Genomic DNA, 110,087 nt, shown 5'->3' with positions numbered 1-110,087 from the left:
TAATAGACAGGGTCAAATGTCAGTGCGCATAAAGAATCTGTCCACTTTGGATTTAGTTTTTCTGGTCGTAGGAAAAGAGGACTGGGATTACACATTTTGTATTTTGAAGTAGATAATGGATTGTTGTGTATGTATTTTAAAATACTATACTTAGTTGTATTTTAAAGTAAATGATGATTGTATTGATGAATTATATTGGCGTTTGGATAAAATGTTATTATTGCATATAATATTATGTTTAAAATCAAAATATATAACTTTATACACACAGTGAGCCTCATACACGTTGCATGTGTACCAATATTGCACATATATAAATCCTCCCACATAATCTGCGCTTACATTCCTGTATTCCTCCCTAGGCTGCTTACGTAATATTTACGAGCATGCAATTAATTAGTGTTAAATGGTCAATTTGCAGACTATTATTATTTCATTTATTTGTTCACACCAAATGGTATAGTGATTGTGACTATAACAACTTTTAAACTCCTGCGTTGAACATCCCATCCATTTGTTCACATCAAATAATGAAGAAACATACAATTGATGAGTAATTTACAATGCCGTATTGCCGGCCATCAGATCAATTTTTGTAAAAGGAGTTATTAAAATAAAAATAAATGCAACAAGTATATATTTTTGTTTGAAACGATTATAATTTTTTTTTTTTTTTGTTTTCTTTTAATGTATTGTACAAAACTGTCATATATATTTAATTTAATAAAGAGAGTTCAATTCAAGGTTTGATAACTTTATTTACTCAAAAATTTAATTAAACCACTAAACTTTTAAAAATTGTAATTAAATCCATAAATATTTTATTTGGAAACATTGAAGCTCATGTTGATAACCAGTAATTATAGATTATTGCTTCCCTCCAACCAAACAAAAGAATTTGTTTACCTTCAAAATTATGTAAAAATTAAGTGAGATTAGAATTGTAATTCTCTCTAACCAAATGCCCCGTTATAACAATTCAAAAGCTATGATGAATGGCAAATCAATCTCAAGAGTAAGTATTCTTGTATATCGTACACGTTTTTCTTTGGAAACTTTTAAAAGCGTTATATAAAACTGTATTAATAAAATCATTTAGAAGCTTGTATCAATAGGTCGCTTTGGCCGAGTGGTTAAGGCGTGTGCCTGCTAAGTACATGGGGTTTCTCCGCGAGAGTTCGAATCTCTCAGGCGACGAATATTCGTTTTAAAACTGCTCAAATTGAATGCGATCTTTTGAAACGAAAATGTATTTTAAGCACGCACGTCATTATTTCTGTAATGAACCTAGACATCAATAATGAACCTATACATCAATTTCCTCGAAAATCTTTCAAATAAAAATATTTTTTTTGTTGAGATTGAATCAATCTTGGCAATGTTATCACAAGATATAAAAAAATTATTGTTTGGTTGATGTGGGGCCGTCGCAGGATCCAAAAAAAAAATTACATTTTCATAAGATGTGTGTGTTGACATGTTTTTAGAGTACCATTATGGAATTTGATTATCCCTTAATTAGAATATTCATTCCCTAATAAAATAAAGATTCCATTATTCTCCTTTTTAATTGGTAATTTGATTTTTAAATTTGGATTATTTTTATTTTTGTTTATATTGGTGCTTTGAATGTCTTTATATTATAATAAATTGTCTTATTTTTTATTTTGTATTTTAAAACATTTACTTTCATTATAAGATCATACATAACCAAACAGTAATATTGGTAATCATTCATATTCCACCCTACTACCAAACATGTAAAATACTTTTACCAAAACACATTCTCATAACCAAGTATTTGATTCCCATTCTGATTCCGATTCCCATGTGCGAACCAAACACACCATCTCCTAATTAGACTATGCATGTCCTCCCTCAACATCTGGTCATTTTTTTGTACTAGTGTTGTTGTAACACAACCAGGATTTTGGGATTTTGCCAATTATGTTACTACAGTAATCAGCAAGTTATAATAGAGAGAGTATCATAATCTGTGGAATCCAAACTCCCCTAATTGATAGGCTTTCAAGAAATTACCTTTAGTCCTCATCAAAACATGAAGCATACATGCCAAGAAAACAGGCATGGGAAAAGTTTCATTTCAGATAGCTCCAAAAACAAACTCCCATACTGGAAAACTGAGGCCAAAACATTGAACCAGAAGTGGATGATTCTGATTAATAGTAGAACATATCTGTGTTCACAAAGTTTATTAACAACTATAAAAGTATAACTCATTGTCATCTATACTGTATATCCTTTTCATTTGATCTGTAATCATCCATAATGTTATCTTGATCTCATTAAAGTTCATATGAGAAAGATCTCCTGACAGGAACATGTTAACATTGTTTTTCAACAAGATCCAACTGCAACCTGGACTCTTCTTTATCCTTTTCAATTTTTTAGCCAATCTTACTTGTTCCTCATCCTCCTTCTTCCCCAGAAAAGAGTAAATGTCTGACAACACAACATAAGGAGCAGAGTTACTCGGCTCCAACTTACAAATATGCTCAGCTGCAACCTTAGCGAGATCAAGTCGCAAGTGAGTCCTACTTGCACTGAGAAGAGCACCCCAAACCCCAGAGTGGGGCTCGAGTGGCATCGAATTGATCAAACTCATTGCCTCATCAAGCAAACCCGCTTTACCAAGGATATCAACCATGATCGCATAGTGGTCAAGTTCTGGTTCTATCATATATAATGATCTCATGGAGTTAAAGTAGTTCCATCCTTCTTCTACCATCCCGGTGTGTGCACAGGCTGAGAGAACACCGATAAAGGTAATGCCGTTTGGTTTTTCACCTTCACTCTCCAGCTCTTTGAATAATATAAGTGCTTCATTGCCTAAACCATTTTGGGCAAATCCAGTTATCATGGCATTAAAAATAAAAATGTTGGGTTCCCTGACAGATTTGAATATTCTATACGCATCGTTTAGGCTTCCGCACTTGGAATACATTGAGACGAGGGAGCTTTGGATTAGCAAATCATATTCCAAACGCAGTTTGAAAACATGAGCATGTACCTGCAAGCCCTGATTCAATGCTGCCAACCCAGCTGAAGCACTGAGCATACTGGATAAAGTAATAGAATTTGGTCTAACTGCACTTCTAAGCATCTCTATATACAAGCAAATAGCTTCCTCGTATTCGCCCTTATGTACAAACCCAGAAATCAGAGTAGACCAAGCAACGACATCTTTCTCGGGCATCATTTTGAACAAAGAGATGCACATCTCAGTCAACCCTTTGTTAGAAAACCCCATAATCATAGTGGTCCAAGAAACCACATCCTTCTCTGGGGCCATCTCAAAAAGTTCATAAGCCTCTTCAAGTCTTTCACCTTGAACATAACAGCTAATAAGAGAATTCCATGAAATTATATCCTTATGTATCATTGCATCAAATGTACTTCTAGCTGCGTTTATATAACCAAATCTAGAATACATGGTTATGATGGAATTGCCTAAGAAAACATCACATTCATGTCCTAAACGTAGGACCAATCCATGAATTTGACAACCTAGTTCATATTTACAGTATCTCCCACAAGCTTCGAAAATTATAGTGAATGTAGTCGGCTCAACCCTCATCTCACCTTCCCTTCTCATTTGCAGAAACAATTCAAACCCATCCTCAAAGGACCCTACTTTCATATACCCATTGATCATAGAACTCCAAGTTACCTCGTTTCTCTCCCACATCACATCAAACAACTTCCTAGCCTCAGTAAGATTCCCATTTTTGCAGTACCCATCCACCATTGAACTGTAAGAAACAACATCCTTTTCCACCATACTCTCAAAAACCTGAACTGCCTCCTCCAACTTCCCATTCTTTAAGTACCCATTTATCAGCACATTTGAACAGACTGGCTCACGGAAAACCACTGGAGTCTTGTGATACAATTTCTCAGCCTCAATGAACCTCCCTGCATTAACAAACCCCGTGACCATAGCCGCAAAAGACACTGCATTTCGCTCTGGCATTGACCGGAAAAACTTGAATATCTCATCAATCTCAACTCTGCTCCTCATATAAGCCGTTAACATCGCATTCCACGACACAACTGTTCGTTGTGGCATTTTGTCGAACAGGTCACGGGCTTTCTTGAGCAGCCCGTTTTGACCGTACGCCGAGAGCATTGCCGTCCAAGATACAATATTTTTAGCGGACATGCCATAAAAAATTGACTCAGCCTCTTCAATGTTTCCTTTCCGGCCATTTTCCGATATCTGGGAATTGCAGTATATGAGGAATTTGATCCGATCAGCGTTGCAATTCTCGAGGGTTCGAGTTGCAGAAATGAAGTAACGAAGGATTGAAAGAGAGGTGTAGTTTCTGAAAGAATGGTGGACTCGAAGGGCCCTTCGCATTGTTAACATGCCTGGGAAAGCATTATGACTTCTATTAAGCAACAAGGCTTTTCAAGGACCAACACCAAAGCTTTCTTGATAAGCAGCAAAGCTTATAACAGAGGATGATAAATAGTAGAAGCAACCATTAGGCACTATCTTCACATGTCAAATCTAAACAAAAATTATTTTACTGACAATTGGGTGATTCGAATTGATTTCTCTTTAACGTACATATTTGAATTCTCAACTAAATAGAAGGGATGAATGGGGAAGAGACACACATGATATATTACAAGCTAACAAGCATTCAAGCATTACAAAGCTCACAAACGTCATTCATCTAGATCAAAGAGACTCAAGCTTTATAGATTCGATGTTCTAAAGTATTTTTAGTCGGAGTATTCACATACAAGCACATTTATAAGCCTTGCATGACAAAATTGAGAACTTGTCCACTACTGTCTCTTCTTTGTCCACTGCATCCCACTGAAGAAGCTAGTCAAACAGATACTGACCAATCAAAGTAAATAACCAGTTTAGGAGGAGGACTCCGTTACTACCCTTCACACCGAAGGGATCTCTACTATGGCAGACATAGGGGATCACTCGTATTGTTTTTCCCAATATCCTAAGGTCGAATTCCCTTTATTTTTGGGCGAGGAATACCCTATGGTTTGGCTACTTTGTTGTAAGTCTTCATTTCACCATGTTGACACACTAGACAACGAACGTGTTTCTCTGGTAGCACACCACATGATTGGCGAGACCCAACTATGGTACCATTATGAAACTGTGGTGTCACCGTTTGCTTCCTGGGAATTGTTTAAGGAAGAGTGTTGTTTGAGTTTTGGGCCACCCCGGAGCATTAATCCACTAGGCGAACTGAAGTTGCTCTTTCAAACTGGAGGCACGTTAATGATTATGTCAAGGACTTTCGAGCTCACATTGCATGTGCAGGCACAGTACTCCTAGACCAACGTGTTGATCTTTTTACCGGTGCTCTGGACAAGGTACTTATGATCGATGTAGAAAAGACCAAGCCTAGTTCTCTAAACAAAGCCATTAGTACAACATGTGACTTCTACCAAAAATGCCACATCTTAAGCCTTCTTTGCCTGCTAAAACGACCAACAATGACCCACACCCCTGCCACACCTTCCCTCTGCACGTGTCTCACTACCCCCACAACAACCACCCAACCACACCAAATCACCCTGACCTCTGTATAAATTCTTATCCCCAGCGGAAAAGGCCAAGAGGGGAGCCAATAAATTGTGTTATAACTGTGATGAGCATTTTTTTCTCGGATATAAATGCCGCCACCTTTTTATGTTATGGACATTTAAAGACGGCGAAGAACCGTCTGCTTGACTTGCATCCACGGAGAAATTTCCTGAATTCAGCCAAAACGCACACGGAGGAATCACCTGAATTCAACCCGAACGTCATCACCTACTTCAATCTTGATCTGCGTGGAGGGTGTAATAATACAATCTCGTGAGTCAAAGATACAAATCATGCTATCAATTTGCTATGGAAATCAATTTAGTTATCTTATTTCCTAATTTATTAGTCGTTTCCCTTTTTTATTTTTAAGTAAGCATATTTTAAAATATTGTTTTACTTTATGTCTTAAGCTTTAACTTTCAGAAAATATTAAACTGTCTTAGTAATAAATTAAAATTTGAATAAAATTAAAAGAAAAATTAAAAGAAAAATTTGAATAAAATTAAAAGAAAAATTTTTTTCCTCCAACTTCTCTCCCATTTTTCCTTCACTATAGAGAAAGCAATTCGTTACATTTTTCTTATAATAATCACCAACCTGTGACACGTAACCAAACATCTTACTCATATCAGTCTTTGCCTCTGACATGACTAACTATTCCTATTCTTAACAGGGAAGAAATTCCTCTAAACAACAAAAAGTATGTTTTTTTTTAAAAATAATAATTTCTGTCTGTTTTCCATTTGTGATGCATGGAGTCATGTACATGAGAGTTTCATACTTTCAGCACTTTTTTCAAGACTCACTAAAGCTGATGAACCCCACACACCCGGCCTCTCAGACAAACCACCCATTAAGGTGCCACATTTTAATGTTTTTTAATTAACCACCAAAAAAAAAAGTTTGGCCCAGAAAGCAACAACCTTTCCACCTATAAAGATTTTTGACCAATTACTTAGTGTCCCAATCTTTATTTGCTAACTCGCAGATCGAGTTCCTCTCATTCCTAACTTTCTTCACATCTCCTTTTTTTTATCTGGTGAAATTAAAGAAAGACAATTAGGAGAGCACTACTTCATATATTAACATCAACATGCATGTGCAGCCAAAATAATTGAGCAATAAAAGTAGCTTTTTCACTATGCCAAGTTTAACCATATATAGTAATTAAACTTGATTTATTTAATTTTCATAACAAACTTTTATTTTGTACAATGACCTCTTGATATTCTATAATCACATTAAACTTTGATTGTTTAGAAATCTAACTGTTATTGTGTCACATTCAGAGAGTTTTTATTTATTACTTCATTTACAAGTTTTGAGACCTAACCGATCAATACTAAGCGAAAAAAAAAAAAAGAAAAAAAAAAACAATACTAATTAAATTTTAAGAGTATTAAGTTCAATTCAATTTGGACTATTATTTTTTTTTCTTTTTTTTTGGATGTTACTCAGGATTTTCATTGTCGAACACAGTAAAGTCAAAAATCGAATCCTTGACATTTGGTTAAAGATAGATGAGTCCCTTTCCACTCAACCACACCCTCCAAGTTAATTCAATTTGGACTATAAAGTCATTGGTTTCTAGTAATGAATCATACAAATCGAATCATTTAACTAATAAGATTAAGATTGTCAATTTCGAAATTATTTAATCATAGTAGGAATTAGGAAACTGATAGAACATTTTTTATATTTAATAGGAAAGATAAATATGCTTTAACGTGAGAGTGAGTGAGTTAAACACAATTTTTTTTTTCTATAAAAAATGGGGTGTTATTATAACAATTTTTATTTATACAACTTCCAATTAAGCATTTATTTGTTTAATTCATACTTAGATAGCCTTCCTTTGAAAGAGTGCATGACTAGACCTTTATATCTCTAGATGAAAATTAAAAGAGAAAAAAAATAATTGTAATTCAAGTAGTTAATCGCTTTGGATCTCAAGTCATTTTGTTCCAAACTAGTTACAATTAGAAAAATGGATTGTTACAAATGCACCCTGTTGCCTTCCAAATACATCCAATTCATAATATATATATATATATATATATATAGAATTACATTCATGTAAAAACATGGCTTAAAATACAAACGTGTGGACATTTCTGGATCGTTGGATTTTGGATATCTAAGGTTGTGATTAGTTTTTATGTTTTTGTGTGTTGTGTCCGCCTGTGTGCACTGTCGTTCATGGACGTGTGCACACTTGCCCAAATATTGTAGATTCACACATACATACTAAGGATGTGTGCACATCCACATTGAGGTGTGTGCACTGTCGTCCACAGTTGTGTGCACACCCACATTGAGGTGTGTGCACGATATATGTCCACATGTTTGTATTTTAAGGGTGTTTGCATGTGAATGCAATCTTAGGGTTGCATTCACATGCAAACACCCTTAATAAATACAAACATGTGGACATATACCGTGCACACACCTAAATGCGAATGTGCACAAATTCGTGGACGACAATGCACACATCCAATATAGTATGCATGTGTGAATCCGTAATATTTGGGCCGGCATGCACACGTCCATGAACAATGACATGCGGGCAACACACAAAATTATAAACACTAATCACAACTTTAGATATCCAAAATTCAACGATCCAGAAATGTCCACACGTTTGTATTTTAAGCCCTGTTTTTACATGAATGTAATTATATATATATATATATATATATATATATATATATATATATATATATATATATATATATATATATATATATATATATATGGGGTTTAGGCTTCCGCCTAAGATTTCATAAAAAAGTAAAATAAAATAAAGAAACCAAAAGAAAAACAAAATAGTGTATGTAAGCAAAAACAAATTCATAAGTATATACGATGGATGATTCACGTACATTTTGATTCCTTAAGCAAGTGAACAATGGGCGGGCGGCCCCATTCTTGAACTTTTGGCTTTAATTTCCACTTTAAACACACATACATACACTAAGAAAATACCCGCCAAATTAAAGAAACTCCCTCATGCCAATTAACAATTCCCCTTTCAACTCCAATGCACGTTAACACAACCATTATATTCAAGATCAATCAAAAAGCAAATAAAAGCAAAAAAGATAGACGACATATCCCAAAAAGCAACAAGGAAAAGCAATCGCATACATATGTATATGTATATACACCAAAGATCCCATTTTTAGTTTATACTATACATACTCTCAAACCCATGCAGCAAGAAGATCAGAGTTTCTTGGTTTTGTGTGTGTAGCATATATATATATATAATATATGTCTTGGTCGTCGGAGATCGTTGTTGCAGAGCCCATCGGCGAAGGCACTTCCTACGGCGATGAGGGGGCTAGTACGAGCTACAGTAGAAGCGGCGGCGGCGAGAGGCCGGCGTTCACAAGGTCAATCACTTACTGGCCGCGTGAGCAGGCCCCCGAGCCCGAGCCCGAGCCCGAGCCCGAGCCCGAGCCCTTTGACAGTGAAAAGCTGCCCGTCACTTTGGCCTCCGATATTCAGAGATTTCTTCGTGTTGCCAATCAGATTCAACTGGAGGAGCCTCGTGTAGCCTATCTTTGTAAGCTTTTCTTTTCCCATCCTTAGCTAGCTTCTATATATTCACTCATACACTCAATTCTAGCTTTAATTAGCTTGTGTATAGTAGTAGTAAATCTCTCAATACTTATCCTATATATATATTTTTTGATGGAATGATGGCTATGAAAATTTGATTTCCTATATAGGCCACATATATGCCCCGGTCCAAAGTCAAACTTATTATCTTCTAGTTATCAAGTCAAAAATCTAACAATGGACTAACTTTACTATGGTCTCAATTTATATAAACTCTTACATTTACTTACTAGTTATTACTAAGTTAGAATTTAATACTTATTAAATAATTAAACATACACTGTCTCTACAGCACTTAGAGTGTAGTGAATGAGAAATCTCACTTGTTTTTAACAATGTTGGGTGTTTGGGAAGACGATGCCAAATTTACATGTTTATCCTTGTTATTTTTTTTTATTAATTGTTTTTATCCAAATCTAATAGAGTGTTAATGAAATGAATAAAAATTATCACTTTAAAAATAATATTGGAGGGACAAAAAATAAAAATATTTACATCTGAGGACGAAATATATATGCCATTTACTCTTTTTTTTTTCGTTTTCTTTTTTTTTTTTTTTTAAATCTTAATAAAGATATACTTTTTCATAATTTATCATTACGACTCAATTAGAACGTGTTCACAAAAAGTTTGAATAAAGAAATAGAAATAGTGTATAATTCTTGGATGCAGCATTATAAAATTGTCATTATTTATTTATATAATTATAGCGTCGAAGGAGGAAAGATAGGGTTAGGCCGTTTTTAGAGTTTATTAAATTCTAAAATTTACATTGGGTTTATTCATAATTTGAATTTAATATTTGGTTATCCAAGTTTTATTTGAATGCTCCTAAGTCCTAAGTCATTTTTTCCCAATTGAATTAGAGAACATGACTTAGTTCTAAATTATAGGTATAAGTTTAGACTTTCAATTATTATTTTTTAAGATAAAAAAGTTACTACTTGAAATTGTCTATCGGGTAAATTTTGCTTTCTAATTCAAAGGGTCACAAGATAAGATAACTGATTGGCTCAATTCAAAAATAGGAATAGACTGCTCCTACTAACAATTAAACTTATAACATTAATTATCAACAATAATTTAACTAATTTAGTTGAATTGTCAGACTCTCAGTTATTATTATTAAAGCTAGGATGTTAAGCGATAAATACTCCAAAGGAATGTATGTATTAAATAATTTGCACGAACTTAACTCACTGGTGGTTCAGTAGATTGTATTTGAGACAAGACTGAGTGTATTAAGCATTAACATTTAACAGAAGCATTTTATTTGATGCATTCATTTATGGAGATCGCTACTCATTAGTGCATGAGATTTGATGAGTTTAAGTTTGTGGAACTTACAGGTCGGTTCCATGCTTTTGAAGTAGCCCACAACTTGGACCGGAATTCAAATGGACGAGGCGTACGACAATTCAAGACTGCTCTTCTTCAACGCCTTGAACATGTAAGTATGAATTTTCACTGCTCTTTTCAATTACTTCACGCAGATTTTGAAACACACATCTATACTATACAGTAACCAAATCCATTACTAGCTTGTTTGAATTCATTCCTACTTGTCCTGTTTTCTAATTTTTCTTTTCCTCACTACATTTCGATGAATTTGTTCCGTCCCATCTAATGCTTCTGCTATGATCCATAGGATGAAGAAACCACTATTAGGAAAAGGAAGGAAAGGAGTGATCTGCGTGAACTTAGACGTGTTTATCATAAGTTCAAAAACTACATCATCAAGCATGTTGGAGATTCCAATCTTAAGAATAGGTTAAATTTCCTACTATATCATAAAATTACGCTCTCAAACTACTTACTTTTTGTTTCTGGAATTATCAAATTCATTATTTCTGTTGTATAATAGTTTGATGTTACGTTCTGGACTATTTTTATAGAGAGAAGTTGACCAAAGCTCGAGCCATTGGTTCAGTTTTGTTTGAAGTATTGAGCATAGTTTCCAGTGCAGCAGGTTTTAAGGTTTTGTGGACTATTTTCTCTTTTCTCTTTTCTCTTTTACTTCTCCTTGAAGCAAAATTTTCCATCAAATTGAAACATTCTCTTCTTCTGTTTTCTCTATCTTGTTAATAGGCCCTTGCTGACAATGAGAGCATTGACACTAAATCTGAATTATTTGTGCCATATAACATCCTCCCTCTTGATCAGGGAGGGGTTCATCATCCAATTATGCAACTTCCAGAGGTGTGCTTCTAGTTATTTTATCAAAATTTTTTAGTAACCATTATGGTGTTGTGTTCCTTATTGCTGCAGCTGTTAGCATCCAATTAGTTAAGTAAAAGACACTAATTTGGCATTCCCGATTAATTATAAGCTCTCTGCACCTGGCTTGATCACTATATGATGATAGAATAAGTTTTGAAAATCTGAAAACTTTCTGCAGATAAAAGCTGCTGTTGCTGCTATTCGCAATATTCGTGGTTTGCCCTTCCTTGAAGAATGTGGAAGACGATTGGCTTACATGGATATGTTTGATTGGCTCCAGTTTTGCTTTGGATTTCAAGTAATACAACCCCTCCCCTTCCCCTCAGGAAATACAAATTAAAAGAACTTGCTCATTTTTATGTATTTCTATATTCATATTTTGACAACTTAGTCAAATTAACAAAGATATTGTCAGTTCTGATTGCTTTAAACATTTTATTTTCTTATATCCTTGAATATCAAATTGTCTTTCTTATGTCAGAAAGGAAATGTTGACAACCAGAGAGAGCATTTAATTCTTCTTATTGCTAACATCAATATCAGGCTAGCTCATAAGCAAACATTAGTTCCAAAGGTATCAACTGTGCAACTCACTGTTTGTATTCAATTGATTTATTTAATTTTGTATTATATTTTACTTTGTTTTTTTTTTTTTTTTATATATCTGTGTATTAGTCAGGTGATCTTGCTGTTGATGAGCTCATGAAGAGGTTCTTCAAAAATTATTCAGATTGGTGCAAATTTTTGGGTAGAAACAGCAGCATTAGGTAAGATTACTTCATTATATCTGTGCTTTGAATATTACAGCCTCACTTGCCACCTCCACCCCCCAACTACCTGCAGGCTTGGTATAAAAAATTATTATTTACTTGCATAAATGTTGGTCTTCTGGTTTGTGATTTGGTCACAGTTTGCAATTCTTATTTCAACATAATGCAGACTGCCATTCCTGAAACAGGAGGCCCAGCAGTACAAACTTTTATATATTGGACTTTATCTTCTAATATGGGGAGAGGCTGCTAATTTAAGGTTGATGCCAGAGTGCCTATGTTACATATTTCACAATGTAAGTTGAGACCCCTGTGCTATTGTTGTTCTTTCCTGTTACGAAAGTAAAGAGAGAGTTTTTGAATAAGTTGTGTATTGCATATTAGAAAAGAGAATACACAGCCCTATAAATACATGCTAGAAGACTTCTAATAAGGAAACAAGTTTCCATATGACTACCTACTAAAATCCCTATAAATCTCCAAGCTGCCTAATATATATAGGTTCAATATTTCTTGTACATTCCATAACATTTCCTTTTTCCTTTTCAATTGCAATTTTCAGAACTTGACATCAGCTTTTTTGTCCAGTGAAAAGAAGTTCGATCTCAATTACTGATTCTTTTCTTACAAATGTTCTCACTCAGTTCCTGTAATTTTATTGTTTAAGACGAAAATAATGGTTTATGTTGATAGTTTATCAAAATGATAAGTCTCTTCTAACATCAACTTGTATAGAGTTATTGATCTTTGCAATTTATGCAAAAAATGAATGATTTGTAAATGCTGAACATGTATGCAGCACAAGTATTATATGAATTTTCGCTGGATGTAACTATTATATAAATACTAAATGATATTGCCATGCATGCATTATCTCTGTTTTAGATGGCCTATGAATTGCACAGCATGTTGATTGATGCCGTAAGTATGACAACTGGAGAAAAAGTTATGCCAGCTTATGGAGGAGGATATGAGTCCTTTCTTAACAATGTAGTTTCACCAATATACGAAGTTATAAGTAAGGTACCAGTAAAGTCCTGGATGCTATCCATCTTACAGTCTTTATAAAAGGATTGCAACCCGCTTTTCTGTATATATGAAAGGATAGCAGGAGTGCAGTCCATCTTTCAGTCTTTACTAATCTGGTTTCTTCCTTTCCATCAAATACCTAAGGAAGCCGAGAAAAACAAAAATGGCACAACTGATCATTCAACCTGGAGGAACTATGATGATCTCAATGAGTTTTTCTGGTAAACTTTCAATATATCTCTTATCTTGTTATAGCTGCCAAATATGATTAGTTATGAGGTACCCATTGCTTAATTTTCAGGTCTCCAGATTGTTTCCAAATAGGTTGGCCCATGCGCCCAGACCATGATTTCTTTTGTATAAAATCTGTACCAGATCAGAAAGTGAAAAAGGCTCGGAGTCCAGTTGGAAATGTTGAGGACAAAAAAAATGATGCAAATGAAGATGAAAATGAAGATGAAGAAATGGGGGTAAGTATACCATTTAGATAATGCTGGTGATAAGTAAACTCTTATAGTAAAACCATCTATGGTTTTGTTTCAGTCCAAATAAGTACTAATTTTAACTAGTCTTTATGCCTTCCAAGAGCAGAGTGATGGTTCAAACTATGTAGCATATATGCATTCTTGAGCTAAGTCCTGGTGCAGTTTAATCAATGACTATTTTAATTTCCCAAAAGAAATATCCTTGCTTTATAGCTCTGCAAGATACAAATCCACTATATAACTGCAGAACTCAATGATAATTTTCTGGGAAAGTAAACGTTGTCTCTTCATTGAAGAATTTGATTACATAATAAGAATTTTATATCTTTGAAGTGGCTATGGACAAGAATAAATAATACTCCATAGTACAAATCAATTGCCAGGTTGTTTGGTTAGTCTTATAACATAATTTTGTTTCTTTCCTTCTCCTTCCCTCCAAAATAGTTTTTCCAGCTTTGTTAAGTAATCAAGTTTTGAGTGTCAAAACCAAGAAAAATGTGCTGACATTGCACCATGTCATAGTTGTTTTCTTTTATGCCTAAAACTATTTACTAGTGAACTGTACTATGTTCGTACCTTAGTTGAAGTGTAAGGGACAGATTTGAGATGATCCTTGTGTGTGACAATCACATATTTTATCAAAGTTGTTCAGTTGATTATTATTACTTGTGGAAAAGAACAGTAAACTCTTTGGTGTTTAAAGTATTGTTTATTCTCTTCCACTACATACTGCACTGCTGTCATAGTAGTTTGATAGTGGGATGCAGAAAAATTTAAATAAGGTTCATGCTTAAAGACTCACACCCTTAGTAATTTTAGATCACACTATTCACAAAGCTCTTTTTGGTGATCTCTAGTTGAAAGAAGAAGAGCCACGGAAACCAAAATGGTTAGGGAAGACAAACTTTGTGGAGATCCGTTCATTTTGGCAGATTTTTAGAAGCTTTGATAGGTTATGGAACTTTCTTATCCTTTCACTTCAGGTGTGCTTACAATTCCTTGTCTTATGATAGTTAACCAAATTACTGACACTTGTTAAGTTATTATCCTTATCCTTATCTTCTTTAATTTATTCCATTTAGGCTATGATAATTATGGCATCTCATGATTTGGAGTCTCCTCTACAAGTGTTTGATGCTACAATACTGGAGGACGTTATGAGTATCTTCATTACGTCTGCCATCCTTAAACTTGTACATGGTATGATTTCTCATAGTAGAATAACCTGGTATATAAATGGTTAATTTTCTAAATGAAATGTATTTGATGGAAAACTAAAGATCTTCATTAGCTTTCAAAATAAAAATAAAAATAAAATGTCTATATGAAAAAGCACTTTAAGCACAGGTATTTTAGACTTATTCTTAAAATTAGAGTGAATGAGTGCTAACGTTACCACCTAAATCTGTGTCTCACATTGGTAGGGCATGATAGTTTTATAGGTTTGGACGTTGTTCTTCATGTTAACATTAGAATTGACCCCTTTTGCATGAAAAGTTTAGATAGTTGTCATACTTATCTTTTATATTAGCTTTTCTTGATTCTTTGTTACCTTAGAACTGCAATATCTCTTTTCTAATTTTTATTTCTCATTACCTTTTTATTCTTTATTTAAGCATTTAGTGGCTTATTATGTAGTCAAAATGTAAAATAGAAGAACCTTAAGAGGTTCCTATTCTTGCAGCTATTCTGGACATTGTATTTACATGGAAAGCAAGAAGTACAATGGACTCTGCACACACTACAAAATGTCTACTGAAGGTGGTTGTTGCTATGATATGGACCACCATTCTTCCAATATTTTATGCAAATTCTCGACGAAAATATACTTGTTATTCAACAGACAGTGGAAGCTGGCTTGGAGAGTGGTGTTATTCCTCCTATATGGTTGCAGTTGCATTTTATTTGATGACTAACGCTTTTGACACAATTCTGTTTCTTGTGCCTGCGGTTGGAAAATACATTGAGACCTCCAATTTCCGTGTATGCACACTTTTGTCTTGGTGGACACAGGTAAAAAATAATTACCCTGCTCCACGAGTTGCAATGTGTTAGACAAGTGGTATTTAAGGTGCAATCTTAGACCCAGATATTATTATGTTATTCTAACTAATTATCTTTACAGTTCATGTCAAATCTATGTGATATACTGAAAATTATATAATGCAGAAGATCAGTATAGGAAAAATGAGCAAATCAATCATCTTTGACTTTTAAAAAGAAGTCTTTCATCTGCCGTCTCATACTGTTATAGTTGCCTGAGTCCTAATCTAGTTATGAGAAGCCAAATGAATTGTACGAGTTTACAATGATTTTCTATTCCTGTGATGATGGAGTCATTACACCTATTATTATTATTGCACCCACATACCTGTCATAATTTGTTGGTGGATTAGATATTTTCCGTAGTAATAATGGAATATTCATTACACTTACCAAGTTTTGTTCCTTTGCAACATGCAGCCTAGACTATTTGTTGGACGAGGAATGCAAGAAAGCCAACTCTCAATTCTGAAGTATTTCTTGTATCCTTAACTTTGAGCTTGTTTGCCTGGAGTATTCTTTAGATGGGCTTCTCAAAGTATGTATATATTTGCTTGTAGGTATACACTCTTTTGGGTCTTGTTATTGCTCAGCAAACTCACATTTAGCTATATATTTGAGGTGAGTGATGCCAGATCTTTCTCTGAAAATCTCGAATTGGATATATCACATTCTATTATTCATTAAGAAATCCGAATAGCCAACTTAGGGGGAAAACACATGCATTATCTAAATGCTTTGTTGGTTCTGAAGGCTCATGTAAATATGTGCTGCATTTCTTGTTGAATTGTTTTGGACTCAGATGGAGAGCATGTCCCAGCTAATAGAGTTTGTGATCAGTAGAGGTGTGTAGTTAATCCGAAAGAAACATATGTGTCTTTCGCATCCTTTTTAACATTTAGGAATGTGTTTTTAAAAATGGTTTCAATATTTATCAGCTTATCAGCCCTTTGGCTGTTATACATATTACAAAGTTCAGAATGTGCAGTGCGCAATAGTCTGGTCAATGACCTAGGAATGGTAGTACCGGTGTCAGTTGCAATGTGCACTTAGGCATAGGAATGTAAAGTAGAATCTCAGAATCAAATTCTTGTTTGTATACAGATAAAACCACTTATATCACCTACAAGACAGATCATGACAATTGGGGTTAAAGGTTACGACTGGCATGAGCTTTTCCCCAAAGGTACTACTTTACTAGCTTTATCAACTATTTTATTTGCTTCCTGCATGACTCAAGACTCAAGTCAAAGTTTTATTCATTGAGATCATTTGAATGAATTTTCTCCATTCAGTGCAGAGTAATTGTGGAGCGATCGTTGCTATATGGGCACCTATTATATTTGTAAGCTTCTATAAGAATCCCTCTTATGTTGAACTTGATTTAGTAAACTATGCTTGAAACTCAAAGTGATGCCTGCAAAACTGTAACCCCTTACGTTAAACGGGCTAAAGACCAACTCATATTGGAACTAAAGAAGCCAAAAATAGTTAACCCTTTGTTCCTCTTGTGTCTCCATTCTCAATCTTTTATAGTGGTTATAGTCCTGATCTCATAACACAAATCCATTTCATTACCTATCTTACTGGTATCCTGTATTAGATGCACTTTGTTGCATAATGTGTTTTCTTTGGCATACTTAGTAGTGGTTTTGTCCAGGTATATTTCATGGATGCACAAATCTGGTATTCTGTTTATTGTTCTGTTTTTGGTGGAGTGTATGGAATTCTGCGCCACCTTGGTGAAGTAAGTGACTCCATATTTGATTACTTTCCAAATCTGTCAAGTTTCTCATTTCTTTTTTTTTTTTTTTTCTTCTTTCTTTTCTCAACACAGATTAGGACCTTAAGAATGCTGAGAAGCAAATTTCACACTTTGCCTTCTGCATTCAACAAGTATCTTGTTCCACCACAAGCAAAAGACAGTCCGAATGGAATAAAAAGGTTGTTATTCCACCAGAGATTTCAAAAGGTTATATCTTGTTAAATTTTGAAATGAACTTGCTACTTCAGTTACCTCCTCCGTTTTTCCAAAGTTGTTCACCTTTTAAGTTAAATTTCAGGCTTCAGGAAATGAGAAGAATGGTGTTGTGAACTTTGTTCTTGTATGGAACCAAATTATTTATAGCTTCCGTGAAGAGGACTTGATAAGCAACAGGTTAATAATGTCTGTCAGATTTATTTGTTTTACATTGAACTTTTAATAGTGTTTTTTTCTCGAAATGGTAAGTATACAATGTATTACATTACAACAGGAATTAAGAGTTAATTCCAATGACAATTAAGTATTTCTATCTGTGGTTATTGACTTTAATATCAATCACATTTAGTCCTCGATTATTGAAAATTTGCTAGATTCAGCCTTCTGTTACCGATTCCATTGGTTGGCCACTTGGCCATCAAATTCGAGATGAAATTGTAATTTCCTTACTTTGGTACCCTTGAAACCTTTGTCAGTTAGTCTAAAGCAGTCAAATTTTCCAAATTAAGAGTCAAAATCAGACTCCACTCTCTATTAAAAACTCCATTTCACCTTTTGTACATGTGGAGTTTGATTCTCAATTTGGGGATTTTGAATGCTTTAGACTAATTCATGAAAGCTTCAAAGTGCCTACATATGAAAACTAGCTACAACTTTATCCTCAAATTTGATGGCCAGCCAAACAATTCAGGACCAATAGCTCCATGAAGAGAGATCACCAACCCTGCAAAGAGGGACTACACAATGTAACTTCACTAGAATTGCCCATTAATCTTAATATCATTAAACATGACTTTATGTTTCACTAATAACAGGGAGGTGGATTTGATGAAAATACCTGTGTCATCAGAGTTACTCTTAGGCCGGGTTCGTTGGCCTGTATTCCTCTTAGCAAACCAGGTACCATGTAAATTTTGGAATTCTTTTCTCAATTACTTGTAATTCTCCTAACATTTGTTTAAAACCTATGGTTCATTGTTCATCTTTAGCTTTCAACAGCACTTTGTATAGCCCGAGATTTTGTGGGAAAAGATGCACAACTTTTGAGAAAGATTAAAAAGGACACCTGCATGTACCTGGTTGTAACTGAGTGTTATGAGTTACTGAAAGACATCCTAGAAATCCTTGTTGTTGGTGACCTGGAGAGAAGGTGCATAATCTAATGAGTAATCTAAAGTTGACATGATATTTGGCTTCTTTTTTTTTTTTTCTTTTTTTTCTTTTTAATTAGTTGTAGACTATCATGACTTTCTGCCTTTCAGGATTGTTTCTAGTATATTCATTGAAATTGAGGAGAGTATTGGAAGATCAACTTTTATTGAGGACCTAAAGATAAGCGAACTACCAAAGTTATGTGAGAAATGTATCGAGTTAGTTGAACTTCTGGTAATTTTTCACATAATTTCAGTTAATCTTTTACTAAAGATGATTTACTTGTTCATTTTTTCCAACTAATGTTGTTCATGTCAACATAAATTGCCGTATCAAGGTTGAGGGAAATGAAGACGACCATAGCATAGTAGTATTGGTACTCCAAGATATATTTGAGCTCGTAACCAGTGATTTGTTGCGAAATGGTTCAAGGTTAGATGCTAAGATTCTTATTGCAAGTGATCGAGATTTTTAACTTCATATTGTCTGCTAAATTCTTGATCACATACAGAGTACTGGCTTCACTTCACGCTCAACAAGAAATGGAGGAGCCAACTGAAATTTTTTCTAGTCCAATTGAACCACTACTGTTTGCATCAAAGCACTGTATCCATTTTCCGTTGCCAGATACTGACTCCATAATGGAAAAGGTGCTTCAATTTACTTCTTATGTTTGCCTCCTAATAAAATAATTTATTTAATACTTTCTACATTTGTGTTCAATAAATGCCATTTTTAGTGTTGTATTATTAAATTATAAATGGAAAATGTAAAGCATGGACAAAAACTTATTTAAGTTTTATGGTAGATCAAACGATTTCTTTTGCTGATCACTATCAAAGATAAAGCATTGGATGTGCCCAAGAACCTGGAGGCTCGGAGACGGATTTCATTTTTTGCCACATCTCTATTTATGGACATGCCAAGTGCCCCAAAAGTACGCAACATGCTGTCTTTCAGGTTAAATCTTAGCACTTCACTTGTTTATTGTTTTTGTACTGACAATTACCTATTTACTTATAGATCATTTTAGAATATGCTTTTGTACAGATTTTTTTTTATTTTTTATATTTATTTTACAGCATTCTGACTCCACACTACATGGAAGAAGTTAAGTTTTCATCAAAAGAGCTTCGTTCAGGCAAACAAGGAGTGTCCATTAGTTACTATATGAAGAAGATATATCCAGGTTGGCACATACAATTTGTTTTAAGTAGCTGAGTGGTGCAAAACCATTTCTCTTTCATTGTATAGGATCTAACTTTGACTCTTCTATTCAGATGAATGGGAGAACTTTTCAGAACGTATAGGAATGGAAATATCAAATGAATCCAATGATGACCTTTATGAGGAAGATCTCAGGAAATGGGCATCTTTTCGAGGGCAAACTCTAAGCAAGACAGGTCCAGTTCATTGATATCCATTTTCATTCTAATATGAATTCTGAAGATGTACTACTTTCATCATGCATAGTAATATTTTCTTTATTCCTTTAACAGTGCGAGGAATGATGTACTACAGGGAAGCTATAAAGTTGCAAGCTTTTCTTGACATGGCTGAGAATGATGGTTTGTTGGGACCTGCTTGCTACATGTTCTTTGCGTGTGTGTGTGTTTTTGGTCTCCTAAATCCAAACTCTTTTATGCAGACATACTTAGAGGTTATGACACAATTGCAAGGGGAAATGATAGATTAGCAGCTCAACTTGAAGCATTAGCAGACATGAAATTTACTCATGTTGTTTCCTGTCAAATGTTTGGATCTCAAAAGTCCTCCGGAGACCCACAGGCACAAGACATACTTGATTTGATGAAAATGTACTTTCTGAATGAAAACTAACACACACACACACACATATAATTCTTGGCTAAGGACAAGATCTTGGAATAACATCTTTTCTGTTTGGTACTCTTGCTCAAAAGGTATCCTGCTCTCCGTGTTGCATATGTTGAAGAGAAAGAAGAAGGAAAATCTCAAAAAACTTATTCATCTATACTGGTTAAAGCTGTCAATGGTTTTGACCAGGTAAACTGCATCTGCAATTCTATGTCAGTGATTTTCAAAAAATAAAAGTTAATCAAGAAATGCCTTATCATTATAAACTTCTTTTAGTTATAGTCACTATATAACTCCATTTTTATATTGTAGGAGGTGTATCGCATTAAACTCCCTGGTTCACCAAATATTGGAGAAGGCAAACCAGAGAATCAAAATCATGCCATAATTTTTACACGCGGGGAAGCTCTCCAAGCAATCGACATGAACCAAGTATTCACTGCCTTAAGTTTTGGCTTTTGGAATCAGAGATTTACAAATTTGTACTAATAACATGCCCTGACACTCTGACAGGATAATTATATGGAAGAAGCTATCAAAATGAGAAATATCTTGCAGGAATTTCTGAATAACAGAGGCCATAGGCCTCCCACGATCATTGGCATGAGAGAACATATATTTACTGGAAGGTTACCATCTAAAATCTTGAAAATGTAGTAATTTGTTAATAGACGCCATATTTCTTTAAACAGTAATACGAAGGTTTTTCTTCACACAAAACTAGACATTTTAAGAACTCATAATGTATTTAGATATCAATTTAATCTTGTAGTTATAAGTTATAACTGAAGAAGCTTTCATGATTTCAGTGTTTCTTCTTTAGCTTGGTTCATGTCCTATCAAGAAACCAGCTTTGTTACAATTGGCCAAAGACTTCTAGCTAACCCACTCAGGTAACTTCCTTTGCTTTTGCATGCTTATTCTGAAGATATAGAGAAAATACTGCTAAACCAGATCTCAGAATTTTTTTTTTTCTAGAAAATTAAAATTCAGCTCAATATTCCCTTTACAATAATGCAAGTATCCTTTCAATCAACAAGGTCTTCTGTATTTTTTTTTAAAACCATCAGTTATTTTGAAGAAATCCATATTCTGCCTCTTAACCATAACAAACATTACTTAAACTTTTTTCTATATATGATCAATAATTATTTTTCATTTTCACTGTTTGACTTCATTTTTTCACAATCAAATACAGGGTCAGGTTCCATTATGGTCATCCTGATTTGTTTGATAGAATATTTCACTTGACAAGGGGAGGCATAAGCAAAGCATCAAAGACAATTAACTTGAGTGAGGATGTTTTCGCAGGTTGCAACTGGCTTGGTTCGAAATATTATTTGGCATCATTAAGTCATATTAAATTTAAATTAATAATCTCTGGATATACATGCAGGATTTAACACTACACTACGACGGGGATCTGTTACATATCTTGAGTATATGCAAGTTGGCAAAGGTCGTGATGTAGGACTCAACCAGATCTCAAAGTTTGAAGCGAAAGTAGCAAATGGCAACAGTGAGCAAACAATTAGTCGAGACATATACCGCCTTGGACATCGATTTGACTTCTTTCGGATGCTCTCTTGTTATTTCACAACAATAGGTTTCTACTTTAACAGCCTGGTAATAGTCAAATCCCAAATGTCTCCTTTCTTTTGCTTTTCAAACATGAAAATTCCATTTAATTTGATGTTATACTTTTGAAGTGAATATTTTGCATAAAATATCTAAAGCCGATTCAAGAGCCATATTCTAGATTACGATACTTTCTTAAATGAAAAAAAAAAAAATCATTTTTTCTGTTGAAGCTCTTAAGTTTTAATTTGTTCATTGATATATCTGGCTGCTTCAATATTTAACATCTGTTATCATTATTATGATAAAAATTCTGCAGATATCAGTGATAACAATTTATGTGTTCCTTTACGGCCAGTTATACCTAGTCCTAAGCGGTCTTCAAAAAGCACTTCTGATTGAGGCAAAAGTGCAAAACTTAAAGTCACTTGAAACGGCTTTAGCCTCACAGTCATTTATCCAGCTTGGGCTCTTGACAGGCTTACCAATGGTTATAGAGATTGGGCTCGAGAGAGGGTTTCTCAATGCACTTAAAGATTTTGTGCTCATGCAACTGCAACTGGCTGCTGTATTCTTTACATTTTCATATGGTACCAAATCTCACTACTTTGGTAGAACAATCCTCCATGGGGGTGCCAAGTATAGGCCAACTGGGCGCAAGGTTGTGGTTTTTCATGCAAGCTTCACTGAAAACTATAGATTATACTCACGGAGCCACTTTATAAAAGGATTTGAGCTTCTGCTTCTGTTGATTGTTTATGATTTATTTAGACGAGCATATGAAAACACCATGGTTTATGTACTGATTACTTATGCCGTCTGGTTCATGTCAATGACTTGGTTGCTTGCACCGTTTCTATTTAACCCCTCTGGATTTGACTGGGGCAAGATAGTAGATGACTGGAAAGATTGGAACAAGTGGATACAGCAGCAAGGTGGTATAGGAATCCAACAGGATAAAAGTTGGCAGTCTTGGTGGTATGACGAGCAAGCTCATCTCCGTCACTCAGGGCTGCTTTCTCGGTTGATTGAGATACTTCTTTCTCTCAGATTTTTTCTTTACCAATATGGGTTGGTCTATCACCTTGACATATCCGGGAACAATAAAAATTTCATTGTTTATTTGCTCTCGTGGGTTGTCATTGTCATGATTTTCCTTTTGGTCAAGGTAAACTTCTATCCTGCAATTCTCCTTCTCTCAGTATAAGTTGTTCATTTTAATCATACCCTGTTTCGATATTCATGTTATCATTTGAACACGATACACAGGCTGTCAGTATCGGGAGGCACTTTCTCAGCGCAAACTATCACCTAGCCTTCCGGCTCTTCAAAGCACTGCTTTTCCTGGGAGTTGTGTCTACGATTATAACCCTCTCAATCATCTGTGATCTATCAGTAAGAGATTTGATCGTCTGCTGTCTAGCGTTTCTGCCAACCGGATGGGGCTTGATATTGGTAACATTGCAACGATATATTTATTCCCTAAACATTAAAATTTGATGATAAATCAAAATCTCATTATATTGCTTTCTGGTTCACAGGTTGCACAGGCTGTGAGACCGATGATTGAAGGAACCGGGCTATGGCATTTCACTCAGGTGTTTGCTCAAGCTTATGATTATGGAATGGGAGTAGTTATCTTTGCTCCTCTAGCTTGCCTGGCTTGGATGCCAATCATTTCCGCCTTCCAAACACGGTTTCTTTTCAACGAGGCTTTCAACAGGAGCCTGCAGATTCACTCTATTCTGTATGGGAAGAAGAAACAGAAATAATGAGTTCATCTCAGCACAAAATTTTTTCAAAGCAACAATCTTGTATAGTTGGGGAAAGGAGAAGTATATTCTGTTATGTGCAGTCAAATTGTTGTAGCTGTAGATAGATATAGATCATGATTCATAAGATTTTATTATATTGTAAATGTAAATGAACCCACTGATAGTCACCTTTGGGAGGTTGATGCAATACAATATACATATTTCATAGGGAAAAATGCATTTTTAGATCTTCAATTGTTTCTTAGTAGTTGTTTTAGTTCTTAACGTTGCAATATACTGCTAACACAGTAACACTTCAAAAAAGTTATAGTTTTAATCTTTGGAGCAACAAAATTATTGAATTTTATTAAAATATTATTTAGTACATGTGTATTTTAATACAGGGTACTTTTTAATGTTTATTCTTTAACTATAATCTTTGTAAAAATCCCGCCTAATTGGTGCCTAGGTGTTAGGCACCGGCTGTCCGCCTAGTGTATCACCAAAATCGGTGATTTAAGCATCGTCTAGGCACCGACTAGACTGCCTAGTAGGTTGATTAGCTATTGTTCTATTTTTAAAAAAAAAATGAGTTATTTCATTCGAAACGATATTGTTTTGAAATAAATAACTCTAAATTATTTAAATTCTAAATATTTTTAAGTTAATATTTAATATTTTAATATTAATTATTAAAGCATTAAATAATTTATAATTATTAAGTTTTAAAAAATTTAAAATTTAAAAAAAGAATACACGGAGCCTAGTGATTTTGTATATTGATATAATAAATAGCTTGTATTGGGGTGTTTGAATTTAGTATTTGGATTTAGGTAGTCAGACGATTCTCTAAGTATAAAAAATTAGATCTTTAAAAAAAAAAAAAGTATAAAAAATTAGTGTTTAAAAAAATATATATAAAAAATTAATATCCATTTTAAACATAATCTCTACACTACTGCTATCAAGATTTAAACCTTAGTCATTTCTTTCAAACAGTAACTATTAAATCAGTGAATTAAATCCTTACTTGCTTATAATCTCACGAAGCGTATTACTGTGGTCTGTGGAGAATTAAAGTTAAAATTAAGAAATAGGTTGAAACTGGTTTTTGATTGCAGAAGTTAGGTAAAGCACATAGAAATGGAGGGAAAGATGGAATGAATCAATCTCGATTGTTGCGACGCAAGCATATGATATGGGGCCCACCCACAATATCCTTCCATTATCGACGTTCTGACCATATCGCCATTCGCTGTCAATCTTGTTCGTTGTAACAGCAAGGTTTCGTTATCCTTGGATCACTTTGAGTCTTCGATCACTCCAACGTAACTCTACAAATAATAATGCTTCTTCTTCGATTTCGATTCTTCCCTTCTCCTTCTCATCTCTCCTCTCGTCTTCCTCTCCGCTCCTCAATTTCAGCGTCCACTAAGTTCCATTCGCAAATGGCTTCTTATACGACGTCGTCTCCTGCTCCCAAGCTCCTCTTCCGTCAGCTCTTCGAAAAGGACTCCTCCACCTTCACTTACCTTCTTGCCGATGCTCTCCACCCTGAAAAACCTGCACTGGTAAATTTTCCTGTTCCCCAATTTGAAATCCTTATGTGCCGTTATGAAGTTCACTGTTTTGTTTATTTAGATTAAGAGAAATTGTAATCTTTTTCTGTGGAGGATCAAGAAGCTTGATGAATATTGAGCTTAATTAATGGATATTTCAATGTGTTTTCTGTAATCCGGTTTGGTCAGTGATATTGGAAGCTTTATAGTTTATAGTCCGTTATTGGAAAAACTGGCTTGGGTTATAAATTCTTAAGTTAATACCAGCTAGGGTCTCCGAGTATAGTGGCACAACCATGTTTAGTTCTAAACTTTCAATTTTGATCCTTCAACTTTCAAATTTAACTGGTTGTGGTCCTTCCGTTAGTTTAAGTAAGGGCAAAGTTAGGACTAGAGTTGGTTAAAATTTTGAAATTTGAAGGACCATGGGTAGTGTAACTTGAAAGTTGAAAGACTATAGGTGGTTAAATTGAAAGTTTAGGACTAAGCGTGGCGGTGCCACTATACTCAGAGGACCTCAGCTGTTATTAACTCTAAATTCTAAATATTTTGACTAGTAAATAGCTAAAAGTTGAAGATTATGAAACTAAAATTTCAAGTATTGACACTGTATGTGCTAGATTCTATTTGTCCATATTAGTTTACTGCAAATAGTTAAATTTCTGTTGGATTGTTATTTCTAAATCCATTGACCTGATTTTTCTTTGGTTTGAAGGAGCAAAAAGGTTGCTATCTGCATCACTTTCTTTTGGCTGTAAGTTTATATATGTTACTAATGGAACTAATCTAACTGCAGTTGATTGATCCAGTAGACAGAACTGTTGATCGGGATCTTTCACTTGTTAAAGAATTGGGCTTGAAGCTCGTATATGCTTTAAACACACATGTGCATGCTGACCATGTAACTGGCACTGGTTTGATTAAGGTTAGTATTTATTTTTCTGGCCACTAAGCTTGCTGTTGCTCGGGATCTTGTGTTTTTATTCTTAATTGAGTTAAGATTGTATTTTTCAGAGTAAGGCACCTGGTGTGAAATCTATCATCTCCAAAGCGAGCAATGCAAGTGCTGATGTTTTCATTGAACCTGGTGAAAAAATATATTTTGGTGATCTTTTCTTGGAGGTACACAAATGTTTATTTCTGCTTATGCGTAATATATCCATGTGTTTTTTCATAGTTGGGACAAAATCACAAAATCTTCATGGATAAGTCAAGAGCATGTTACTCCATATTCATGATATTGTTGTTTGTGTGCCAACTGTCAAAGATCTTGAAATTTTTGCCAGACATTTTTCTTAATGATCACTGAACCTATGCTGATGAGGCATCATGGAGATTCCTTTTTGTTGATAGAAGCCAAGGAGATGATTTAAAAAAAAAAAATTATATTGTATACTAATGGTTAACACATTTAGACAAGAAATAGCATTCAATCTACTTGGAGATATACCAAAGTTGTGGGGTTTTGTAATTGAACAGATTCAATTTGCTATAGATGAAACATTCATCCCTTGGTCACTTTTTTTTTCTTCTCGTAATTGGAGTATGTGATCAAGGCTTTATTACTACTTCGAGGCTGAGAGGTTTTACCTCCTTTGTGCTCTGTGGTTTAAAAGAAGTGGGCGTTTGTCACAGGTTCGTGCCACTCCAGGGCATACATCAGGCTGTGTCACCTATGTTACAGGAGATGGATCGAATCAGCCCTACCCGCGAATGGCCTTCACTGGTGATGCCCTATTGATACGTGGGTGTGGAAGGACAGACTTCCAGGTACCGACTCTTGAAGTAGTCTGAAAGAATAGAGAAGAGAGAAACTTTTCTATGACCATATATTTTTTTTAAAATCTTATTGTAGGGTGGAAGTTCATATCAGCTCTATGAGTCTGTTCACTCACAGGCAAGCACACAATCTTTACCTCCAACAAGCAGAACCAGTAAAAGAATTCGAAGTTAATTGTGAGGCACCTTCTTTTGTCCCCGTTTTGATCCTTATTTTCTGGTCACAGATATTCTCGTTGCCAAAAGACACGTTGGTGTATCCTGCTCATGACTACAAGGGATTCACTGTAAGGATGTCTTTCCTCTCTGCTCTTCTATGTTATGCACCGATAAAGATAGTCTTCCCATGTTTCCCATTTCATCTTCAGGTTAGTACAGTAGGAGAGGAAATGCAATATAACCCGCGCCTGACAAAAGACAAGGTACTAATGAACTACAGAATTCGAACATTGACATATTAATCAGTGCCAAATAAACGTAGCCTTTCAATTATTTCCTGTTGAGACTTGCATAACCGTATCGTGACTTATGTTCTTGGGGAACACATTTTGCAGGAGACATTCAAAGAAATCATGGAAAGTGAGTATCCTATGTATTACTATGTTCCCTTGCGTGCAAATACAAAACGCCCGAGGCTTTGTTAACTGTTGGTAATGTTAAATGACAGATTTGAAGTTGTCGTATCCAAAGATGATGGATGTTGCTGTCCCTGCTAACGTGGTCTGTGGGTTTCAAGAGACAAAACAATAAGCTGTCCCTTCATGGCATGCACATCCCAGAGGCGATATTTAGAGCTCAAAGCAAGGCTAGTGGCTAAAGGTTACCAGCATTTTCCTAAGTTGGATAGTATAGTATATAAAGAACAAAGGGTGTGTTCATTGTGGTGTGATTCATGTCTTGCTTTGCATTGTTCGCATTGAAACTGAATGTTGGTAAAAGAGGAAAATAAACATCATTCAAATATCCCATAAGAGCAAATTAACCAAGAAGACAAGATGTTGAAGTTAACTTGACATTTTTTCAAGGATAAAGGTCATGAATATTCTTTTATCTACAAGACTAATTAAATAAAGTATGTTGCTTAATCAAATAAATGCTAATATTAAAAAAAAAATGTATACTTACATTATGAAGAAGGATTATTATACAATAGTCCATTTGACAAGGTTTTTTTTTTTTTTAACCAATTTTTTTTTCTTTTTGTACAAATAAATATAATATATAAGAAATATATAACATTAAAAAGTTTTAATTAAGACTCAAATGATACCCATATTAATATTATTTTAATATTTTAAATTAACATATAGTAATATTAAGTCACTATGTTATGTTCATTTTTAAAATACGGTAGGTTCACATGTAGGTCAGGCCTATTCTTTTTTTTGTTCACTTTCATTTGATATTTCTTAAGCAAAAAACAGAAAAAGAGAAATCAATATCTCTATTACATATTGCTAGTTCCTATTTGATCTAATCCGTACCCCGCCCATATTAGATATGTCATATTCTTGACTTGAGGTTTCCGTTTTCTCTAAAAAGGTAAAAAAGGAAAGCTCATTATCCATCCAAGCAAATATTGATTGGATGCTTGAGCACTCAGAGATTCTTGTGAGTTAGAAAGTATCTTCAATATTTCATTGTAATATTACACGTTTATTTTCAAAATATTGAGTTTACATTGTAATAGTAGATTTCAAATAGATTCATTAATGAAACATTACAGATTCATTTTCACAATATTAATGCAACTACAATATAATACAAATGAACCTAAAATAGGTTCATTAAGAAAATATTAGATGTTCATTTTATCAAAATGACGAGTCAATCAATATAAGTCAACCAACAATGAAAGGAAAATGCCATTTTCCATTTTTCCCTCCAAACTTTTCCACCATAATGTAAGTGTAAGAATTATGATTGAATTGAAAGAGTATAAAATTAGCAACATAATTGTTACAATGGTAGGCTATCTTGTGATAGTGATAACTTCAAAGAGTATTTGTTTTGTATTGTTTGTCTATTTTCCTCTAAAAATTGAGATACTAGGCAGTTTGACAAAATACAAGACTCCAAAAACAAAAAAAACAAAAAAAAAAGTTAATCAAACAGCCTAATCCAAATATCCAACAAATAGACTTCAAAAGTCTACTTTCCTATTAGCAACATGAGTAGGGAAATTAGACACAACAAATACCACAACTCAAAAAAAACAAGTGTTGTTAACAATTTCATACTACTCCCTCAATTCAGTCATAATTAATACACATTCAATGCTTTTTTTTGGTGCCCCAAAGGGCCACTCAGGTCCCGGTTAATAGATTCTTCTCGTCACAACCCCTCTAGCATCCTTCAACAAAAGAGACATGATACCTTCTGGTGGTCAATCCAATATTGTCGTACCCCAGTCCGTGGTTTGATCAAGATTGGCCAAGTAGTCCACATTGGTTCTCTTACCTAGGAACATGACTGATGATGATGTCTTGAACGTGTGAGCTTCCGGCCTAGACTTGCTCTCTTCTAGCTGGCCTGGAAAACAAATTCAGAATCAATCTCGACCACTACCTTCTGCAGCCCATGATAATGTCATGAAGCCCACAATCCACTCTCCATTATGGTCAGGAATCAAACCACCCGCACTAAACAATTCCATGCTAATAATATAAGAATAGACTTATACCTAGGCAATTGAAACATGCAACATCATCCACTATAATAACAAAACTATTGGTAAAGTTACTAATTAAGTGTTATGAAATTACCAACCAAACTACAATACTTTTAATATTGTGCAAATAAGCCATTTGAAAAATAGTAATTAAGCCACTAAACTCAAAAAAGCTTCAAATTGATCCACAAAATATTTTTTTAAAAAAAGTTACAATTTGCATTTTTAGTTATTCGGTTTTTACTGTGATTTAATTGTAAACATTTGACCCCAAATTTTAAATCCTTAATTTTTCTCTCCTCCCTTTCCTTCTCCCTGATTGAGTATTTGTTTTCAGATATGGTTTTACATGGTTATGTTTCTACTACAGGGAATGGAAGATCTGTCATTCCTGCATCAGTTTCAAACCTTGCAGACATTTGAACAAAAAGTTGTGGCTATACTCGGAGAAGATGTCATTTGCTCTTCTTCGCAGAAAAATATTAATACACTTTGTTGTTAATAGGTAGAGCTTCAACTCTTCAATTTTATTGATTATTGAGTGCAAATAAACTTACTGTTCACATTTTCTGTATCTTTAGATCCTAATACATTCAATGTTTCTATAATTGACTCAAATATTTCATTTCAAGCATGGTTTAACAAAGAAAATCCCAAAAACCTTTTGAAAATAAATATGTTTATCAAACAAAAATATGCATAAAAATACATCTTTATATTTCTACATTTAAATATTTCAAAGTCCCAAAATTCAATCTATACTCGGAGATTGTATGGAACTTGCAAAAATGTAGGGCAGTTTCCCCGAATTAAACAAAACAAAAGCTTAGGTGTCAAACCTTGAGGATGCCCCTTTAAAAGCAATGAAACTCGATATAGGCCGGGTGAAATTGAGCTCTCGCACATCTCATCTTACGCGAGAGCCCATTGGATCGGCCATTGTCTCTCACGCATATACATACATACAAAAATAGGGATAATTTGGTGTAAAACCTTTCTTCGGAGCAAGAGAAGTGAGAGAAAAGCTCCTACTGCTAGAAGAAGAAAGGGATTTAGGGTTTCACTGTATGCCCGCAACGGAACTCGAGCGCCATGGCAGTAGAAACTGAAGCTCACTCGGTTCTCTCAAGGCACTTCTGTTCGTTACAACCCTAGGTTGGCTTCATTTTATAATGGAAGTTGGTGGGCCTATTGGGCCCATCTATCTAGCAGCCCAAATTAGTCAATGAACTTTGACTCAAATATTATTACATAGAGTTCGTACAACTTTGTGGACCATAAATAAAAAATATATTTTTAATATGTTAAAAGTATATTATTTTTGTACATAAAATACATCATGGTCCACAATAATTTGCTGTTTTGACTTTACGTCTGTTCAATCTATTTTTTTTTTTTTTTTGAAGTTAAATCTACTCATCTACTTAAATAAGTTTTTTTTTTTTAAGTTTTTTTCCGACTACAGTGTGCATATATATAATATACATACTGCACAAAATAATGTGTTCTTCTAAACTTCTATTTGTAATGTATAAATAAAAGACTGTCTGTTTTATCATTTTATGTTAATGGTATAAGTTAATATTTTATGTTTACATGTGGTGAGGATGTATTAGAGATTTACAAAATTTTCTTGAAAAAGTTTAAGAGAATCAAATATTTGAGATACCTTTAACTGTAGTTTAAGTCACAAAAAATATATACATCCTATTGCAATTATTTTTTCAAAAATTTAATTGACGAAAACATAACAAATGGCCTCTTAGTTTCATTATTTATTTTGTTATGATTTTAGTGTAAAGTTAACTCTAAAAAAATCTGTAAACGATGGATCCATAAAGATTTAAAATCAAATTTTAAACTTCAATATAGCCACATTAACAGAAAGCTCAGTAGTAGAGGTAAGCTCGCTAATTAGCTTAATTTTATTTATTTACATAACATTTGCATTATCACTATCACATCAACCTAACATGATATTGTCATGCCAAACTCAAATTTCATTTTATTAATATTTAAAAATATTTTTTGTCAATGAACTTGTGATCTAGTGGCATGAAGTGACTCTCCCAAATAGGAGATCATGAGTTTGAGCCCTGGTGGGAGCAGTATTAACTCTTTGTGTTTCAATAGGTTGAAAAAATAACTATGATCATATACTACATTGTAACAGAGCCAGTAGTACTCTTAAAAAAAAAAAAAAAAAAAAAAAAACATGAGCTAAGCAAAATTAAGGAACACAAAGTAAGAAGCTAACCATATTTTCTCCAAACTGTTTTCGGTTGACAGAAACTACGGAGTATAAAAGATACATTGCACCCTAAACCATATTGTCAATTAGCCATAAACAACGTGCTGGAACAGGAAGGAATTAGGAATATGAAACACCAAGGGAATTGGCAGAGTAACATAGTCTAGGAGATACTCTGATTAGTAAGCATGAGTAAATTTCACATTTCTATATATCCATTTGAACAATTATAATTCATGTGCCAAAGACCCAAAGCCTTCGGGTGGCCATACCTGCAGAGCAAACGGCACCAGTGTAAGCAGAAATGATGGTCGGGGAACCACACCAACTAAAATAATGGAATGAGATCACGTATTTTCCTTGTAACCTGTAGCTGCCCAGATGCTTGCTAATAGTTGCCATATTAGTTGACGCTTAGCAGTGACCCAGTAATTATGATTCACACATTGATAGCAAAATCAAAAGGAACTAAGAGGAAAGTTATGGTTTTTCTAAGACCCTTTGCAACCCTTTCATCAGGTAAACTACTACTCTGTACATTACATCAAAGGAGCTTTCTTTTTTGTTCTTTACAGGGTAAGGGGCCCAAGCAGACCAAATGAAGTTTCTTTTTCCTGATAAGTAGTAGATTTATAAGAGTTTAGTTTTAACTGTTCAAACCAAATTAGAGGTATTTGGGGAGAGAGGGCTCATGAGAGGATTGGGGATTGAACTTGAATCCTCTTAGTTAGAGTCTCAGCCTCTCAGGCCCCCAAGCCAGTGGACTTTAAGGTCTTTAATTACCATCCCCTACTGGTTTTATAACAAGAACCTGGCTACTGTAATCTGTATATGTTTAATACTCCGTGAGAGTGAATATATAGCATGGCTTCACCCCACATGCATCCTTCAGTATGACACTTTCAGTTCATCTTTTTTCACAAGAATATACACTGCAGAGTATATATGCAGATATGGTGAGGTAGAAGGAAAACTCTAGTTCTATGTTTGAATCTTTAAATGTTATTTATAGTCATAAGGAAATATGGTAATGAGCTTTTTTTAAATTGTTGCTCCACTCTACCTAACTAAGCAACCAATTTTGGCTGTTATATACTTTATATTGCATTTGCACATGTAAAAATGCCAACATTCTCAAAAGTCAACAACAAGCACACATACCATCTAACCTTAAGAAAGAGGATGGTCACTTGTCTTTAGGACACAGTTTGACCAAAAGAAACGGCACATAATCTGATTTGGATTAACCTTTTTCCATTTCAAAGTTAAAGAGAAAAACCACCATTTAGTTCAAGTTCAAAAATGAATCTAGAAACATCCTAGTGTGCAAACCAAAGATTCAGATAATGAAAACTGAAGACCAACTTCAAAACTGGTGCAAACATTTTAATAAGGGTTAAGAATGACCACCCAATCCAACATAAAAACTGGATGAAGCGCAAAAGTTCCACCCCAGGAATAAAGAAAACAAACAAAAGTACAACTTACCCTATAGAAGACTTTTCCCAGAATGAGACCATATGGGATTGGTCCAAGTTGCCTTGAATCCTTGGATGCATAGATGTTATCTCCTTGAATCCAAACATGCCCCTTTGGCACCTACACTTGCACAACAAAATGTGAAAAGGAAGAAAACAAGAAAGAATTTAATAATAAAACATATAACATGATTTCAAGGACAACAATCTTGACTTTCAGAAAATGCAGCAGCAGCCCACACAAGCTTAGCTAAGTAGTTCAATAGACAGTATTTGGAGGAACAGACCAATGTTCAGTGGGGATTATGTCCAAAGTGGGCAGATCCCTTGTGCACACCAACATTTGGCCATGTCTGCTGAGCCATGAGTTACCGTGATTTACCCCCTCCCACATGCTCTGTCGGGCCAGGGGGTCTTAGGGTTGGGGATTCAGCCTTTTGGGAAAAGAAGAAAATGCAGCAGCATAAGTTAAATTGCCAGCAACTTGGAAAACAGTTCAATTAATATCATTCCCAGTTGCTGTTATTGAAATTCAGTTTCCAAAACCTTAACTGATACTAGTATTTACAGTCACTAAGCTTAGATTCCGATGCAGACAAGTTCTCACAAGAAATTATACCCCTAATACTAAAACAAACTAGTCACAAGTTCCTACTGCTCCATATAAATCCTACATTGAAATAATCAAGAACCAGAAATCACAAAATTAATGTGCCTTAATCAATTTAGCTATTATAGCACCCAAAAAATTGGAGTTGAGTTTCAAAAGCAGAAAGAAAAGCACACACCTTTACAGTGATAGAGCGGTCACTGCGTCCAGGTTCAGCTAGATAAGTGACGAAATCACCCTCCATACCCATAATGCGCTTGGTGATAGTCTTTCTAGGGTTATCAGTGGCGCGAACTAGGACGACATCACCGGGGCCCACCTTCCCCAGCAACGGGGACACGTGCTCGACGAGCAACACGTCGCCGGTCAAGTTCAACGTCGGAAGCATGCTGGGGCCGTACACCTGAGCAGGAAAATTTCGAAAAATTAAAAAGAAGAAAATGAAGAAAACCTAAAATATAGGAGGGGAAATGTAAAGAGATAAAATTTTGGCGGAAGTGTACGAGGATAGGGGAGCAGACGTATCGGTCGGCGACGTGCAATATACAGAGGAACTTGACGAATAAGAGGGATTGTTGGAATCCTTCTTTGGCTTTCAATCCCCATTGGTTAACGTTGATGTGCCGGAAAAATCTGGATATCATCGTCTTCGGTTTCTCGGAAGCGTGTCGGCCGGACCACCGATTTCATGAGACTGATAGCCGATGGGGTTAATGTGTGTTCCAGAGTGTTTGTTATTTTAGGAATTGGAGCCAACTTCAAATCCAAAATGAAATCCTCCCTTTTAAGTTTTGCCTGTTGGCCTCCATTTTAGGCAGACTTAATACCCAAAATGATCATTAATTATATTGATTTTTTTCAATTTAGTCTTAAACTATTTTAATGATTTAATGTAATTTTAGATTTGTGTGTTTTTGTTTAATAGAGGAACAATTCAGTAATGACTATCTCTTTACTCTTAGAACTGCGAAGTACGAAATTCCTATTTCTTTTACCAATTACTCTTAAAAAAGCGAATATAAAATTTGATTTACAGGCTGAGAGTTTCGTAAAAGAAAGAGGCTGACTAAGAGTAAAGAGGGGTCAATATTGAGATTATAAATGAAGTAACCTTTGGTTTCACATAGAGGCAATTTTGATGTTCCTACAAGCTTGAGAAACATGAAACAATGCAAGATGGACTGCATTATATTATATCCCAGAAATAGCAAAGCAAAAGAATAGCCATGACATTATTCCTATAACTTGAAATATCATTTTTACAACAACATTTAAATTCATTCTCCTTTGCCAATACAAAAGAAAAAAAAATAATGATAACATTGAGGTATACTAAGAGCTAGAGTCATTGCTCATGACCTTTTATGAGTATACAACCATTGAGGAGCAAAAGCTGCTCATTACTTGCAGATGAGGAAGGAAGCAGTTGAAGTAAAAGAATTCAACGAGAATGGCTCTTCCCCGAGGCTCGATTTCAATCTCTACAACTCATAGCAGATACATTTCTCGAACTGTGCTTTAATCTGGATTCTATTCAATTCTCTCGAGATTATACTTCACCATTTCCTCGAGCCCCATTCGGAAAGGACTAGGAGGCAGACACTTGAGATTCTGAATCGCTAGATCAGCTTTCTCCCTCGCCAACTCTTGAGCCCTCTCGATACCTCCACAGTTCTTGATAATGCTGATGGCCTCCTCAAGAGACCCGGTTTCACAAAACTCAGATTCAATCATATCCCTCAGTTTTGGCTCCTTTTCTAGCGCGAAGATAACCGGGGCAGTGAGGTTCCCCTTTGCTAGGTCACTTCCAGTCGGCTTCCCTAATTGCTCGGCTGATTGAGTGAAGTCCAATATGTCATCGACAATCTGGAAGGACAGACCAAGATTCCTCCCGTACTGATACATCTGCTCGCAGACCTCATTGTCAACTCCGCTAAAAATGGCAGCTCCTTTGGTGCTAGCAGCGATCAAGGAAGCCGTTTTGTAGTAACTCTTGATCAAGTATTCCTCGAGCTCAACATCACAGTCGAATAAACCGGATGCCTGCTTTATTTCACCGCTAGCAAAATCTTTTATCACCTTCATAACATCCAGAATACTAAGTGCGTTAGCTGAAATGAATTCGCATGCTTCTCCAACGAAAAGTATCAACCTTCTATGAAAATTGGTTTTAGGGAGAGGACATTAATTAGGTAGAATTCGTTCAGGAGCCAAAGACGGGGTTATAAACTGCAAAAGTCGAAGTAAATCCTAATATACCTGACTTATGAGCTTTATGACTTCGAGGTTTTCGAGGTTAGCTAGGTACCATGATGATTGTGCAAACATAAAATCGCCAGCCAGCACTGCGACCCGTGTACCATATAATTGATGGACAGTTTCTTTTCCTGAAAAGTAAACACATAGTAGAGGGAATAAGAACCTTAAATCTATCTAACTAATTACTAATGGTGTTAGGTGGAAGCCAGTGAAGGGGCAAGTCCAACACCAGGTGGCTAGGGGATTATTGGGCGGAGGCCTGAAGGGCCAAGTCCAGCACCCTGCCTCTAAAAAATGTGACGGTATAAGGAAATAAAGTTGCGCATTCGCTACGAGCTATAGTTTTTGGCGTAACGGTAAGCATTTGATCCTAACAAGTGGTATCAGAGTGCAGTTAAGGTTGAGGTGCTGGGGAATTGTTGGGCGGAGGTCTGAAGGGCTAAGTCCAGCACCCGGCAGTATAAGGAAATAAAGTTGCACATTTGCTACAAACTATAACTTTTGGCCTAGTGGTAAACTCTTGATCCTAACAAATGGAATAATAATTTTGATCTTCAAGTGCCGAGATTGGGACTTCACTTAGGCCTACGGTTCCTCAGTTGGTCTTTAGGTCATGAGTTCGGATCTTTCCCCAACCCGGCATGATGCAAAGCCTTGCACCTCGGCTCTATCTTTAGTTCCAAGAATCACTTTATAATCAAAATAAAGGCCTACCTCTACGCATGTCACTTTCATCCAAAACATCATCGTGTATCAAACTTGCAGTGTGGATCATTTCTATGATTTCAGCAAGCCGCCTATGTTCTCTGGTCAATTCCCTGAGTGGCAAACATGTTTTACAAATCCTAAGTAAGCCAATTCAACATAGTACACAATTAAGTATAATAACAAAAGAGAAAACGGTGATCCTCACTTCAGGTCACAAATTTCTGCCGTGGCTCGGGCAACAAGGAAAACCAAAGCAGGTCTCATCCTTTTCCCACCAGCACCAAAAATCTGCTCCGCAGCAGACATTAAAACAGGGTTTTCTGCACCAACAATCTAATAGATGATTTCAATCAGACTCGTGTATAAAGTGGTAAATGATCTACGGATGGTTAAGGATGGATATCCTGTTAAGAAAATAATAGATCCATAGCTGTTCAAATTGAGGGATTGAAAGGCCTATCACTTCCAACCACAAGATTAATGTTCATAAACAGAATTATTAAAAACCTCCGTTATGGGCAAGTCTCAAGTGTTTTCAGGGTTACGGTAAGTAAGACTATGCATATATGTCAAAACAAAGCTTCAACTATTCCTATATATTCCGGTCCATTGCCAAAGCATGTCTCAACTCATCTACTAAACTGTAACACCTCCTATACAATGTAGTATCTGTTCTATACTTTCTCTATCTATTGCAGTCTAAAGAGTCAATACACCAAGATTCGATCTTGTGACCTTCCCTCAAGGAGAGTCACAAAGGTGCCATCTGAATACAAGGTGGTTGGCATAAGTGGTATCACTTAATTAGGCATATAATGCAAAAATAGAAGTTCCCCATTCCCGATGACAGATTGTGGGCAAGGACACAAGTTACGCACTGGTCACTGAGTCACTGTGATTTATCCCTCCACAATTGGGCCGGGGTGTGGGTTCCTATTTCACCTTTTGTGGGCAAGTAATTAGAGAAAAATAAAGCAACTTTCAATGAATACTTACAGACTGTAAGTTCTTGTTTAGAGTAAGGAGGTCATCAGCAACTGGTCCAAACATATTTGCTAGCAACACAGGGCTTCTGGGCTTTTCCTTCAAATCCAACACAGGAGGAGAAGCAGGTGCAACTGCTGAAGTAGGATTTTAACTGACAGTTAATCTAATACCTATACAATTTATCTAACACAGTTTTTTACTGCCATTAATATCGAAGCTGCAAAGAGAAATTACCATTAACCAGGCCGCCGGAAGTCTCAGTGCAAAACACCCGGCAGTGGCCGATATCACGGCGGCAACATAGCAGTTTCCGAGCATTGAAGCCTCCTCTGCTAACATTCCTAAACACACACTTAGTCACCTTTCTCACGTCAATGGCGGCATTTGAAGAACACCCAGCAGCCCCAAAGTCCAATCTACTTCTTCCAAACTCAAGATTATGGTAGGTCACTGACATCATCCTCAACTATGCTGGGAACACCCACCGAGCAAAATTGCAAAATATTTCCCTCAAATCAAGAACCCAGTTCAGAAAGTTGCTCAATTTCAAAAATTCGCCGGCAAAAGCACAATTCTTGAATCGTGAAAGTTCAAATCTTGTGTGTGAAGAGCAGCAAGAACTGAACCCAAGCTGGTGCTGCTCAGAGAAAGGAGAGGAGAAGTAGAAGAGAAACTCTACTTCGCAACAGGAACTGTCAAGCAGCCACTGGGTGGATCAAGAAAGACCACAATAAATATGATTTCTTGGATTTGATTTCATCAATTTTTTAGACCAATGCTTTTATTCGTACCAAGATAGTATATGAGTGACTAACCGGAGGGAAAAGGACAATTAACAGTCCCGAGACAACGTGTGTGCGTATCGAACTGTCGATAGTATTTTGTAATTCTTCTTCTTTTTTTTTGAAAAATATTAATTAATTAATCATAAATAGAAGCATTCACAACAAAGCCTTATTTGACAATTAGAGGTTAGCTATTAGCGCATATAATGAATAGAGAATTGTGTTAGCGGATTTGACCATCGAATTGTATTATCGGTTTAATGTTAACAATTAATTGATAAAAGACATAAAAGAATATTCATAATAATAATAATAATATTATTATTTGATACGGTTAATTCTCGTGTATGTAGAATGTGTGTTGTATGAATGAACAATGTAGAGTAGACCTTGTAGAATACTAGCTCAAAGACCTCTTTATTTATTGTTGTTCACTTGTTCTTCCCTATTTCTAGAGAGTTGTTTTTCACTATTTCTAGAGAGAGTTGAGAGGATTCTAACTAGAGAGATGTGAGGATTCTAACTAGAGAGAGTGTGTAGAGGAAAGGGAGAGAAGGAACCCCTTAAAATGAAGGGCTAGTGGCCTTTATATAGGACCAAGGGTTGACCCGAACCGCTTGACCCCGACCCAAACAGGAGCACGGAGCGTACGGGGAGTCTGAACCCGGGGTATATTTCCCATCAAGAAGCCCCCCTAGTCCGTGCCATGACGATGAGTTAGTGAGGAAGGGTTCAGGCTAGAAAAGCCGACTACACGGTCCATGACATGCATCGGTTGCCTCGTTAAAAAACGTTAGACTAGGAAAAATCCAATGGGAAAAAAATTCTAGCTAAGGGAAAAAAAGTACAACCATAAGCACAGTCTTTTGGATGATAAGGGGTCGAATTTTACCGATATGGCAATCGGGATGCTAGCTATGAACAGGAGAACGAGTTAACCGTGATCTAGAGGTCTACTTTACCGATCTAGTGACCGGCTTACTAGGTACGACCGGGACGCTGGATTGATTGCGATCGGGAGATCTAACTTTACCAATCATGATATTAGATTTACTCACGATTTAAGAATAGAACTCTTGCGTGATAAGGAGGTCATTTCTCACCGATCTAAGGATCGGGTTACACGAATCGAGAGATTGAATTTTGCTCACGGTCCGGAGGCCTCTATCGATCTTATCGATCGCAAACGGGAACGCTTTTCCCAATGCCATTCACTTGGGCTAACTAGTCGCAACCGATTTGAGCTCGGTCAAACCTTAACCTAAACTATTTGACTAAAAGATCGTTCTTAGCCGATTGCGCTCGGTTGGTTTTGATTACCGTGTTAATGACTTAAGACTTGTTTTTGAAAAACGAATAATGATTCAATCGGGGCGATTTCCCCCTTGTGCACTCGGTTAACGAATCGAAAGTCCCAAGCGGAGGGACACTAGGAGACCCGATGGTCTAATGATAGCGAGATCGGGAGGGTCATTCTACTTGTGAAGCAATTACGAGACCAGGAAGGTCGATCTACTCGTGAAGCGATTACGAGACCGAGAAGGCTGATCTACTCGTGAAGCGATTTACGAGACCGGAAAGGTCGATCTACGTGTGAAGTGATAATAAGACATGGGAGGTCGATCTACGAGACCGGGAAGGTCGATCTACTCGTGAAGCGATCTACAAGACCAGGAAGGTCGATCTACAAGACCGGGAAGATCGATCTACGCGTGAAGCACTTTGACGAACGAGCTACTCTATCAGTGTAGCCCCCACTCCCTTAGGTGCAAGAATCATTAGCATAAGGGAGTAAATACGATAGTTTCTCAAGTTTGCCCGCGATCGGGAAATGACCCAGTCGGGTCTATGATGCCAATGCACCGGACCATGCTCATAACATCGATGGTCGATTTGCCTAACTTGTAGGACTTTGAGAATACTTATCTGACTTCACCGATCAAGAGATTGAGTCTCTAACACGATAGAGGATTTGCATGTTACCGATCGAGCGATCAGATTTTGAGCGTGATCAGGCAATCAATCTTTGCCAATGATGGATTGGTTTTACTTGGCGTGGGAAGCCCGACCTCATGGGTTCAATTGCCTAACTCGTAGGGCTTAAGGCCGATATGCGGTCTAACCGGACTTAGAGCTGGTAGTGGCAATTACCCGATGTACGTAGAGAGTATACCGTGTGTATAAACTATAGTATATGTATGAACAATGTAGATAATAGGCAAGAAGAAGTAGTTCAAAGAGATCTTTTATTCATAAGTGTTCTTGTATTTTCTAGAGAGAAGGGAGAGTGTTCTCTACGTGTAGAGAGAGAGAGTGTGTGTAAGGAGGAAAGAGAGGAACCCCTTAAAATGAAGGGCTAGTGTCATTTATATAGGACCAAGGGTTAACCCGAACCGCTTGACTCCGACCCAAACAGGAGCATGGAGCATACAGAGAGTCTAAACCCGAGGTATATTCCCTATAATCATCACCACATAACAATAATAATAGTTTTTAAAAAATTTGAAAATCCCATATCGAAAAACTAATTAAAAGAGGGCGTTGAACTCACTCATTAAAAGAGGAGCTCAAACGCCCCCTTAATTATCCCTGCCCATTTATTATTAAGAAGCCTGAGGCTATTAAACAAAACAATATTTTTTAAAAATGATATAAGGGCATTTTGGGCCACAGCCTAAAACGCCAATCTAAAATACTGCAAATTGCAGCGTTTCAGATTTTGGTGTTTTGAAGCAAATTTGCTGCTTCAAACCGTCATTTACCAAACAAAAATTTATATATATAACAGATCAGATGAAAAGGTCCCCTTATGTGAAAAATAGGGTTTAATCTCATCCATTTATTCAGTTCAGATCAAGGGTCAGAATGAAGCTATTTAAAAAAAAAAAAAATTACAGTGACAATATGATAATTTTTTGTAAGTTAATTTTTTTTGTCTTTCAAGCATTTTTTCATTTTGCATTGCACAATGTTGTACCCTTCAGAGCACAATGGTGTGCCTTCCAGAGCATACTAATGTATCTTTCAGAGCACATTGTTCACCTTACAGAGCACATTGTTGAGTCTTCTAGAGCATATTGTTTTGCCTTAAAGTCCACATTGTTGAGCCTTCGAGAGCACATTGTCACATTGTTGTGCCTTCAAAGTGTATATTGTTTTGCCTTGGACTACACGTTGTTGAGCCTTCTAGAGCACATTGTTGTGTCTTTTAGTGCACATTGTTGAAGATCGTAGGTGTCAATTTTTTTTTAAAGAGCATTTGATCTAAGACTGAGATTTATCCGCATATTTCACATGTTGTCTTCTTCGCATCGGAATCACTCAATATATATATATATATATATATATATATATATATATATATATATATATATATATATATATATATATATATATATATATGTGTGTGTGTGTGTGTGTGTGTGTGTGTGTGTGTGTGTGTGTGTGTGTGTGTGTGTGTGTGTGTGTGTGTGTGTGTGTTTAGTTTCAAATGTGAACCAATGTTATCATGTGAACCTGTGTACCATTATGTACTGACGTACTGTTCATCTTGATCGATCTTGTGATTTATAATGATTTTGACATGGTAAATATACATCATTGCATCAATGCACCACACCACTGCACTACTCCTCAAATCTTGGTCGTTCAATTTCACATCTCAACAATGCATGGAAGTTCATAGGTTCACATGATAGCAATGGTTCACACCTAAAACGGTGTGTGTGTGCATGTATATCCAATTGATTTTTTGTTTTTGTTTTAACTGAATCAAACCGAAACCATTCGGTCTATAGAATATATAACCGATCAATTTGTAATAATAAATCAAAATCGAACTATTTGATTCAATTTCGGTTCAATTCGAATAACCCGAATCAAACTATTTATCCCTAATTATAACGCTTGGTCACAATTCATAAAATAAAAAAAAAAAAACAAGGTAAAAATTCAAAAGTTAATTAAGTTGAAAAAGAAAATGGTAATTTGGTAAATTCTTTGAAAATAAAATTTTCATCATATGTCAATTTATAAATAAAAATTTTGTAACCACTCTTTTTTTGAAAAAAAAATAAATAAATATACACCTAAGAAACAAAAAATAAGTAAAACCTGGATGAAAATATATATACCATTATCACTCCACCCAAATTTTCAGAATATGAAGGAGGACATATTCTGATTAGGAGACAATATCTTGTGAAAATGAAGTATTAATTAAAAAGAAAAACAAAATTAAATATAGTGGCAGGCAGCTATTAGCGTGGCTCATCAGTAGTACAGTACTGCGACTTTCATCTAGTTCTATACGCAACAGTTGATCTATTTCATCATTAAAATCATAAATCGTCGCCTGAGAGATTCGAACTCTCGCGGGGAAACCCCATGTACTTAGCAGGCACACGCCTTAACCACTCGGCCAAAGCGACATTTGTTAATGGGTTTCTAAACAATTATACTTATTCTATGAATTTAAAAGAAAAACGTGTTTGAAATACAAGAATAGTTTCTCTTGTGATTGATTTCCATGCAACATATGACTTGTCATAAAAAGTAGGACTTTTCTTCATGCATCTGATAGTAGATGCAGAATAATTTTTACTTTGGGAGAAAGAATAATTTTTACTTGGAGTGTGGGGGCCTCTTTTGGGGATTCAAGTCATTCAACCCTTGAGAGAAAAATAATTTTTATTTTTATTAATTAGCCGTCAGTTTTTCCATCATTTTTTAGTGTTCCCTCTTTTTTTTTTACTGTTCATTAATATATATATATATATATATATATATATATATATATATATATATATATATATATATATATATATATATATATATATATATATACTATTCATATGGCTAGATAACTACATCTTTATAGAATAAATCATTCTCATTTACAAACGTATAGATTCTAAAAAATTAAATTCAAACCAAACCAAAGAATCTTTCAAGTTTCCTTCTATATCTCTTTTTATCATTTAGAAATTTTAATATCCAATTATACAATAAAAGAGAATGCTTGGGTTTTATTTCTCTAGTATATATCTTCAGTGATGTTTCAAGAAACGTATGGATTGAAATTTTATCATTATGACAAGGGACTAAATAAAAGTTTAGTCAAGAACTTTTTTTGTATATTGCAACATGACAACAATCTAACCTTGAGAAAATTAGTTACTCATATTTGTGAATGAGAGTTGCATCTAAAGGCAAGAGGGAACTTGTAGCACAAGGGAGTCATGTTTTCAATTTTCAAGACTTTATATAAAGAATAATCATGTTTTGTCTTTACTCGTACAAATTTTTGTGTCTTATGTAATTAAAATGTATAGTCGACTGAGCCTTTTTCTATGTGATACTGATCCATTACGAGTGTCAATTTGGCCCATAACAAGATCCAAGTCCAATCAGCTAAGGCAACTCTTTATTAGACATGTGCAAAGATGATGGAATTTAAATAAAAGTCCAAGCTCAAATGAAGACCAAGAGTTTAAAGATTTTTTTTTTTTTTTGAAAACTTAAAGGTTATTTTAATTGTATTTTTGTTGATTCTGGGTAATCTTCTTAGGAAGAAAGGAATCTTCAATTTCTTTTCCTAAACTAATTACCTTTCTTGCTTTTCAAAGTAGATTAGAAAATTATGTATCTTGCCCCTTAAGTAAGTGTATCTGATTGAACCCTAACACTATTCATATAAGTGGGGTTTGGCCACCCCTTTAGTCTTAAGTCTTGATTTAATGAAATTCCTTCGAATTATTTTCAAGTTTCACCTTTAATTTACACTCAAAGTGTAGGTGTTAATTCTTGATTAATAACTTTTTAAATTCTTCAACCCTTTAGAACCATTATTTAGAGTTCGACACGCTTGCTCGTGAATTCTTGAAGTTACCACACATTGCAACAGAAACTCAATTGGACTCGGACTAAAAGGAGATTTCGTGCAACTATAGATGATTTACTCCGTACCACTAAATTGAGAACGTTCTTAGATAATCTTATTTGTTCCATGATCTACTCATATCACTAGGATTCGAATGCAAGCATTAAAATATCCTTGTCTCGCCTATTTACTCTAAAAGCCAGACTAGAGTACTCCTCATCAAATTCTAGCTATTTTGCTAAAATAAAACAGTGTTTTGTTTACAATACAATCATCCAATGCTCTAATTATTTAACTAGCAATACAATAGAGGCCAACCAATCATGCATAATAGCAGCTTCCATAACCTGCAAAATTTTATACAGACAAAAGAAGAGGATAAATATTGAGAGATTTTAATGATTTTGTTTCTTTTTGAGTTTTGTATAATTTTGAATGAAAATTTGTTTAATTTAAAAAAGTTGAATTGACTTACTAGGATCAGTCAAGACAATAAGGCCAGATCCACCAAAGTGACAATTCCAGTAGTTCCTTCCATTGGCTTGATAGTAAAGGTTCATTGCTATGGAAGCATGGTTGATGAAGTTGTCAGGGTAGAAGCAAGAGCATCCCTTTTGCAACATCTTACAATCCACATTGGAGCAAGCATAGTTTATGTTGTTCTTTAAGGTTGTCTCATCTGATGAAGGCTTTGCCACACACCATGTTTTCTGGAAATCCATACCATACAACAACACCAATACTACTTTAAATTTAATTAATTAGTGTAATTCATCATCATATCCCTTCATCTTAATTACTTTCAACATTAGTCTCAACAATTCAAAATGAAAACGGTTAAAATTTATTTTTTTTAAAGAAAAATTTTAACTTGGGATTAAGAATATGTACCTGTTCATTCTTGAGTGCCAAGGTCCCACCTACTATACACAACAAAAGCAAGAATCAATGCAAGTATATTTATCAATTACTCATGGATGTGACCATATCAAAATCAACAACTAACCAAAAGTTGGAGATATAAACATTTGTAAGTACAAACACAAAATTATTACTAGCAGCTTGACTTCACATACATGTATGATCAATATTGGTCAAGTACAAAGCCAATCCAGGCAATCAAGAAACTGATCTGAGACAATTAATGTACTTTTTTTTTGGGTGGTTTGATTAAGTCCTAAAAGAAATTAAGTGATCGAATAGGCAAATCCAAGACCATTGCAGATCTATAAAGATGACAGGAAATGTATCAGAATATAATGCACATATATATGACAAACAAGAATGCATTTATTTGTAATAAGGGTTTTGAGGAATTAAAACTTATATTTCAAGCATATATGGTTCAACCCAATTCAAAAATCTGCCTGGAAATTAATGAGATTCAAAATTAACATATATACCTGAGAGGAAGGACAGAAGCATGAGGAGAAGGGAGAAAGCTACGGCAGTTTTAGCCATTGATTGATTGATGATGAGACTGGGAGATCAAATTTGTACAATTAAGTGATCGGTTCAGCAATATATATATATATAATGGGTCTGTTGATCTGAAGTGGAGGTGGGAAGTACAAGTGAGTGAATGATTTCTGGGTTTAACAGAAGCAGGTGTTAGCAGAGTTTTAAAGTGGAATGGAGGCATGGAGCTGAGAATTGAGAACTGGGAAAGGCTTAACGGCTAAATCATTCGCACGTGATCCGTTACGTGGAACGTTTTGTTTTTCTGGGAAAGGGACCAAGAAAGCTACACCAAACATTCAATTTCCAATGCAAATGCCTCCTCCCTTCCTCTTTAACTTTTTTTTTTCCTTCTACCTAAAGTTACGTTGAATCTCCAAGCTCGCAGGCCCCACACTCCGGTTCGATAAAACATTTAGAGGACGTTTGGTTCAGGTTATATAAGATAACCACGGTTATATTTGCTTGATAATATAGATTTCCAGATTCAGATTATGTAACTTTTCCAAGGAATGTCAGATAACCTCCGCATTAAGTTTTTAGCTATTGAAAGGGAATGTGAGATACCCTCCAATTTCTCAAGTAATCTCACATTCCCTTGTCTTATTACTAATGTTGGGCTTTGTATTTTTTAATCAATTTATTTTATTACCGTTATCTTATTTACATATCTTAGTTTTAAACTAAACACAGAAATCTAACATACCTTAACATTCTCTAAGGTAATCTAACATTCTGTGAACCAAACGTCCCCTTAGAAGAATGTAAATCACGGGATAAGACTAAATGTCGGTGAACACAAGTGATCTGTCTACTTTAGACATAATCTCCACACTGTCACTGTCAAAGTTCGTACATTATATCTTCCCCCAAATACTGCTTACTGAACCACTGAGTTAAGCCGGTGCGAGCATTATTTTAGAGATTACTTTCACACTACCAAATTCGGTGACAAAAGGTGAAATTCGTCATCCAAATTGTAGACGAGTAAATGATGATGACGCAAATGTACCTTGACTAGATTTTTTTAGAAATTATTTTCACACTACCAAAGATGAAATTTGATATTTGATCCTTTGTGATAAATTTCTCCTTAAAATGTTTATTGAAACAAATACCCTCTAAATTGTTTTCAAAAAAAAAAAATAAATACCCTCTAAATTGTGGCCCACAGACATTGAATGCTACTCTACAAGTTACGTTATAAGTAAGGTTTCTTTTTTTTTTTTTTTCTTCTACTCCGTAATTTACAAAGTTGTTAAGATAATTAGTTACGTGCTATTTGCGTATGTAACATATAATTATTGAATAAATTAGGCATACGAGATTAAGCTTTATGGTCACCTAATGCACAAAAACTTCAAAACTTAAAAAAAAAAAAAAAAAATAGCATTATGTAATAGAGAAGACAATAGCATCTTCTATGGTGGCTATTAATTACTCCGTAATTGATATAATAATTCATATTACCGTAACGGTAGGTCGCGCGTCGTCTTATTATTTCAAAATAATTTATGTTACATTTATTATAATAACACGCCTAATTCAACCAACTCTGCCACCTTTGTCAAAACTACTTGGTCCACCATACATACATTATTCTAACGTTCATCTTTGGAATTGAAGTTCTGTTTTTGAAGCAAAACATTGTTTCATATATTTTTTTTTTTAACAGAACAATCTGTAGTCACTACCATAGAGAGTACAAGTAAATTTCGTCTTATGATCCAAGCCAACAAAGGATCACAATGAAGTAAACCAGTATAAGTTGTCCATATATAGTTTATCAGCTCAAACTAAAAAAATTAATAGGCCACTCTCAAGTCTCATCAAGAGTCAAACTTAGAACATTGTGATTACGATCAACTTAGCTAGGTAGTAGTGGGTTGTCCCTTGTTGAATTTTTCTTCTCGAGACTAGACTCTTGGAAATTTAAGGTAGGATATGTTGTGTGGATCATGTTACAACCATTAATAATAAAACACACTTAAATAAACGAAAATTAAAATTATGCTCCTTTTATATTTAGCATCATAAATTGACATGATGACATCTCAAGTTGTTAAGGTTTCAAACTTTCAATTACAATAGGTAATATAAATTGGCATACTTATTTCAAAAATAGTGCACAAGTACTACTTACTAAAGAAATTAGGGGTGGCATGTAAGATTTTCCGAGTTAATTCCATTTTTGGTCCTACATTTATAGATGTTAGTTTACTTTTAGATTTATTTATTTTTTTTTTTTCAAAACACATCCCCATTTAGCCTTAATTATTGTGGTAAGACCATTTGTTGTCCTTTGTCATCAACAAATATGTTTAAATAACATTAAAATGACGTTATATATATATATATATATATATATATATATATATATATATATATATATATATATATTGTTATTTCTTGTATTATACAGACACCTTAAGGGGGCGTTTGGTTCACGGAATGTTAGATTATCTTAGCAAATGTTGGATTGTAAAGAATGTTAGATTTTTGTGTTTGGTTAAAATTGAGGTATGTAATATAAACTTGTTTGGTTGAGGGTTATCTTCTATGTTATAATGGTTATTTTACTGTGTGTCAATAAACTTCAAAATTAAAATAATTAAATAAGCAATGATAAAAATATATAAGTAAATAATTTAAAAATAATTAGCTAGCACACATGCAATAAGCTAAGTAGCAAGCTAATAACATTCCATCTAGTCTAGAAATATTAAATCAAGATTCTTAAGGAAGGGAAGTGTATCACATATTCACATTCCTTCCAAAAATATTAAAAGATCATGATTATTTTCTTTCGTGTGCACGTGTGCGTGTGTGTGTGTTTTTTTTTTTTTTTGGTAAATATACACACAGACACACGCTAATTTATGCAATATGTTATAGCATATTGATTAAAGATTAAACATTATATATAGTTAAAAGGGCATAAAGAGTAAAAATGCAAGGGAATCTCACATAACCTAAGACAAGTAAGGGAGTCATGCATATTTCGTAAAAAATAGATCAAAATCCTATGTGGAGAGTAAGTCACATTCCTTAGAAAAATAATATAATTTGAATCAAATAAACATGACAATCTAACATTTCAAAGCACATATTACCTTAGTTATCTTGCATATCTTGAACCAAACACCCCCTAAGATTAAGCAACTCATACTAAAGCATCTAGCTTTATTTGTTCAAGCAGCTTAACAACCTCAGCCATGGTTGGTCTCTTGGATGGCTCATATTCAAGGCACATCATTGCAACATTAAAAACTTGGATTGTCTCATCTAGTGGACACTTTTCCAAGTTGCTATCAACTACGTATTGTTCTCTCTTGCTTGCAACAACTGCCTTTACCCAGCTTACTAGCTTTGATCCTTCTTCAATGAACACTTCGTCTGTCGGTTTTTTTCCTGTTAAAAGCTCTAAAAGGACTACTCCGAAACTATAAACATCTCCTTTCATTGTAGCTTTTCCAGTGTCAAAGTATTCTGCATGCAATTAATTTTGTAAGAAAATGAGTTACAATTAAGCAATACAAATTAATATTTTTTTTTTGGTAAATTAAATCATGCAGCTAACATATATATTGTGTTTGTACTTTGTAGTATTTAACATATTATGTGCTTTCAATTTATTTACATGTACATCATTTGTTAACTAAAAGTTTGAAAGCACATTATATGTTAACTGCAGATCAACACATAATTTTTGGATCAAAGTACACAATGCATGGTGAACCCTTATCCATGGTATAACAATTGATTAATTCCTCCATGATCACATAGTTGAATACAACAAATATATAACAATCGATAAATGTACAAATTCATATTATATAAATATGACTACAAGTATACATCCCAAAAAACTGCTCACAGGTTGAAATTATGATATATTCCAAAACTCAAAATCCAATCACCATTGCATAGGGGGAGATGGATCAATCATTATTGCATCGACCATGGTTCACACAGCTGTGTGGACCATAGTACTCTTAAAATATATAAAGTATATTATTTTAACTCATAAAATTAAATACGTTATTCTAACTCAAAAGACGATCATTTGGTCGATGATGATATTTTTCGGTAAGATTTCTCCGGTCAAAGGGAAAAAATATAGTCAATAGTGTAATTTTACAGGCAAATTTGACTTATTTAACCAAAAATAACATGTTTGAGAGTTTAATTGCACTTTTTAAAAGTTTAGGTGCCTAATTGGCTTTTGGTGTAAAGTTTAGATGTCGGTCTTATAAAGTTGATGAATTTAATCCAAATTAATTACTTTTTTTTTTTTTCAAATATGAAGAAATGACTCAACTCCACATTTACATATACACAACAACGTTGTTGGGTAAGTTTGACATACCAGGAGGCAAGTAGCCAAAGGTTCCAGCAACTAATGTTGAAACATGAGTCTTGTCAGGTTGCATAAGAGTGGCAAGTCCAAAATCAGACACTTGAGCTTCCATATTGTGATCCAACAATATATTGCTAGACTTAATATCTCTATGGATTATGTGAGGAATGCAATCGTGGTGCAAATATGATAATCCTCTTGCAGCTCCCAAAGCTATTTTTAATCTCGAATTCCAATCCAATACCTTCTTGTTTGAACATTTCCCTGCACCATCATCATCATCATTTTATTATAAATATTTATTACTAAAGGCAATTTTATGTTGTTTAATTTTTTCCCAATTAACTATAAATGATATTAGATGTATGTATAAGTTTTTTGAATAAGAATAATTATGGGTTCGAGACGGTAGTATTAAAGAAAAAAAAAGAATAAGAATAAGTTAAACTTGATATAATCAAATCTAGCTTCAATCATTTTAGCCATATTTTCCTTACTAATGTGAACACGTTCTAATAATCGATTTCGAGGAAAAAAAAGTGAATTATAATTTTTTTTTTATTGGATAAACAATCAGCAAAAAATTTGAGTTATTTTATAATTTTCCTCCGCATAAATAGGAAATATATTGTCAAATTAAAGCACGTTGAAAAGTTGACAGTACAATTGAATGATTGATAGCTTGAAAAGTAAAACAACTCAAATGGACGCATTTAAATTAAAGTTGAACAGGAATTAGGAAAATTTTGGTCAATTTGCACCCAACAATGTTGGGCAGCATTTGAGGGAGATGCAATCCAAACTCTTGATTCCTAAACCCTAAATCAAACAGTAGATATAAGAGCATCCCCACCAATGATTTTTCGTGAGAGTTTTGAGAAAATAAGGATGAAGCGGAGGAAAGAGGGTGAGGAGAAATAATAAAAATAAAAAAAAATGTCTCCAATAAAGACTTGATTTTTTGACAGAGAAGTGGGTCCTACGTGGAGGAAGGAAGGTGCACCATTGGGTGCGTCTAGCGCACCTTGCGCGTCCAATGGGTGCATGCACTGCCCGTGCCCTTGGACGCATAATGGCTTCTGTTTTTTTTTTTTTTTTTTTTTTTTTTTTTTTTTTTTTTTTTTCTTTTTTCTTTTTTGGTGTCAAATTTGTTTTTTTCTTTCTTTTTGCTCTTCCCTTCCATATTATCTTTCTTATTCACACTATAAAAACTCCTCAAAAATCACAATTATTGAGAATGCTCTAACAGGATAAGAGTAGGCAAACCAATTGGCTAGCTTATACCTCCCACCAACCAAATATGACTCATAAATAGTACTACAAAATGGGAATTGTCATTTGGCCAGCTCCATCATTACTAGTCATCCGCTGGCCTCCCTGGCTTATCTAGCCTTGAAATGGGTAGAGTGGTGTCCGCACAGGCTTAGTAAAATGATTCAGTAGATAATATTTAGAATAAGAAATCAAGATTTGAAACTTATCAACAAAATAGCAAACCCAGATTAGCCTATGTGAGAAATAACAAAATATTGGGATTGTAAGACATTGGAGCTAAGAAGACATACCATGAAGGAGTTGATCCAAGCTCCCATTAGGCATAAGCTCATAGATGAGAAGGTTATAGTGAGGAGTAGTATAGTATCCATGAAGTGTGAGTATGTTCCTATGTTTTATGTCCGCCATCGCCTCCACCTCCCTCTCGAAACCTCTGTCCTGCTCCGCACTAATCCTATTCAGCTTTTTCACTGCAAAACACACCGACGATGATTCTGATTCTGATTCTGATTCTTCCTCCATTGACAGCCTGAACACCGTCCCGTAACCTCCGGATCCAATGATGTCTTTGTTGCTCAGTTTCATCGTCCTCTTCACCAACGCGCTGCTCTTCACTCCCTTCGTCTTCGCTGTTCTAAACATCACTAGCTTCCCACCTGCACCTCACCATTTCGATCCATCCATCTCTATATATCAGACAAATCGAATCCCCAAAAACACTCAAAAAAACAACCTAGAAGGCTAGGTTACCTGCAGACAAACTGTCGTGAACCTCCATTTGTTTTCTCTTCCACCTGCGATAACATAGTACTGTGATCACAATCTTCGAGATCACGAACGAAACTACGCATACTGTGATGTAGAATGGAAGAATCCGAGAATTCCCCATTCGATTCTGATGATCTGATCTGCAAGTGCTCTCACACTGTACTAATCCTATGATATATATGATCCTAGCTTAGCTTGTTGGTTCAACTATTGCTCTAACACGGACTTCATGTTTTTAGTGGGGATTTTGATTTAGTGAAGAAATTAATAGTGATGAGGTTTCAGACCATGGTCTGATTGATTCATGGTTTCACATAATAAAATGTGGCTACTCACTTTTGTTGACATTCGTAGGTTGCTTTGTTTTAAGTCCAAGAAAATGATGGTTGGGATTCATACATACCCTACCCAATTATATCATAAGTCTTCAATGTCAGAACCAATAGTCATGAATTCTAAGCCTAACATTATCCTTAAATACTCTCAATTTAAAAAAGATGAGTTAATTTCACCGGAGGTCTCTTGTCTTTAGTGACAATTCCAAATTTAATTCCAGATTATCGTTTTTGTCATTTTACATCCCAGTCTATTGTTTTTTGGACACTTTTAGTCATGCTCAGGATTTTTTCTATTTTTAGTAAGTGCATTTTTGTCTCTTCATATTTTTCTTTTGTTATTTTCCAGTTTCAGCCAGTTTAATTGGTTTAGAACTTTAGGTAACATCTGATTTTTAGTAATCATATTTTTCAACCAATTTTTAGTAAAGTCCTAAACCAATTAAACTGGTTGAAACCGGAAAAATAACAAAAGAAAAATATGAAGAGACAAAAATGCCCTTACTAAAAATAGAAAAAATCCCGAGCAGGACTAAAAGTGTCCAAAAAACAATAGTCTGAGATGTAAAATGACAAAAACGATAGTAGGGACTAAATTTGGAATTGTCACCAAAGACAATGGACCTCCGGTGGAATTAACTCAAAAAAAATCATGCCTCAGTACCTCACCATATTTGCAATTCATTTACTATTTTATCTACATCCCTTCAGTACTCTTTCACTTTCAAAAATGGTCTCACTTGCACATCACAATAATAAATTAGTATATTTTTTCAATATATACATATGTGCGTGTATGGGAGGATTCAGGTGAAAACACATTTTCTTATAAAAAGTGTGGACATATCTATACCCTTTGTTTTGATCGAGAAATTAAAGTTAGAATATTATCACTACTAAATTTTCAAGTTTACAATAATTATAAAATAAATAATAATAATAATAATAATAATAATAATAATAATAATAATAAAGTTTTTTCCACCTCACCTGAAAGTGATAAACTTTTGGGGTTATTGTTAGCCTAAGTGAGTAATAATTTAATAATATCATATTACTTGTCTGTTTTATGTAAATTGTGTTATTTATCCACTATTATTTTAGGTGTTATTTTAGCGATATTTATTGATCAATTGTAACTTATAATTTGATACATAGCATCCTGAATTAAAAACAAATTTATAAGATAAGCCCCACCTTATATTGTTTGGTAGCCCCATGCCAATTGAGACATTTCTAGTAAATGTATTCGATATGAAAAGATAAATTTAAGAAATAATTGATGTAATAAAAATATATACGGAGTATATGATAAGTCTCATCTTATCTTGTTTGGCATGTCGATTGAGACATGTCTTGTAAATGTATTAGATATGAAAAAACAACTTTAAGAAATAATGTAATAGTGATTGATATTTGTCATTATTATTATGATGAATAGAAACTTTTACCAAGTGATATTCATTACGTATGATATAAAATGATGAATAGTTGAATTGTGGCATTGATTATTTGGCACATGAAACTTGGAACCTTTTTAGCTGTACATAATACAAACCTACCAAACACCACCATCATTTTGGCCTTTACCCAAAACATTTGGCTGTCAAATACACACATATATATATCTACATTTCTGTCCTTTTATTAAAAGTCTTCAATCATAGTATGAATCCTGTGAAGTTAAGACCTTCAACTTGCACTTCCAAATGCTACCAATTAAACCACAACACTTTTGATCTCAACTGTTACGTGAATCGAGAGAAATATGACCGTGAAAAGTCGAGATTTATCATCTTCAAAAAAAAAAAAAAAGTTACATATTCACTGTATAAATCGAAAAATCTAAAACCACTGAGGCCACCTGTAAAACAGCTTAACCAACTGGACTGGGCATAAGATGGAGACAGGAAGAATGTTGTATGTAGAGGCCATCCAACCCGGGAGATGACTATATGTATACATACATAAAAGTTTAAACTCAACCAACTATTGACCTCTCAAAGTCCTGCATTTTTTCGAGAATTTTCCCATCAATGCCAAAGAGTTTCAGAATGAGAAAAGTGGATTGAAACGGTTGAGGATCTCACCTTCCTAATCGGGACAATTCAGGCTCTTCGAGCAGCATCTCTTGTAGAGGCTTCCCTGTCATTTCTTTGGAGCTAAAAATACAATGGAGAGGGAACATGTCATTTTCTTGTGCATGCAGGTCGTTATAATCTAAGATTGGGTCAAAGTCACTCAACTGACCTATAATGCACATGAGCCAAACTATACTAGACAACTGAATTCAATCAATTAGCCAGTCTAACCCATAGATGACCTTATAAACTCATATGTTCTCTCTTATATTTTCAATGTGAGACTCTTAACACAGGTATCTAGAATGGTTAGTATCGAGAAAATGAGAGAGTGCGGAGTATATACCAGTAAACAGATTCGTGAGACAACAGCCTGTGGTGAATGGTATAGTCACTGCCGACATAAGTGACAACCAAAGTACCAGCATCCGGGTGAGGCCAGCTCCTTGACATTGGAAAACGTAATATGAAAGTTCCCGGGGCTTGAACACCTCCGGGGCCCAGCAGGGAAGACTCCGCTTCTTCTTTTGTAATGAATCCTTCCATCCACTTGGGCGACAAAGAACTCCACAACGAGTTCATCTGCTTCTGAGATAACGTAAAAGCAACGGGATACAACCAGCACCACATCTTTTCAAAGTTTTCTTGAGAGACCATCTCTTGACAACCAGCTATTCTCCTCAAAATCTCGAAATCCTGGATGGAATACGAAGGAATTTTCAAAAGTCATTCTTTTGCAATGCGATTTCTATATGAATTTTCAAAAGTCCAGCACCCTGCCTCTCGAAAATGTGATGGCGGTCTATAAGGAAATAAAATTGCGTCTTCGCTACTAGCTATAGCTTTTGGCATGGGGGGGGGGGGGGGGGGTTGGTCGGTGGAATATGGTGAAAGTCGTCATACCTGTCTTGTTAAGGATCTGGTTGTGCAGAATGTTAACTTCATGAAATGGTCCTGAAGCCCCGTCACCAGATTATCCCAGAGGACATTGTGGCTATTTCTCGATATAAAGCTCCAACACTTTATACCATCCTCAATAAGTCTCTTGGAGATTAGTATTTGACGCCTGAAAATAAAAGCTCCTTCATATGAAAAAAGAGGTATAAAGTATGCACTTGTAAGCACAAAACCCGTGGCTAATTTGTGAATCAATCTGGAACGTCTTCTATCTTATTAGGATACTGGTGAAAAAATGAAAGAAACGGGATAAATGTGAATAATGAAATTAGGGTTTTTCGATTTTTATCACAAGCCAATTTAATGTCCAGAATACATACCTGTGATGCGCACATCCCGAGAACAAAGAAACCTGCTCAGCAAAGCTACCGAGCGCTTCTTCTTTGTAAGTCATCGCAATTTCCTTTAGCAAAAGGCACCTCTCACTGACGCCACCGAGGCAGTATTTGAAAATAATCAGATCTGAAATTGGACCTTTGTGAGGAGAAAAGTTGCCCGGAACTGAGTTTGTTGCTTCGCTATTCTCTGAATCAGACGAGAAGTTTTCTGCTCCATCACGACTCTCTGGCCTCCCCACAGCACCAGTCTTATATGCATTATTATTGCCCTAGTTTAGATACAAGAAAAAAAAAAAAAAAAAAAAAAAATACACATTGCAATTATGTATTTTGACCATGTTAATCAATATCATATAATTCATCGAAAGTTCTACTAATGCAGAAATAACACATTTAATAGCTACCTCATTAGTAGTCCACATATGAGATTTCGATTCCTCATCGGCTTCCTTCAATATACAATCATCCTTGAAAACTGCAAGTGATTTCTCTTGCCCTAATTTGACCCGCTTTGATGAAGGGCTCTGCTTTGCTTCATGAACAATGTTATGCAGAACCTCGGGCAATCCACCATCCAAATGGATAGAAGATGGCGACTTTTTCCTTGTTACAGAAGATGACCTTGAGGTACGGCTCCGAGATATACATCGGATTGGTATGGACAACGCCTCAAGGAACGGATATCTACCCGTTTTTTGAATGCCAAACTTAATGCGGAAGAGCCTATTATCACACTTGGACGAGAGCTGAGATAAATAGAAAAAAGCTAATAATCGATAGATGCTCTAGTTCAACGATGCCACTCAAAACTACAAATCAAGATTTCTGTACTCTTTGTTAAAATAATAGAATTGCAAATACACGATACCTGAGATATCTTGAGCTTGAAGGAAGCACGGCCCTGAATCAGTTTGCTTGGTCGATCAGATGAATCAAATTCAAGTCCATCGTAACTTGTAAGAAGCGGAGCCTCACCATCAAGCGGCTTCTCAACGGGTGCCTCAGAATCAGCAAATACAAGTGAAGCGAAAACCTGATGGTAAGAAATGCACGTGTAAATACATTCACACTCGGAGTTTGCTTAACTTGTACAATGAATAAAACACGAAAGGAAAACCTCCAGTTCTTTATATGCAGGCTTGCCAAGGGCATCAAGTAACATAACGTCTAGCGAGAAATTCTTGCGACAAGATGCCTGTTTTTTCAAAAAAATAAAGAAGTTATTCATAAAGCATACAGAAAAAACTAAGAACATATTACAGGTAGTAAGCCTTTCAAAGCTAATTGACAATGTTTTCACCAATAGGAAACCATTATCCCTACAAAATGTATGGAGTATAATCATTGCAGTGCAAGCAAATATACATATTCGACAGACACCTATGTGTGAACGTGGCCAGCTGTTATATCACTAACATTAACACTACAAATTTCACAGAAAATCAGTGCACACAAATTACGTACCTGTTTGGTAAAATAGTTAACTTATCAGCCAATTTTGGCTTATTTGACCACTATTAGCTGTTTGGCTTGGTTAAAAAAATCAATATAATTGTTTGGTTAATCAACTTTTTGTAACTCCAAAATGCTAAATTCAAAAAGCAGCTCAAGGCAACTTTTTCAATTAGCTTTTTGAGAAAAGAAATTATACCAAACAGCTAATTTACCAAACACCTTTCTACAATCAGCTAATGTTATCAATTAATCATACCCTCTAACCCAATCAGCTAACAGCTATCAGCTAACAACCATTTACCAAACAGGGCCATCTAGAGTTGGCTGAGATTAAAGTACATAAGGAGAAATCAACAATAACAGAAGAAAAACATTTTCGTGTTCTTAACCTTCCCACCAACAATGCTCCATACACCATCATTGTATTCATCGATTTCATAGGCACTTGAACTATCAATAGATAGTTGTAGCGGACTGTCCTGCAGAGATGGGAAGTGTGAGCAAGGACAACATTGACATGAATGCAGAAACACTATTTAAATTCATATGAAGACCTTAAGGTAGTGACTTCGAATAGATGAGTCTTGATGGAAGAGTTCTACGCCATGTACATAACCTTGCAACCCATCATCATTTCCCCGTATGCTACATAGAGATACCTTCTTTGAAACATCAGAATGCAAATCATTATTAAGAGAGGAAGTCAAAGGCCTCTCTCCAACAATCTCCCCATCAATGTGCAGTCGCAAAATAACTTGCGAGATCTGAAAAGAACATAGGGTAAGCATCTATTGAAGGAGATAAATAGCACTCAAGTACATGATCAGCAAAAAGAGACCAACAATTGAACAAGAATCCTTACCAAGTGCATGCCTTAAGATTAGGTAGAAGCTCCTTAGTAGATTATACTATATTCCCATTCAACATCCACTCAAGATGGCCTGGAGATTTAAAACTGCTCCATACCCAAAGCCAAGGATCGAACCCTTGACCTTTGGTTAAGGATGGATGAGTCCCTTCCATTCAACCAAACCCCCCAGGTTCTAGATTCCTAATCATGATTAGGCATTATAACTCTTTCTTTATGTGCATTATATATAGAGAGCCACTGAAGCACATTCTGTATATGAAATTAACCGTGGTCACCAGAAGGCTGCAATGTGTGTTGATGATTTATATAGTAAAATCTTAGAGAGCTATAGGTGCACGTATTGCACTTAGCTTTGGGCTGCACAAAGTTATGCAGAACCAAAGGCAAGGACAAACCAAATTATCTGTTTTAAGTCAGGAGACCCGAAGTTCAAATTCATATTTTAAATGTCAACACCACAACAGAACACCAAAGTCTAAAACGTCTAATTTGCCATGGCAAGATTAGAATATTGTAATACTTAACAGGCATAACAGAGTGCAGTAAGGCTTCCAATACTACCACTATTAGCAGTATACGATAAGCTGTTCATCACTCAAAATAATAAAAGGGAAGCATGATGAAGGAAAGAAATATATAAGATTTGTACCTCACATGCAATATGAACCCACTTCTTCACAGGGAATTCGTTCTTGTTAGATGCACATGGAATTTGCTTCGAGCAAATGGCATTGGAAGGTCTTGAAGCCTCTTGGTGTAGACAAATCAATGGGAAAAGCATGATTCTACTCTGTTCATCTAATAAAAGGAAAGGAGCATTGGAAGCAATATCTGGGTGCTCCTGCATGATAGAAAATTTATGAAATTATTTGGCTTTCTAGCTTCAATCACAAAGAAGCAGAAAATCATAGCAAGAGAAGAAATCATAAGGATCTAGAAAACATTTTTAGTTCTACAGGCGCACACAGGACACAAGATGTAGAATGTCTTTCAATATATACTTTGAAATTCAAGATCTTTAATGAATGCAACATGTTATGCTTGGAAGTAGTCCAATCTCCATTATTTATTACAAAATTATGACTTAAATTGTCAAATATGATGAGTCGTCCATATATCACAAGAGCATAAGTCATCATACTTAACAAATTTCCAGCCTTTAGACACATAAGTTCAATTATAAGACTTTTAAGGAACAAAGCACACAATTAGACCTAGCAGGCTTCCAAACACAAATACAAAATTCTAAAGTTGCAAAATTGGCAGTACCTCTCCTATGAAAATTCACAGACCAACCAGTATAGAAGGGTATATCACACAAAAATCCTATCTTTAGCTACATAAGTCGATGAAAATGCTTAGAAAATGCATTCAAACTCCAAAAAGCACCTGTTGAAATACAAGATCATCCCCAAATCCAAAAAAGTTATGATCTTTTTACTCAGGAAATTAGAAACCAATCATCAATGCTAACTATATACACCATCATTTCAGTCCACACATCAGATTAAAAGAAAACAAAACACCTAAAAATAGCTAATTCCACAACCCACTCATAAACATGATGCTAGTACCTATACACATTTACAGAATATATACATACACATATAAGCACCTAAAAAACACGAGAAACTTTGGGAAATCTGAGGAGAACCTGATGAAGAATTGTAGAAGGGAGAGCAGTGGGGTTGTTTAGGTAAAGCCAGAAACACAAAGTGATGCCCCCATTTTGTACTCTATCTTCAAATTCCAGTTTAAGATCTTTCAACAGCCCATAACTACCGACTTCATCCATACCCATATATCTTTCCTCAGCTTTTCTTGATCAAAACCTCCTCTGGGTGTATATAGCGCTCTCTTTCTCTATCTATGCAACTCTGCTGTGCTTTCCCTCTTTTCTGTTCGGGTCGTTGCGCAAGCTTTTCTTGGATTGTGTTTCTTGACGGCTGTTAAAGTTTAATTAACGGTTTATTAGTGTCACCGGAAGTTCAGCTTCTAGTCTTCCCCAATTCCCACTCACGCAAATTGGGCTCTCATTCTACGGGTTGTGGACTATCATTTTTACTTTTTATTTTATTTTATATTTTATCTATTTTTAATTTTAATTCCATGATGTTGTCATATTTAGATTTGGATTTTTAATTTAATCATTTAATGACTTTATTAACATTACCATATTTCACCCTGTGTTATTTTCATTAAATAAATTATCGTTCATGTATATGATAATTTGTTAATTTTATCATTGATGTGGTAAATACAATGGCTATATGAGTGAGGTTTATGCAGTGATTACTATATGTGAGCTCGGGAATGTATGATCGTGGGTCGGAGGCTCTCGAGCTAATATGAGTTGAGTGAAAATCTAAAGGTCTCCCACGATAGGCAATAAATGCTCTATTTATAAGAGAAGCATATGTTGGGAGTTCGGTACAGATCACAGATTGGGGTCGGTTCAGGTCAGGAATCGTTCCTTGCGCCTTAATGAGTACATACCGAGTAGGTATAAAGTGAATAATTATAAAACTACCATAATCGAAAACTAAATTTGATAAAATTACTATAATCGATGACTGAAGAGAATATTAATCGAAGAAAAATTATCAAGCTACCTTAACAAATGGCTCAATTAAGTAAAATTATCAAAGTCTAAAATTCAATTAAGCACAAAAAGATATTTTGAACTAACTCAAGAAAAACTATTATAGTCGATAACTAAAGTGGGTATTAACTCCAAAATATAACAATACTAATCGAATTGTGGAACTAAATATTATCAAATTAACCAAGTGGCTTGTGGTCCACTGGTATTGGATGGCTCTCCTATGTGGGAGGAGGTTTCGAGCCTCAGTGTAGACGTAGATTGTATGGGTATCCCCTCCCTTTGTAATAAAAAAATATATATACTATCAAATTAAAAATTAAGAACCAAACGTGACAATATTGTAATAATCATGAATTTGTTATGTTTTAGAGTTTTGTTTTATTTTATGTGGCTAAGTTAAAATAATGTAATTTATTGCAAAACATGAACTTTCAAAAGTAAAGCATGACAGGTATGATGATTTTTTTTTAACAATGCTACACCACCCATTCTAAAATTTTATTTCTTATTTCTTGCTCACGGACACTATATAATTAATTATTTTAGTGTTTAATTAAAAGTATGTAAAATCATCTAATTAATGAAACTTAATGATTATAAATCATGTTATGAAATGAAATATTAGGGAAGATTTTGGAGTAGAAAATTGCTTCTTTTTTTTGTTTTTGTTTTTAAGAATTCACCATTAATCCATTTATTAAAGAAGCCAAAAAAATTAAAATCAGAATGAAAAAAATGGGGCAAAATAAGAAATGTTTTATAAATACTATCCCGGGTACGTGTTCCATATGCCTTATCCAGGTTTTCCAACTTTAAAAAATCAAATTTTTTTCCACAATTTTTTAAAAAATGGAAAAAAAATATTTTTCCATTTTAAAAACATTTCTACTTGAATATAAATTTTGTAACAGTAGTGTCCCAAACAATTTAATTCTCATTATTTGTAAATTACGTTTATAGATATTCATTATGAAGATATAAGTAAGTGTGTAATTATCTCATCTAGTTTAGCAAAAACTAAAAAGCTAATATGAATTTAAATTAAAGTAAACTTGAGTGATGAATTACAACAATGCCCTGCTACAAACTAGGTATACATTTTCTCACTAAAACAGCCCAAATTTCAGTTCTCTTTCAAGATTTGAACAAACTTTAATCTCTTCCCCACTCCTATTTCTCCTTCTCATCTCTGGCAACAATCTTGAACTTCCCTGTTTGTTGTTGCTGCACAAATCCATTAATGAAAAAATTAAAATCATAGGATAAAGAATGAGGGCCAAAAGAAAATGAAAATTTGAAGCAAAAGATTTTACCTTTTTCCACAAATCAGAATGGGCTCTGCAAAATCCAGCAACAATGGCGCCGTTAGTTGTTCTGCCTTGATTATACTCAATACACAAGTCTTGTTCCAAGCCACAAGTGACATGAAAGGCCAAAGGGCATTTGGGCTCAGAGCAATCAATGGCGCACCCATTTCTTGATTTGCAGATATAACACTTGCGCTCCCATCTTCTGTTGGGAACTTTGCTGCAGTTGATCCCTTCCCGGCCTTCTGGGTCGGTGAAGAACACCTCGGGAACGAAGAGAGCGCATACGAGGTGGGCCCATTTCCCGTCGGTGGTAGGCTTGAGAGCGCCGCCGGGGAGCGGGCAGAGGGAGCAAGAAGGGGTTTGGGGTTTTGCGAGACAGTGGGCGCAGAACCAATCGCCTTCTGGGACTCCGTTCGTGAAGGGGTGGCCGTAACAGGTGGTATGAACCATGAGATCACAGCCATCGCAGAGAACTATGGGATCTGATGGATCCCCGTCTGTGCTTTCACAGATAGCACACACAATCCCATCATCATCATCATCGCCGCCATTAGTTTCTGGTTCTTGAGCTTCTTCTTCATCTGCAAGTTGCTCTGGTTCTTGATTTTCTGGAGCGTGGAGGATTTGTTTCTCCTCGATCTGGGCATCAAATAGGGGATTGTATTCTTGATTGAGGTCTAGTGGGTTGATTGCCCACACCCTTTTCTTGGCCGGCAGGCAACAAGGGGAAGGGAGAGGTTGATCTGGGAAATGCTTTCGCTTTTTCGCAGGAAGATCGGAGGAAACAACAGCGCCATTTTCTTGGTGTTTTTGCATTAGAATGAACCTTTTGAGAGGTGGTAATGCTTCAAGTTTGCCCCCCATTAGAATTGCAGAAATGATGGGATTGGAGAATGGAAAACAGTGTTAGTTAAGTGTGTGCGGTTTCAATTTGGGACTGGGATGAGATAAAAAAGAAGAAGATTTTAAATGAAAAAAAAAAAATCAAAATTTTGAAAACGCGGGAAGGAAGGAGAATTTGATGCGAATGGGATTTGGGCAAATTTGGAATTCCATTCCCAAATGTTTTCGGTTATAGCGGGAAAGTATTTCCCATTTTAATGTTAAAACGCTGTCGCGGCGAGGGTTTAAGTTTTTAACGGAACATATTGCCGCCAAAAAAACAAATTCCGCAAATTAGCATCAACATTCCCACTTTTTACAATCTTTCTAAATTGTAATCCAATAGCAATAGACAATAAAAGTACACTTTAAAAATTGGCTTTAATATTATTTTTTCTTTTTATTCCTTTTATATGAAGTCGTTCATTCTGTAAATCATGATAACTCAATTGAACACACTATCACTAGTAAAACTCTAACTCAATTGAACACACTATCACTGGTGAAACTCGTTGCTCTCACACTATCACTGATAAGACTCAATCCCGAATTATTGTTCAAAAACTTCATCCCTATGACCGACTCAATCCCGAGTTATTGTTCTCAAATTTCACTCCTGTGATTAACTGAAACTTCACACATGTGACCAACTGAGTTGCCCATGCGAACATTTATACATTCATTCTTTTCAAAACCAAGGCATGCACTCCATTTCTTAGAAATACATAATCCATTTTTAAGAAACTTTTTTTGAGCTCAACTATTGTACTAACATCTAATGCAGTTTTTCATCTTTCCGCTCAACTCCAATATTAAAATTAGATTTCGGTAATTTTATATAAATTGAGAAACTTTTTAATTTTAATATAAAAAATAGAAATGAAGATGTAAAATAGGTAATACAATCAAAAATAAAAGCATTAATTATTTGCTCAAATAACTAAATAAGCCCTACTTTTGGTCTACAACAATGAACCAAATGCTCAATTAAAATGAAAAACCTCTTACACGAATTTAAGAAAAATATGTATATATTACACTAATTAACTAATATGGATAGGTTAGATTGTAGTACTAAAAAAAAAAAAGTAATGTCTTCAATTTTGTCCAAATTGTTAAATGTATATAAATAATAAAATTATACTCGTAAATATGCTATGAATTGAACTCTTGCAAATCTCTCCGTCAATATTTGGCATAAGATTTTGAGTGTTAATCGATGGTATCTGTATTCTGTATATTCATATTGCAATGCCAAATGGAAAGACTAAAATATTACACCAAGTAACCTATGAATCTCATAGCTTCTTTGCAAGTTTACCTCCATTCCTCCTTCAATCCCAGTATTTGGTAGCATAGCAGAGATGCATTCTGCAGCCTGCTTCTATTTACTTCCACCACCTATTACCCAATCTTAGTCAATCTGCTGAAACAATAATTTTCTTTTAGAATTTGAAACCGATATCAATAATGCCACATAATGACCTGCAACTGTAAGTAAACTGTAAAACTTAGAAATTTTTGTCTTAAACATAAGTAAACAGTGTTCAGAGGTAATGCTACTAGCTCAATTTTTTTACCAAACCTTGTCCCAAATGATATGGCATTATCGGAATCAGTCATGACGTTCCAGCCAATGAATAGGTTGTATCATATGTCACAAGAGACATCACTTGGGGCCAAAAAAAAAACCATGGTACAAATAACAATTTCTATGTTGGATATTCTTCGGTTCATTCAAATGAAATCTTTAAAATCCATGCTCCCTCATGTTACATTTGTAGAATCAACTATGCTAGTATTGTTTACAGAATGGGCTGTGAGAAATTCTCACATCATCAGGAATAAAAGAATATTGTTACTATTGCAAGACATATGCATTCAAATTCCCAACATCTCATATCTTCTAAGCATATATAGAATTTTAGACACACAATAAGAATGCAAAGCTTAGCTTCTTTTTTTTTTTTTTTTTTTTTTTTTTGAAACAAGGCAAATCAACGAAAACACATTTAATAGTATTTGACAGCAAAAGCTGAAAATGCTGTTATGAAATGTAATGCTGACCCAATGGGAGCCAAGCACTGTTAAGTACAAGCATCATAATGGATGCTTCAATATTTTTATGGAAGACCTAGATATAGTATGCAAATAGGAAAAGGCACACAGAGAAACATGATACGAAATGTGAGAGAAATATACAAATATAAGTGTACATTTCTAAATATTTTTTAATAAGAAGAAGAAGTGGTCTATTAAAGCAACATAGAATCAATCTTAGAGATTCAATATTAACCATAAATCAAAGCATAAAAGTGCCCATGATAAACAACTGATGAAATGGCTAACTGCTATAAAGTGTTCAAAATGGCAAGAGAAATCAGCAGAATTTCTCAAAGTAAAGGGTCTGAAGATATTCTTACCACATTTTCATGTAAAGATTGAGTGGAACTAACAGAGTCCTCGCTGAAATCCAAGTACCAATCTGGAAATCAAAGACCATTTGGAAGTCAGACAAATGGTGAAACCCCATATTAGAGTAACAAAAGTTCAAATTGGGTAATGGAGCAAACAAATGACATGCAGCATAAATATTAACATAAAAGAAAAAGCAGAGAGAACCAGAGAATTCAGTTGGGGTTTACAAGAATTCTGCAAGAACTAGGTAATAGAACTTATAAATAGGAATAAACTTAGACATCTATATAACATTGTTCCACCACAAGTATTTACTTCACTCAACTGATTTCCAAACTGAAGCATATATGCAAGCAATAAATATAACTTCCCAGACACTTCTCAACAGAACTTTTCATGCTATGAGATAGCATGCCATAAGCTTTTGGAATAGGTTAGCCCATGGCTCTACATATGAAGATGACAAGTTATTGCAAGAAATTTTTTACTATATAATTTACAAACAAAGTGCTATATCTTTGGTTTAACCGCTTGGTGCTTTCAATAAAAATAATTTTACTGAAAAAACACACCCGCGTAACCACTCAACAGAAACAGCATAGCACTATAACCTGCAAGTATGCACAGCAGTGGCTCTAGACTTCATGACAAAGTAGTAACTAATCACTAGACAGTTCCCACATCTCATAGAGAAACTTTACCAACTTAGCACTATAACTTGGGACTATGCATTGCAAAACAATATGTACGGAGTGGGCTATATGCATATAACTTCATTCCACCTACCCACAGAATAATCTGCACAAAGAAGCTAACAGCTAAGAAACTTCTATAAAATCCAAAAAACAAAACAGTCATCATTGACACATCTAAAAGTTATTATCTGGGACATAGCCAATAACAACAATACCTTCATTACAAATATTGGGACCATCCACACCTAGATATCCACCCAGGCATACAGACCTTGACCATCCACAAAATTACTGACTAGTCTAACAGTTAACACTCTTGCAGTGATTTATGATTATTGTATCTCATATTCCATCAATGCTTTCAAGTATCTTCTGGCCATATATACCACTGCAAAGAGTATTTATTTTTCGGAAAAATAGTATTAAGTTTGTGCCCTAAAATTTTATTTTAGACAATGACTAATAAATTAATTTGAGAAAATTACTTAAAATAATAAAATCTTTTGGTAGTGCATGATCTATACAAAATAACATTGAAAACTAAAAATAATAGTTCTACTGTACTTGTAAAATGCATCAAGATTTTTACCACAAAATTTGAGTTTAGACAATGACTAGTTTATTCATTAATTTGAGAAGAACTACTTTGAAAAATCAAATCTGTAATACTGCATGATGATTTATTGATTTATGTAAATATCATTGAAAATAATAATAAATATTTAAATACATAAGATTTTAATTGTAAACATAAGTAGATTAATATCAGTATTGCAATCAGCTTTCAGGAAAGGTAATTAATTATCAATGACATTGGCTTCAAGTTTAGGGACAATTATAAAATAGAAAATATGGATTTAAGTTTTCAAATTTTCATTTCTGAATAAGTACAGAGACATGATTCAATTAATTTTTTTTTTTTTTAAATACCCAACCTTTGACAATATCTTTGCAACGCAATCTTGACACAACACTAGCATAGAAAGGCACAGTAAAGTATATTAGAGTCTTTATAACTGAATAACATAGTTTCTTCTTGATAATAACAACCCCTCCATGTAAACTCAAAATCTCAAATACAGAACCAACGGAAGATTATCTAGAACATATATTTCTGAATGCACATATAGGAGAGGATACAGTCCTCTAGAGTTCTAGATACGTGAAAACAGAGAGAGTAGTGAAGCAAGATAGACTGTCTTAGAATATTCATACAACTTGAACTACAAAATCACTATGCATCTTATCATACAGTGTTATAGGATGAATTCTCTAACCCAGCCATGGATCATAAAAGCAGAAAGAGAGGGGGAAAAAAGTATTGCCTACCAGCACCTTCTTTTATTGGCATTTGACCTCTTTTTCGTCTTCATTTCCATGGGCAAGAGACTGGTGCAGAAAAGATTCACAAAGAAGTTTGGCTATTCCACCCTATTAGAAATCAGCACAGAGAGATACTAATACATATTGATGGGAAATAGCTCCCTTCAAGCCCAAAGCTCCAAACTTCCAGACTACTTAATACTCGGTCTTCTCAAATGTGCCCATATGAATGTAAGGATTCAGATAACGGGAACATTACTCTTATTCCAAGACAAGTCTCCAGCCTCCAAATATACAAGACTCAACAGAACAAGAGTTACATCAAAATACTAGATAATGCTTCTTTATGCTGTTTGAAGGAGCACATCAGTTTGCACTCCCTGTCTCCCTTTCTTAAGCTTCCACTACCTCAAAAGTCCATCAGTTATTCTCCATATTTTCAATAGCATTGCATCTGCAAGGGTTGATCTTACTCTTCTACCAACACCACAAAACCAAGGATGTAACATCCAAAGAACAAAGAAACGAGATTCGGATACAGCGATTCTTGAGAGTGAAGAACAAAAGGACATCACTAGAAACCACCAAAACCATTTTAACTTATAAAGCAACCATAGAAGATGCCATCAATTATATACAGATCAATTGGCTTTGAGGGACCAAAGCGAGGTTGGTCTAATAATCCCCTCTTCTCCTAATTGGTCCAAATAATAAGGTGCGGAATTAAGTGCTGGCCCACCACCTAATCTTTAGAAAAAATGGGATAGAATAAAGTGGTGTGAGGGGTGGCTGGGTGGGATTAATAATCTGTTCACTATTGAAGGGATTCATGATCCCTTCATAATTCACATTAGCAACAGGGATGAATCATCCTCCATTGAAGTAATAAGCCCCTAAGTATTTGTTTGGCCGTGGCTGGGTGGGATTAATAATCTGTTCACTATTGAAGGGATTCATGATCCCTTCATAATTCACATTAGCAACAGGGATGAATCATCCTCCATTGAAGTAATAAGCCCCTAAGTATTTGTTTGGCCGTGGCTGGGTGGGATTAATAATCTGTTCACTATTGAAGGGATTCATGATCCCTTCATAATTCACATTAGCAACAGGGATGAATCATCCTCCATTGAAGTAATAAGCCCCTAAGTATTTGTTTGGCCCAGCTAATGGCTTGTACAAAAAGGGGGCACTGGTTTTTTTACTCTTAACCACCCCAAAACCCCCTTGTTATATTATTTAGTATTGGCCCCACTCCTATTTTTTTTTTTTTTAGTAGATAAGCTCCAAAATAAGATGAACCAAACAAGCACTAAAAGAAAATGCTACTGTGCTACGGAAATGAAGATACACCTGACGGATACCTATAATTAAACACATAGGAACAAGTACAAGGATCCCAGCTGCTTCAGTTTAGTATTCGCACATAGAACCTGCTTGATTATAGAAATTGCAAATATATAGTATTTGCAAATATGAAGCTGCTTCAATATAACAATGCACAGATTGCATTTTTTCCAAGGATGAAATAAGTGAAAGTAAACAAAACAAGGCAACTAAGCATACCATAAAATATCTCCTATAAAACATGGTGACAAATATTTGTCCTGGATTATGAAACAAACAGCAACAGACATGAAAATTTTCTACCCAAATAAAGCACGTCCCAGAATAATCAAGTTTCTATCATTTGAAACCTAACTCTGGGTTCCAATGTGAAGTACCAGAATGCAGTATGCAAAACACAAGGTTGCAACCTAGTATAAACTAGTTCATCTGAGTCCTTGAGCTTGCTGCATATTATAAGCACCCCAGGCAGCAGGTCCAGGTGCATATTGAGAATAACCTTCAGCTCCAGTCTGTGGCTGAGATAAAAGGAAATTTTAAATAATAAAACATTTCGGTTATTTCAAAGGAAATAAGAAACTATGTCTCACAAAAGAGTGCACTTTATAATCATTCAATCAAAATATTTTATTGTGCAAACCTTAAAATTTGAAAAAGGATTAGGAATATATCAGTCTACATACATATAGAAGGATATATGGGGTTTATATTTTCAAAAGAAATTATTTCATAATCACTCAATCAGAATAAGTCCTTCTGCAAAGCTTATTAGAGAAAATAAAATCTGTGCCGTTCCACTTACAGGATGCACGGGATTTACGGGGTTCATGCCATAACCAACAGGATAATAATTTCCGGCATAGCCTGACTCAGGATTAGCATAATTTCCATTATAACCTGCAACTGTTGAAAACAAAATCCTGTCAAGCAAGTTTAGCAATGCCTTAATTGTTCATGACATTAAAACTTATGCATGCAAGTACAAATTTCTCCACCGTTGTGAAATATGGACTTCTAAATTAGTTTGCAAAGCCTATAAAACTTAAAAGACTTAATAATTCAATTGAAATCAATTGAGGATATAAAACTATTAGAAGGTTCATACTTCAATCAAATTATTTTAGGCAATTAACTTCATCAAGAAAATTCAAGCCAATAAATTAAGTCCAAAAAAAAATAAAATTACAGACTAAAAGTTGCCGAAGAAAATGAAAGAAACTAGCAAAAGCATTAAAGAAAGTGCACCAACTCCTAAAATTGAGGCCATTATCTGCAAGTTGGCAGATCTCGAGAGAGAGAATAAATACCAGGATTCCCAACTGAAGCTGCAGCACGAGCTTTCTTTTCTGCATTGGCCATCTCTGCACGGAGTTTTTCCAGTTCTCGAGACATTGAGTGCAAGTTCTTTTGCATAACCTGACCATGCTCATAGTTTGCTGCATATCCCTTCTTCTCATTCTCAATGGCAGCCCTACAGGACAACCAAAGGCAATATGGTCAAGAAAACATAGGGGCATAAAGCAAATGAAAACATTATTACCTTGATCGCTGCAATTCTTGTCTAAGATTTTCAATTTCTGCCTTTATAGCTGGAGTTCGTTGCAAATCTGCGTTCATCCTTGTCAAATCTTGAGTCATCCCCTGGAGTTCAGTAGTGAGCTCTTGCTTTGCAGCATTTAAATCTTTAATATCAGCACGTACTCGCATAAGCTCAACTCTCATAACTTCTACAGATTGGAGATCCATTTCCATCTTTGCAGACTTCTCATAAAGTTCTCTGATCTGCATGTCATTCTCAGCATACAAGGCACGTGCATATTGATCTGTTCGCTGAAGATCAAATTGTGTAACTTCTAGTTCCTCTTTGAGTGCTACATGAGTTGCAGCCAACCTCTGGTTGTCAACCAGTAATCCTTGAATATCCTCATGCTGAGCTGCAAGATGCTCCTCAAGGATAGCAGGGTGTGGAGCAATTTGCCTGGGCGGCGGCATCCCATACTGTGACTCTCTCATTTCCTCAAGCATTACAGGATAAGGAACTGGCCCGCGGCCTCTTGCAAAGGGTGGCGGCTCATGAATAGGTGGAGCCATCACAGTGTGGGGTGCACCTTTTATCGAATGAGGACCAAGATTTCGTCCAGACATTTATTTTTTCTTTTTATCAAGACGATATGTACAAAAGCTCAATCCAATTTGATTCCTAGAGAATATAATATGAAGAACAAGTTAACAACTTGGTTTTAAAAGGCCTTTAATCCATGTCGAATGCATGAAAGTAATTATAGAAAATAGAACCAGATGAAACGGAAAAGAAATCAGAATAGACTATGGTAAATACGCTTATTGATATTATATTAAAGCAGCAAATGCACCAATTATTTAAATGAAACTTTTAATCAACTGGAAAAGTTTTCGAACATTTCATTCCAGTTTCTCCCAAGCCTGGCATTTTTCACAATCTAATTAACGAAATCAACCAATCAGACAAAATTATAAGAACACAAAAAAAAAAAAAAAAAAAAAAACAAAACAAAAAAAAAAAACAAAAACAAACAAACAAACAAACAAACAAACCCTAGCAAGGAGCAACGTGGAACAGTTATTAGAGGCAGGGAAAAAAAATCAATTCAACCTCTGAGAAGAAGCGCAAAATCAATTTTACTAACACAGACCGCTAGCTTGAATGACAAGGAGACTAACCTTTGCCCAACCGCAATCGCTTCTCCGACAGGCTTCCGTGAAGGAGATATTGATCACGATGAAGTCACCTTCTCTAGTAATCACAGAAAGCAAAACCCTAACAAGGATGAAGAAGCAAGGGAGGATGCAATTAGCCAATTATAAGCTTATACGATCTTCGGACTTTGGACTACGCTTCATTCACTTCTCTCATTCTATCCGTTTTCTCACCTAAATTTTTCTTCAAATGTACTCTTGTAACAATTGTACAATTAGTCGAGTGAGTAACTGTGGCTCAAGAGGTCGCAGATTTGAATCAATAGTTATGGTATGGATCGGGTCTATCTTGTGTGGCTCCTCAAGAGGTCTCAAGTTTAAATCAATAGTTATGATATGGATCAGGATAGAGAAAATTTCAATTTTGGTCCTATGACTATAGAGGTCTTGTTAATTTCAGTTATCGACTTTTATAAGTGTCAATTTAATATTTTGACTATGCAATTTTTGTTAATTTTGGTCACTCCGGTCAAATTGTTGGCAAAATTTTATCAAAAAATTTTAATACTTGAAATAATGAGAGTATTTTAGTCATTTCACATCTCTTTTCTTCTTCTCCTTCGAGTCTACCATGTTTCAGTTGTTTCCGGCGAGTTCTCCCGACTTCGAAAGTACAGGCGAAGCGGCTCAAGGCCTCTTTTAAAACCAAAGTGGCCTTGAAGAAAGGAAAACTGAGGAAGTACGAGGTCGCCGACAGGTCAGAGAAGAAAGGAAAAGGGTAAAATGACTAAAATACTCTCATTATTTTACCTATTAAAATTTTTTGGTGAAATTTGACCGGCAATTTGGACGGAGTGACCAAAATTGACAAAAATTGCATAGTCAAAGTACTAAATTGACACTTTTGAAAGTCGAAGACTGAAATTAACAAGACTCCTATAGTCATAGGACCAAAATTGAAATTTCATCGATCAGGGTATATCTTGTAGATGGATTCGAGTTATATTCACAATTATTTCAATCAATGTCATAAATTCGATATGTGCATAAGTACACAATTTATAAGCTTTAAATCAGATTGATGATTTAATCACTTAACAGTAGTGTTAAATCAACAATTCTAACACAACAAAATGATCATAAAGCTTATCCATGTGAATACTAACAATTCACTTATCTTTGTGTACACACGCTATTAATTTTCTCTATAATATTCAATGCACTCACCATATAAAATATGAAATGGTGATTTCTAAAATACTTGTCACAATATATATTTTACGTTTCAAATGCTCTCAAAACATAATAATCAAATGGATGCAAAGATATAGACAAACCATCTTCTACATTATGCCATTATGATAGTTTTAAAGGAATATGGTCAATGCCCAATAATATATGACTAGTTGTGCTCAAAATAATCATTTGCATATGATAATCTATTATCATATAAATATGCATGTGTCATATTAAAATATGAGGAGACAAACCTCATCGGAGTATGGTTAAAGCTCTGATATGAACTCAATAATTATTTCTGTTGTACTCCATTGCTTAAAAGTTACACATAAGTCGAGGCAGTGTGTTTCACTAGTGTTCTGTATGATGATGCATGTTATCTTCCACTGCTAATCTCTGTTGTTGCTACACCATCATGTCGCCAAAAAATTATTATAATTTGTTCCATGATTCGAGTAGTTGACTGTTGCTAAAATAACGTTTTTAACTACTGTTGAAAAATAGTCTCAACGTCAACGCGCGATCTGGAAGCCTTTTAAGAAGCACCGACACTACGGGTGTATGGTTGAAAGGAAATCTGTGCCGTGTTATAATAATACTACCTTAAAAGCGTTATTTGCCCGGTAACGGTGCAGTTAGAACTCTGTCACGCTTTCGACAGGCTACACAGACCTACTATGGATAACTTGCACTAGCAACCACGTAGGCGAACTGACTATATATATGCTCAGACTAGAGGGTATGTACGAAGTGAAAAAAGCCAAAAAAGGAAACTTCCTTTTTGAGTGCATTATGAATAGTTATTAATTAAATTTGCTTACTATGATGCTGATTGGGCAGGAAACATTGACGACAGAAAAAGTACATCTGGTCAATACTTTTTTGTTGGAAAGAATTTAGTGTTATGGCTACGTAAAAAACAGAATTCAATTTCTCCATGCATTCATTGTTGGTACCGTTGGTAGGAAAACAAATAATAATCAAATAAGATTGACTATTATTTTCTGGAAAGAAGGGAAGAAAAGATGAAGAAAAGTGGCTAGTGTTTGGTGTTGGGTTTTTGCAAGAGTCGAGTGAGCACTCTTTCCTTAAAACCTTATTTGCCACCTCCCGTAGATGCTAGGAGCGTTGTGGCCTAGGCTTCCCAGGATAAAACTTGCTATGATCCAATGTTTGAGCATTCAAACAAAGGATCCGGCGAGCAAGACAATGGCTATGAACACAGTATAGCTAAAGAAAGAGTAGAAGCAGAGATTTTTGAAGCTGGAAAAGTATACTTTCGTGCTGTGTAAAGCTGTGTGTAAAACTCTACTGCCTCTACCCTCTCTTATATAGGGTTGAAGGAGCCAATAGCCTTTATTATGGCAATTAAAAATGACATTAAAGCTGCCTTCCAACAGCTATAACAGCAGGCCACTACCTGGGAATTGAATTCAGAATTCAAAATTGGAATTAATAGACAATTAATTCCGTAACAGATGAATTCAATCCCCTCAACAGTCAGAACTTTCGGGTTCCTGACCGTTAGTGTACAGGGTTCGGTCTCAACTTTCGACCTCATCCAGTTTCGGCCCTTGCACCTTTCGTGGACTCTGTTGCACGAGAGTTGTGCTCTCGGCGCACCACAACCTCTCGTGCTCTCTTGTAGCACGAGAGTAGGTGTGCTCTCGGTTCGGTTCTGGCCGAACCCGAACCAAGTGGCTATACCAGTTGGAAAATGATACCGAAGTTTGGCATAACTTAGGCCAGCCAATTCCGGACGACATTCCCAGGTGCCGGCGCACACGAGCTCGGGCTTGAATCAAGCCTTTTTCAATCTCTGCTAGTTGGAATTTGATTTGCACCCCCCCCCCCCCCCCGCGCGAGAGAGCCTCTATGCTATACAATTCTACAAGCTTCAAAAGAGCTCTTGTATATAAGGGGGAAAAATCTTCATTCCAAAGCAATGTGGGACAAAAGCACACTTTTTCCCTTCATTTTCCAACTCAAATGGGTCTACTTTGAGAATCAATATCTCATTCACCCATTATCCGTTTTGAGCGTACAATATATCGATCTCTTCGTCTCACTACGAAGAATCCGAATCCACTTTAACCCGACCCAAATCGGAAGTGGACCCCACTGATAATTGTACCACAAAATAGCCACTTAACATGCCATTTTAAGCTATTTTTTTTCCAACAATCCCCCACATGAATGAAAAATTGATTTTCGGGGTATTTTGAAATCGGAAACAACTGTGTTCAAACGGTCGATCCCTGCATAGGATAGGTAGGGAGTCACTATACCCTTTGAACCTTCCCTCGTAAAGACATGTTTACTCTACTGGCTGTATGGTAGAACGCGATGTCTTTGAACCGACTGCCGTTTGTGTAGACGATGACATATCTCACACAGGAATCTCCCAACCATGCTCTTGCTCTCATGAGTGTGCCCGTTTTGGTCGTGGGTCACCGTTCCTGGTTCTGCGAGAGTTTCTAAAGAATTGTGCCCAACAATTCTCCTTTGAAGCGACCCTCACTTCTCTCTAACATAGGTGATTCTTTCTCGAGTATCCCGCATACTCAAGAATCATTAAAGCATTAATATGGTAGCCTCTTGCGGGAGTCACTGTTTTAACGAGGAGTGGTAGGGAGTCCGAGACCCCCACAGTGACGCGCTCCGTTCCATAATTTAGTTGTCCCATTGAACCTAGGTGCCAGCTAGGTTGGGTATCCACTATAGAACTTTTTAGTCCAAGGGCAGTAGACCCATTCCTCGTGTCAACTTCTCCACAACTTCAGCGGATCCGCTATATTGTCTTTTGACTTTACGTAGTCAATCGAGACAACACCAGTTGTGAGCAGTTGTCTAATGGTATTATGTCTACGACGCACAACGCACATGTCTAGACTTACCATTATACATATGACTCTGTACTCTCCCAATTGTGGCTTGACTATCGCAATGCACACATATTGGAGGTACCGGTCTTTCCCAATTAGGAATATCCTCTATAAAATGGCGTAGCCATTCAGCCTCTTCACAACCTTTGTCCAAGGCTATCAGCTCAGATTCCATCGTGGATCTAGCTATCACAGTTTGCTTAGAGGATTTCCATGCAACGGAGATTCCATCGTGGATCTAGCTATCACAGTTTGCTTAGAGGATTTCCATGCAACGGAGCTCGGGCTTGAATCAAGCCTTTTTCAATCTCTGCTAGTTGGAATTTGATTTGCACCACCCCCCCCCCCCCCCCCCCCCGCGCGCGAGAGAGCCTCTATGCTATACAATTCTACAAGCTTCAAAAGAGCTCTTGTATATAAGGGGGAAAAATCTTCATTCCAAAGCAATGTGGGACAAAAGCACACTTTTTCCCTTCATTTTCCAACTCAAATGGGTCTACTTTGAGAATCAATATCTCATTCACCCATTATCCGTTTTGAGCGTACAATATATCGATCTCTTCGTCTCACTACGAAGAATCCGAATCCACTTTAACCCGACCCAAATCGGAAGTGGACCCCACTGATAATTGTACCACAAAATAGCCACTTAACATGCCATTTTATGCCATTTTAAGCTATTTTTTTCCAACATTCATATAAAAATATAAAACCTTAGACCTTGACTTTGTTTCCTCATTCCACATTCACACTAATTGTGTAGATAACAACCATGAGCACCCATGAAATTAGGACAAGGAAAAACTCCTTCAAACTTTGAATGTATTTTCCCAACAATATATATATATATATATATATATCATATAAAATATGTAAATCCATAACCCTACCAACTGAACCCATTTCTGCGAAGCTTCTTACTAAAAGAACTCATATCAGTGATAATCCATATTTCCATTTTCTTATTCTTTCACCATGGTTGTTTATCTTACACTGTCTTCATCGATATCGTCATTCATCTAGTCTAGAGAATTAAAAAAAAAAAAAATACCTCTAAATATTTTCATGTTAAGCTTTTATTTGTATCATCAAATCTAATATATACCACAAACCGGTCGAAGACTTCGTCTGCGAAAATTCTTGTTTTTTTTTTTTTTTTTTTTTTTTAAGTTTTAATTAATTATATTATTTAAAAATTGTTGGAAAAAATTAACTTAAAATGGCATAAAATGGCATATTAAGTGGCTATTTTGTGGTACAATTATCAGTGGGGTCCACTTCCGATTTGGGTCGGGTCAAAGTGGATTCGGATTCTTCGTAATAAGACGAAGAGATTGATATATTGTACGCTCAAAACGGATAATGGGTGAATGAGATATTGATTCTCAAAGTAGACCCATTTAAGTTGGGAAATTAAGGGAAAATGTAGGACTTTGTCCCACATTGGTTTGGAAACAAGATTTGCCCCCCTTATATACATGAGCTCTTTTCAAGCTTGTAGAATTGTATAGCATAGAGGCTCTCTCGCGCGGGGAGAGGGGGGGGGGGGTGCAAATCAAAATCCAACTAGAGGACATCGAAAAGGCTTGATTCAAGTCCGAGCTCGCGTGCGCTAGAGGACATCGAAAAGGCTTGAATTCAAGCCTGAGCTCAGGGCATAAGTTATGCCTAACTTAGCACCTACTCTCGTGCTACAGAGGAGCAAGAGAGGTTGTGGTGCACCGAGAGCACCACAGTGCGCACGAGAGTTGTACTCTCGTGTTGCCTGGTCCGTGTGCTCTCGTGTGAACCTGAAACCCGAAAGTTCAGCCTGTTGTACAGATTAAACTCACATCTGTTACGGGACGGGATTAATACTGTTTTAATTCCAATTTTTAAATTCTGAGTTTAATCCTACTTAGTGGTGACCGTTACAGGTGTTACACAATTGGTTTTAACACCAATTTAATGGCCATGTTGAATGCTATAAAGAGAGGTAGAAGCAGTAGCATTTTACACAGTGAAGAAACAAAAAGGAATTCCAGTAGCTCTATTCTCTCAAAAACTCTGCTTCTACTCTCTTCTTTAGCCAACCAGTGTTCCAAGCTTTGCTTTGTTCAACGGGTTCCTTGTTTAGGTGCTTAAACAAGGAATCGTAGCACGTTTTATCCTGAGAAATTTAGGCTACAACGCTCCTAGCACTTGTGGGAGGTAGCAAATAAGGTTTTAAGGAAAAGAACCTTGTGTTTGAACTCGTGCTAAACCCATACCCAAACACTCAACCTTTTCCTTCCCAATTTTCTGTTTTCCCATATAATATTAACCTTTCCGTAGGATTATTATTATTTTGGGATTTTTCAACCATATTACCCAACAAAAATTTGTTTAAAACAATATTTTTAAAATTAGTGACCACCACATTTTGGGTTGAATTGTATGAATTTGTATTATTCAAAGATCCATAATTTAGTGTGCATTTGAGTGACCTATGTGACCCTTATTTCTTAAACTAATTGTGATTTGTGATGTTTGTTATTTGCATTAGGTTGAAGAAAAACTAGTATAGTACTAATATAAGTAAAGTTTGCATTACCTAGTGGCTTTTTGTATGACGTCGCCATCAACATTTACTTTTAAGTTACTTAGTTACATATAAATAATACTCCACTATATATATTCAACAATTTAAAATTAACCAGGATTTGTCGAGTGACTCAGTTATATATAATTAAACCATGCATTAGCTTCTCAAATTGGACTTCATTCAAATTTGGCTTTTCTAGAAGTCGATTTCAAATATACTAATATACTAAGCTATTAAATTAAACTTACCTCTATAGATGGTTCACTATTATTTATTTCATAAACATTTAAAAGTTAATGCTATAACCTAGTAGTTTAGGATAGTTATAAGCATATTATTGCTAATGCAATTGCAACGTTGGGTTCGAACATTGTAAATGATATATCACGTTATAGAGTTTTGGACCAACCTAGGTCAAATCCAAAATAGTAAAAGGAGAATTTTACTTTTAATTATATATATATATATATATATATATATATATATATATATATATATATATATAGATATAGATAGTATAGATTCGTTATCTCATTGAATATCTAAAATAATATTTTATTTTAAACAGATGAAGTAGATGTTGTGAAACTTAAAGGAATATGCAATGGACCATTGTGTTGAGCATATAACCATTAATATGCAATTCAACTATCAACTTAGCCTTTTAGTTGAGATGGAGCACATGCTTCAATTTGATATAACCCCCCTTCACTTATAGATATCAAATCTTTTAATAATATTTTTTTTTATAATAATAAGATACGAATAAAATGACATCTTTGTATTTCATCTCATTCAACTCACATTTCTTCCTCCAAGTTTTGGATATGACAAGTAGTTTTTGAGGGCGTTTGAGAACTTTTTACATAAATGAGATGTAAAGGAATTAAGTGATCCACGCAACATCAATTTGTCCAGTGGTTAGGATGTCTAGCTTTCACCTAAGAGAGATCAATTTTTTGTTCAACCTGTTCTTCTCGGAATAAAAGTTAGAAGTTTAATTATTGTTAATTAATATCTTTTTAATCAAGTTTATTGCACAATTAATTAGTTTTTTCAACATTTTTCTACTGTGGTTATAGAACTCTATGTTCATAATTATAGAACTACTCTATATTTATAATTATGAACAGTTTTGGAACTCTGTCCACCTCACAGTTTCTAAGCATAATTTGCAATATTTTCCATTTCAAGTTATTAGAGATCACCAAAAGGTCCAAAATAAAGGACAGAATTGAGGATAGTGTAAGCACAGTAACATCATGAAATATAGCATTCAGTGAATGAAACAAATGATTAAAACCAGGTATCCAGCATCACAAAGAATCAGTCATAAATGGAGAGAGTTATAGCATATCACTCAAAAGCTCAATGGTTCTCCCGACGGATCTGCTCAAACTCCTCGGGGGTCAAGTTATCGATGTTAAATGTCTGGCAAAGCTCAGGTAGAGTTTTACCTATCATCAACCTCGACATGGAAAGGGAAGTCAGAACCACAAGGCCATTAATACGCAGGTACTCCGCAGCCTAAAAGATCAAATAACAACCATAATCATCCATATGCAACGCAAATACAAATAATGTAATCACAACAACTTAAAACAAACTTGGGGAACATATATAAATTATTTTAAAGCTTCGATCAGAATCATAAAATTACCAGTATGAGGTGACACAGAGTGTCCATATCGACATTTATAAACTCGTCATCGAAGGCCTTGAGCTCCCTCAAACGCGAAGTCGAGGCGTGCTTCTTACAGTACTCAACCACCATTGCGAGGATCTTTCCGGTAATTTTCGGAAGCGGAATGCAGTCCTTATTGGCGCAATCGTCTTCGATCATGCGTTTTAAAGTTTCCGACTGCTGAGCCACAGTCAAGGACAGCTCGAACACCTCTCCATCGGAACTTCTCAACGTCACCTTCTTCTCCGACGACATCGTTGCGATAACACTTAGTGATTGTGGGGAATTTTGAGGGGAAAAGGACACAGGAAATTTGCGATTATGAGCGTCGAGGCTTTTTTATTTTATTAAAAAACTTACAATAAATGAAGGAGGAACATCACTCCAAATAATAAGATCAGACAAAGAACCAGGCTCCCTAGGTGGAAGGTGGGCAACCTAGTTTGCTGACCGTTTAACAAAATAGAATTGCAATAGACGACTTTTATATTGAGCGTGGAGAGTTTTAAGACATGAATATGTGGCTCAAAATACATGAAGACCATCTCACCATGTTGCATTGGCGTCTTCCACTCAATCACGCACGTACCTCAGTTGCCTCCCAGGTAGCATGCATGTCCATACATGTTCTCATATTCATGCCGCATTTCTCTCTTCTTCCTGTGTATAAATAGATTACGCTTTTTGGCTTTGTAAATCATTCCTCATCATTAATCATTTTAATTCATTCAATTCTTTTGTCTTCTTTCTTCACGGAGACATATATATATATATATATATATATAGGGAGGGATTCAAGTAGGAACCATTGTTAGGTAAGAACATAAGAACTAATCTTAACCTTATAATCCCATATAATCAATGGTTTAGATTAACTAATCATTAATAAGGAGCCCATTAATGAAAGTAATTACTAGGGATACTAGGGTAATTTCCAGCACCCTTGGATTAATAACTAATATTATAATTAAATTCAGTCCAAGAATATAGGAGACTAGATTATGAAGGATTCTAATTCTTCTCCACATCCGCGAACGACAACTCTGGTCCAATAGCCTGTTCGACGAGCGCCTGTGATTTACAACCGATCATGTGCATCCAAAGCGGTGAATGAAGTTTTCTTCTCCGGACAGAACGATGGCAAGAGAATACGATGAACGTAAGTGAAATATACCCTATGAATTCGTAACCATGGTTTGTGTTTGTAATTTTAATTTGATGGGAATGGTAATGGAGTGTTTAAGCATGCACTGAGGCATGAAATTGAATCCCATAGAACTATGGGAAATGCATGCGGAACTTGTACTGTTCAGGCCCCCCCGAACTGGGTTCGCCATCCACCATGGCACACCCTATGCTGCTAATGTGCACACACAAATCTAGCAGTTGTGGCTGTGTGCACCCAAATTGACGAGGTAGTGCACATTGGCCATAATGGGCGTATGTGCACCTGTGGGACGGAGTAGTGCACATTGGCTATAATGGGCGTATGTGCACCTGTGGGACGGAGTAGTGCACATTGGCTATAATGGGCGAATGTGCACCTGTGTGGTGCTAAATGTGCACATCGGCTATAATGGGTGAATGTGCACTTGTGTTGTGCTAAATGTGCACATTGGTTATAAACTTGATGCCACAGTACTTACCTACTTACTGGACTAATGAATTTGCAATCCTCAACAGGTGAAAACGACACACCAATGGGGTCAACCGGCTGTTTGATGAATATTTCTCCCGGATCAATTTGTGTACGAATAATGTTTGTAAAATAGTTTTAATATAGACACATATGTGTCAGCATGAAATCATTAGACCCAATATGTTCTAGAAGTTGCTTTTGAAAAAAAAGAGATTGTACTAAGTTGTGTGCACCTGTAACAAACAGGGTGTGCCTCGCTTGTTGATTTGACTATATATCAAAAAACAAGGTCGTATGTGCACCTGCGCTACGATGAAAGTGTGAACAAAGCCAAGGTGCACCTATACAAAACAAAGTGCGCCACACCTCTCCTGCGGCTTTCTCCCCCCGCGCCCTACACCCCCATGAACTTATCCCTGAGTAATGACGTTGCTAGAGGATTATTCATACACGAATCCAATAATCAGGATTGAGATAGAACCTGGAGTAAACTATCGATTGAAAGCCAAATAACAAAAGAGCACCCGAGACCAGCAGTGTGCCATACAGAACTTTTTTCACTACATTTTTATCCTCAATCTCTATTACTCAAATTGTGTACGAATAAGCGTGTACCGAATTGGTTAAATATACTCATACACGTGTCGGCATGAATTGATTAAAACCAAACTGTCTTAGAAGTTGCTTTGGAAAAAACGAGATTGTACTGGACAGTGTGCACATGTAACAAATAGAGTGTGCCACACCCAGTGATCCTGTGTGCACCTGCGCTGCGATGGAAGTTCCAACAAGAACATGGTGTACCTATGTGAGCACAGAGTTAACATCGTGGGTGCACGAGCACAGTGTGAGCACATAGATATTGGAAGCTGTGCACCTGTTTAAATATACAACATCTTAACTACCATACATTGCGAATTCTAACACCCTTTTATTCAGTAAAAATGTCCCAAAAGAATCAACAAATAAGCTCCTTAATACCATAATCTAAATAGTAAATACAAATCTAAAACCAAACAAAGAAAGCTTAATAGCTAATGAACTAGCTCCACCCGAATAATCGTATCTATGTTTGACCCCAAGCATCACGGTATTCAACTACATTTCGAATGTTTTCGGAATGGTGTATATTTAACTCAACCGACAAAATTTGGCGCATGAAACTTGCCCTCAACAAATCGAGGCCCCTACTATCACCCTTGCGCAGACCACAATCCCAAACATGTACCGATTGCCCCAAGAAGGATTCCATGTGCCGCATAGCAAAGACCCCGCAATCCACTTTGTTAAGCGTATCCCGCCAACGTATCTGCATTCTCCTAGGGGTAATCCTCTGTACAACTAACCCATACCGTATATCAACCACATCATCAAGGAACACGGACAAGAAATCTTTCTGTCAAAGCGCGCAAACCGTTAGCAAAACATGGTTTAAAAATGCACCAAGAGTAAACCATGCAGGATGACACAAGTGGTGGGACATTAAACGCATTAAAAACCAGTGTGAGCATATACGAGTATATGTGTGTGCCAAACCGTGAAAACCAACACAATACTAGAATGTTATGCGCGTAGATAGCGTGCACTCAAATGTATATGTGTGTGCCGAATGACAAAACTGTGTGGGTATTCGAACACATACCAGCACCTCAGGTGTAGCACCATACTTGTCCCCATTAGTCATAGGCACAGATGAATTGTCAATTATGTCAATCCGCTTACGAACAATGTCAACACTAATAACATGATAGTGTTCACTCTGGAGAATGGGGAAAAAAAAAACTGCACAAGAGAAAAGTAATTAAATTACGTCCACTATAACCAGAAACAACCCAAAACTTTACAGACATACACAGTAATGTAGCATAGAAACTTGTGAGGAAAAAAAACCTACAAAGTAAAGCATATTAACTTAGCATGTTTAACGTAGTGAGTTCAAATAAACATGACAAGAAACTTGTTTAAAAAAATAATAAAAACAAACGAACAAATAAAGAGCTTGAAGAAAGCATTCTGAATTGAACTTGAACCCCTTGGTTAGCTTTAGCTTCAAGTAAGGCATTTAGTCTGGAGGAACTGTGGTTGTGAAATGGACGTACAGTTCTGGGCAAAGCCACCATCCAGTAATATATATCTGCACATACAACTTGCAATGAATTCTATATCACATATAACAGATAGATGAACACATTTGATGTGCCTAGTTAAGAGCTGAACCTCAGACTTTGCACTCTCAATTGATAAAGCAATTGCTTCAAATGATTCCTTTCCATCTATAAACCATTGGATGCAACTACCATCCTCAGTCAACCCACGTTGTGGAGAAAAAGAACCAAATCGCTGAGGGCTACACCAACCATCTTTGGGCTTTAGACCAGCTTCATTAATAATGGAAACCCAGTTCTTTACTTCAGATGAACTTGTTGTTTTAAATTTTATGCTTCGATTCCCACAAGTAACCTGATGGCCATTCCAAGTGTTACAAAACATGAAAATTGGAGGAAAGTGGGTAGTTTAGCTGAAATTTTGGTCCTAAGTTCATGCGTGGATCCCCCACAAGTAAACCATTGGCCATTATATTCCTAATATTACAAAACATGAAAAAAAAATCAATTAAAGGAGAAAACAAACCTGGTGCAGCAGCCGACGTTGTCTCCGGCCATGAGCGCTTAGAGTTCCGACCAACGCTTCCGGCCATCTCAAACGGGAACTCAATCGACGAGGACGAAGCTGCTAAGGAGTCCTGACTACAGACCTACCGTTCTACGCTGCGCAACTCCAACCAAACAAAGAGAGCGAAAGATCTGCGATTAAATCTCACTCCACGCGCTAACCCACTTGCACTGACCAAAATGCCCCTAAACGCACAAATAAAGTCCTATTCTACGTAAAAACTAAAATTAAAAAATAATTAAAACTGACGGAAAAATTAAAAAAATATTTAAAGTTTTAAGGGTAAAGTAGGAAATTCACATTTTATTCACTTTTTTATATTGAAACCACTTTTGCAACATTATTTTCAATTTCATAGCATTCTATTTCAAAAGCAAAACAATAATCTTTGTATATATGTCTTGTTAGTAACCTGAGTCTCATAAGGAACCTATGACTCAATACAAACAAGATAACACTTGATCATTGTCTTCAAGCATGTAAAACACACCATCCTAAAAGTTTCTGATTTCCCTTAACATAAAGGTAATCAAACCATAACTTTTGAAATACAAGAAGATATCAAATTTCTCATATTATTTTTATGACAAATTCACCAAGGGAGTAACTTGAGATTTTTAGTACGTAAAATTCTTTCGTAAGCTCTGCAGTAACTTAATCAAGAATCATATATCCTGACAATATATGAAAATTATATTATATATATAACACATCCTCTGTCTTCTTAAAAACCAGAGTAATGAATGGGGAACCTAAGACTCTGAAAATTCTAAAAACTTTTATAACTTCTAAAAACAATTATTGACTAAACTACTGCATATGAAAAAATTTTACATTCTAAAAATCTCAAGTTATTCTGTTGGTGAATTTTTCATAAAAGCAACCTGAGAAATTTGACATCATTTGATGAAGTAAGCAGCCGCCACACTATTAGTCCATCATCTTGCTGATGGTTCAGTAAGCCCAAGGGGCTTTCTTGTCAATTCATATTCTAGTTAGTTATAACTTCCTTCTTTCGTCTATCTTGTATATAAGGCCAATTGTTCTTATTTTCCGGCTAAGCTTTCATACACTGTAACACAAGTTCAGAACTCTCTCTGTTTTCAGTTGAATCATTTCCCACTGTTTCCATAGCATGTGTTGATTACTTTGTCATGGTATCAAAGCGTTACCGGTAACAATGGAAGATCAAAACGGTGACGGAAATCCATCTGGACAAGCAGGAAGTTCTTCAAACCAAAATCAGAACTCAATGAACACCAATCCAGTCCAGCGTGCTGATAAAGTCAACGATCCTATGTACCTGCACATTACAGAGAATCCGAACCTGATTCTCGTCTCACCACGCTATCCGAGATCAACTATGCATCATGGAGCCGTTCAATGAAGATAGCGCGTGAAGTCAAGAATAAATTAGGTTTCGATGATGGAACCATCCTAAATCCTGGAGAATCTAACCCTAACTATGCGATTTGGAGGAGATGTAACAATATTGTGTGTTCGTGGATCTTCAAATTACTCAACTCCACAATCGCAGAAGGTGTGTTATACATGAAATCATTTTGGAAGCTAAAGAGAGTACTTTTATAATTTTGAAAATCATTTAGGATGCTAAAGAGAGTAGTTTGATAATTAGTCTGATAATTTTGAAAATCATATAGAAATCTAAAGAGAATAATTTGAAATTTTTGAAAATCATTTTGGAAGCTAAAGGGAGTGCTTTGATAATTTTGAAAATCATTTTTGAAGTTTAAGAGAGTACTTTGATAATTTTGAAAATAATTTTGGAAGCTAAAGAAAATAGTTGATGATTTTGAAAATCATTTTGGAAGCAAATTGTGTAGTTTGATAATTTTGAAAATCATTTTGGAAGCTACAGATAGTACTTTGATAATTTTAAAAATCATATAGAAAGCTAAAGAGCGTAATTTGAAATTTTTGAAAATCGTTTTGGAAGCTAAAGGGAGTACTTTGATAATTTTGAAAATTATTTTAGGAGCTAGGAGGGAGTATTTTGAAATTTTCAAATATCATTTTGGAAGATAAAGAGAGTAATTTTAAAATTTTGAACATCATTATAGAAGCTATGGAGAGTACTTTAATAATTTTGAAAATCATTTTAGGAAGCTAAAGAGAGTAATTTGATATTTTTGAAAATCATTTTGAGAGCAAAAGGGAGTATTTAGAAATTTTTGAAAATCATTTTGAGAGCTAAAGAGAGTACTTTGATAATTTTTAAAATCATTGAGGAAGTTAAAAAGAATATTTTGAAATTTTTGAAAATCAATTTGGAAGCTTAAGAGAGTAATTTGGTTTGATAATTTTGAAAATCATTTTGAAAGTTTAAGAGAATAATTTGATAATTTTGAAAATCATTTTGGAAACAAAGAGAGTAGTTTGATAATTTTAGAAAATCATTTTGAAAGTTTAAGAGAATAGTTTGATACTTTTGAAAATCATTTTGGATGTAAAGAGAGTAGTTTGATAATTTTGAAAATCATTTTGGAAGTTAAAAAGAGAACTTTTATAATTTTGAAATTCATTTAGGAAAGCTAAAGAGAGCAGTTTCATAATTTTGAAAAACATTTTGGAAGTTAAAGAGAGTAGTTTGATAATTTTGAAAATCATTTTGGAAACTAAAGAGAGTACTTTTAAAAATTTTTGAAAATCATTTTTGAAGTTTAAGTGAGTATTTTGATAATTTTGAAAATCATTTTGGAAGCTAAAGAGAGTAGTTTGATAATTTTGAAAATCATTGTGGATGCTAAAGAGAATAGTTGATAATTTTGAAAATCCTTTTGGAATCAAAAGAGAATACTTTGATAATTTTGAAAATCATTTAGGATGCTAAAGAGAGTAGTTTGATAATTTTGAAAATCATATAGAAAACTAAAGAGAATAATTTGAAATTTTTGAAAATCATTTTAGGAGCTAAAAGGAAGTATTTTGAAATTTATTCAAACATCATTTTGGAAACTAAAGAGAGTACTTTTAAAATTTTGAAAATCAATATAGAAGCAAAAGAGAGTACTTTGATAATTTTGAAAATCATTTTGAAAAACTAAAAAGAGCAGTTTGATAATTTTGAAAATCATTTTTGAAACTAATTAAAGAGAGTAGTTTGATAATTTTGAAATTCATTTTGGAAGCAAAAGAGAGTAGTTTGATAATGTTGAAAATCATTTTGGAAACTTAAGAGAGTAGATTGATAAATTTGAAAATCATTTTAGAAGCTAAAGAGAGTAGTTTATAGTTTTGAAAATAATTTTGGTAGCTAAAGGGAGTAGTTTTATAATTTTGAAAATCATTTTGGAAATCAAAAGAGAGCATTTTGATAATTTTGAAAATCATTTTTGAAGTTTTGATAGTTTTGAAAATCATTTTGGAAAGCAAAAAAGAGTACTCTGATAATTTTGAAAATTATTTTTGAGGCTAAAGAGAGTATTTTGATAATCATTTTGGAAGCTTAAGAAAATAGTTTGATAATTTTAAAAATCATTTTGCAAGCTAAAGAGATTATAGTTTGATAATTTTGAAAATCATTTTGGAAGCTAAAGAGAGTAGTTAGATCATTTTGAATATCATGTTGGAAGCTTAAGAGAGTAGTTTCATAATTTTGAAAATCATTTTGGAAGCTAAAGAGAATAATTTGAAATTTTTGAAAATCATTTTGGAAGCTAAAGAGAGTACTTTGATCATTTTGAAAACATTTTAGGAGCTAAAAGAGAGTATTTTGAAATTTTTAAAAATCATTTTGGAACCTAAGAGGGTAGTTTGATAATTTTGAAAAACATTTTTGAAGCTAAAGAGAGTAGTTTGATAATTTTGAAAATCATTTTGGAAGCTAAAAAGAGTAGTTTGATAATTTTGAAAATCATTTTGGAAGCTAAAGAGAGTAGTTTGATAATTTTAAAAATCATTTTGGAAAGATAAAGAGATTACTTTGATAATTTTAAAAATCATTTTGAAATGCTAAAGAGAGTAGTTTAATTTGATAATTTTGATAATCATGTTGGAAGCTTAAGAGAGTAGTTTGAAATTTTTGAATTGATAAATTCGAAAATCATTTAGGAGGCGAAAGAAAGTACTTTGAAAGTTTTGAATTGATAATTTTAAAAATTTTTGGAAACTTTAGAGAGTAGTTTGGTAATTTTGAAAATCATTTTGTAAGCTAAAGAGAGTAATTTTAAATTTTTGAAAATTATTTTATAAGCTAAAGGGAGTACTTTGATGATTTTGAAAACATTTTAGGAGCTAAAAGAGAGTATTTTGAAATTTTTAAAAGTCATTTTGGAACCTAAATTGATAATTTTGAAACTCATTTTTTAAGCTAAAGAGAGTAGTTTGATAATTTTGAAAATCATTTTGGAAAGTTAAAGAAATTACTTTGATAATTTTGAAAATCATTTTGGAAAGCTAAAGAGAGTAGTTTGATAATTTTTGAATTGATAATTTTGAAAATCATTTAGGATGGCAAAGAATGAACTTTGAAATTTTTGAATTGATAATTTTGAAAATCATTTTGGAAGCTTAAGAGAGTAGTTTGATAATTTTGAAAATCATTTTGGAAGCTAAAGAGAGTAATTTGAAGTTTTTGAAATTCATTTTGGAAGCTAAAGGGAGTAATTTGATCATTTTGAAAACATTTTAGGAGCTAAAAGAGAGTATTTTAAAAATTTTAAAATCATTTTGGAACTTAAAGAGGGTAGTTTTATAATTTTAAAAATCATTTTGAAAGCTAAAGAGAGAAGTTTGATAATTTTGAAAAATCATTTTGGAAGCTAAAGAGAGTAGTTTGATAATTTTAAAAATCATTTTGGAAAGCTAAAGAGAGTACTTTGATAATTTTGAAATCATTTTGGATACTAAAGAGAGTACTTTTATAATTTTGAAAATCATTTTGGAAAGCTAAAGAGAGTAGTTTGATAATTTTGAAAATCATGTTGGAAGCTTAAGAGAGTAGTTTGAAATTTTTGAATTGATAATTTTGAAAATCATTTTGGAGGCTAAAGAAGGTAATTTGAAATTTTTGAATTGATAATTTTGAAAATCATTTTGGAAGCTTAAGAGTTGATAATTTTGAAAATTATTTTGGAAGCTAAAGAGAGTAATTTGAAGTTTTTGAATTCATTTTGGAAGCTAAAGGGAGTAATTTGATCATTTTGAAAACATTTTAGGAGCTAAAGGGAGTAATTTGAAATTTTTAAAAATTATTTTTGAACCTAAAGAGGGTAGCTTGATAATTTTGAAAATCATTTTGAAAGCTAAAGAGAGTAATTGATAATTTTGAAAAATCATTTTTGAAGCTAAAGAGAGTAGTTTGATAATTTTAAAAATCATTTTGGAAAGCTAAAGAGAGTACTTTGATAATTTTGAAATCGTTTTGGAAGCTAAAGAGAGTACTTTTATAATTTTGAAAATCATTTTGGAAAGCTAAAGAGAGTACTTTTATAATTTTGAAAATCATGTTGGAAGCTTAAGAGAGTAGTTTGAAATTTCTGAATTGATAATTTTGAAAATCATTTTGGAGGCTAAAGAAAGTACTTTGAAATTTTTGAATTGATAATTTTGAAAATCATTTTGGAAGCTAAAGAGAGTAATTTGAAGTTTTTGAAATTCATTTTGGAAGCTAAAGGGAGTAATTTGATCATTTTGAAAACATTTTAGGAGCTAAAAGAGAGTATTTTGAAATTTTTAAAAATCATTTTGGAACCTAAAGAGGGTAGTTTGATCATTTTGAAAGCTAAAGAGAGTAGTTTGATATTTTGAAAAATCATTTTGGAAGCTAAAGAGAGTAGTTTGATAATTTTAAAAATCATTTTGGAAAGCTAAAGAGAGTACTTTGATAATTTTGAAATCATGTTGGAAGCTTAAGAGAGTAATTTGAAATTTTTGAATTGATAATTTTGAAAATCATTTTGGAGGCTAAAGAAGGTACTTTGAAATTTTTGAATTGATAATTTTGAAAATCATTTTGGAAGCTTTAGAGAGTAGTTTGATAATTTTAAAAATCATTTTGGAAGCTAAAGAGAGTAATTTGAAATTTTTAAAATTCATTTTGGAAGCTAAAGGGAGTAGTATCATTTTGAAAACATTTTAGGAGCTAAAAGAGAGTACTTTGAAATTTTTAAAAATCATTTTGGAACCTAAAGAGGGTAGTTTGATAATTTTGAAAATCATTTTAAAAGCTAAAGAGAGTAGTTTGATAATTTTGAAAAATTATTTTGGAAGCTAAAGAGAGTAGTTTGATAATTTTAAAAATTATTTTGGAAAGTTAAAGAGAGTACTTTGATAATTTTGAAATCATTTTGAAAGCTAAAGAGAGTACTTTGATAATTTTGAAAATCATTTTGGATGCTAAAAAGAGTACTTTTAAATTTTTGAAAATCATTTTTAAAGCTTAAGAGAAGTACTTTGATAATTACCAAAATTATTTTGGAAGCTAAAGAGAGTAGTTTGATAATTTTGAAAATCATTTTGGATGCTAAAGAGTGTAGTTAGATAATTTTGAAAATCATTTTGGAATGCTAAAAAGAGTACTTTGATAATTTTGAAAATCATTTTTGAAACTAAAGAGAGTAGTTTGAAAATCATTTTGAAAGCTAAAGAGAGTATTTTGATAATTTTGAAAATCATTTTGAAAGCTAAAGAAGGTATTTTGATAATTTTGAATATCATTTTAGAAAGTTAAAAGAGAGTACTTTTAAAAACAGGCAATGGTAATTAGTTGAGCAATCAAACTTAGAATCTAGCGCTATACAGTAAACACATCTAACATTTAGAGAAGCTCAAATTCATTAATTAAAGAGTATAAATGACAGAAGGTGATTTACCTCAGCTTCCTTGTAGCCAAACTTGTAAATGTTTTCTGCACACTCCACAACTGCCAACTCATTGCTCACATCTCCAGCATCAATATCTTCAATCTTCTCCTTTGGTTATTTAATGTTCAATCCACAAGCAGCCTATGCAAAAACAATAAAAGTCCAAAGAAAACTCCAATTATTCAATCAACAGAAACAAAAGACTTCCATTCATTAACAGAGATGAGATGAACAGAGAATGAATCTCAATCAACCTTTGCTTCGAGCAGTTAGAGTTGCAGTAAGCAGAGGGGTTCAAATTGAATATTCATATAGCTTGATCATGGTTATATTTTCATCTCACAATATTGAATATTCTATATTTGGAGTTGGAGGTTAAAATTGGTTAACATGAATTTACACAGCCAAAATCAACAGCACAATAAGTAAAAGTAAAGCTTTAAAAAACATGATTATTGACTTTTTAACCAAAGAATATTTCTGTTCTGATCTATAAATTACTCCAAATCAAATAAATTTACAGACTAATTGGCTTTTAACACTCCTTGTTTCATACATCAAATCAGAAAAATTGAAAGAAACGCATTCCATTAGGTAACAAACACCCAAATAAAAAAGGCTTTTTAACACAGAATGTTTCTCATCTATAAGGATAGGAGTCTCATCGTATGAATTTTATCTTAATGACTCCAAATCAAATAAATTTACATAAAAGTTGACTTCTAACAATCTTAGTTTTCATACATCAACTCAGAAACACATTACTAACTCATGAAAAGAAAGATTGAAAAAAACCCAATCAAGAGACCAATATGAAATAAATCAAACAGTTCATGAGCAGTCAAGAACACAACTCCCAGCCCTGTATTAGGTGAAACGAGTCCAAAAATCGGAAAAGCAAGAAAATCAAGACTCCCAAATAACCTTTATCAACCCACCAATCGAGCGTTATTAAAGAATCATAGTAGTAATAAAATCTTCGAAATCAGATATATGATTACCTCCTCTATTTTGCTGCTGAACCACAGGTCTTGAAGCCATTCTTTCAGATATACCTCGGAAAATAAAATCTTCTTCTTTCTGGGTATCTCGCAGTCCTTCCTCCTCCTCCTATTCCAACTCTCTCTGAGATCTTTCTCTGTATCTATAAACAAAGGAGCAAGCCCGATTAGAAGAGTTGAGATGGCGCCCCATTTAAAGCTGTGCAATAGGCGCTTCAACGGTCTTATGTTTTTGAAATCACAGCCATCTAAGGTAGCCCTCCAACGGTCTTTGTTCTAAGAGAGAGGCGGTGATAATATGAGAAGAGTGAGGAACAAGAAAACGAGAGATCGGCGGCTGCGAGTGGCGGGGAGATACCATGGCGCCGACTCCCTCAACAGATAAATTAATCCGTTGAGGCGTTGAGAGGGTTTAACCTTTTTTTCTTTTTCTTTTTTTAATTCTTCATTACTACTTTTTAAAAGGTAAAAATTTGTGTGAAATTATTTTTAAAATTTTTGTCCAGTGAAATAAATTAGTCAAGATTAAAATGTAATATTGATACTAGAAAATATAATAGTGATAGTAATCAGAAATAAAATGTTTATTATTTATATAGAAAAATGTAACACTTTTATATTTTGATGTAAAAGTATTAAATTTTAAAAAAAAAAGTATTACATTTTCACTTTATAAGTAATGTTGGCAAGCGTGAAGTGTTTTTTTTTAATGTTTTCAAACAATTTTTAACATTCTTTTATATAATTCTTTTGTTTTTGTTTTTGTTTTTTTTTTTTTTTGTTTTTATTTTCTTGGGTTCTTTTCTTATGATTTTTTTGTTTTCCTTTTTCAAATGCCTTAATTTCCCTTCTTTACCATTAGTTTACTTTCTGATGGTTTAATAGTTTTTTATATGTAATTTTAATTCATTGAATTTTTTTCATTTGTAATTTTGTACTTATAGTTTTTAAATCACTTTTAGATGTATTTTATTTAAACTAGCATTTTGTACGTGCGATACGCGAAAATTTATGCCCGACATTAAAAATTTGATAAATACAAATAATTAAAAATTATAGTTCATATTATATTTCATAATTTTTTAAAGTAGTAAATTTTAATCATCATATTTAAAAATTATAGAGAAAAAAAATGTATATTTTATTTAATAATAATGTAAACAATTTTGATATAATTTATACTTTCTTTTTATTATAAATAAATAAAATATCTAAATAATAAGTTAATACCCACATATATTGGTGTATTTTGTATGTCATATAAATAAATAAATAAATAAATATATATATATATATATATATATATATATATATATATATATATATATATATATATATATATATATATATATATAAGTGTATTCAAATGATGACAACTATATTATAGAGGACTGTGAGGACATATGTAGTCGTGTGCCATTAGTCTGTATATCCTGTGCATGGCCGAATGTAGTCGTGTGTCATAATTTGTATGTCGTGTGCATAGATTTGTTAATTAATAGAGTCTGGGTTCGAAACCTGATGTTTTCATGTATGCTTGTGTGTCATTAGAGCTGTCAAAACGGGCCCAACCCGTCGGGTTGGGCCCGTTTAACCCATATTTTACACGGGTTTGGTTGGAGGATTTCTAGCTCGTCCCGTTTCTAACCCGGCCCGTGTAACCCGTGGGAGATACGAGTTATACGGGTTGGCCCGCGAGTTACACGGGCCGGCCCGTATAACCCGTATTCCAATCCACTCCCAAATGTGTTGTATAATTGAGTATTTTATTAATATTTAAAAACATTATTGCTAACAAGGCTTGAACCCTTAACATTTTAATTAAGTTATCAAATTATTATTATTCAAACCAATTATGCTAAGAACACATGTTGAACATTTTAATATAATTATATATCTATTTACATCATTCACAAGCATTATTAAATATATAATTGATTTATATTACATTTATTACAAGTATTAATTAATACAATGAATTGTATCTTTATATAAATATTAATATTAATTTAAAGTTTATTTATTATATAAACTAGTAATAAATTATATATTTTATAAACTTTATAACTTAATAGTATATATTATAATTACAAAATAAAAGATATTACATGTAAAATATATTAGTATTAAATATAAATTAAATAAATTATAATTACATATTAAAACCTAAAATTTAATTTTATATGTGTATATATCATATGTGTATATGTGTATATGTTATATGTGTATATACAGATTTGTATATATATAAATATACATATTTGTTCACCATGGTTAATGTAGTTGATTGGAAATAGTCTTGGCTACTAATTTAGAGATTATGGCTTCAACTCTTAAGCAATACAACAATAAATATTTTAATCATGCAAATTAAAAAATAAAAATAAAAAAAAAATAAACGGGCTGAAAGGTTGGCCCGTTTAGCCCGTCCTACACGGGTTGGGTTGAGAAAATCCCAACCCGTGGAAAAACGGGTCGGCCCGTCCCGTCCCGTTTCCAGTTGAACCCGAGACGAGCCAGCCCATATGGGCCGGGCTGGCCCGTTTTGACAGCTCTATGTGTCATTGTGTATTAAATTGTGTGCATGATATTAATTTGTCGTGTGCCCAAAATCTGTCTGCACGGTCCTCTATATATTATTGTATTCATGTGAACGCAACCCCCCCTCTCTCTCTCTCTCTCTCTCTCTCTCTATATATATATATATATATATATATATATATATATATATATATATATATATATATATATATATATATATATATATACACACACACACACACACACACATGATTTACCATGAAATTTAATTAAAATATAATCAACAATTAAAGTAATTATATAATAATTTTAATAAAATGATAGTTAAAGAATATGAAAAATATATGATAGATATAGGTGTATTGGAATAATGATGAAGTTATGAATGTTAGAACGAAATAGTAACGGTGATATAATGGTGTAAGGGTACTTTTGCCCATTATAATTGAAGTGTACAACATTTAATAAAAAATGTATACCTTCATTAGCATGTAAAAAATGGACAAAAATCAAGGATATAACCATGATTGAAATTTATTATGTTTTTAGATATCTAATTCTTTTACAATTTACATAGGTGTATTTTTGAGTTTTTAGTATCTTTTTCCTCATTTATCAATTTACATATGTATTCTTTTATAATTTACATACGTATGGACCATAAATAAAAAGTATAAAAAGATTTTTAAAATTTTCAAAGTATTATCTTTAGCTCATAAAATGATTTTCAAAATTTTTAAAGTATTCTCTTTACCTCATAAAATGATTTTTGAAATTTCCAAATTATTCTCTTAAGCTCATAAAATGATTTTCAAAATTTTCAAAGTATTCTCTTTAGTTCATAAAATGATTTTCAAAATTTTCAAGTTATTATCTTTAGCTCATAAAATGATTTTCAAAATTTTCAATTATCCTCTTTACTTTATAAAATGATTTTTAAAATTTTCAAAGTAATTCCTTTTACTCCTAAAATGATTTTCAAAATATTCTCTTTAGCTCATAAAATTATTTTTAAAATTTTCTCAGTATTGTCTTTTACTCGTAAAATGATTTTCAAAATTTTCTAATTACTCACTTTAGCTCAAAAGCTAATTTTCAAAATTTTCAAAGTATTTTCTTAAGTTCATAAAATGATTTTCAAAATTCTCAAAATATTCTCTTTAGCTCATAACTTCTGTTATCTTTTTCATTATTGTTACCATGCACATGTATCCACCATATAGTTTCTTATATTCTTTAATGATAATAATATTTGTAGACATTATATATTGAATTGTTATAATAAATAAATTTGATTTCATATAGAGTTTAATCCTATATATAATAAAGTCATATGGTCTTGTGAAAATTAAATAGTGATAATCAACATTTAATTTTCACAAGACCATAATAATATTGTTAATTATAATAACAATAACAATAATAATAATTGCAATAATAATAATAATGATAATAATTTCCACTGACATTTTCTAATATATATATATATATATATATATATATATATATATATATATATATATATATATATATATATATATATTGTGTGAACGATGGTCCACATAATTGTACGGATTATGAATATCAAATACATTTTTAATATATTAAAAATACATTATTTTTATATTAAAAGTACCTTACATACATATATAATGTACCCTTAGTATATCTAAAATATACTTTTTATTGCATGCAATCCCAAAATTTATAAGTTTGAAATTAATATATGGCATAGCTAGGCGGCCTAATATTTAAGATTGTTGATGTGCATATTGAGGACTACGGAGACAAAGATGCGTTATTCGTGGATTCATCGGATATTATCCAACAACACTATCCAACTTAATTGACGTGAAGTATGCTTAGTAACATTAAGATTATATTCTCGAATTATTAGTTCTCATTTTTTATTGATTACACATTTAATTCGATAGTATTTGGAAGAAAAAATCAATGTTCGAACTAAGATTGTGATTTTGGTCTTTAAAGGTCAATTGTGTGTTCCTACATCTAGAGTTAGAAATCTCGAAGGTCTAAAATTCCAATTTTGATCCGTGGTGACTCTAAAATTGTAATTCAATTACTATTGTAGTTTACTAAAGGGGGTGTATTCAATCCAGAGTTTTAAAGACTTTTAATGACTTTCAAAGTTTGGGGGTATTCAATTTAGACTTTTAAAGATTCTTTAAAAGTCTACCGGTATTCGATTCAGATTTTTTAAAAGTCTTTGAAAGTATACTGGTATTCGTTTCAGACTTTTATAGAGTCTGTAAAAGTCTACTGGTATTCAAATATTTATCAACTTTCATAGACTCCATCAGAATAGGATTTCTGTGGACTTTTTCTTTATTAATATAAATAGATGAAATCCGACCCTCCAACCCCAAACTTTTCAATTCTCTCTATAGACTTTTATCTCTATCTCAACCAGATAAATTTTTCATCAATTTCTATCAAAATTTACGGTACGTTTCAAACTTTTGATAAAACTATAATTTATATTATTTTTTTATTTATGCAATTATATTTTAATTTGTTGCTGTGAACAGCAAGTTTGCTGTTCGCAGCAGCGAACATGCTGTGAACAGCAAACTAATCTACTGCGAACAGCAGCGACAAGCTGCTGTTCGTAGCAGATTTTAATCTGCTTATACCTGTTCGCAGCAGATTTTAATATGCTTAAATTTGCTGCTGTTCGCAGCAGATTTTTAATATGCTTAAATCTTGTGGTTGTTTCCATCCGAAATCTTCTATAAATTTTTGTTGCAACCAATAGAATTAATATACTCAAATTTTTACAAATTCGTTTTATATAATTAACATAATTTTATGTTATTGTATGTTCATTAATTATTAATATATATATTTGTGTTAAGTTGAATTTTTTGAGAGATTCATATTTATTTTATAGTAATGGGGATCAAGAAAGGAGTAAAGGTAAAAATAAAGTTAATGGAAATTATGCATTGTGGGCACCTGAGGAGTGTAATGAGTTGTTACAACTTATGGTTGATGCGATAAAAAATGGATGACGTGATAGTAGTGGGGGTTTAAGCAAGTTAACTGTGGAGAAGAGGATACTTCCGGCTCTTAATGAAAAGCTTGGGTGCCAAAGATCGTATGCACAATACCAAAGCAGATTGAAATGGTTCAAGAACCGTTTTAACAATTTTTCAGAGCTTATGCGTCATAATTCTGGATTTGGTTGGGATCCAATCACAAAGAGATTTACTGCTAGCGATGAGGTGTGGGAAGATTATTTCAAGGTTGACAAAGAGATTATTGCGTGCGTCATAAGAGCTTTTTTTTTTTTTTTTTTTTTTTTTTTTTTTTTTTTTTGCAATACATTAGTTTATTTATGGTTTATAAAAATATATTTTTGTAAGAAAATTATAAATAATGTATTAATAAAAGTTATGAAATGTTTGTATGGGTGTATTCAATTTAGAGTTTTAATGACTTTTGTAGACTTTTTAATATGAAAAAGTTTTTAAAAGTCTATAAATGTTTGTCCTATGGATTTTTAAAGACTCTTACAAAGTTGATGAAAGTTTAAAAGATTCTATGAAAGTCTACAAAATCTCTACAAAAGTCATTTAAAATCCATCACTTTAAAAGTATTTGAAACTCTTTAAAAGTCTTGATTGAATACACCCCCCTAAGTTCTTAAAAATTTGTAATATTAAATACTATGTACTACCAGGACTATGTGGTCTAATGGTATCCGGGTTGGACTTCCATTTGGAAGGTTGTAAGTTCGAGCCTCAATGGAGGCGTTATTAGCTCTTTGTGTTTCAGTAAGTTGAGAAAGTATATGAACAGATACTACAATCTAATAGAGCTAGTAGCATTCAAAAAAAAAATACTATGTACTAAATTTAAGATTTGTAGTAATCACCCACCTTAAATATTATTTTAATTGTAAATATATTTATGTTCATAATTTTATCATAGGAATTCACACATAATAATTATTAAATAACAAAAATTTTATATATGAATAAATCTCATATAGGGTATATTTTTATAACATATTTTCCGTGCATCGCACGAGACAAATACTAGTTGAGATAATACCTCAAATGGTCCTCCCACTATTAACTAATACTCGATTTTGTCCCAAAGTATTAAACGTACTCAATTTAGTCCTCTTACTATTAAAATCGCACCCAATGTGGTCCTCTATTACAATTGCAGTCTATTCACCGTTATTTTGAGGGCATAAGTGTCATTTTAGTTGAGGCCAAACCCATTTCTTGTTGCTCGCCGCTGCTCATCCACCGAACCACCACCTGCTACGCCGGAGCTCGTCAGATGGGAGGTCTGCAACGCGAGTCTAGAACCTTCCTCCTCAACCTTTCGCCACCTTCTCCACCATATTCACCACTGCCTCCAGCCTTCTACCTCCTTTTCCTCTTCAACATTCAGCCACACTGACCAAATTCATACAAAATTTGTTGCCAGAATCCACTCTCCTCATCTCCTTCCACCTCAATCCAAACCTTATCAATCCTCGGCTTCAGCAAATCAACTTTGATTCTCACCCTAGCGATACTCGGCTTCGATCATCTGCTCGTCGCTGAATCAATAGCTAGGAGTTTGCCGATCGGAGCACAAATCATTTTCAGAAGGTAATATTTTCACTCCAAGAAGTTCACTCAACTCAGCGGCTCTTCTGGACTCTGGGGTGCCACCTCCTAAATAAATGACCAATGAATTATTTTAAGCAAAATTTCTCCAACATGCATCACACCTTGATGACTAACCATATCTAAACAAATTTACTCAATGTAGAAAGTGAAATGAGAGAGATTCTAACTTTTCATCCGATAACAAAAATAAAAATAACACCTAATTCTAAAAATTCTTAAAAAGAAAATATTCATTATGTTACAACAAAATCAGCTACATTAGCATTAGCTTGAATAAGAACAAGAGATCAAGTAAAGAACTAACCATTTGTCAAAAACAAAAAGGGAATCTCCAGGTTGCCTACAACGAAAAACCGACAGCTTGTGATTACTTAACAGGAAAATCAAATCCAGATGCAAATAGATGAACACATAAACAAAACTGTTGAGAGATTGGAACTTTATAGTCAAATTTCCTTAACACTAGCTTTCCCCATTCCCGGGAAGTTTGAATGCAGCAAAAATTAAACTACAACTGCATTACAGCTCATAGCCCATAAAATGGGAAAGAAAACTAGCATAAACTATACCATATCAAATACTCCGTATAATTTGAAACGGCAATAAAGAAGTACCGGAATCGTGGTACAATCTCCGGAGAGCTTGGGGAGAGTTTCCAAATGGAGTCCGGCCACGGAGAATGACTCCATCTATATCAAATGCTATTCCAAACGAACACCTAACATCGAAAAAAAAAAACCGACAAGTTCAACTTCCGAAAGGAGTAAATCAGGAAAACAAAAACTCCTTGTTTATGCGTCTGTTAGTGTGTAGTTTACTGAACAGAACTTTTGAGGAATCGGAGGAGATTGAGAGGTAGCGCGCGATGAAGAAGAAGAAGAAGCCGCGGCCTGAGGTAGGAGGCTTGACCGGGAGAGTAGCGATGGCTGTTTGAATCGAAACCTCATTTTTCTAATGAGAAATGGCTTTGAATTTCAGTGCTTTTGGTGGTTCATACCGGACCAGATTCGCGGCAATACAGCCAGGGGTGTTCCGGACCATATGTTTTATTTGGCACAAGTGTCAAATAGGCCTATCAACTACTAGGAAGTGCTCAATTTTCACCATGAACTAAATTAAGTGTCAAATAAGTCTATCTACCAGCTAAATTCATTCAATTGGCCTTTTTTACAGGTTACCAACAGGTTGCCTATTTAATTATTAAAATAAATAATTAAAAAAATTAAAATTTAAAAAAAAAAAAAAAAAAAAAAAGAGAGAACAGGCGAGGACAGCCGGTGGCTGCCATTTCAAAGACAGCCGTGGCTGTCCGGCGAGGACAGCCGGACAGCCACGACTGTCTAATATGAGGTCCAGATCTGGACCTCATATTAGACAGCCACGACTGTCTTTGAAATGGCAACCACCGGCGAGGACAGCCGGTGGCTGTTCTTTTTTTTTTTTTTTTTTTTTTTTAATTTGTTTAATTATTTATTTTAATAATTAATAGGCAACCTGTTGGTAACCTGTAAAAAAGGCCAATTGAACAAATTTAACTGGTAAATAGACCTATTTGACACTTAATTTAGTTAATGGTGGGAATTGAACACTTTGCCGTAATAGATGGGCCTATTTGACACTTGTGCCTTTTTTCTTTCTTTCTTTGTGGGTTAATGACTTGAAGTGGAAAAAATGGAAAAAAAAAAATGACAATAATGGAAATGTTTTAAAAAGTGAACATTTTTTTTTTAAATCATTTAAATATGTGTTTTTTTTTGGTCATAATCACATGTTTAAATGAGTTTATTCAAATTTTTGTAATTATATTTTTATTGGTTGGTCAAAGAAAATCACAAGTGCCACTTGTATTTCTCGTTGGCTGGCTCCGATTAAAGAAACGACAATGTTTAAAGTGGAAGATGGATCATCAACTTATCCATGGAGGTTGTGCAGTTTGATATGCAACAAGTGCAAGAGACGAAATGTGTGTCTAAAGTGATTCTAAATGGGTCGCCGCTATAGTGTACCATGTTGCTATTTTAGAACATCAACAATATGTTATGTTCCCAGCGCTGCAATCTGACAGACATTTTCTTCACCGTGCTGGCGGGCATCCTTCGTCTCCGCCTTCGTGGAGGAGCGCCGCCGAGTGTCGCGCTGAGCAAGGCGATGCTGGGGTGATGTCGAAAGGTGTCGTCGTTTCTTCCATCAGAGCCGACCAATGACACTTGCGTTTCTCTTTCACCAACCATTTAAAAAAAATATATTTACATAAATTTGAAGAAAACTCATGCCTCATAAATGCATGTCCCAAATGAGGTTTTTCCTATATTGTCCACTTTTTAGTCTATGACCCTTTTCTCATGGTTAGAGCATCTCAAACTTAATGTGGAGGTTATGTCACATTCTCCGAGAAAATTTCATAATATGAACCAAACATGGGAATCTTATACTCCCAAGCAAATATAATATTAGTTATCTTATATAACTTGAACCAAACACCCCATATGGTTTCATTATATTATTCCTCCTGCTAATTGGTAATTTGATTTTTAAGTTTGGATTAATGCTTTTAGATTTTATTTTTTTTTCATATTGGTACTTGATGTTTTTATATTAGAATAAACTATCTTGATTTTTTTGTTCTTGTATGTTAAAACCTTTATTCCAATTTTAGGATCATACATAACCAAACATCAATATTGGTAATCATTCCAATTACACCTTATTACAAAACATGCAAAATACTTTCACCAAAATTCATTATCATTATCAAGTATTTGATTCCTATTCTGATTCCCATGTGCGAACCAAACACACCTTAACGACCGAGACAAAACATATGCACTCGAATAAGGAAAATGTGCACTTTAAGAAGGAAATATATACACTCAAAGAAAAAAAGCATTTAAACTTACCTACTCAAAATTATAACAATGCCACCACGTTTTTTTTTTTTTTTTTAAATCTTCATTTTAGACTAGATCTATAGTTGGGATTTAATCGTATTTTTTTTTTTACCTAAATCATTCATTCACATATGATCTGTAATATATATATATATATATATATATATATATATATATATATATATATATATATATATATATATATATATATATATATATATATATATTATAGAAGTTTATAGAATCTTATAAAATATTATAGAATTCATATAATTGTATAGAATTTTAGGGATATAATCATAGTTATACAATCAAGTAGATCTTCATCACCATCCATTGCGAAGGTGGAATAAGTATAAATAACTTAATGGGGCTCAAAGTGGTATTAGTTGTTCGAATGAAGATGAAAGAGGATGTTTGGGGGTAAAGATGTCACGAAATGAGGATGAATAAAAAAAATAAGAAAAGAAAAAATGTCAAAAGAATTTTAATCGTAAGAGATAAAGAATGTTATCAATAGAAAAAAAAATTAGAAGTTAATAGCTTAATTTTTAAATGTCATCAATGAGAGGGTCAAATATTGGAGTTCAAAGTATTTTAGGGCCGCAAATCTCAAATATTGGATACTTCCACAACACTCTTCTGGAACTCACTTGTGCAATATATATATATATATATATATATATATATATATATATATATATATTATAGAAGTTTATAGAATCTTATAAAACATTATAGAACTCATATAATTGTATAGAATTTTAGGGATATAATCATAGTTATACAATCAAATAGATCTTCACCATCCGTTGCGAAGGTGAAATAAGTATAAATAACTTAAGTATAAATAACTTAATGGGCTCAAAGTGGTCTTAATTGATGAATGGGGATGTTTGAGTAAAGATATCACGAAATAGAATAAATATAAAAAAATAAGAAAAGAGAAAATGTCAAAAAAAATTTAATCCTGAGGGATGTTATCAATAGAATTAGATATTTTAGGAAGTATTAAGTATATCAACTTTGTTCCTCTTATTTCATTCGTGAGCGGTTCAGTAGTGGGAGTTGCCAAGTTACTGTTGCCTTTTATAGACCGTGGAAGGAACATTGTCCAGGGTAGTAGGTCAAATTCTAAACGGTTTGCAGCATCTCCATGATAGGCAAATTGTTCATCTAGGGATACAACCCTCGAATACACTGGTGAATAGATATGGAAGGGTAAAGATTTGCGGTTTTAGTAATGCGAGAATTTTAGAGGCGTGTATGCGGCCAATATAGTTCAAAACCATTCATTTGCAACAGATGTCTGGGGTACAACCCTCGAATACACTAGTGAATAGATATGGAAGGGTAAAGATTTGCGGTTTTAGTAATGCCAGAATTTTAGAGGCGTGCATGCGGCCAATATAGTTCAAAATCATTCATTTGCAACAGATGTCTGGGGTCTTGGATTAACTGCAGATAGGGGTGGAATAGGCCAGGCCCCTTGTAGGGGCCTATGTCCTAACCTAATTAAGGCCTAGTTAGGTCTAGCTTGTTTAGTAAAAAGGCCAGGCTTAGGCCAATTTCAAAACTTATTAAATTAAACAACTCTGGCGAAGTTGTGTCCGGCATCAGCGTAGCATCACTGGAGGCATCGACTCCCACTCGGAAATGGCGCTCTTGACAGCTGTCAAATTTGCTTTTAAGTGGTCCAAGTTCCGAAATCAGCTATCTTTACCCGGCCTTGAGAGTTGTTTGGCCACGGCAGAGAGATAGGCTTCGTTTGGGAAGTGTTTCAGTTCAAGGGAGCCTATCTCTCTGCCGTGGTAGCTCCACTCCAGTTCCAAGATGTTGATAGGATGATTAGGAAGAAGAGTGGGGAAAGTCGCCGCCATGACGAAGAGTCGTTTGAGGTTACCGGTGTTGGGATTAAAGAATCCATAGAACCAATTACCTAAGAGAAAGTACGTGTTGGTGTTGTTGAAAAAAGATGAGAATAAGAGATCAAGATAGATGAGGGTCGGTTATAGAGATTATAATTTCTTTCTTTTGAAAGAGGCGGTAGCTAGAGGGATCGGAATTCGGAAGAGAGAGGGCCATATATATATATGTGTGTATTAGAATTCTTCTCCCGCTCATATTAGTATTCGGAATATATATAGATTTGTTTTCCTATAAGAATTAGTATTTAGCTGTGAACGTGTGTGGTATAATCCTTACTGGATTTGATTAGATCTAATGGTTATAATAAATTTTTTTTAAGGCATGGTTATAATAATTTAATTTCAGTTTTTTATTTAGTTAGCAGTTTTAAAATCACTCAAAACCTTGAAATCCCTCCCTTAAACTAGACAAATCTTAGTCGTGTAAATAGAAATTTGGATGGTATGGATTAAAACACAAAGTCACACCTAAACACTTGTTTTCATGAGAGATAAATTAGTCCATAGATGACGGGCTCAAATAAAAAAGAGTTAATTCCAGCAATGGTCCTCTGACTATGTTAATTTTCTAAAATTAGTCATCGACTTTTAATTTAAACATTTTACGTCCCTTGACTTTCAATGTCTTTCCAATTGAGGTCCTTTTGTCAGATAACGCAAATTGGACTTTAATTCCAGCAATGGTCCCCGCCCATACTGAGAGAGTTGGCTTTCCAAGAGGCAAGATTTCTTCGCATCTTATCAATGACAGCCGTAAACATGTCTTTAGAGACACGTTTTTGAAGCATTGGGATGCCTAGGTATGAACCCAGGTTGGGGGAGATGGGTATACCCATTTTGTCGTTGATGTTTCTTTTAAGACCTGCATTTGTGTTAGGAGAGCAGAAAATAAGGGATTTAGAAAGGTTTAGCTTAAGCCCCGATTCACTACTGAAGTTTTTAAGGCATTCCATCATAACTGTGGCTTGACGCTCCGAGGTTTCCCGGAGAGCATAAGGTCATTTGCAAAGAAAATGTGGGGTATACCGGTCCCTCCTCTAGATATGTGTATTGGCTTCCAAGTGCCTAACCCGACTTTGATTTGGATCTCGTAAGCTAGTCTCTCCATCACAATATTAAACAGGTAAGGGGACAACGATGTCACTTTCACGTAGGGAAATCCAATCAACGCTATCACGAGAGGCGTCCACCATTCCAGGGGATAGTGATGTCACTTTCACGTAGGGAAAACATGATCAGATCAATCAACTGTCTCAGGAAACCAAAGTCAATTAAAGTACTTTCAAGGAAAGTCCAATCAACGCTGTCATAGGCTTTTTGGAGGTCAACTTTGACAATCAAGAACCCCTTCTTGCCCCGCTTTCTACGAATGGTATGAACAATTTCCTGAGTAAGGATCACGTTGTCAAGGGTGGACATCCCCGGGAGGAAGCTATCTGATAAGGGCCAATCAGCTTGCTCATGATCGGCCTCATTCTGTTGACAATCACTTTGGAGATCACTTCAAAAGCCACGTTTTGAAGGGTGACTGGTCTAAAGTTTGCCGTAGACTCCGACACCTCTTTTTTCGGGATAAGGGTTATGAGAGCTTGCAGGTGACTCTTGGGCAAGGTACCATCCATAAGGGGCTGATTCACGATGCAAGTCAGGGCGAAACCTACCTCACCCCAAAAATGTTTTAAAGGTTGTCGGTATCCCATCTGGTCTCGAGCTACCAAACTTTTTGATCCTAGAGGTGGTTTTTTTCACCTCAAGGGTCGTGGCAGCCTTGATCAAACTGTCAGTTTGGGTCCTGGAAATCTTATGGGCCTCCATAACCGGGGTTACTGCCCTAACGCTGCCTCGAATATCCCTGCAAAAAAAGAGAAGAGAAGAAGTTAGTAATATGGTTGGATAAGTGGGTCGAGTCGTCCGTCCAAGCTCCTTGAATTTTTAGGAATCTAATCCGATTCCTATTTCTACGAATCAAGGCTGAATTGTGATAGAAGCGGGTATTCCTATCACCATCCCTAATCCACTCCATCCTTGATTTTTGGAACCATAAGGCATACTCTTGATATAGAACATCGTTGAGCTCCTTAGTGGGACTATTCTCAAGTCTTTGAAGATCATCGGAAATACTGTAATTCCACGCTCTTTGGATCCCCTGGATTCTAGCTACTAGCCGTCTTTTACGCTTAAAAATGTTACCAAAAACATTCTGGTTCCAAGTGATGCTAAGCTTAGTTACATCATCAATAATCTTCACAATGTCATGGACCGGCCCACTCATAGCCTCTTCCCAGATGGCCTTATAGTCGTCTCTGGTTAGCCAAGCTGCTTCGAAGCGAGTCGGCGAAGGTCCCAGCTTCTTGAATAAAGAGGATATGATTGTGATCAAAATAAACCCTAGGGAACACCATCGTCTTCGCTTCAGGTGAGCACTAACATTCCATAGAACCCTGTCAAACCTTCTTAATTGGGTCACCCTACTACCTGCGAACCGACACCAGGTGAATCTAGGTCCCGAGGCTCCCGGGTCAATGATGCCACACTCGCCAAAGGCCTCCACAAATCTCTGAAGGCTGTTATTATTAATGGAGTCACTACCCCATTGTTCATCAACCGCAGCGATGTCATTAAACTCCCCGATAACGATCCAAAGACCTTGAATGGAGCTAGCAAGGGATTTACAGTTATCCCAGAATATGCACTTTGCTAACAAGTTAGGACGAACATAAGCGAAAGTAATAAAGCAATTCTCATGTTGTTGCTTCACTCTAGCGTGGATAGCTTGGGACGGGTGACCAACAACCTCCAGGTCTAAGGGACCTTGCTTCCAAAAGATGTGAACGGCCACCCGCAAAACCAAATTGGAAGCTTACTTTCGATAATCGTCTGAACTTTTGCAAAAATTAGGTCAAAATCCTTATCTTCCGCACATCTAATTAGGATATCTTTGGAGTTGAGCAATCCAAATTGGACTTCACATGAAATCCCCAAATTCTGGCAGAATTTTGACCTAACTTGGTCAATCGGGAGACGATCCTGAAGAAATCGTCCAATTATGGTCAGTTTTCCACCTTTTTCTGCTAATCTTCTCCATTCCTCTTGCTTGAATTTGATAATTGGTCTCCCCTGCTTAGTTGATACCATATGTTCCTTCTCGCAATTAAGACATTTAGTGACAATTTTTTTGTGACACTTTGTAATTTAGTCACAAATAATACTCTTTTTGTGACTTAAAAAATGTTCAACACTATTGCTTATGATAATTGTGACAACTATTTTTTTGGTCACAGATAGTATGGTAATTGTGACAAGTAAGTAATTGTTACAAATAAGTTGTCACTATTATTAGAATGATAGTGTCGTAACCTAAGTTGTCACTATTTGTTGTCACTAAATGTATTTGTCTTTTGGCGGCAATATAATTATAGTGGGAACAGAAGTAATTGTGACAAAATATAGTGTGACACACAAATTTTGGTACTTTTTTGTGACAAATTGTTGTTGGTCACTCTGTTTTATATATGTGTGACAACTCTTTTTGTCAATAAAAATATACTTAGAAATGAGATATGATTGTGAGAAAAAAAAATTATTGTCACTCATATTGTTATTTTTTTTTATGAAATTGTTACAAATATTTAATTTGTGACGCTCTATTATTTCCTAAACAAAAATTACTAAATTGTAACAATAATTATGTTGAATTCAAGTTTTGTCACTAATGTTATGATAATTGTGATAAGTAATTATTTGTTACAATGATTTTGTCACTATAATTAAATAGAAGAATATTGTGTGAAGTTATGTTGTAGTCAATGTTTGCCACTAAAATTGCATTCAAGTTGGTGCCAAAGTAATTTGTTGTGAACTAAATATTAAATATTATGATCAATTAAAATGCAACTAGTTAGTGATTCTTAAAATAAATGTAATTGTGAAAATTAAATACATTTTGTAATCGCTCATTTTTTTTTACTTTCTTTTTTTGTGACATATAAGTTCATTATCATTTACGGAAGCTATCTAATAAACAATTTCGCAAGTTAAACTGTTCCAATTCATTTTATTACAAATGTTAAAAAGCTCATACTTATCACTAATTAGCTTTAAGAAGGATATGACAACAGACAACCAAAGAACTCCAAAGTTAAGCGTGCTTGACTTACAGGATGAGTGACCTATTGGGAAGTAAGCATAGTGCAACACTAAAATATATCAATTGGTATTAGAGTTGAGGTCACAGGTACGAATCGATCCAAATGGGTTGGGCGTAGGTCGAGTCATGTCTAGTCCGGGGCAGGGTGGGGGGTGCTGGATTGTTGGGGGTTCATCGGGTTGACCCCGAGTTCAGCCTATTAATTGGTTACTACCTTTTAGGTCACTAATAACAATAAAATAATTAATTGCAACGATTTTAGTTGTCACTACTCACTATAACAATATTTTGTAATAACATATTTGGTCACAAATTATACATTTATTGTGACAATTATCGTTATCACTCAAATACTACTTGTGGTGAAAGTAAATATTGTCACAAAGTAGTGAGTAATTGTGACAACTTTTCAAAAGTCATCACTACTACAATAGTGACGACAGGTCAAAAAATGGTCACTAATTTCAATAGTGACTAAAATTGATAATTTCAGTGACAACTTCTGTTGTCACTAAATGTTAAATTTCTTGTAGTGATTAGGCATCGCTTGATTCTTATTTGCATATGTTATTGTTTGATTTGTTGTTTGATTCACATTTGCATATGGAATTGGTTCATTGTTTGATTTCTGCATCCTCGCACAATTTATGAGTACGATTGTAACAGAGTCTCACAATCTGCCTCCTTTCCCGATTATGCATTATACAAATTTTTTTATGTTGCTTGTGATTCCTCTGCAATTGGAACAGCTACCAATGTAAACTACACATTGTAGACCGTGTTCCGGCGACCTTCTAGCGTAGCAGACCTTCCCTCCAACGAGCTCCGGTGTAGCAGGTGGCGGTTCGGTGGATGAGCAACGGCGAGCAGCAAGAAATGAGTTTGGCCTCAACTAAAATGACACTTATGCCCTCAAAATAATGGTGAATAGACGGAAAGGGAGGACCACATTGGGTGCAATTTTAACAGTAAGAGGACTAAATTGAGTATGTTTAATACTTTGGGACAAAATCGAGTATTGGCTAATAGTCGGAGGAGCATTTTGGGTATTAACTCGATTTTAATTAGTAGGGATTTGTTAGTTATTTTAAAAATATATAAATATTGGGCATATGTTTGAAAAGAGTTAATTTCCAAAATGGTCCTCCGACTATGGTCTTTTCTCAAATTGGTTCATTTACTTTTAATTGCACCAAAAGTGATCATCCGACTATTTAATTTTAAGCCAAAATGATCATC

At 34.5% G+C, this 110,087-nt stretch overlaps 11 protein-coding genes, 4 long non-coding RNA genes and 2 other non-coding genes across 30 annotated transcripts in view; 3 read left to right on the top strand and 14 right to left on the bottom strand.

Moving 5' to 3' along the window:
- The first annotated feature begins 1,115 nt into the window (after positions 1 to 1,115).
- TRNAS-GCU lies at positions 1,116 to 1,197 on the top strand. Its single transcript has one exon. It is a non-coding gene; the product is annotated as a tRNA-Ser (tRNA).
- A 958-nt stretch (positions 1,198 to 2,155) lies between these two features.
- Positions 2,156 to 4,396, bottom strand: LOC109150456 (pentatricopeptide repeat-containing protein At1g53600, mitochondrial). The gene has a single exon (XM_019298368.1). It carries the CDS (start codon positions 4,388 to 4,390, stop codon positions 2,216 to 2,218), a length of 2,175 nt encoding a protein of 724 aa, XP_019153913.1. The 5' UTR covers positions 4,391 to 4,396; the 3' UTR covers positions 2,156 to 2,215.
- Positions 4,397 to 8,603: 4,207 nt separating this feature from the next.
- Positions 8,604 to 24,317, top strand: LOC109150562 (putative callose synthase 8). 3 transcript variants are annotated; one of them, XM_019298499.1, is made up of 42 exons: positions 8,604 to 9,016; positions 9,047 to 9,158; positions 10,564 to 10,664; positions 10,863 to 10,984; positions 11,110 to 11,191; positions 11,303 to 11,413; positions 11,613 to 11,732; positions 11,916 to 12,008; positions 12,110 to 12,201; positions 12,374 to 12,500; positions 13,090 to 13,227; positions 13,378 to 13,454; positions 13,535 to 13,703; positions 14,576 to 14,701; positions 14,801 to 14,918; positions 15,403 to 15,731; positions 16,182 to 16,234; positions 16,322 to 16,382; positions 16,866 to 16,947; positions 17,057 to 17,106; positions 17,422 to 17,508; positions 17,599 to 17,733; positions 17,825 to 17,919; positions 18,558 to 18,642; positions 18,732 to 18,892; positions 19,005 to 19,128; positions 19,232 to 19,326; positions 19,406 to 19,544; positions 19,703 to 19,854; positions 19,977 to 20,083; positions 20,175 to 20,297; positions 20,394 to 20,462; positions 20,543 to 20,711; positions 20,817 to 20,919; positions 21,043 to 21,162; positions 21,244 to 21,359; positions 21,540 to 21,623; positions 21,929 to 22,041; positions 22,127 to 22,356; positions 22,628 to 23,476; positions 23,578 to 23,763; positions 23,850 to 24,317. In XM_019298499.1, exons 1-42 carry the CDS (start codon positions 8,864 to 8,866, stop codon positions 24,078 to 24,080), a joined length of 5,889 nt encoding a protein of 1,962 aa, XP_019154044.1. In that variant the 5' UTR covers positions 8,604 to 8,863; the 3' UTR covers positions 24,081 to 24,317. The 3 variants fall into 3 exon arrangements, with proteins under 3 accessions (XP_019154044.1, XP_019154045.1, XP_019154046.1); XM_019298500.1 differs by lacking the exons at positions 8,604 to 9,016; positions 9,047 to 9,158; positions 10,564 to 10,664; ... (2 more) ...; positions 11,303 to 11,413; positions 11,613 to 11,732 and having other exon boundaries at positions 11,926 to 12,008; positions 12,114 to 12,201; positions 17,825 to 17,960; positions 18,533 to 18,642; XM_019298501.1 differs by lacking the exons at positions 8,604 to 9,016; positions 9,047 to 9,158; positions 10,564 to 10,664; ... (3 more) ...; positions 11,613 to 11,732; positions 11,916 to 12,008 and having other exon boundaries at positions 12,115 to 12,201; positions 12,393 to 12,500; positions 17,825 to 17,960; positions 18,533 to 18,642.
- An 880-nt stretch (positions 24,318 to 25,197) lies between these two features.
- Positions 25,198 to 28,367, top strand: LOC109150563 (persulfide dioxygenase ETHE1 homolog, mitochondrial). The gene is made up of 9 exons (XM_019298502.1): positions 25,198 to 25,633; positions 26,418 to 26,546; positions 26,636 to 26,743; positions 27,257 to 27,391; positions 27,477 to 27,518; positions 27,628 to 27,687; positions 27,769 to 27,822; positions 27,955 to 27,979; positions 28,068 to 28,367. Exons 1-9 carry the CDS (start codon positions 25,409 to 25,411, stop codon positions 28,148 to 28,150), a joined length of 861 nt encoding a protein of 286 aa, XP_019154047.1. The 5' UTR covers positions 25,198 to 25,408; the 3' UTR covers positions 28,151 to 28,367.
- Positions 28,368 to 29,383: 1,016 nt separating this feature from the next.
- On the bottom strand, positions 29,384 to 31,231 carry LOC109150564. Of its 3 annotated transcripts, none has more exons than XR_002049178.1 (2): positions 30,911 to 31,231; positions 29,384 to 30,083 (listed from the first exon to the last, which is right to left on the bottom strand). It is a non-coding gene; the product is annotated as an uncharacterized LOC109150564 (long non-coding RNA). The 3 variants fall into 3 exon arrangements; XR_002049179.1 differs by having other exon boundaries at positions 29,384 to 30,042; XR_002049177.1 differs by having other exon boundaries at positions 29,384 to 29,932.
- A 1,070-nt stretch (positions 31,232 to 32,301) lies between these two features.
- LOC109150510 (mitochondrial inner membrane protease subunit 1) lies at positions 32,302 to 35,208 on the bottom strand. Its single transcript, XM_019298437.1, has 4 exons — positions 34,914 to 35,208; positions 34,589 to 34,813; positions 33,811 to 33,921; positions 32,302 to 32,594 (listed from the first exon to the last, which is right to left on the bottom strand). Exons 1-4 carry the CDS (start codon positions 35,052 to 35,054, stop codon positions 32,550 to 32,552), a joined length of 522 nt encoding a protein of 173 aa, XP_019153982.1. The 5' UTR covers positions 35,055 to 35,208; the 3' UTR covers positions 32,302 to 32,549.
- Positions 35,209 to 35,625: 417 nt separating this feature from the next.
- LOC109150506 (probable solanesyl-diphosphate synthase 3, chloroplastic) lies at positions 35,626 to 39,133 on the bottom strand. Of its 3 annotated transcripts, none has more exons than XM_019298429.1 (6): positions 38,599 to 39,133; positions 38,374 to 38,498; positions 37,583 to 37,710; positions 37,384 to 37,487; positions 36,670 to 36,797; positions 35,626 to 36,489 (listed from the first exon to the last, which is right to left on the bottom strand). In XM_019298429.1, the coding sequence occupies exons 1-6, from the start codon at positions 38,822 to 38,824 to the stop codon at positions 35,941 to 35,943; spliced, it is 1,260 nt and encodes a 419-aa protein (XP_019153974.1). In that variant the 5' UTR covers positions 38,825 to 39,133; the 3' UTR covers positions 35,626 to 35,940. The 3 variants fall into 3 exon arrangements, with proteins under 3 accessions (XP_019153974.1, XP_019153973.1, XP_019153975.1); XM_019298428.1 differs by having other exon boundaries at positions 38,374 to 38,507; positions 38,599 to 39,123; XM_019298430.1 differs by having other exon boundaries at positions 38,374 to 38,495; positions 38,599 to 39,122.
- A 4,364-nt stretch (positions 39,134 to 43,497) lies between these two features.
- On the bottom strand, positions 43,498 to 43,579 carry TRNAS-GCU. The gene has a single exon. It is a non-coding gene; the product is annotated as a tRNA-Ser (tRNA).
- A 1,534-nt stretch (positions 43,580 to 45,113) lies between these two features.
- LOC109150513 (glucan endo-1,3-beta-glucosidase) lies at positions 45,114 to 46,788 on the bottom strand. 2 transcript variants are annotated; one of them, XM_019298440.1, is made up of 4 exons: positions 46,434 to 46,788; positions 45,922 to 45,950; positions 45,506 to 45,740; positions 45,114 to 45,377 (listed from the first exon to the last, which is right to left on the bottom strand). In XM_019298440.1, exons 1-4 carry the CDS (start codon positions 46,489 to 46,491, stop codon positions 45,352 to 45,354), a joined length of 348 nt encoding a protein of 115 aa, XP_019153985.1. In that variant the 5' UTR covers positions 46,492 to 46,788; the 3' UTR covers positions 45,114 to 45,351. The 2 variants fall into 2 exon arrangements, with proteins under 2 accessions (XP_019153985.1, XP_019153984.1); XM_019298439.1 differs by having other exon boundaries at positions 45,922 to 45,953; positions 46,434 to 46,785.
- Positions 46,789 to 48,889: 2,101 nt separating this feature from the next.
- Positions 48,890 to 53,221, bottom strand: LOC109150507 (receptor-like serine/threonine-protein kinase At1g78530). Of its 2 annotated transcripts, XM_019298432.1 has the most exons (5): positions 52,874 to 53,221; positions 52,414 to 52,782; positions 50,858 to 51,112; positions 49,628 to 49,977; positions 48,890 to 48,920 (listed from the first exon to the last, which is right to left on the bottom strand). In XM_019298432.1, exons 1-4 carry the CDS (start codon positions 53,010 to 53,012, stop codon positions 49,652 to 49,654), a joined length of 1,089 nt encoding a protein of 362 aa, XP_019153977.1. In that variant the 5' UTR covers positions 53,013 to 53,221; the 3' UTR covers positions 48,890 to 48,920; positions 49,628 to 49,651. The 2 variants fall into 2 exon arrangements, with proteins under 2 accessions (XP_019153977.1, XP_019153978.1); XM_019298433.1 differs by lacking the exon at positions 48,890 to 48,920 and having other exon boundaries at positions 49,539 to 49,977; positions 52,874 to 53,079.
- Positions 53,222 to 54,712: 1,491 nt separating this feature from the next.
- Positions 54,713 to 60,942, bottom strand: LOC109150505. The gene is made up of 12 exons (XM_019298427.1): positions 60,583 to 60,942; positions 59,578 to 59,769; positions 58,612 to 58,821; positions 58,447 to 58,536; positions 57,720 to 57,797; positions 57,471 to 57,635; positions 57,007 to 57,348; positions 56,585 to 56,871; positions 56,211 to 56,373; positions 55,654 to 56,003; positions 55,317 to 55,388; positions 54,713 to 55,234 (listed from the first exon to the last, which is right to left on the bottom strand). Exons 1-12 carry the CDS (start codon positions 60,727 to 60,729, stop codon positions 55,216 to 55,218), a joined length of 2,115 nt encoding a protein of 704 aa, XP_019153972.1. The 5' UTR covers positions 60,730 to 60,942; the 3' UTR covers positions 54,713 to 55,215.
- A 1,609-nt stretch (positions 60,943 to 62,551) lies between these two features.
- On the bottom strand, positions 62,552 to 63,764 carry LOC109150509 (protein Jade-1). Its single transcript, XM_019298436.1, has 2 exons — positions 62,847 to 63,764; positions 62,552 to 62,757 (listed from the first exon to the last, which is right to left on the bottom strand). The coding sequence occupies exons 1-2, from the start codon at positions 63,705 to 63,707 to the stop codon at positions 62,704 to 62,706; spliced, it is 915 nt and encodes a 304-aa protein (XP_019153981.1). The 5' UTR covers positions 63,708 to 63,764; the 3' UTR covers positions 62,552 to 62,703.
- Positions 63,765 to 64,887: 1,123 nt separating this feature from the next.
- On the bottom strand, positions 64,888 to 72,429 carry LOC109150508 (protein FLX-like 1). 5 transcript variants are annotated; one of them, XR_002049156.1, is made up of 7 exons: positions 72,209 to 72,429; positions 71,049 to 71,708; positions 70,816 to 70,979; positions 70,311 to 70,411; positions 69,886 to 70,026; positions 66,149 to 66,210; positions 64,888 to 65,151 (listed from the first exon to the last, which is right to left on the bottom strand). XR_002049156.1 is itself a non-coding variant. In XM_019298434.1 (5 exons), exons 2-5 carry the CDS (start codon positions 71,651 to 71,653, stop codon positions 69,934 to 69,936), a joined length of 963 nt encoding a protein of 320 aa, XP_019153979.1. In that variant the 5' UTR covers positions 71,654 to 71,708; positions 72,209 to 72,428; the 3' UTR covers positions 69,652 to 69,933. The 5 variants fall into 5 exon arrangements, 2 of the variants coding, with proteins under 2 accessions (XP_019153979.1, XP_019153980.1); XR_002049155.1 differs by having other exon boundaries at positions 64,888 to 65,148; XR_002049157.1 differs by having other exon boundaries at positions 64,888 to 65,148; positions 69,919 to 70,026.
- Positions 72,430 to 73,724: 1,295 nt separating this feature from the next.
- On the bottom strand, positions 73,725 to 91,939 carry LOC109150515. Its single transcript, XR_002049159.1, has 3 exons — positions 91,701 to 91,939; positions 85,195 to 85,196; positions 73,725 to 73,737 (listed from the first exon to the last, which is right to left on the bottom strand). It is a non-coding gene; the product is annotated as an uncharacterized LOC109150515 (long non-coding RNA).
- On the bottom strand, positions 80,118 to 80,991 carry LOC109150512 (SKP1-like protein 1B). The gene is made up of 2 exons (XM_019298438.1): positions 80,532 to 80,991; positions 80,118 to 80,398 (listed from the first exon to the last, which is right to left on the bottom strand). The coding sequence occupies exons 1-2, from the start codon at positions 80,808 to 80,810 to the stop codon at positions 80,240 to 80,242; spliced, it is 438 nt and encodes a 145-aa protein (XP_019153983.1). The 5' UTR covers positions 80,811 to 80,991; the 3' UTR covers positions 80,118 to 80,239.
- On the bottom strand, positions 83,185 to 85,067 carry LOC109150514. The gene is made up of 4 exons (XR_002049158.1): positions 84,826 to 85,067; positions 84,412 to 84,654; positions 83,837 to 84,328; positions 83,185 to 83,590 (listed from the first exon to the last, which is right to left on the bottom strand). It is a non-coding gene; the product is annotated as an uncharacterized LOC109150514 (long non-coding RNA).
- A 7,920-nt stretch (positions 91,940 to 99,859) lies between the features above and the next one.
- Positions 99,860 to 110,087, bottom strand: part of LOC109150460 — a 12,443-nt gene continuing 2,215 nt past the window's right edge. The window contains exons 3-5 of one of the 2 annotated variants that reach the window (XR_002049142.1): positions 100,500 to 100,684; positions 100,190 to 100,225; positions 99,860 to 99,930 (exon numbers count right to left, since the gene is read on the bottom strand). This is a non-coding gene — a long non-coding RNA (uncharacterized LOC109150460). Of the gene's footprint in view, positions 99,931 to 100,189; positions 100,226 to 100,499; positions 100,858 to 110,087 lie in introns of those variants that run through there. The other variant, XR_002049141.1, reaches the window with a different exon arrangement.

Source organism: Ipomoea nil, unplaced genomic scaffold, assembly GCF_001879475.1.
Source record: "Ipomoea nil cultivar Tokyo-kokei standard unplaced genomic scaffold, Asagao_1.1 scaffold2279, whole genome shotgun sequence".
Lineage (NCBI taxonomy): Eukaryota > Viridiplantae > Streptophyta > Magnoliopsida > Solanales > Convolvulaceae > Ipomoea > Ipomoea nil.
The sequence above is the reverse complement of the archived record's forward strand: the minus strand, read 5'-3'. Positions and strand labels throughout refer to the sequence as shown.

What these genes read in the sequence shown, in the direction of transcription:
- LOC109150507 (XM_019298432.1), bottom strand. Translation starts at nt 53,012, where the DNA reads ATGGGGAATTCTCGGATTCTTCCATTCTACATCACAGTATGCGTAGTT. An exon ending in CTTGGATCAACTCCTTCATG is followed by an intron (nt 51,113 to 52,413) that starts GTATGTCTTCTT and finishes ATGATGGTGCAG; the next exon opens with GGAAATGTTCAAACAAGAAG. An exon ending in CTTTGGCTACTTGCCTCCTG is followed by an intron (nt 49,978 to 50,857) that starts GTATGTCAAACT and finishes AATTGCATGCAG; the next exon opens with AATACTTTGACACTGGAAAA.
- LOC109150510 (XM_019298437.1), bottom strand. Translation starts at nt 35,054, where the DNA reads ATGATATCCAGATTTTTCCGGCACATCAACGTTAACCAATGGGGATTG. An exon ending in ACGTCTGCTCCCCTATCCTC is followed by an intron (nt 34,814 to 34,913) that starts GTACACTTCCGC and finishes TTTCCTGCTCAG; the next exon opens with GTGTACGGCCCCAGCATGCT. An exon ending in TGGGAAAAGTCTTCTATAGG is followed by an intron (nt 32,595 to 33,810) that starts GTAAGTTGTACT and finishes TTTGCTCTGCAG; the next exon opens with GTATGGCCACCCGAAGGCTT.
- LOC109150509 (XM_019298436.1), bottom strand. Translation starts at nt 63,707, where the DNA reads ATGGGGGGCAAACTTGAAGCATTACCACCTCTCAAAAGGTTCATTCTA. An exon ending in ATTCTGATTTGTGGAAAAAG is followed by an intron (nt 62,758 to 62,846) that starts GTAAAATCTTTT and finishes GGATTTGTGCAG; the next exon opens with CAACAACAAACAGGGAAGTT.
- LOC109150512 (XM_019298438.1), bottom strand. Translation starts at nt 80,810, where the DNA reads ATGTCGTCGGAGAAGAAGGTGACGTTGAGAAGTTCCGATGGAGAGGTG. An exon ending in CTCTGTGTCACCTCATACTG is followed by an intron (nt 80,399 to 80,531) that starts GTAATTTTATGA and finishes TTGATCTTTTAG; the next exon opens with GCTGCGGAGTACCTGCGTAT.
- LOC109150508 (XM_019298434.1), bottom strand. Translation starts at nt 71,653, where the DNA reads ATGTCTGGACGAAATCTTGGTCCTCATTCGATAAAAGGTGCACCCCAC. An exon ending in CAAGAATTGCAGCGATCAAG is followed by an intron (nt 70,980 to 71,048) that starts GTAATAATGTTT and finishes GTTGTCCTGTAG; the next exon opens with GGCTGCCATTGAGAATGAGA. An exon ending in AGCTTCAGTTGGGAATCCTG is followed by an intron (nt 70,412 to 70,815) that starts GTATTTATTCTC and finishes TGTTTTCAACAG; the next exon opens with TTGCAGGTTATAATGGAAAT.
- LOC109150456 (XM_019298368.1), bottom strand. Translation starts at nt 4,390, where the DNA reads ATGTTAACAATGCGAAGGGCCCTTCGAGTCCACCATTCTTTCAGAAAC.
- LOC109150562 (XM_019298499.1), top strand. Translation starts at nt 8,864, where the DNA reads ATGTCTTGGTCGTCGGAGATCGTTGTTGCAGAGCCCATCGGCGAAGGC. An exon ending in TTTTGTCTTGGTGGACACAG is followed by an intron (nt 15,732 to 16,181) that starts GTAAAAAATAAT and finishes TGCAACATGCAG; the next exon opens with CCTAGACTATTTGTTGGACG. An exon ending in GTTTCTACTTTAACAGCCTG is followed by an intron (nt 22,357 to 22,627) that starts GTAATAGTCAAA and finishes AAAATTCTGCAG; the next exon opens with ATATCAGTGATAACAATTTA.
- LOC109150563 (XM_019298502.1), top strand. Translation starts at nt 25,409, where the DNA reads ATGCTTCTTCTTCGATTTCGATTCTTCCCTTCTCCTTCTCATCTCTCC. An exon ending in GTGGAAGGACAGACTTCCAG is followed by an intron (nt 27,392 to 27,476) that starts GTACCGACTCTT and finishes ATCTTATTGTAG; the next exon opens with GGTGGAAGTTCATATCAGCT. An exon ending in ATTCAAAGAAATCATGGAAA is followed by an intron (nt 27,980 to 28,067) that starts GTGAGTATCCTA and finishes GTTAAATGACAG; the next exon opens with ATTTGAAGTTGTCGTATCCA.
- LOC109150513 (XM_019298439.1), bottom strand. Translation starts at nt 46,491, where the DNA reads ATGGCTAAAACTGCCGTAGCTTTCTCCCTTCTCCTCATGCTTCTGTCC. An exon ending in GCTTCTGTCCTTCCTCTCAG is followed by an intron (nt 45,954 to 46,433) that starts GTATATATGTTA and finishes TGTTGTGTATAG; the next exon opens with TAGGTGGGACCTTGGCACTC. An exon ending in TGGCACTCAAGAATGAACAG is followed by an intron (nt 45,741 to 45,921) that starts GTACATATTCTT and finishes ATGGATTTCCAG; the next exon opens with AAAACATGGTGTGTGGCAAA.
- LOC109150505 (XM_019298427.1), bottom strand. Translation starts at nt 60,729, where the DNA reads ATGGGTATGGATGAAGTCGGTAGTTATGGGCTGTTGAAAGATCTTAAA. An exon ending in TCAAGCTCAAGATATCTCAG is followed by an intron (nt 57,349 to 57,470) that starts GTATCGTGTATT and finishes TATTTATCTCAG; the next exon opens with CTCTCGTCCAAGTGTGATAA. An exon ending in TCTCACGAATCTGTTTACTG is followed by an intron (nt 55,389 to 55,653) that starts GTATATACTCCG and finishes TTGTATTTTTAG; the next exon opens with CTCCAAAGAAATGACAGGGA.
- LOC109150506 (XM_019298428.1), bottom strand. Translation starts at nt 38,824, where the DNA reads ATGATGTCAGTGACCTACCATAATCTTGAGTTTGGAAGAAGTAGATTG. An exon ending in TTCCGGCGGCCTGGTTAATG is followed by an intron (nt 38,508 to 38,598) that starts GTAATTTCTCTT and finishes TCAGTTAAAATC; the next exon opens with CTACTTCAGCAGTTGCACCT. An exon ending in TAAACAAGAACTTACAGTCT is followed by an intron (nt 37,711 to 38,373) that starts GTAAGTATTCAT and finishes ATCATCTATTAG; the next exon opens with ATTGTTGGTGCAGAAAACCC.